The sequence below is a fragment of the Heptranchias perlo genome, chromosome 40 (genome assembly GCF_035084215.1).
Source record: "Heptranchias perlo isolate sHepPer1 chromosome 40, sHepPer1.hap1, whole genome shotgun sequence".
NCBI lineage: Eukaryota > Metazoa > Chordata > Chondrichthyes > Hexanchiformes > Hexanchidae > Heptranchias > Heptranchias perlo.
Window position 1 is genome coordinate 18,686,778 of NC_090364.1, and position 144,179 is coordinate 18,830,956.

At 48.3% G+C, this 144,179-nt stretch overlaps 1 protein-coding gene across 1 annotated transcript; it reads left to right on the forward strand.

The window, feature by feature from the left end:
• The first annotated feature begins 14,930 nt into the window (after positions 1–14,930).
• Positions 14,931–92,652, forward strand: serhl (serine hydrolase like). Its single transcript, XM_067974720.1, has 13 exons — positions 14,931–14,982; positions 16,827–16,907; positions 35,999–36,148; positions 41,457–41,570; positions 48,897–48,938; positions 59,899–59,918; positions 61,436–61,510; positions 69,236–69,339; positions 71,610–71,689; positions 75,572–75,606; positions 82,659–82,735; positions 86,829–86,922; positions 87,633–92,652. Exons 2-13 carry the CDS (start codon positions 16,865–16,867, stop codon positions 87,741–87,743), a joined length of 945 nt encoding a protein of 314 aa, XP_067830821.1. The 5' UTR covers positions 14,931–14,982; positions 16,827–16,864; the 3' UTR covers positions 87,744–92,652.
• Positions 92,653–144,179: the final 51,527 nt, after the last annotated feature.

A 144,179-nucleotide genomic window follows, 5' to 3' on the forward strand; every position in this document is an offset into this window, starting at 1 on the left:
TCCAGAGAATTTTGGAAAATTATTACCAAAGCATCCACAATCCCTACTGCCACTTCCCTCAAGACCCTAGGATGTAAGCCATCAGGTCCAGGGGATTTATCCGCTTTGAGTCCCATTATTTTACTGAGTACCAATTCCTTAGCTATTTTAATCTTATTTAGCTCCTCCCCCCTAGAGTCCCCTGTTTGTCCAGTGTTGGGATATTCTTAGTGTCCTCTACTGTAAAGACTGAAACAAAATATTTGTTCAGCATTTTTGCCATCTCCATGTTTCCCACCATTAATTTCCCGGTCTCATCCTCTAAGGGACCTACGTTTGCCTTAGCCACCCTTTTTCTTTTTATATAACTATAGAAACTCTTGCTATCTGTTTTTATATTTTTTGCTAATTTATTTTCATAATCTATCTTCCCTTTCTTAATCAATCCTTTAGTTACTTTTTGCTGTCTTTTGAAGACTTCCCAATCTTCTATCCTCCCACTAAGTTTGGCTACCTTATATGTCCTTGTTTTTAGTCGGATACTATCCTTAATTTCTTTAATTAGCCACGGATGGCTGTCATTTCTTTTACACCCTTTTTTCCTCAGTGGAATATATATTTTTTGAAAGTTGTAAAATAACTCCCTAAATGAACACCACTGCTCATGTACCGTCTTACCCTTTAATCTATTTTCCCAGTCCACTTTAATCAATTCCGCTCTCATACCATCATAGTCTCCTTTATTCAAGCTCAGTACGCTTGTTTAAGAACCAACCTTCTCACCCTCTAATTGGATATGGAATGTAACCATGTTATGGTCACTCATTCCAAGGGGATCCTTAACTAGGACATTATTAATTAATCCTGGCTCATTACACAGGACCAGGTCCAAGGTTGCTTGCCCCCTTGTAGGTTCAGTTACATACTGCTCAAGAAATCCATCCCTAATACACTCAATAAACTCTTCCTCAAGGCTGCCCTGCCCTATTTGATTTGTCCAGTTAATATGATAGTTAAAATCCCCCATAATTATAGCTGTTCCCTTATTACATGCCCCGACTATTTCCTGATTAATACTTCTTCCAGCAGAGTTGCAACTATTAGGAGGCCTATATACCACACCCACTAGTGTTTCTTCCCCTTATTATTCCTTATCTCCACCCAAACTGTTTCATTATCCTGATCCTTTGTCCCAATATCATTTCTCTGTATTACAGTGATTCCTTCCTTTATTAACATAGCCACCCCACCTCCCCTTCCTTCCTGCCTGTCCTTCCTGATTGTTAAATACCCTGGCATATTTAATTCCCAGTCGTTGTCACCCTGCAGCCATGTTTCTGTAATGGCCACAAGATCATACCCATACGTAGTTATTTGTGCCGTTAACTCGTCCATTTTGTTACGAATGCTACGTGCATTCAGATAAAGAACTTTCAAATATGTGTTGTGACACTTAGTTCCTGCTTTTTCCTTTTTTAACACTTTACCTTTTACTCCATACCTTCTGTCCCTTCCTGACACGCTTTCCTCTGTCTCCCTTCTCAGGTTCCCAACCCCCTGCCACTTTAGTTTAAACCCTCCCCAACAGCACTAGCAAACACTCCTCCTAGGACAGCGGTCCCGGCCCTGCCCAGGTGCAGACCGTCCGGTTTGTACTGGTCCCACCTCCCCCAGAACCGTTTCCAGTGTCCCAGGAATTTGAATCCCTCCCCCTTGCACCATTCCTCTAGCCACGTATTCATTTGAAATATCCTCCTATTTCTACTCTGACTCGCACGTGGCACTGGTAGCAATCCTGAGATTACTACCTTTGAGGTCCTATTTTTTAATTTACCTCCTAGCTCCCTATATTCTGCTTTTAGGACCTCATCCCCTTTTTCACCTATATCGTTGGTGCCTATGTGCACCACGACAGCTGGCTGTTCGCCCTCCCCCTCCAAAATGTTCTGTAGCCGCTCCGAGACGTCCTTGATCCTTGCACCAGGGAGGCAACACACCATCCTGGAGTCTCGGTTGCGGCCGCAGAAACGCCTGTCTATTCACCTTACAATTGAGTCCCCTATCACTATAGCTCTGCCACTCTTTTTCCTCCCAGCCTGTGCAGCAGAGCTACCCGTGGTGCCAGGAAGTTGGCTGCTGCTGCCTTCCCCTGATAAGTCATCCCCCCCAACAGTATCCAAAGTGGCATATCTGTTTGAGAGGGGGATGGACACAGGGGACCCCTGCACTACCTGCCTGCACCTCTTACTCTGCCTGGTGGTCACCCATTCACTTCCTGCCTGTACACCCTTTACCTGCGGTGTGACCAACTCACTAAACGTGCCATCCACGTGGTTCTCAGCATCGTGAATGCACCAGTATGTATCCATCCGCAGCTCCAGTGCCACAATGCGGTCTGTCAGTCGCTGCAGCTGGACACACTTCCCACATACATGGTCATCAGGGACACACAAAGTGTCCCTGATTTCCCACATAGAGCAGGAGGAGCATGCCACGGGGCCGAGCTGTCCTGCCATGACTTACCCTTTAACTGATTTAAATTAAATTAAAATTAAATGGATCCCACCAATCACATTGGAATTAAGTGATAGCCTCAAGGGCCCCTGCTTAACGTCTCCACTACACAAAGAGACCGGAGTAACCACAAAATATATTAGATTAACTTAAACCAAGCAAAAAACAAATTAAGCCTCAAATACAGTTATTTTGGGATATATTACTCTAGTTAAGTAGTTTAAGCTTTAATTTTAATCAGATACCAGTAGCTTTACGCTTCTAGTTTTTAATTCAATTTTACCCAATTCCCTAACTCAGAGAAAAAAACTAATACTCACCAGCCAATCACCTACCTGCTGTCCTGTGACGTCAGTCCTTGTTTTTTTTCTCCGAGTGCCGCTCTCTCTCGTCGGTCCCGATCCCGCCTGTGCCTCCGCTCCGAGTGCCGCTCTCTCTCGTCGGTCCCGATCCCGCCTGTACCTCCGCTCCGAGTGCCGCTCTCTCTCGTCGGTCCCGATCCCGCCTGTCCCTCCGCTCCGAGTGCCGCTCTCTCTCGTCGGTCCCGATCCCGCCTGTCCCTCCGCTCCGAGTGCCGCTCTCTCTCGTCGGTCCCGATCCCGCCTGTCCCTCCGCTCCGAGTGCCGCTCTCTCTCCTCGGTCCCGATCCCGCCTGTAGCTCCGCTCCGAGTGCCGCTCTCTCTCGTCGGTCCCGATCCCGCCTGTGCCTCCGCTCCGAGTGCCGCTCTCTCTCCTCGGTCCCGATCCCGCCTGTCCCTCCGCTCCGAGTGCCGCTCTCTCTCGTCGGTCCCGATCCCGCCTGTCCCTCCGCTCCGAGTGCCGCTCTCTCTCGTCGGTCCCGATCCCGCCTGTGCCTCCGCTCCGAGTGCCGCTCTCTCTCGTCGGTCCCGATCCCGCCTGTCCCTCCGCTCCGAGTGCCGCTCTCTCTCGTCGGTCCCGATCCCGCCTGTCCCTCCGCTCCGAGTGCCGCTCTCTCTCGTCGGTCCCGATCCCGCCTGTCCCTCCGCTCCGAGTGCCGCTCTCTCTCGTCGGTCCCGATCCCGCCTGTGCCTCCGCTCCGAGTGCCGCTCTCTCTCGTCGGTCCCGATCCCGCCTGTGCCTCCGCTCCGAGTGCCGCTCTCTCTCGTCGGTCCCGATCCCGCCTGTGCCTCCGCTCCGAGTGCCGCTCTCTCTCGTCGGTCCCGATCCCGCCTGTCCCTCCGCTCCGAGTGCCGCTCTCTCTCGTCGGTCCCGATCCCGCCTGTAGCTCCGCTCCGAGTGCCGCTCTCTCTCGTCGGTCCCGATCCCGCCTGTCCCTCCGCTCCGAGTGCCGCTCTCTCTCGTCGGTCCCGATCCCGCCTGTCCCTCCGCTCCGAGTGCCGCTCTCTCTCGTCGGTCCCGATCCCGCCTGTACCTCCGCTCCGATTGCCGCTCTCTCTCGTCGGTCCCGATCCCGCCTGTCCCTCCGCTCCGAGTGCCGCTCTCTCTCGTCGGTCCCGATCCCGCCTGTAGCTCCGCTCCGAGTGCCGCTCTCTCTCGTCGGTCCCGATCCCGCCTGTAGCTCCGCTCCGAGTGCCGCTCTCTCTCGTCGGTCCCGATCCCGCCTGTCCCTCCGCTCCGAGTGCCGCTCTCTCTCGTCGGTCCCGATCCCGCCTGTCCCTCCGCTCCGAGTGCCGCTCTCTCTCGTCGGTCCCGATCCCGCCTGTCCCTCCGCTCCGAGTGCCGCTCTCTCTCGTCGGTCCCGATCCCGCCTGTAGCTCCGCTCCGAGTGCCGCTCTCTCTCGTCGGTCCCGATCCCGCCTGTAGCTCCGCTCCGAGTGCCGCTCTCTCTCGTCGGTCCCGATCCCGCCTGTCCCTCCGCTCCGAGTGCCGCTCTCTCTCGTCGGTCCCGATCCCGCCTGTACCTCCGCTCCGAGTGCCGCTCTCTCTCGTCGGTCCCGATCCCGCCTGTCCCTCCGCTCCGAGTGCCGCTCTCTCTCGTCGGTCCCGATCCCGCCTGTCCCTCCGCTCCGAGTGCCGCTCTCTCTCGTCGGTCCCGATCCCGCCTGTGCCTCCGCTCCGAGTGCCGCTCTCTCTCGTCGGTCCCGATCCCGCCTGTCCCTCCGCTCCGAGTGCCGCTCTCTCTCGTCGGTCCCGATCCCGCCTGTCCCTCCGCTCCGAGTGCCGCTCTCTCTCCTCGGTCCCGATCCCGCCTGTAGCTCCGCTCCGAGTGCCGCTCTCTCTCGTCGGTCCCGATCCCGCCTGTAGCTCCGCTCCGAGTGCCGCTCTCTCTCGTCGGTCCCGATCCCGCCTGTCCCTCCGCTCCGAGTGCCGCTCTCTCTCCTCGGTCCCGATCCCGCCTGTACCTCCGCTCCGAGTGCCGCTCTCTCTCCTCGGTCCCGATCCCGCCTGTACCTCCGCTCCGAGTGCCGCTCTCTCTCGTCGGTCCCGATCCCGCCTGTCCCTCCGCTCCGAGTGCCGCTCTCTCTCGTCGGTCCCGATCCCGCCTGTCCCTCCGCTCCGAGTGCCGCTCTCTCTCGTCGGTCCCGATCCCGCCTGTCCCTCCGCTCCGAGTGCCGCTCTCTCTCCTCGGTCCCGATCCCGCCTGTACCTCCGCTCCGAGTGCCGCTCTCTCTCGTCGGTCCCGATCCCGCCTGTCCCTCCGCTCCGAGTGCCGCTCTCTCTCGTCGGTCCCGATCCCGCCTGTCCCTCCGCTCCGAGTGCCGCTCTCTCTCCTCGGTCCCGATCCCGCCTGTCCCTCCGCTCCGAGTGCCGCTCTCTCTCGTCGGTCCCGATCCCGCCTGTCCCTCCGCTCCGAGTGCCGCTCTCTCTCGTCGGTCCCGATCCCGCCTGTACCTCCGCTCCGAGTGCCGCTCTCTCTCCTCGGTCCCGATCCCGCCTGTCCCTCCGCTCCGAGTGCCGCTCTCTCTCGTCGGTCCCGATCCCGCCTGTCCCTCCGCTCCGAGTGCCGCTCTCTCTCGTCGGTCCCGATCCCGCCTGTGCCTCCGCTCCGAGTGCCGCTCTCTCTCGTCGGTCCCGATCCCGCCTGTGCCTCCGCTCCGAGTGCCGCTCTCTCTCGTCGGTCCCGATCCCGCCTGTGCCTCCGCTCCGAGTGCCGCTCTCTCTCGTCGGTCCCGATCCCGCCTGTAGCTCCGCTCCGAGTGCCGCTCTCTCTCGTCGGTCCCGATCCCGCCTGTCCCTCCGCTCCGAGTGCCGCTCTCTCTCGTCGGTCCCGATCCCGCCTGTCCCTCCGCTCCGAGTGCCGCTCTCTCTCGTCGGTCCCGATCCCGCCTGTACCTCCGCTCCGATTGCCGCTCTCTCTCGTCGGTCCCGATCCCGCCTGTCCCTCCGCTCCGAGTGCCGCTCTCTCTCGTCGGTCCCGATCCCGCCTGTAGCTCCGCTCCGAGTGCCGCTCTCTCTCGTCGGTCCCGATCCCGCCTGTAGCTCCGCTCCGAGTGCCGCTCTCTCTCGTCGGTCCCGATCCCGCCTGTCCCTCCGCTCCGAGTGCCGCTCTCTCTCGTCGGTCCCGATCCCGCCTGTCCCTCCGCTCCGAGTGCCGCTCTCTCTCGTCGGTCCCGATCCCGCCTGTCCCTCCGCTCCGAGTGCCGCTCTCTCTCGTCGGTCCCGATCCCGCCTGTCCCTCCGCTCCGAGTGCCGCTCTCTCTCGTCGGTCCCGATCCCGCCTGTCCCTCCGCTCCGAGTGCCGCTCTCTCTCGTCGGTCCCGATCCCGCCTGTACCTCCGCTCCGAGTGCCGCTCTCTCTCGTCGGTCCCGATCCCGCCTGTACCTCCGCTCCGAGTGCCGCTCTCTCTCGTCGGTCCCGATCCCGCCTGTAGCTCCGCTCCGAGTGCCGCTCTCTCTCGTCGGTCCCGATCCCGCCTGTACCTCCGCTCCGAGTGCCGCTCTCTCTCGTCGGTCCCGATCCCGCCTGTCCCTCCGCTCCGAGTGCCGCTCTCTCTCGTCGGTCCCGATCCCGCCTGTCCCTCCGCTCCGAGTGCCGCTCTCTCTCGTCGGTCCCGATCCCGCCTGTGCCTCCGCTCCGAGTGCCGCTCTCTCTCGTCGGTCCCGATCCCGCCTGTCCCTCCGCTCCGAGTGCCGCTCTCTCTCGTCGGTCCCGATCCCGCCTGTCCCTCCGCTCCGAGTGCCGCTCTCTCTCGTCGGTCCCGATCCCGCCTGTCCCTCCGCTCCGAGTGCCGCTCTCTCTCGTCGGTCCCGATCCCGCCTGTAGCTCCGCTCCGAGTGCCGCTCTCTCTCGTCGGTCCCGATCCCGCCTGTGCCTCCGCTCCGAGTGCCGCTCTCTCTCGTCGGTCCCGATCCCGCCTGTCCCTCCGCTCCGAGTGCCGCTCTCTCTCGTCGGTCCCGATCCCGCCTGTCCCTCCGCTCCGAGTGCCGCTCTCTCTCGTCGGTCCCGATCCCGCCTGTCCCTCCGCTCCGAGTGCCGCTCTCTCTCGTCGGTCCCGATCCCGCCTGTGCCTCCGCTCCGAGTGCCGCTCTCTCTCGTCGGTCCCGATCCCGCCTGTCCCTCCGCTCCGAGTGCCGCTCTCTCTCGTCGGTCCCGATCCCGCCTGTCCCTCCGCTCCGAGTGCCGCTCTCTCTCGTCGGTCCCGATCCCGCCTGTCCCTCCGCTCCGAGTGCCGCTCTCTCTCGTCGGTCCCGATCCCGCCTGTGCCTCCGCTCCGAGTGCCGCTCTCTCTCGTCGGTCCCGATCCCGCCTGTCCCTCCGCTCCGAGTGCCGCTCTCTCTCCTCGGTCCCGATCCCGCCTGTGCCTCCGCTCCGAGTGCCGCTCTCTCTCGTCGGTCCCGATCCCGCCTGTCCCTCCGCTCCGAGTGCCGCTCTCTCTCGTCGGTCCCGATCCCGCCTGTCCCTCCGCTCCGAGTGCCGCTCTCTCTCGTCGGTCCCGCTCCCGCCTGTGCCTCCGCTCCGAGTGCCGCTCTCTCTCGTCGGTCCCGATCCCGCCTGTCCCTCCGCTCCGAGTGCCGCTCTCTCTCGTCGGTCCCGATCCCGCCTGTCCCTCCGCTCCGAGTGCCGCTCTCTCTCGTCGGTCCCGATCCCGCCTGTCCCTCCGCTCCGAGTGCCGCTCTCTCTCGTCGGTCCCGATCCCGCCTGTCCCTCCGCTCCGAGTGCCGCTCTCTCTCGTCGGTCCCGATCCCGCCTGTACCTCCGCTCCGAGTGCCGCTCTCTCTCGTCGGTCCCGATCCCGCCTGTCCCTCCGCTCCGAGTGCCGCTCTCTCTCGTCGGTCCCGATCCCGCCTGTGCCTCCGCTCCGAGTGCCGCTCTCTCTCGTCGGTCCCGCTCCCGCCTGTACCTCCGCTCCGAGTGCCGCTCTCTCTCGTCGGTCCCGATCCCGCCTGTCCCTCCGCTCCGAGTGCCGCTCTCTCTCGTCGGTCCCGATCCCGCCAGTCCCTCCGCTCCGAGTGCCGCTCTCTCTCGTCGGTCCCGATCCCGCCTGTAGCTCCGCTCCGAGTGCCGCTCTCTCTCGTCGGTCCCGATCCCGCCTGTAGCTCCGCTCCGAGTGCCGCTCTCTCTCGTCGGTCCCGATCCCGCCTGTCCCTCCGCTCCGAGTGCCGCTCTCTCTCGTCGGTCCCGATCCCGCCTGTCCCTCCGCTCCGAGTGCCGCTCTCTCTCGTCGGTCCCGATCCCGCCTGTCCCTCCGCTCCGAGTGCCGCTCTCTCTCGTCGGTCCCGCTCCCGCCTGTCCCTCCGCTCCGAGTGCCGCTCTCTCTCGTCGGTCCCGATCCCGCCTGTAGCTCCGCTCCGAGTGCCGCTCTCTCTCGTCGGTCCCGATCCCGCCTGTGCCTCCGCTCCGAGTGCCGCTCTCTCTCGTCGGTCCCGATCCCGCCTGTCCCTCCGCTCCGAGTGCCGCTCTCTCTCGTCGGTCCCGATCCCGCCTGTCCCTCCGCTCCGAGTGCCGCTCTCTCTCGTCGGTCCCGATCCCGCCTGTCCCTCCGCTCCGAGTGCCGCTCTCTCTCGTCGGTCCCGATCCCGCCTGTACCTCCGCTCCGAGTGCCGCTCTCTCTCGTCGGTCCCGATCCCGCCTGTCGCTCCGCTCCGAGTGCCGCTCTCTCTCGTCGGTCCCGATCCCGCCTGTCCCTCCGCTCCGAGTGCCGCTCTCTCTCGTCGGTCCCGATCCCGCCTGTAGCTCCGCTCCGAGTGCCGCTCTCTCTCGTCGGTCCCGATCCCGCCTGTAGCTCCGCTCCGAGTGCCGCTCTCTCTCGTCGGTCCCGATCCCGCCTGTAGCTCCGCTCCGAGTGCCGCTCTCTCTCGTCGGTCCCGATCCCGCCTGTGCCTCCGCTCCGAGTGCCGCTCTCTCTCGTCGGTCCCGATCCCGCCTGTCCCTCCGCTCCGAGTGCCGCTCTCTCTCGTCGGTCCCGATCCCGCCTGTAGCTCCGCTCCGAGTGCCGCTCTCTCTCGTCGGTCCCGATCCCGCCTGTCCCTCCGCTCCGAGTGCCGCTCTCTCTCGTCGGTCCCGATCCCGCCTGTCCCTCCGCTCCGAGTGCCGCTCTCTCTCGTCGGTCCCGATCCCGCCTGTGCCTCCGCTCCGAGTGCCGCTCTCTCTCGTTGGTCCCGATCCCGCCTGTCCCTCCGCTCCGAGTGCCGCTCTCTCTCGTCGGTCCCGATCCCGCCTGTCCCTCCGCTCCGAGTGCCGCTCTCTCTCGTCGGTCCCGATCCCGCCTGTAGCTCCGCTCCGAGTGCCGCTCTCTCTCGTCGGTCCCGATCCCGCCTGTACCTCCGCTCCGAGTGCCGCTCTCTCTCGTCGGTCCCGATCCCGCCTGTCCCTCCGCTCCGAGTGCCGCTCTCTCTCGTCGGTCCCGATCCCGCCTGTACCTCCGCTCCGAGTGCCGCTCTCTCTCGTCGGTCCCGATCCCGCCTGTAGCTCCGCTCCGAGTGCCGCTCTCTCTCGTCGGTCCCGATCCCGCCTGTACCTCCGCTCCGAGTACCTGGTTCCAGTGCCTGGGTCTCTAAAGGTTCACGAGCAAGGCCGTGAAGCAATAGCCAGAGTGAACAGGGTGTTTGGGTGCATTTACAGGACAATTGACGATAAGACAAAACACACTATTTTGTCCCTGTACAAGGCCATGGCCAGGCCTCAGTTGGAACACTGTGTCCAGTTTCTGTCTCCTCAGATGGTGGGTGATATTGAGGTTTTGGAAAGGGTGCAGAGGACGGCCACGAGACTCATTCCCAGCTCAAAGCATCGTTCTCAAGATGGGCGAAAAGAGCTGGGATTCTACACTTTCGAGATGCGTAGACTGTGGGTGATCTGATCGAGGTTTATAAGATGATGAAAGGAATAGATTGTGTTCCAGTTGACAGTTTGTTCCAATTAAATAGGTTCGGGAGGACCAGGGGTCACAATTTGAAGTTGTACGCAGCCAGATCGAGGTTAGATGTCGGGAGGTGGTTCTTTTCCCGGGGAATAGTGGGCCTCTGGAACAGGCTGTCGGCTCGTGGGGTGGAGGCCGATTCGCTGAATTCCTTCAAGCGAGAGCCGGACCTGTTTCTGGTTGGGGCGGAGATCACCTCGTATAAAAGGACGGTGATGGATAGAATCCAGGGCCAGAGTGATCTCCTGGACTAGTTACAATCGCTAAAGAGGTCGGAGAGGAATTTCCCAGAATTTTCCCCCCATAATTGGCCTGGATTTTATCTGGTTTTTCACCTCTCCCGGGAGATCACATGGTGTGGGGTGGGGAGTGTATATACTGTGATACACAAGGTAACACGATTGTGTGGGACAGGCTGGATGGACCATAGGGTCGTTTCTTTTTTTTAAAATTCAATCATGGGATGTGGGCGTCGCTGGCGAGGCCGGCATTTATTGCCCATCCCTAATAATTTGTGGCCCGTCATTGTCCGAATGTTCGTATTTGCGCAGTAATATGAACTAAATTCATCATAGAAAGTTAAGTCTTGTCATTTCAAGTATAAGTACACTTAGATAAGTGTTAATCATTGCCAATCAACCTCTCTGGCACTGAAAATTAACTATTACTTGGGTGGAGGCTCATTCCTTCAGGTTTTAACCGTTGTTGGTGATTTAAAAAATATAGAATTTTAATTTTTTTTTCACTTTTCCTTCTGTCTTTTTTCTCTCTCTCTTAATCAAATCTTTCTTTCCCTCTTTTTATTTCACTTTTTGTACCTGATTTGACATTGAGTTCACACACTCTAATTTACACTTACAAAGAAATGGCAGAGACATTAAACAAATATTTTGTATCTGTCTTCACAGTAGAAGACACAAAAACATAACAGAAATAGTGGGGAACCAAGGGTCTAATGAGAGTGAGGAACTTAAAGTGATTAATATCAGTAGAGAAAAAGTACTGGAGAAATTAATGGGACTAAAACCGACCCCCTGAACCTGATGGCCGAGGGGTCTAAAAGAGGAGGCTGCAGAGATAGTGGATGCATTGGTTTTGATCTTCCAGAATTCCCTAGATTCTAGAACGGTCTCTGTGGATTGGAAGGTAGCAAATGTAACATCACTATTCAAGAAAGGAGGGAGAGAGAAAACAGGGAATTACAGGCCAGTTAGCCTGACATCAGTAGCAGGGAAAATGCTAGAATCCATTATTAAGGAAATGGTAACAGGGCACTTAGAAAATCATAATATGGTTAGGCAGAGTTAACATGGTTTTGTGAAAGGGAAATTGTGTTTGACAAATCTATTAGAGTTTTTAAGAACATAAGAAATAGGAGCAGGAGTAGGCCATCCGGCCCCTCGAGCCTGCTCCGCCATTCAATCAGATCATGGCTGATCTTCAACCTCAACTCCACTTTCCGCCTGATCCCCATCTCCTTTGATTCCCCGAAAGTCCAGAAATCTATCGATCTCAGCCTAGAATGTACTCAACGACTGAGCATCCACAGCCCTCTGGGTGGAGAATTCCAAAAATTCACAACCCTCTGAATGAAGAAATTCCTCCTCATCTCAGTCTTAAATGGCCAACCCCTTATCCTGAGACTATGCCCCCTTGTTTTCGACTCGCTAGCCGGGGAAACAACCTCTCAGCATCTACCCTGTCAAGCCCCCTCAGAATCTTATATGTTTCAATGAGATCACCTCTCATTCTTCTAAACTCCAGACAGTATAGACCCATTCTACTCAATCTCTCCTCATAGGACAACCCTCTCATCCCAGGAATTAATCTGGTGAACCTTCGCTGCACCGCCTCTAAGGCAAGTTTTTTGAGGATGTAACTAAAAGGCTAGATAAAGGGGAACCAGTGGATGTCGTATATTTGGATTTTCAAAAGGTATTCGATAAGGTGCCACACAAGAGGTTATTAAACAAGATTAGGGCTCATGGGATTGGGGGTAATATATCAGCATGGATTGAGGATTGGTTAACGGTCAGAAAACAGAGAGTAGGAATAAACGGGTCATTTTCAGGTTGTCAGGCTGTAACTAGTGGGGTGCCGCAAGGATCGGTGCTTGGGCCTCAGCTGTTTACAATCTATATTAATGACGTAGATAAGGGGACCGAGTGTAATGTATCCAAGTTTGCTGATGATACAAAGCTAGGCAGGAAAGTAAGTTGTGAGGAGGACACAAAGAGTCTGCAAAGGGATATAGGCAGGTTAAGTGAGTGGGCAAGAAGGTGGCAGATGGAGTATAATGTGGGAAAATGTGAAATTATCCACTTTGGTAGGAAGAATAGAAAAGCAGAATATTTTTTAAAAGGCGAGAGACTATTAAATGTTGGTATTCAGAGGGATTTGGGTGTCCTTGTACACGAATCACAGGAAGTTCACATGCAGGTCCAGCAAGCAATTAGGAAGGCAAATGGTATGTTGGCCTTTATTGCAAGGGGGATAGAGTATAAGAGTAAGGAAGTCTTACTACAGTTGTACAGGGCTTTGGTGAGACCACACCTGGAGTATGTGTACATTTTTGGTCTCAGGAAGGATATACTTGCCTTAGAGGGGGTGCAACGAAGGTTCACCAGATTAATTCCTGGGATGAGAGGGTTGTCCTATGAGGAGAGATTGAGTAGAATGGGCCTTTATTCTCTGGAGTTTAGAAGAATGAGAGGTGATCTCATTGAAATATATAAAATCCTTAGAGGATAGATTCTGAGAGGTTCTTTCCCCTGGCAGGAGAGTCTAGAACTAGGGGTCATAGTCTCAGGATAAGAGGTTGGCCATTTAAGACCGAGATGAGGAGGAATTTCTTCATTCAGAGGGTTGTGAATCTTTGGAATTCTCTACCCCAGAGGGCTGTGGATGCTCAGTCGTTGAGTATATTCAAGGCTGAGATCGATGGATTTTTGGACACTAGGGGAATCAAGGGATATGGGGATCAGGCAGGAAAGTGGAGTTGAGGTCAAGGATCAGCCATGATCTTACTGAATGACGAATCAGGCCCGAGGGGCCATATGGCCTGCTCCTATTTCTTATGTTCTTATGTTCTTTATTCCCTCTGTCTCTCTCTCACCTTCTGAACACCTTTGAGGATGAAGAACCAAAATTGTTCACAGTACTCCAGGTGTGGTCTCACCAAAGCCCTATACAATTGCAGCAAGACTTCCTTAACGACTACTTGAAGGTGCTGGGGATCTGGTTCGGGGGGGCCCCAGGCCTGCACCAAGAACTGGGTGGAATGGGTCACCGAGGCCAAACAGAAGCTTGGTATGTGGGGGGTGTGTGCTCCCTCTCCATAGCCGGCAGGAACCTGGTGATAAGGTGTGAGGTGCTCGCGGTGTTGCTCTACGTGGTCCACAACTGGCCCATTCCCCGCCGATCCACCGTCACAGACACCCGAGCTATCTTCCACTTTGAAGTCCAAGATGGACCACGTCGCAGGGACACCATATCCACTACACGGAGAAGTCTTGGCCTGGCCACACTGGCTGAGCAGATGCAGGACGTCCCGTCCAACTGGACCGTCCCCCACCACCTGTCCCAGGTGGAGAAGTTCCTGAGGAGGAACCCCTTCGACCACAAGGCCGTCAGACAGTGGTCAGCACGGAACGTTCTGGGGGTCCTGCAGGGAAAGGAGAGGGTGGACCCGATCGGGCAGTTCCCCGACCAGACAGTCGATGCCATTTGGCAGAACGTCTCATCGCTGGAACTGACCAACAGGCACCAGGATGTAGCCTGGATGGTGGTGAGAAGGGCCCTCCCAGTGCGGTCCTTCCAACACGCACGGAATCTCAGCGCCCCCGTGAGCTGCCCTCGAGGCTGCGGTGGGGACGAGACCGTCGTCCATCTCCTGGTGGACTGTCCCTTCGGGCAGAATTGTATTATTTTGAATTTGTAATTGTGATATTTACACTGAACTGTGTGAATGCTTAAATTTTATGAAATAAGGTATATTTTGAAATTTAAAAATGTGTGAAGATTTGAAATTAAATAAAAGATTATGTGAAGATTTTAGTTTACAATAGAACTATCCCAAGATGTACCCAGCAGCTCCCTCATCAGTGATGTCCATGGAACTTATTTTAAAATTTCAAAATATACTTTCATAAAATTTAAAAATACACACAGTTCAGTGTAAATACACAATTACAGTTCAAGACAATACAATACAGATCGTACTCAATACGATCCCATTATCACAATTTAAACACAGTACAGATCTCCTAATACATTCTGTACAATACCAGGTGGGACGGCCTTACACGGTGGCCTTTCCCCATAGAGCCTTTGTGTAGGCCGCACCTCGCTTCAGTGCGTCCCGCAGCACGTACTCCTGGACCTTGGAGTGTGCCAGTCGGCAACACTCGGTCGTGGGCAGCTCCTTCAGCTGGAAGACCAGCAGGTTTCGGGCGGACCAAAGGGCCTCCTTCACCGAGTTGATGGTCTTCCAGCAGCAGGTGATATCTGTCTCGGTGTGCGTCCCGGGGAACAGCCCGTAGAGCTCAGCGTCCTGTGTTACCGAGCTGTTGGGGATGAACCGGGACAGATACCAACACATCTCTCCCCACACCCTCTGCCCGAAGGGACAGTCCACCAGGAGATGGACGACGGTCTCGTCCCCACCGCAGCCTCGAGGGCAGCTCACGGTGGAGCATCGAACAGCGTTACAGAGGGAGCTCCCTGCAGCTCAGGAACTGACATTTATCGAATTGTTAATCGGGATTCTTCTTTAAACAACAATCTCCATCATGTGGGAGTGAATAAAAATCCAACGCCTTGCCGCGCTCAGGCGGTCGCGCCCTCTGTTGGAGGAAGGCGGGAGGACAGGGCTCCTGCTCGCCGTCATTTTCTGGGTAAAGTTTACAAAAAAATATTTACGAAAATAAGTTCTGAAAGGCCCGGAATATGAAAGATTCACAATTTAATCAGCGGATTGCACATTTGGGCAGTTGAGTTTGTAAATCTTATAAAATTTACTCGCTCAATCCACTGATTGGACAAAATTAACGTCAATCAAAGGGAAAGCGAGCTGCTGATTGGCCACACCTCCTTCCCCCGCCATTGGTCAAAGCGGGTGTGGGCGGGGCCTGGACTGCGCACGCGTGGAGGACCGGCGGCCTAGGCCCGGGAGGAATCGCGTCAAAGATCATTTCATTATTTTGTGGTTTGTTTTTCCTGAGAAACTTTATAAATTTTCTTCAGGTCCGAGCGGGGGAGGGGCTCCCGGAGTCTCACCTGTGGGGGAGGGGCTCCCGGAGTCTCACCTGTGGGGGAGGGGCTCCCGGAGACTCACCTGTGGGGGAGGGGCTCCCGGAGACTCACCTGGCGGGGGAGGGGCTCCCGGAGTCTCACCTGTGGGGGAGGGGCTCCCGGAGTCTCACCTGTGGGGGAGGGGCTCCCGGAGTCTCACCTGTGGGGGAGGGGCTCCCGGAGTCTCACCTGTGGGGGAGGGGCTCCCGGAGTCTCACCTGTGGGGGAGGGGCTCCCGGAGACTCACCTAGCGGGGGAGGGGCTCCCGGAGTCTCACCTCGTGGGGGAGGGGCTCCCGGAGACTCACCTGTGGGGGAGGGGTTCCCGGAGTCTCACCTGTGGGGGAGGGGCTCCCGGAGACTCACCTGGCGGGGGAGGGGCTCCCGGAGACTCACCTGGCGGGGGAGGGGCTCCTGGAGACTCACCTGTGGGGGAGGGGCTCCCGGAGACTCACCTGTGGGGGAGGGGCTCCCGGAGACTCACCTGTGGGGGAGGGGCTCCCGGAGACTCACCTGTGGGGGAGGGGCTCCCGGAGACTCACCTGGCGGGGGAGGGGCTCCCGGAGACTCACCTAGCGGGGGAGGGGCTCCCGGAGTCTCACCTGTGGGGGAGGGGCTCCCGGAGACTCACCTAGCGGGGGAGGGGCTCCCGGAGTCTCACCTCGTGGGGGAGGGGCTCCCGGAGACTCACCTGTGGGGGAGGGGCTCCCGGAGACTCACCTGTGGGGGAGGGGCTCCCGGAGTCTCACCTGTGGGGGAGGGGCTCCCGGAGACTCACCTGGCGGGGGAGGGGCTCCCGGAGACTCACCTGGCGGGGGAGGGGCTCCCGGAGACTCACCTGTGGGGGAGGGGCTCCTGGAGACTCACCTGTGGGGGAGGGGCTCCCGGAGACTCACCTGTGGGGGAGGGGCTCCCGGAGACTCACCTGTGGGGGAGGGGCTCCCGGAGACTCACCTGGCGGGGGAGGGGCTCCCGGAGACTCACCTGGCGGGGGAGGGGCTCCCGGAGACTCACCTGTGGGGGAGGGGCTCCCGGAGACTCACCTGTGGGGGAGGGGCTCCCGGAGTCTCACCTGTGGGGGAGGGGCTCCCGGAGACTCACCTGGCGGGGGAGGGGCTCCCGGAGACTCACCTGGCGGGGGAGGGGCTCCCGTAGACTCACCTGTGGGGGAGGGGCTCCCGGAGACTCACCTGTGGGGGAGGGGCTCCCGGAGTCTCACCTGTGGGGGAGGGGCTCCCGGAGACTCACCTGGCGGGGGAGGGGCTCCCGGAGACTCACCTGGCGGGGGAGGGGCTCCCGGAGACTCACCTGGCGGGGGAGGGGCTCCCGGAGACTCACCTGTGGGGGAGGGGCTCCCGGAGTCTCACCTGGCGGGGGAGGGGCTCCCGGAGACTCACCTGTGGGGGAGGGGCTCCCGGAGACTCACCTGGCGGGGGAGGGGCTCCCGGAGACTCACCTGTGGGGGAGGGGCTCCCGGAGACTCACCTGTGGGGGAGGGGCTCCCGGAGACTCACCTGTGGGGGAGGGGCTCCCGGAGACTCACCTGTGGGGGAGGGGCTCCCGGAGACTCACCTGGTGGAGTGGGGGAGGGGCTCCCGGAGACTCACCTGGTGGAGTGGGGGAGGGGCTCCTGCGTCATCACCTGTGGGGGAGGGGTGGAGTTATTGGCCACTAATTTTTAAGGGGAAACGTGATTACGAAATGTGATTTGGACCTTGAGCTCACTGATGATTTGCTGTGTTTTTGGTCGTTAAAATAGGAAGAGATCCGAATCCTTTACTGGATCCTGTGAAGGAAATGTCTTCACTTTCAAAATGGTTTTCCATGACAGTGATGAAAGGTAGGAGCTGGTGGGAGTGCTGGTCACAAGCATAACATCAGGTGGTCCATTCCCCATTCACATTCCTAATCTCAATTGGAGCTAATAACATTTAAAGGGAGTTTGGGTACGGGGGTGGAAGTCCAATGTGAAGAAAGATTTGCATTTATAGAATCATAGAAAGGTTATAGCATGGAAGGAGCCCATTCCCCCGCCCTATCCCTGTAGTCCGGCAAATTTTTACCTTTCAAGTACTTTTCCCGTTCTCTTTTAAAAGCCACAATTGAATCTGCCTCCACACACCCCGGCAGTGCATTCCAGATCCTAACCCTCGCTGCGTAAAAAAGTTTTACCTCATGTCACCTTTAGTTCTTTTGCCAATCACCTTAAACCTATGTCCTCTGGTTCTAGACTCTTCCGCCAACAGAATCTCTATCTATTCTGTCCAGACCCTTCATGATTTTAAATACCTCTATCAAATCTCCTCTCAACCTTCCCTGTTCCAAGGAGAACAACCCCAGCTTCTCCAGTCTATCCATGTAACTAAAGTCCCTCATCGCTGAAATCATTCGAGTAAATCTCTTCTGCACCCTCTCTCAGGCCTTCACTTCTTTCCTAAAGTGCAGTGCCCGGAACTGGACACAATACTCCAGTTGTGGTCGAAACAGTGTTTTATAAAGGTTCATCATGACTTCCTTGGTTTTGTACTCTATGCCTCTATTTATAAAGCCCAGGATCCCGTATGCTTTTTTGACCGCTTTCTCAACCTGCCCTGCTGCTTTCAATGATTTGTGCACATAAACCCCCGGATCTCTCTGTTCCTGTACCCCTTTTAAAATTGTGCCCTCCAGTTCATATTGTCTCTCCTCACTCTTCCTACCAAAATTTATCACTTCGCGTTTTTCGGCGTTAAATTTCATCTGCCACGTGTCCGCCCAGTCCACCAGCCTGTCTATATCCTCTTGAAGTCTATCACTATCCTCCTCACTGTTCACTACACTTCCAAGTTTTGTGTCATCTGCAAATTTGGAAATTGTGCCCTGTACACCCAAGTCCAAGTCATTAATATAGATCAAGACAAATGTAAGGAATCTTACAACAGCAGGTTATAGTCCAACAGTTTTATTTGAAAATCACAAGCTTTCGGAGGCTTTCTCCTTCGTCACCTGAAGGAGGAAGCCTTCGAAAGCTTGCGATTTTCAAATAAAACTGTTGGACTATAACCTGGTGTTGTAAGATTCCTTACATTTGTCCACCCCAGTCCATCACTGGCATCTCCACATTATATCAAGACAAGCAGTGGTCCTAGTACCGACCCCTGGGGAACACCACTGTACACCTCCCTCCAGTCCGAAAAACAACTGTTCACCACTACTGTCTGTTTCCTGTCACTTAGCCAATTCTGTATCCATGCTGCTACTGCCCCCTTTATTCCATGGGCTTCAATCTTGATGACAAGCCGATTATGCGACACTTTATCAAACACCTTTTGAAAGTCCATATACACCACATCAACCGCATTTCCCTCATCGACCCTCCCTGTTACCTCATCAAAAAACTCTATCCAGTTGGTTAAACACAATTTGCCTTTAACAATTCCGTACTGGCTTTCCCTAATAAATCGACACTTGTCCAAGTGACTACTAATTCTGTCCCAGATTATCGTTTCTAAAATTTTCCCCACAACTGAGGTTAAACTGACTGGCCTGTCGTTGCTGGGTTTATCCTGATGCCCTTTTTTGAACAAGGGTGTAACATTTGCAGTTCTCCAGTCCTCTGGCACCACCCCCATATCTACGGATGTTTGGAAGATTAAAGCCAGTACCTCCGCAAATTCCACCCTTCCCTCAGCATCTGGACCGTGTGACTTATCTACTTTAAGTACAGCCAGCCTTTCTAGTACCTCCTCTTTATCAATTTTTAGCCCATCCAGTATCTCAACTACATCTTCCTTTACTGTGACCCTGGCAGCATCTTCTTCCTTGGTAAAAACAGATGCAAAGTACTCATTTAGTACCTCAGCCATGCCCTCTGCCACCATGAGTAGATCTCTTTTTTGGTCCCTAATCAGCCCCACCCCTCCTCTTACTACCCGTTTACTGTTTACATGCCTAGAGAAGACTTTTAGATTCCCTTTTATGTAGGCCATCAGTCTATTCTCATACTCTCTCTTTGCCCCTCCTTTTTCACTTCCCCTCTAAACTTTCTATATTCTGCCTGGTTCTCACTTGTGTTATCAACCTGATATCTGTCGTATGCCCCTTTTTTCTGCTTCACCTTACTCTCTATCTGTTTTGTCATCTGGCTTTAGTTGCCCTCCCTTTCCCCCTCGTGGGAATGTGCCTAGACTGTACCTGAACCATCTCCTTAAAGGCCGCCCACTGTTCAATTCCAGTTTTGCCTGCCAATCGTTGATTCCAATTTACCCGGGCCAGATCTGTTCTCATCCCACTGAAATTGGCCCTCCTCCAATTGAGTATTTTTACTTTGGAGTGGTCCATGTCCTTTTAGCTATTCTAAACCTTATAATACTATGATCGCTGTGCCCTAAATGTTCCCCCACTGACACTTGGTCCAGCAATGCCTCCTTCCTCATTGGGCCGGAAACATACTGTTCAAGAAAGTTCTCCTGAACATACTTTAAAAATTCCTCCCCCTCTTTGCCCCCTGTTATTACTACGAGCTCCGGATTTCGGAGCTTGAGCAGCAGCTGGCATCACTGCAGTGTATCTGCGAGGCTGAGAGTTTCATGGATAGCATATTTCAGGAGGTGGTCATCCCGCAGCTTAAGAGAGTGCAGGCAGAGAGGGACTGGGTGACCACCAGACAGACAAGGAGGACCAGGCAGGTAGTGCAGGAGACCCTGAGGGCATCTCATTCTCTAACCAGTAGGTGGGGGAGAGGGTTCCTCTGGGGAGTGCAGCCAGAGCCAAGATGATAGCACCATGGGTGGCTCAGCTGTGCATGGGGGGAGGAGAAAGGTTAGGAGAGCGATAGTGATGGGGGATTCTACAGTTAGGGGAGCAGACAGGGGTTTCTGCAGCTGCAGACATGATTCCAGGATGGTACGTTGCCTCCCTGGTGCCAGGGTTAAGGATGTCACTGAACGGCTGCAGAACATTCTGGAGGGGGGAGAGTGAACAGCCAGAGGTCATGGTCCATATCGGGACCAAGGACATAGGTAGAAAGAGGGATGAGGTCCTGCAGGCAGATTTTAAGGAATTAGGAAAGAGATTAAGAAGCAGGACCTCAAAGGTAGTAATCTCCGGATTACTCCCGGTACCACGTGCTAGTGAGTATTGAAATAGGAGGATAGAGAAGATGAATGTGTGGCTGGAGAAATGGTGAAACGGGGAGGGCTTTAGATTCCTGGGCATTGGGACCGGTTCTGGGGGAGGTGGGACCTGTACAGGACGGACGGGTTGCACCTCAACAGGGCCGGGACCAGTATCCTTGCGGGGTTTGTTAGTGCTGTTGGGGAGGGTTTAAACTAACTTGGCAGGGGGACAGGAACCTGAGTGTAGATTCAGATGGGACAGCATCACAAGTGGAAATGGAAGGCGGAAAATTAGTAAGTGAGTTTGGAAGGCAGAGGAAACAAAGGTTAGAAAATAAACAACAAGGGAGTTTGGCGAGGTTTAAAGGTATATATCTCAATACAAGGAGTCTAGTGAATAAGGCAGATGAGCTGAGGGCACAGATGGACACGTGGCAGTATGATATTTTAGCTATCACAGAAATATGGCTTAAAGAGAGGCAGGAATGGCAGCTCAAAGTTCCTGGTTACAGAGTTTTCAGATGAGAGAGGGGGATAAAAAAGGAGGGAGGGGGTGGCAATTTTAGTTAAAGAAACAATTACGGCTGTGAGAAGGGATGATATGTTAGAAGGATCATCAAATAAGGCCATATGGGTTGAACTAAGGAACAAAAATGGGGCAGTCACACAACTGGGAGTGAACTATAGACCCCCAAACAGTCAGAGGGAGATAGAGGAGCAAATATGGAGGCAAATTTCTGAGAAGTGCAAAAACAATAGGGCAGTAATAGTCGGGGATTTCAACGACCCGAATATTAACTGGGATACAATCAGTGTGAATGGTATAGAGGGAGCAGAATTCTTAAATTACATTCAGGAGAATTTTTTTAACCAGTACATAGTAAGCCCAACAAGAGAGGGGGCAGTTCTGGATTTAGGAAATGAAGCTGGGCAGATGGAAGGAGTATCAGTGGGAGAGCATTTTGGTGGGAGTGATCATAATTCAATTAGTTTTAGCATAGTTATGGAAAAGGATAAAGACAGAACAGGAGTTCGAGTTCTCAATTGGGGAAAGGCCAATTTTACTAAGCTGAGAAGTGATTTAGCAAAAATGGACTGGAAACAGCTACTCGAAGGTTCAGTGTCAGAGCATTCAAGGGGGAGATTCAAGGGGTTCAGAGTAAACATGATTCCACAAGGAAAAAGGGTGGGACTGTCAAATCTAGAGCTCCCTGGATGACCAGGAGCACACAGGGTAAGATAAGGCAGGAAAAGGAAAGACTATGACAAACACCGAGAGCTCAATAAGGCAGAAAGCCTAGAGGAGTATAGAAAGTGCAGGGGTGAAATTAAAAAGGAAATTAAAACAAAGAGAGAGCATGAAAAAACACTGGCAAGTAAAATCAAGAAAAACCCAAAAATATTTTATAAATACCTAAAGAGCAAGAGGATAACTAAGGAAAGAGTAGGGCCGATTAGAGACCAAAAAAGTAACCTATGTGTGGAGGTGGAAGATGTGGGTTTGGTTCTTAATGAATACTTTGCGTCTGTCTTCACAAAAGAGGGGGGACGATGCAGAGATTGTAGTTAAGGAGGAGGAGTGTGAAATATTGGATGGGATAAACATAGTGAGGGAGGAAGGATTAAGGGGATTAGCATCTTTGAAAGTAGATAAATCACCAGGCCCGGATGAAATGTATCCCAGGCTGTTAAAAGAAGCCAGGGAGGAAATAGCAGAGGCTCTGACCATCATTTTCCAATCCTCACTGGATACAGGCGTGGTGCCAGAGGATTGGAGGACTGCTAACGTTGTATCGTTGTTTAAAAAGGGAGTGAAGGATAGACCGAGTAATTACAGGCCAGTCAGTCTAACCTCGGTGGTGGGCAAATTATTGGAATCAATTCTGAGGGACAGGATAAACTGTCACTTAGAAAGGCACGGACTAATCAAGGACAGTCAGCACGGATTTGTTAAGGGGAGGTCATGCCTGCCTAACTTGAGTGAATTTTTCGAGGAGGTGACAAGGAGGATCGATGAGGGTAGCGCAATTGATGTAGTCTACATGTATTTTAGCAAGGCGTTTGACAGGGCCCTACATGGCAGATTGGTCAGAAAAGTAAAAGCCCAAGAGGATAGCTAGGGAAAAGGTGGGACCTATCAGGGATGATAAGGGTAACTTGTGTGTAGAAGCAGAGGATGTGGGGAGGGTTTTAAATGAATATTTTGTCTCCGTATTCACAAAGGAAAGGGATGATCCGGATGTAGTAGTTAAAGAGGAGAGGTTTGAAATATTGGATAAGGTAAACATTACAGGAGAAGAAGTACTAGAGGGACTGGAATCCTTGAAAGTTGATAAGTTACCAGGGCCGGATGGATTGTTTCCCAGGCTATTGAAGGAAGCCAGGGAGGAAATAGCGGATGCTCTGAGGATCATTTTCCAATCCTCACTAGATACAGGGGAGGTACCAGAGGACTGGAAGACTGCAAACGTAGTACCATTGTTTAAAAAGGGTACGAGGGAAAAGCCGAACAATTATAGGAAACATAGGAACATAGGAACAGGAGTAGGCCATTCAGCCCCTCGTGCCTGCTCCGCCATTTGATAAGATCATGGCTGATCTGTGATCTAGCTCCATATACCTGCCTTTGGCCCATATCCCTTAATACCTTTGGTTGCCAAAAAGCTATCTATCTCAGATTTAAATTTAGCAATTGAGCTAGTATCAATTGCTGTTTGCGGAAGAGAGTTCCAAACTTCTACAACCCTTTGTGTGTAGAAATGTTTTCTGATCTCGCTCCTGAAAGGTCTGGCTCTAATTTTTAGACTGTGCCCCCTACTCCTAAAATCCCCAACCAGCGGAAATAGTTTCTCTCTATCCACCCTATCTGATACCCTTAATATCTTATAAACTTCGATCAGATCACCCCTTAACCTTCGAAACGCGAGAGAATACAACCCCAATTTGTGTAATCTCTCCTCGTAACTTAACCCTTGAAGTCCGGGTATCATTCTAGTAAACCTACGCTGCACTCCCTCCAAGGCCAATATGTCCTTCCGAAGGTGCGGTGCCCAGAACTGCTCACAGTACTCCAGGTGCGGTCTAACCAGGGTTTTGTATAGCTGCAGCATAACTTCTGCCCCCTTGTATTCTAGTCCTGTAGATATAAAGGCCAACATTCCATTTGCCTTCTTGATTATTTTCTGCACCTGTTCATGACACTTCAATGATCTATGTACCTGAACCCCTAAGTCCCTTTGGACATCCACTGTTTTTGACTTTTTACCATTTATAAAGTACGCTGTTCTATCCTTTTTTGATCCAAAGTGGATGACCTCACATTTGTCTACATTGAATTCCATTTGCCACAGTTTTGCCCATTCACCTAATCAATCAATATTCCTTTGTAATTTTATGTTTTCATCTACACTGCTTACAATGCCACCAATCTTTGTGTCATCGGCAAACTTAGATATGAGACTTTCTATGCCTTCATCTAAGTCGTTAATAAATATTGTGAATAATTGAGGCCCCAAGACAGATCCCTGCGGGACTCCACTAGTCACATCCTGCCAATGTGAGTACCTTCCCATTATCCCTACTCTCTGTCGCCTTTCGCTCAGCCAACTTCCTAACCAAGTCGGTACTTTTCCCTCGATTCCATGGGCTTCTGTCTTAGCTAACAGTCTCTTATGTGGGACCTTATCAAATGCCTTCTGGAAGTCCATATAAATAATATCCATTGACATTCCCCTGTCCACTACTTTAGTCACCTCTTCAAAAAATTCAATCAGGTTTGTCAGGCACGACCTACCTTTCACAAATCCATGCTGGCTCGCTCTGATTAACTGAAAATTCTCGAGGTGTTCAGTCACCCTATCCTTAATTATAGACTCCAGCATTTTCCCCACAACAGATGTTAGGCTAACTGGTCTATAATTCCCCGATTTCCCTCTCCTTTCTTAAAAAGCGGAGTGACATGTCCAATTTTCCAATCTAGAGGGACAGTTCCTGAATCTGGAGAATCTAGAAACATAGGCTGGTCAGTCTTACCTCGGTGGTGGGCAAACTATTAGAATCAATACTGAGAGATAGGATAAACTGTCACTTGGAAAGGCATGGTTTAATCAGGGATAGTCAGCGTGGATTTATTCAGGGAAGGTCATGCCTTACAAATCTGATTGAATTCTTTGAGGAAGTGACAAGGAGGATTGATGAGGGTAGTGCAGTGGATGTTGTCTACATGGATTTTAGTAAGGCATTTGACAAGGTCCCACATGGCAAACTGGTCAGAAAGGTAAAAGCCCATGGGATACAGGGAAATGTGGTGAATTGGATCCAAAATTGGCTCAGAAACAGGAAACAAAGGGTAAAAGTCGATGGATGTCTTTGCGAATGGAAATCCGTTTCCAGTGGTGTGCCACAGGGCTCAGTGTTGGGTCCCTTGCTGTTTGTGGTATATATTAATGATTTGGACTTGAATGTAGGGGGCATGATTGGTAAATTTGCAGATGACACAAAAATTGTCCGTGTAGTTGAGAGTGAAGAGGATAGCTGTAGACTCCAAGAAGATATCAATGGGTTGGTGGAGTGGGCGGAAAAGTGGCAAATGGAGTTCAACCCGGAGAAGTGTGAGGTAATGCACTTAGGGAGGACAAACAGTAAAAGGGAATACGCAGTAAATGGGAATATACTGAGAGGGGTAGAGGAAGTGAGAGACCTTGGAGTGCATGTGCACAGGTCCCTGAAGGTGGCAGTATAGGTAGATAAGGTTGTGAAGAAGGCAAACGGAATGCTCTCCGTTATTAGCCGAGGTTTGAATACAAAAGCAGGGATGTAATGATGGAACTGTATAAAACCCTGGTAAGGCCACAGCTGGAGTATTGTGCGCAGTTCTGGTCAGCACATTACAGGAAGGACGTAATTGCTCTGGAGAGAGTGCAGAGAAGATTTATAAGAATGTTGCCAGGGCTTGAAAATTGCAGCTCCGAGGAGAGATTGGATAGGCTGGGGTTGTTTTCCTTGGAGCAGAGGAGGCTGAGGGGAGACTTGATTGAGGTGTACAAAATTATGAGGGGCCCAGATAGAGTAGACAGGAAGTACTTGTTTCCCCTAGCGGAGAATTCAAGAACTAGAGGACATAGATTTAAGCTGATTGGCGGAAGGATTAGAGGGGACATGAGGAAAAACTTTTTTACCCAGAGGGTGGTGGGTGTATGGAATTTGCTGCCCGAATTGGTGATAGAGGCAGGGACCCTCAACTCGTTTAAAAAGTACCTGGACCTGCACCTAAAGTGCTGTAAGCTGCTGGGCTACGGACTGGGTGCTGGAAGGTGGGATTAGAATGGGCATCTGGTTGTTCTTCGAGCCGGCATGGACACGATGGGCCGAATGGCCCCCTTCTGTGCTGTATCTTTTCTATGGTTCTATGGATCCAAGGGAAAGTGGCAAGTTGGATCCAGAATTGGCTCAGTGGCAGGAAGCAAAGGGTAATGGTCGACGGGTGTTTTTTTGACTGGAAGGCTGTTTCCAGTGGGGTTCTACAGGGCTCAGTACAAGGTCCCTTGTTTTTTCTGGTATATATTAATGATTTGGACTTAAATGTAGGGGGTATGATTAAGAAGTTTTCAGATGATACAAAAATTGGCCGTGTGGTTGATAGTGAGGAGGAAAGCTGTAGACTGCAGGAAGATATCAATGGACTGGTCAGGTGGGCAGAAAAGTGGCAAATGGAATTCAATCCAGAGAAATTTGAGGTAATGCATTTGGGGAGGGCAAACAAGGCAAGGGAATACACAATAAATGGGAGGATACTGAGAGGTGTAGAGGAAGTGAAGGACCTTGGATCTCTCCACAGATCCCTGAAGGTATCAGGACAGGTCGATAAGATGGTTAAGAAGGCATATGGGATACTTTCCTTTATTAGCCGAGGCATAGAATATAAGAGCAGGGAGGTTTTGCTTGTACTGTATAAAACACTAGTTGGGCCACAGCTTGAGTGTTGCGTTCAGTTCTGGTCACTACATTACAGGAAAGATGTGATTGCACTGGAGGGTACAGAGGAGATTTACGAGGATGTTGCCAGGACTGGAGAATTTTAGCCATGAGGAAAGATTGGATAGGTTGTGGGTGTTTTCCTTGGAACAGAGGAGGCTGAGGGGAGATTTAATTGAGGTGTATAAAATTATGAGGGGCCTAGATAGAGTGGATAGGAAGGACCTATTTCCCTTAGCAGAGGGGTCAATAACCAAGGGGCATAGATTTAAAGTGATTGGTAGAAGGATTAGAGGGGAGCCAAAGAAAAAAGTTTCACCCAGAGGGTGGTGGGGGTTTGGAATTCACTGCCTGAAAGGGTGGGAGAGGCAGAAACCCTCAACTCATTTAAAAATACCTGGATGTGCACCTGAAGAGCCGTGACCTGCAGGGCTACGGACCAAGTGCTGGAAAGTGGGATTAGGCTGGGTGGCTCATTTTCGGCCGGCACGGACATGATGGGCCGAATGGCCTCCTTCTGTGCTATAAATTTTCTATGATTCTATGATATGATTCTATCCCAGCCTATATTAGGATAGATGTGGAGATGCCGGTGATGGACTGAGGTTGACAATTGTAAACAATTTTACAACACCAAGTTATAGTCCAACAATTTTATTTGAAATTCACAAGCTTTCGGAGGCTTCCTCCTTCCTCAGGTGAATGTGGAAATGAAATCCTCGAACCTTTCGCAAAGGTTCGAGGATTTCATTTCCACATTCACCTGAGGAAGGAGGAAGCCTCCGAAAGCTTGTGAATTTCAAATAAAATTGTTGGACTATAACTTGGTGTTGTAAAATTGTTTACAATTATATTAGGATAGTTGAAGTCCCCCATTATCACTACTCTATGGCTTTTGCACCTCTGTAATTTCCCTGCAAATTTGTTCCTCTATCTCCTTCCCACTAGTTGGTGGCCTATAGAATACACCCAGAAGTATAATGGTATCTTTATTTTTTTCTTAACTCTAACCAAATAGATTCTGTCCTTGACCCCTCCAGGACATCCTCTCTCTCCAGCACTGTAATATTCTCCTTAATCAATACTCCCAACCCCTCCCCTACCTCATTTCTTTCCTTCCTTATCTTTCTTGAACACCTTGTATCCAGGAATATTTAGTACCCAATCCTGCCCTTTTTTGATCCAGGTCTCTGTTATCGCCACAACATCATATTCCCATGTGGCTAATTGTGCCTCCAGCTCATCAACCTTGTTTAACACGCTTTGTCCGTTTACACACATGCACTGTAAACCTATTTTAGACTTTCTTGTACTCGCTCTTAGTCTGGTCCCTTCTAATATTGTACTATTTCTTGCTCTAGTGCTATCTTTCTCAATCCTTTGTGCACCTTGTTTCTCCTTTCCAATGCTACATCCCGATGCCCATCTCCCTGCCAAATTAGTTTAAACTCCCCACCACAGCACTAGTGAACCTCCCGAGACGACATTGGTCCCAGCTCCATTGAGGTACAGCCCGTCCGACCTGTACAGGTCCCACCTTCCCCAGAACCGGTCCCAATGCCCCAGCAATCTAAAGCCCCCCCTCCTGCACCATCTCTCCAGCCACGCTTTCATCTTCTCTATCCTCCTATTTCAATACACGCTAGCACGTGGTACTGGGAGTAATCCAGAGATGACTACCTTTTGAGGTCCTCTTTCCTAACTCCTTAAAATCTGCCTGCAAGACCTCATCCCTCTTTCTACCTATGTCATTGCTACTAAAATGGACCATGACCTCTGGCGGTTCACCCTTCCCCCACAGACTGTTCTGCAGCCGCTCAGTGATATCCTTGACCCTGGCACCAAGGAGGTAACATACCATCCTGGAATCATGTCTGCGGCTGCAGAAACGCCCGTCTGCTCCCCTAACTATAGAATCCCCCATCACTATTGTTCTCCTGACCTTTCTCCTCCCCCCATGTATACCTGAGCCACCCATGGTGCTGTGGGCTTGGCTCTGGATGCACTCCCCAGGGGAACCCTCTCCCTCACCAGTATTCAGAAATACCGCAGGGTCTCCTGCACTACCTGCCTGGTCCACCTGGTCTGTCCAGTGGTCACCCAGTCCCTCTTTGCCTGCACTCTCTTAAACTATGGGATGACCACCTCCTGAAACGTGCTATCCACGTAGCTGGCAGTCTCGTGGATGCACTACAGTGACGCCAGCCACTGCTCAAGCTCCGAAACCCGGAGCTCGACCTCCTCCAGCTGATGACACTTCCTGCACCTGTGGCCGTCCAGGACACGAGAAACGTCCTGGAGTTCCCACATGGTACTGGATGTGCATTGGACGGGAGTGAGGTGCCCTGCCATGCCTCGATTTATTAGATTATTAAATAAACTTAACTGAATATAAACTAAAGACTTAAAAAAAAACTCACCACCTACTCACCAATCAGCTTCTCTCCTTGGACTGACGTCACTTTGGTTTTTTTTTCTCTCTCCGTGACGCTCACGTTCCGGCTCCCTCTCCTCCGCTCTGCCGCCTCAGTTGCTCTCGGGCCTCCTGCTCCCTCTCCTCCGCTCTACCATCTCAGCTGCTCTCGGGCCTCCGGCTCCCTCTCCTCCGCTCTGCCGCCTCAGCTGCTCTCGGGCCTCCTGTTCCCTCTCCTCCGCTCTGCCGCCTCAGCTGCTCTCGGGCCTCCGGCTCCCTCTCCTCCGCTCTGCCGCCTCAGTTGCTCTCGGGCCTCCTGCTCCCTCTCCTCCGCTCTGCCGTCTCAGCTGCTCTCGGGCCTCCGGCTCCCTCTCCTCCGCTCTGCCACCTCAGCTTCTCTCAGGCCACCGACTTCTTCTCTATACTGCACCTTTTCGAGCTCAGGACATCCCAAAGTGCTTTACAACCAATTCCAAACTTTTTTTGAAATGTAGTCACTGTTGCAGTCAGAACATAGGATCATTCAGCCCCTCGAGCCTGTTCTGCCATTCAATGAGATCATGGATGATCTGTGACCTAACTCCATATTCCCGCCTTAGCCCCATATCCCTTAATACCTTTGGTTAACAAAAATCTATCAATCTCAGATTTAAAATTAACAATTGAGCTAGCATCAACTGCCGTTGCGGAAGAGAGTTCCAAACTTCTGCCACCCTTTGTGTGTAGAAATGTTTCCTAACTTCACTCCTGAAAGTCCCGGCTCTAATTTTCAGGCTGAGAAATAGGAGCAGGAGTCGGCCATTCGGCCCCTCGAGCCTGCTCCGCCATTTAATCAGATCATGGCTGATCTTCAACCTCAACTCGACTTTCCGCCCAATCCCCATATCCCTTAGTTCCGCTAGAGTCCAAAAATCTATCGATCTCAGCCTTGAATATACTCAACAACTCAGCATCCACTACCCTCTAGGGTAGAGAATTTCAAAGATTCATGACCTGAAATTCCTCCTCATCTCAGTCTTAAATGGCTAACCCCTTATCCTGAGACTATGCCCCCTAGTTCTAGACTCTCCAGCCGGGGAAACAACCTCTCAGCATCTACCCTGTCAAGCCCCCTCAGAATCTTATATGTTCCAATGAGATCACCTCTCATTCTTCTAAACTCCAGACAGTATAGACCCATTCTACTCAATCTCTCCTCATAGGACAACCCTCTCATCCCAGGAATTAATCTAGTGAACCTGCATTGACCGCCTCCAAGGCAAGTATTTCCTTCCTTAGATAAGGAGACCAAAACTACACAGTACTCCAGGTGAGGTCTCACCAAAGCCCTGTACAATTGTAGTAAGACTCCAACCCCCTTGCAGTAAAGGCCAAAATGCCATTTGCTTTTCTAATTGCCTGCTGTACCTGCATGTTAACATAGAAAATAGGAGCAAGAGTAGGCCATTCAGCCCTTCGGGCCTGCTCCGTCATGGCTGATCGTCTAACTCAGTACCCTTTTCCTGCTTTTTCCCCATATCCCTTGAGCCCTTTAGCATTAAGAAATAAATATATTTATCTCCTTCTTGAATGTCTAATAACTTGGCCTCCACTGCCTTCTATGGTAGAGAATTCCACAGGTTCACCACCCACTGAGTGAAGAAATTTCTCCTCATCTCAGTTCTAAATGGCCTACCCCGTATCCTGAGACTGTGACCCCTGGTTCTGGACTCCCCAGCCATCGGAAACATCCTCCCTGCACCTAGTCTGTCTAGTCCTGTTAGAATTTTATATGTTTCGATGAGATCACCTCTCATTCTTCTAAACTCTAGTGAATGTAGGCCTACTCGACCCAATATCTCCTCATATGTCAGCCCTGCCATCCCAGGAATCAGTCTGGTAAACCTTCGTTGCACTCCCTCCATGGCAAGGACATCCTTCCTCAGATAAGGAGACCAAAACTGCACACAATACTCCAGACGTGGTCTCACTCAAGGCCCTGTATAACTGCAGTAAGGCATCCCTGCTCCTGTACTCAAATCCTCTTGCAATGAAGGCCAACATACCATTCACCTTCCAAACTGCTCGCTTTCAGCAACTGGTGTACAAGGACACCCGGGTCTCGTAAACACATATTAGAAACTGGGACTATGAATCTTACCGTCCCTGGGTGGGCTCGAACCACCAACCTTTACGGTAAATAGTCAAACGCGCTAACCGATTGCTCCACAGAGACCGATAACTTTTTGTGTTTCTTGTACCAGGACACCCAAGTCTCTCTGGACACCAACATTTAATAGTTTCTCACCGTTTTAAAAAAAGTATTCCATTTTCTATTCTAAGATAAAAAATCACGGGATTGGGGGTAATATTCTGGCATGGGTGGAGGATTGGTTATCGAACAGGAAGCAGAGAGTTGGGATAAATGGTTCATTTTCGGACTGGCAACCAGTAACCAGTGGTGTTCCACAGGGGTCGGTGCTGGGTCCCCAACTCTTTACAATCTATATTAACGATTTGGAGGAGGGGACCGAGTGCAACATATCAAAATTTGCAGATGATACAAAGATGGGAGGGAAAGTAGAGAGTGAGGAGGACATAAAAAACCTGCAAGGGGATATAGACAGGCTGGGTGAGTGGGCGGAGATTTGGCAGATGCAATATAATATTGGAAAATGTGAGGTTATGCACTTTGGCAGGAAAAATCAGAGAGCAAGTTATTTTCTTAATGGCGAGAGACTGGAAAGTACTGCAGTACAAAGGGATCTGGGGGTCCTAGTGCAAGAAAATCAAAAAGTTGGTATGCAGGTGCAGCAGGTGATCAAGAAAGCCAACGGAATGTTGGCTTTTATTGCTAGGGGGATAGAATATAAAAACAAGGAGGTATTGCTGCAGTTATATAAGGTATTGGTGAGACCGCACCTGGAATACTGCATACAGTTTTGGTCTCCATACTTAAGAAAAGACATACTTGCTCTCGAGGCAGTACAAAGAAGGTTCACTCGGTTAATCCCGGGGATGAGGGGGCGGACATATGAGGAGAGGTTGAGTAGATTGGGACTCTACTCATTGGAGTTCAGAAGAATGAGAGGCGATCTTATTGAAACATATAAGATTGTGAAGGGTCTTGATCGGGTGGATGCAGTAAGGATGTTCCCAAAGATGGGTGAAACTAGAACTAGGGGGCATAATCTTAGAATAAGGGGCTGCTCTTTCAAAACTGAGATGAGGAGAAACTTCTTCACTCAGAGGGTGGTCGGTCTGTGGAATTTGCTGCCCCAGGAAGCTGTGGAAGCTACATCATTAGATAAATTTAAAACAGAAATAGACAGTTTCCTAGAAGTAAAGGGAATTAGGGGTTATGGGGAGCGGGCAGGAAATTGGACATGAAGCTGAGTTCGGATCGGTCAATGCCCTGTGGGTGGCGGAGAGAGCCCAGGGGCTATGTGGCCGGGTCCTGCTCCGACTTCTTGTGTTCTTTAGATTTGTGGTTGGGATCAGATCAGCCATGATCTTATTGAATGGCGGAGCAGGCTCGAGGGGCCGATTGGCCTACTCCTGCTCCAATTTCTTATGTTCTTATGTTCTTATGTTCTTCCTACCAAAGTGAATAACCTCACATTTCCCCACATTATACTCCATCTGCCACCTTCTTGCCCACTCACTGCCTTTGCAGACTTTTGTGTCCTCCTCACTTTCTCACCTCGTTTTGTATCGCCAGCAAACTTGGATACATTACACTCAGTCCCTTCATCTATTAAATTAATATAGATTGTAAATAGCTGAGGCCCAAGCACTGTCCTTGTAGCACTCCACAAGTTATAGCCTGCCAACCTGAAAATAACCAGTTTATCCCTACTGTCTGTTTTCTGTGAGATAACCAATCCTCAATCCATGCTAATATATTACCCCCAATCCCATAAGCCCTTGTCTTGTGTAACAACTTTTTATGTGGCACCTTATCAAATGCCTTTTGAAAATCCAAATATACTACATCCACTGGTTCCCCTTTATCTACCCTGCGAGTTACATCCTCAAAAAACTCAAATAAATTTGTCAAACATGACAGAAACAGAATATTTCTGTCGTCATTCCTCCTTTCACTTTTCCCCTCTCGGGTATTCTGCCCCCCCAAATCCCTACCCCAACCCTTCAGCATCTCCTTGACCTTCCTACTCTCCTGCCACCGTCCCAGTCTTGACTCCCTCTTAGATAAGCTCACAGCTTCCCTCTGTGCCTCTCTTGGCATCCTCCGAAGGGACCATCGAGGGACTCGTCGCTGCCTCTTTACGAACAGCAACCCCAACTGCCCCATCCTACTCTCACCGACTTTGCTGTCCAGCTGGGGGCTAATCTTGCCAATCTCCTTCCCGTCCCATTCACCCCTCCCAACGCTGACCCTGTGGACTCTGCCAGCGAATCAGCTATTACTGCCCCTCTCCGCATCTTCCTCCAGAATGTCCGTTCACTTGTGAACAAGGCCCTTGCCATCCATGAGCTTATTGCAGATGATTGCATCGACATGATGGCCTTGACGGAAACCTGGCTGATGGGTGATGACACCTTCCCTCTTAATGAAGCCTCCCCACCTGGCTATATCTTTCACCATCTGCCCCCCCCAGACCGCCGCGGTGGTCTTTATCACCAAATCACACCTCGGCCTGTCCCCCTACTCCTCTGGCACCTTCCCCTTTGAACATCTCACTGTTCCACCCCTCTCACCTCTCCTTTAAAATCTTCATCGTCTACCGCCCACCCAAGTCCCATGCCAAGTTTCTCACCAAGATATCTTCATTGCTTTCCTCCCTCTGACTTCTCATCCTCTGTGATTTCAACCTCCATTTCAACTCATCATGCTCTCTCTCCTCCGAGTTCACTACCTTCCTATCCTCCCTTAAGCTCATCCTCCATATAAACTCCTCCACCCATATTCACCACCGCCCCCTCAACCATGCCATTTCACATGGCCTCTCCCATTATCTCACGGATAAGGCCATCTCTGATCACTTCCTTGTATCCCTCTCCTCCCACATCCCCCTCCCAACCCCCACTTCTTTCTGTGTACGCCCCTGGAAAAAACTCTTCTTCCAAGTCACTTACAACGGCACTTTGAAATTCCCACTGTCCAGCCTTCACCTTGACATTTCTGCAGCTACCGACCTGATCAATCACACCCTCACCTCCACCTTTGATTCCCTTGTCCCCATTAAAACCATTACTCTCTCTCATCATGATCATTCCGCCTGGTACGGCCCTCACCTCCACTCCCTTAAGTCCAAGGGACGCAGACTTGAACATTTATGGTGGACAACTGGTTCAGCCATTCATCGCCAGATCTGGCTGGACCACATAAAGCAAATCGGGTCCTGCTCTCCTCTTCCAAAACTGCTCACTATTCCAGGATCATCCTGGAATGCAAAGATAACCCCCGGCTTCTCTTCTCCACTACAAACCGTCTTCTTAAACCCCTCTCCCTGCCCCCTCCTCTATCATCTCCAACAAGTGCGAGGAGCTCGTGGAATTCTTTCTCACTAAGATTGAGACCATCCGTTCAGCTGCCTCTGCCGTTTCCCTCCCTTCCCCTAGCCCACCGAGCCAAACTTCCCCTACGGTGCCCACCTGCCCCAGCCCTGAACTCACATCTTTCTCTAGTTTCTCTCCTATCTCCCCTCATCCTCTCCGAGCTCATCTTGACCATGAAACCCACTTCCTGCTCCTTTGACGCTATTCCCACCAAACTGCTGACCACCTGGCCCCCATGTTAGCTGATATTGTTAACGGTTCCCTCTCCTCAGGTACTGTCCCCCTCCCCTTCAAATCTGCTGTCATCTCCCCCCTCCTCAAAAAATCCACCCTTGAACCCTCTGTCCTTGCAAACTATCGCCCCATCTCCAACCTCCCTTTCCTCTCCAAAGTCCATGAACTTGTTGTCACCTCCCAAATCCGTGCCCATCTTTCCCGCAACTCCACATTTGAACCCCTCCAATCAGATTTCCGCCCCCTGAAACGGCCCTTATCAAAGTCACAAATGACATCCTATGTGACTGTGACCGTGGTAAACTATCCCTCCTCATCCTTCTCCACCTGTCTGCAGCCTTTGACATGATTGACCACACCCTCCTCCTCCATCGCCTCTCCTCCATCGTCCAGCTGGGTGGGACTGCGCTCGCCTGGTTCCATTCATATCCAGTTGGTTGCCAGAGAATCACCTACAATGGCTTCTCTTCCCGCTCCTGCACCACTACCCCAGAGTCCCCCAAGGATCTACCCTTGGCCCCCTCCTATTTCTCAGCGACATCAGATTCCACATGTACGCTGATGACACCCAGCTCTACCTCACCACCACCTCCCTCGACCCCTCCACTGTCTCTCACTTGTCACACTGCTTGTCCGGTAGTGGATGAGCAGAAATTTCCTCCAACTAAATATTGGGAAGACCAAAGCCATTGTCTTCGGTCCCTGCCACAAACTCCGTTCCCTAGCCTCTCCCTGGCCACTCTCTGAGTTGAACCAGACCATTCACAACCTTGACCCTGAGATGAGCTTCCCACCACATATCCACTTCGTCACCAAGAACATCCGTAACACCGCCCGTCTCCGCCCCGCCTCAGCTCATCTGCTGCTGAAACCCTCATCCATGCTTTTGTTACCTCTCGACTGGACTATTCCAATGCTCTCCTGGCCGGCCTCCCATCTTCCACCCCCCATGAACTTGAGCTCATCTAAAACTCTGCTGCCCGTATCCTAACTCGCACCAAGTCCCGTTCACCCATCACCCCCTGTGCTCACTGACCGACATTGGCTCCCGGTCCGGGAACGCCTCGACTTTAAAATTCTCATCCTTGTTTTCAAATCCCTCCATGGCCTCGCCCCTCCCTATCTCTGTAACCTCCTCCAGCCCTACAACCCTCCGAGATCTCTGCGCTCCTCCAATTCTGGCCTCTTGCGTGTCCCCGATTTTAATGTTTTCATTCTTACTGTTATTCAGTTGTGATGCCTTGCTGTTTAATAAAAAAAAAATTTAAATTTGCATACAAGTCATTTGCCTGCTAAAGACTTACCTGTGAGAAAGTGTGATGGAGAATTGTGACAGGAAGTGTGACATGATGCAAAGGGAATGCACACATGGACTGTTTTCAGTATTCTTATTCCTTCAGGTTGCCTCTGAATAATTGAGTGTACAGGTAGCCATCCATCTGCCTGTGCCAGTCTCAAGAATCAGCTGCTAATAGTTTCATGGGTCTGGAGCTCCTTTCAGTCCTTCCCCTGAAGGGATATCTCCTCGGCACCTCTTTTCTGTGTCTGGCCAAGATTAGAAACTTGCTGTGGGGATGGGGATCAGTGGGTGCAAGACTGCCTCCTGGTGTTCTGTGCTGTTGCACAGTGCCACATTAATACAAATTGTTCTCTTGTTTGGGCAGTTTTCGCAGGCAACCCTTTAGTCCTTTCCCACTTGTTCTTTCCACACAGGTCTCTGCAAAGAACTGAGTTTCGCAGTTCCATGGGGCCATATTGCAGCCAAGTCCTGGGGGCTTTCCAGTGGGCGGCCAGTGCTATGCCTGCATGGCTGGGCAGATAATGCAAACTCTTTCAACCGACTCATTCCATTGCTACCAGCAGGTGAGTAGTGGGTCACATTTCATTGGTTATCATTGCTTTCACTCCAGGAAGCACTGGTTCTTGCAGTATCACTTTTTGTTTTCCATAACCGAAAAGGCTAATGGAATGTTGGCCTTTATCTCTAGGGGTTGGAATACAAAAGTGAGGAAGTTATGTTACAGTTGCATAGAGCTCTGGTCAGACCTCATCTACTGCGTTCAGTTTTGGGCACCGCACTTTAGGAGGGATATAATGGCCTTGGAGGGGGTGCAGCGCAGATTTACCCGAATGATACCGGGGTTTAAAGGGTTAAAGTATGAGGACAGGTTGCATAAATTTGAGAGGTAATCTAATCGAGGTGTTTAAAATAATAAAGGGATTTGATAGGGTAAATAAATAGAAACTATTTCCTCTGGTGGAGGAATCTAGAACAAGGGGGCCTAATCTTAAAATTAGAGCTAGGCCGTTCAGGGCTGATGTCAGGAAGCACTTTTTCACTCAAAGGGTGGTGGAAATCTGGAACTCTCCCTCAAAGGGGAGATGCTGGAGGTCAATTAAAATTTTCAAGAAGAAAAGATTGTCAGATTTTATTAGGTATGGGTATCTTAGGATCTGGAGCAAAGGCGGGTCAGTGGAGTTGAGGTACAGATCAGCACTGATCCAATTGAATGGTGGAATGGACTCAAGGGGCTGAATGGCCTCCTGTGAGTGTGTGTGAAGGGTGGTGCTGATGGGGGATCATTCTTTTTAAGGAGGCCTGAAGGAAGACTATTGCCTTCTTTTGAGTACTTGGTGCCTTGGGAGTATTGAGATTCTGCAGCTCTTTTCTCTCAATTGTTGTTGGCCATCACAACGAATTACAGAAATAGTTGGACCCTGAATTTTTTTTTTAGTTAATGGAACTCTTAATAAGTTTTTATAATTTTATTTCATTTCACCTCCCTGTGAGGACACATCACTGACCATTCTTTCAGTGCAAGGGTTCTGCCAGAATGGTGGGCAATGCCTCAAAGGAGGCATCAAAGGTGGCACCAAGGAGCCCTAGTAAAATTGAAGTCAATGGGAATCGGGGAAAACTCTCCAGTGGCTGGAGTCATACCTAGCACAAAGGAAGATGGTACTGGTTGTTGGAGGCCATTCATCTCAGCCCCAGGACATTGCTGCAGGAGTTCCTCAAGGCAGTGTCCTAGGCCCAACCATCTTCAGCTGCTTCATCAATGACCTTCCCTCCATCATAAGGTCAGAAATGGGGATGTTCGCTGATGATTGCACAGTGTTCAGTACCATTCGCAACCCCTCAAATAATGAAGCAGTCCGTGCCCGCATGCAGCAAGACCTGGACAACATCCAGGCTTGGGCTCATAAGTGGCAAGTAACATTCGCGTCAGACAAGTGCCAGGCAATGACCATCTCCAACAAGAGAGAGTCTAACCACCTCCCCTTGACATTCAATGGCATTACCATCGCCGAATCCCCCACCATCAACATCCTGGGGGTCACCATTGACCAGAAACTTAACTGGACCAGCCACATAAATACTGTGGCTACGAGAGCAGGTCAGAGGCTGGGTATTCTGCGGCGAGTGACTCACCTCCTGACTCCCCAAAGCCTTTCCACCATCTACAAGGCACAAGTCAGGGGTGTGATGGAATACTCTCCACTTGCTTGGATGAGTGCAGCTCCAACAACACTCAAGAAGCTCGACACCATCCAAGATAAAGCAGCCCGCTTGATTGGCACCCCATCCACCACCCTGAACATTCACTCCCTCCACCACCGGCGCACTGTGGCTGCAGTGTGTACCATCCACAGGATGCACTGCAGCAACTCGCCAAGACTTCTTCGACAGCACCTCCCAAACCCGCGACCTCTACCACCTAGAAGGACAAGGGCAGCAGGCACATGGGAACAACACCACCTGCACGTTCCCCTCCAAGTCACACACCATCCCGACTTGGAAATATATCGCCGTTCCTTCATCGTCGCTGGGTCAAAATCCTGGAACTCCCTTCCTAACAGCACTGTGGGAGAACCTTCACCACACGGACTGCAGCGGTTCAAGAAGGCGGCTCACCACCACCTTCTCAAGGGCAATTAGGGATGGGCAATAAATGCCGGCCTCGCCAGCGACGCCCACATCCCATGAACGAATAAAAAAAAAATCCACTTGCTTCAACCTGTTAAAAAGAAAGAAAGACTTGCATTTATTTAGGACCTCAGGACGTCCCAATGCTCTTTTCAGCCAATGAAGTACTTTTGAAGTGAAGTCACTGTTGTAATGTAGGAAATGCAGCTGTCATTTTGCACACAGCAAGATCCCACAAACAGCAATGTGATAATGACCTGATAATCTATTTTTAGTGATGTTGTTTGAGGGAAAAAATTGGTCCCAGGACATCGGGGAGAACTTCACTACTGGCCGTGGGATCTTTTACGTCCCACCTGAGAGGGCAGTTGGGGCCTTGGTTTAATGTCACATTCAAAACATGGCACCTCTGTCAGTGCAGCGCCCCCTCAGTACTGTAGTGGGAGTATCAGCATGGATATGGACTCAAGTGTGTGGAGCAGGACTGCAGTGTTGGGAAGCTCCTGGATTTGGCTCAGTGAATCACTTGGACAAGATGGGGGAGCTTCGATGGTGGGAATCAGAGGCATAGCACTGAGGACTCACCATGCTGTGGTGCATGAACATGCCAGTTGCTGAGATGCTCTATTTTACATACCCTGTAAGGTGGGAAAAGTGAGAAAAAAATTCCCTCTTAGAATCATAGAACCATACAACACAGAAGGAGGCCCTCCGGCCCTTCGAGCCTGTGCCGGCTCTTTGAAAGAGCTATCCAATTATTCCCATTCTCCTGCTCTTTCCCCAGAGCCCTGCAAATGTTTCCTTTTTAAGTATTTATCCAATTCTCTTTTGAAAGTTACGATTGAATCTGCTCCCACTGAGAATCCCTACGTGGTCAGTTTTCGGTAAAATATTAAGATGCCTACGTGGCAAAGAAGCAGAATGCAAAATGGTTAGAAAGGGTTAATTAGTTAGTAACTGAGATTGATACAAGTGGCCTGGCCCTCCTGCTGGGCCATATGTTTGCTTAGTCAGCAGGCCTGCATTGTCTTATCAATGATAGGTCTTTGATGTGAGTCAAGGACTGGTCTGAATGTCTCCATGTTTATGGCAGATCAATATAGGGAACGAGCTTAGCCAAAGTTGAAAGACATTCCAGGTTGGGAGATAAGGAACAGAAGGAACAGGGAAGAACATTCCAAGTTGGAAAGTGAGGAAGTTATCCCCTTTGATGTCTAACAGCAGCATGATCAGCACATGACGATTTATGATTGGTCGGAAATAATGTAACCCCGCATGGCAACCTATGCCCGGCTTATGATTGGTGTTGACCCTCGTTAAGTATGTTCCAACCCTATTGATTTGTATAAAAACGTGTGGATTTCTGTATGTTTTTGTTCTTGCTCTGCCAGCATAGAGGGACTCTATCAGGAGTCCAAATCAATGCTGCAGACTAAGAACCCTGCTATTAAAGATGTGTTGAACTTTAAAATGTATTCGACTTCAGTTATTACTGAACCAGATTGAGGGGAAAGAATCCGGATCGTCACCACCGCCCTTTTAGGAAGCGCATTCCAGATCTTAACAACTCGCTGCATCAAAAAAATCCTCCTCATCTCCTCTCTGGTACTTTTGCCAATCTGTGTCCTCTGGTTACCAGCACTCCTGCCACTGGAAACAGTTTCTCCTTATTTACTCTTATCAAAATCCCTCATGATTTTGAACACCTCTATTAAATCTCCCCTTAACCTTCTCTGCTCTGAGGAGAACAATCCCAGCTTCTCCAGTCTCTCCACATAACTGAAGTCCCTCATCCCTAGTGCCATTCTAGAAAATCTGCACCTCGCTAAGGCCTTGACATCCTTCCTAAAGTATAGTGCTCAGAATTGGACACAATACTCCAGCTGAAGCCTAACCAGTGATTTATAAAAGTTTAGCATAACTTCCTTGCTTTTGTACTGTTGAATTACATAGAAATACATAGAATTTACAGCACAGACCAGGCCATTCGGCCCAACTGGTCTATGCCGGTGTTTATGCTCCACACAAGACTCCTCCCACCCTATTTCAACTAACCCTATCAGCATATCCTATTCCTTTCTCCCTCATGTACTTATCCAGCTTCCCCTTAAATGAACCTGTGCTATTTGCCTCAACTACTCCTTGTGGTAGTGAGTTCCACATTCTAGCCACTCTGAGTAAAGAAGTTTCTCCTGAATTCCCTATTGGATTTATTAGTGACTATCTTATATTTATGGCCCCTGGTTCTGGTCTCTCCCACAAGTGGAAACATCTTCTCTACATGCTTGGTTTCATTGGTCAGAACATTGAATGCAGGAGTTGGGATGTCTTGTTGAAGTTGTACAGGGCATTGGTGAGGCCACACTTGGAGTACTGTGTACAGTTCTGGTCACCCTATTATAGAAAGGATATTATTAAACTAGAACGAGTGCAGAAAAGATTTACTAGGATGCTACCGGGACTTGATGGTTTGACTTACAGGGAGAGGTTAGACAGACTGGGACTTTTTTCCCTGGAGAGTAGGAGGTTAAGGGGTGATCTTATAGAAGTCTATAAAATAATGAGGGGCATAGATAAGGTTGATAGTCAAAATCTTTTCCCAAAGGTAGGGGAGTCTATAACGAGGGGGCATAGATTTAAGGTGAGAGGGGAGAGATACAAAAGGGTCCAGAGGGGCAATTTTTTCACTCAAAGGGTGGTGAGTGTCTGGAACGAGCTGCCAGAGGCAGTAGTAGAGGCGGGTACAATTTTGTCTTTTAAAAAGCATTTGGACAGTTACATGGGTAAGATGGGTATAGAGGGATATGGGCCAAGTGCAGGCAACTGGGACTAGCTTAGTGGTATAAACTGGGCGACATGGACATGTTGGGCCGAAGGGCCTGTTTCGATGTTGTAACTTCTATGATTCTATGATTCTATGAAACCCCTTTCATAATCTTAAAGACCTCGATCAGGTCACCCCTCAGCCTTTTCTTTTCGAAAGAAAAGAGCCCCAGTCTGTTCAGCCTTTCCTGATAGTTATAACCTCTCAGTTCTGGTATCATCGTAGTAAAACTATTGCAGTTACACAGCCTGGGAAATGACCATGACATTTCTTTGAAAGTTGCCAACCTCAAGCGAGTTAAAATTGGCACCAGGATCTGGCAGTCATTGGACTCAACCTGTGGAAGTGAATTTCATTCGACAAAGGGAAATGATTCTTTTGCAGAGACAATGTGCAGTGATGGCTGTCTTCTCTTTCAGATTTTTATTACGTCGCATTGGACTTCCCGGGCCATGGTGTTTCCTCACACCGGCCCCCTGGTGTACCGTATTACTTCCCTGAATACGTGTCTGACGTGCGGAGAATAGCGGAAGGTAGGTTTCAGTTCCGCGAGTGGGGGTTAACGGAGTTGGTGGGAACAGTGAAAGGAGCCCTGAGGACATTACTCCTTCACTCAGCCCCTGCTAGTTTCAGACAGCATGTAGCTGAGGGATGCAGAGCCCAGGGTCAATCCATGTTCTGTGCTCACTCAGCTGATGTCAGTCCGGGCAGCAGTGGGGATACTGCAGTTAGTCTCCGTGCTCCGGGAATGGGAAAATCGGCCAGATGCTGATCACAAGAAAGTGTACAACTGTGGACATTGGTCCACAGTTGTACACTTGGACAAAGAAAGAAAAAGCTTGCATTTATATCATGCCTTTCATGACCTCAGGATGCTTTACAGCCAATGAAGTACTTTTGAAGTTTAGTCACTATTGTAATGTGGGAAATGGGGCAGCCAATTTGTGCACAGCATGATCCCACAAACAGCAGTGTGATAATGACCAGATTATCTGTTTTAGTGATGTGGTTGAGGGATAGATACTGGCCAGAACACCAGGAGAATTCACTGGCCCTTCTTCAAATGTTGGCCGTGGGATCTTTTATGTTCACCTGACATCTCGTCCAAAAGACAGCACCACCAACAGTGCAGCACTCCCTCAGTACTGCACTGAGTACCATGTCCTGCTACTTTCAGGGATCTGTGGACATGCACTCCAAGGTCCCTCACTTCCTCTACACCTCTCAGTATCCTCCCATTCATTGTGTATTCCCTTGCCTTGTTTGCCCTCCCCAAATGCATTATTTCACACTTCTCCGGATTGAATTCCATTTGCCATTTTTCTGCCCACCTGACAGTCCATTGATCTTCCTGCAGTCTACAGCTTTCCTCCTCACTATCAACCACATGGCCAATTTTTGTATCACCTGAAAACTTCTTAATCATGCCCCCTACATTTAAGTCCAAATCATTAATATATATATTAATATAAAAGCAAGGGACCTAGTACTGAGCCCTGCAGAACCCCACTGGAAACAGCCTTCCAGTCAAAAAAAACCCGTCAACCATTACCCTTTGAGTCCTGCCACTGAGTCAATTTTAGATCCAACTTGCCACTCTCCCTTGGAACCCATGGGCTTGTACTTTTTTGACCAGTCTGCCGTGTGGGACCTTGCTAAAAGCCGTGCCAAAATCCATGTAGACTACATCAAATGCACTACCCTCATCAACCCTCCTTGTTACCTCCTCAGAAAATTCAATCAAGATTATGGGCTCAAGTCTCTGGAATGGCACTTGACCCCATGACCATCTGACTCAGAGGCGAGAGTGTTACCCACTGAGCCAAGGCTAACACTGTTAGGAACAGGATTGCATCGGCTATGATGGCTGTCGTGGTCAAGGCTCACACATGAAGAATGACCACTTTGATGAGGTACCAGAGGATGACTAGAGCCAAATCCCTGCATGAGTTACAGAAGTGTAGTGGTTGTGTCACTGGTCAAGTAATCCAGAGGCCTAAACCAGAAGAACTTGCATTTCTATAGCACCTTTCGCGACCTCAGGACGTCCCAAAGCGCTTTACAACCAATGAAGTACTTTTGAAGTGTAGTCACTGTTGTAATGTAGTAAACACAGCTGCCAATTTACCCATAGCAAGCTCCCACATACAGCAATGAGATAAGGACCAGATAATTTGTTTTTAGTGGTGTTGGTCGAGGGAAATATGTTGGCCAGGACACTGGGGAGAACTCTCCTGCTCTTCGTCAAATGTTGCTATGGGATCTTTTTCGTCCATCTGAGAGGGCAGACTTGAGGGGATAATCTAGGCTGACATTCCCAGTGCAGTGCTGAGGGAGTGCTGCACTGTCAGAGGTGCCATCCTTCAGATGAGAAGTTAAAGCGAGGCCCCGTCTGCCTCTCAGGTGGACATAAAAGATCCCATAGCACTATTCAAGGAAGAGCAGGGGAGTTCTCCCAGTGTCCTAGCCAATTTATCGTACAACTAACATCGAAAACAGATGATCTGATCATTATCTAATTGCAGATTGTGGGAACTTGCTGTGCCAAATTGGCTGCCGCGTTTTCTACACTTCAAAAGTACTTCATTGGCTGTAAAGCATTTTGGAACATCCTGAGGCTGTGAAATATAAATGCAAGTCTTTCCTTCTGTCTTAAATGATAGCATCAATTATTTTCAACCAGCAAGGAGGCATTTATTAGAAGGTTCATGAATAAAGGATTCAGCGCCCATTGTTTTTGGAGGGAAACATCAGCTGGAGGTTCCCACTCCCACCCGTTGTCTTAATGACAACTGCTGAATGCATGTGGATGGAGGGTGAGGACAGGTGCAGGCTCTTTACCCCCCCGCAAAGTCTATTAGTCTTCAGCACTCAATGTCGAAGGGCTCGCACATAGCTAATGGGTACTTGGACAAAGTGCCAAGCTAACATCCGTGGAATTGCACCCCGGTCAGGAGTCAAAGCCTGCAGGAGAGGAGGGTTGGAAATTGACAAGAATTTAAAACTTCAAATATGTCAAAAAGAAACAGTAAAGTATTCTACAGATACGTAAATAACAAAAGAAAAATCAGGATAGGGTTAGGGCCACTAAGGGATACACAGCATAAACTCACAGGTAATGGCAGCAAAATGGCAGAAATATTAAATAATTACTTTGACCAGAGAGACTAACATGGAGGGCAGGACATTAGAAGAAGAGATCAAAGAAGATATAAAGACATTTAAGGTATAAAGGGGGGAGATAATTGATAAACTAATCAAATGTGGAGAGGATAAAACCTCTGATTGCATCTGTGCATATTAGAAGAAGTTAGGGAAGAGCTAGCAGAGCCACTATTACATATATATAAAAAGGGAGTAGTTAGAAAAGGGAATTGTGCCAGAGGACTGGTGGACAGCTAATGTGATTACTATATTTAACAAGGGAGATAGAACAAGTCCAGGGAACTATCAACCAATCAGCTTAATGTCGGTGGTAGGAAAGATAATGCAGTACTTACTCTAAGATGGCTGAGGTACTAAATGAGTACTTTGCATCTGTCTTTACCAAGGAAGAAGATGCTGCCAAAGTCTCAATAAAGGAAGATATAGTTGAGATACTGGATGGGCTAAAAATTTATAAAGAAGAGGTACTTGAAAGGCTAGTTGTATTTAAAGTAGAGAAGTCACCCGGTCCGGATGGGATGCATCCTAGGTTGCCGAGGGAAGTAAGGGTGGAAATTGCAAAGGTACTGGCCAGAATCTTCCAAACATCCGTAGATACAGCTATGGTGCCAGAGGACTGGAGAATTGCAAACGTTACACCCTTGTTCAAAAAAGGGTGTAAGGATAAACCCAGCAACTATAAGCCAATCAGTTTAATCTCAGTGGTGGAGAAACTTTTAGAAACGATAATCCGGGACAGAATTAATAGTCACTTGGACAAGGGTGGTTTGATTAGGGAAAGCCAGCATGGATTGTTAAAGGCAAATTGTGTTTAACTAACCTGATAAGAGTTTTTTGATGAGGTAACAGAGAGGGTAGATGAGGGCAATGCAGTTGATGTGGTGTATATGGACTTTCAAAAGGCGTTTGACAAAGTGTTGCACGATAATCAAGATTGCCGCCCATGGAATAAAAGGGGCAGTAGCAACATGGATACAGAATTGGCTAAGTGACAGGAAACAGAGGGTAGTGGTGAATGGTTGTTTTTCGGACTGGAGGGAGGTGTACAGTGGTGTTCCCCAGGGGTCAGTGCTGGGACCACTGCTTTTCTTGATATATATTAATGACTTGGACTCGGGTGTACAGGACACAATTTCAAAATTTGCAGATGACACAAAACTTGGAAGTGTAGTGAACAGTGAGAAGGATAGTGATAGACTTCAAGAGGATATCGACAGGCTGGTGGAATGGGCGGATACGTGGCAGATGAATTTTAACGCAGAAAAATGCAAAGTGATACATTTGGTAGGAAGAACTAGGAGAGGCAATATAAACTAGAGGGCACAGCTCTAAAAGGGGTACAGGAACAGAGAGATCTGGGGGTATATGTGCACAAATCGTTGAAGGTGGCAGGGCAGGTTGAGAAAGTGGCTAAAAAAGCATACGGGATCTTGGGCTTTATAAAAAGAGACATAGAGTACAAAATTATGGAAGTCATGATGAACCTTTATAAAACACTAGTTCGGCCACAGCTGGAGTATTGTGTCCAGTTCTGAGCACCTCACTTCAGGAAAGATGTGAAGACCTTAGAAAGGGTGCAGAAGAGATTTACTTGAATGTTTCCAGGGATGAGGGACTTTATTAACATGGATAGACTGGAGAAGCTGGGGTTATTCTCCTTGGAACAGATAAGGTTGTGAGGAGATTTGATAGAGGTATGCAAAATCATGAAGGTACTAGATAGAGTAGATGGAGAGAAACTGTTCCCATTGGTGGAAGGGTCAAGGACCAGAGGACGTGGATTTAAGGTGATTGGCAAAAGAACCAAAGGTGACATGTGGAAAAACTTTTTTACACATCGAGTGGTTAGGATCTGGAATGCACTGCCTGAGGGGGTGGTGGAGGCAGATTCAATCATGGCCTTCAAAAGGGAACTGGATAATTACTTGAAAGGAGAAAATTTCAGGGCTACGGGGAAAGGGTGGGGGAGTGGGACTTGCTGGATTGCTCTTGCCGACATGGACTCGATGGGCCGAATGGCCTCTTTCCGTGCTGTAAACTTTCTATGATTCTAATGGAAAAACCTCTAGAGACTGAAAATATCATAGAGTAGTCAGCATGGATTTCAGAAGGGAAGGTCATGCTTGACGAAACTTATTGAATTCTTTGAAGTAGTAACAGAAAAGGTAGACAAGGGTAATGCAGTATATGTAATATATTTGGATTTTCAAAAGGCCTTTGATAAGGTAGACTCATCATGACTGAGATCAGAGCATGTGAAGTCAGGCGACAAATAGCAGAATGGATAGCAATCTGGCTACAAAACAGAAAGCAGAGTAGGGGCAAAAGTTGAGAGGTGGTGCTCCACAAGGATTGGTGCTGGGACCACTGTTGTTCGTCATTTATATAAACGATTTAGATTCGGGAATCAGAAGTACAATTTCAAAATTTGCGGATGACACCAAATTGGGGGGTATAGTTAATACTGAGGAGGAGTGCGACAAAACAAAGGAAGACATTAATAAACTTGCAGAATGGGCGTGTCATTTGCAAATAAATTTCATTCTATACAAGTGTGAGGTGGTACATTTTGGAAGGAAGATTAAGGAGGCCACATATTCCTTGGAAAAATAAAGAGTCTAAATGGGGTAGAGGAGCAGAGGGATCTGGGGGTACAGATACACAAACCATTAAAAGCACTGGGGTTCATTTCTCGAGGGGTAGAATTGAAAAGTAGAGAAGTTATGTTAAACTTGTATAGAACCTTGGTTAGATCACACTTGGAGTACTGTGAACAGTCCTGGTCTCCATATTATAAAAAGGATATAGAGGCAACTGAAGAAGGTGCAAAAGATTTACTAGGATGATTTTTTTTGGACACTAAGGGAATCAAGGGATATGGGGATAGAGCGTGATGAGATGTTAGGTGCTCACGGTATTGCTCTACATGGCCAAGGTCTTGTCCATTCTCCACCTCCACAGTCACCCGAACTATCTTCCACTTTGTCTGGAGGTCCAAGATGGACCACGTCGCAGGGACACCGTGTACAAGCCCCCAGACAAAGTAAGGAAGCGTCCCCAACGCTAATGGCCACCTTTGTGTGTGGCTGCCTCAGGTTGTGTGTAAAGCCCCAGCATTCAAACACCAAGTGTCACTACCTACTGAGTTTCTACCTGTCCACCACACTGTGAAGACTGGATCTGGCCACGCTGGCTGAGCAGGTGCAGGATGTCTCGTCCAGCTGGACTGTCCCCCACCACCTGTCCCAGGTGGAGAAGTTCCTGAGGAGGAACCCCTTCGACCACAAGGCCGTCAGACAGTGGTCAACACGGAACGTTCTGGGGGTCCTGCAGGAAAAGGAGAGGGTGGACCCGATCGGGCAGTTCCCCGACCAGACAGTCGATGCCATTTGGCAGAACGTCTCATCGCTGAAACTGACCAACAGGCACCGGGATGTAGCCTGGATGGTGGTGAGAAGGGCCCTCCCAGTGCGGTCCTTCCAACACGCACGGAATCTCAGCGCCCCCGTGAGCTGCCCTCGAGACTGCGATGGGGACGAGACCGTCGTCCATCTCCTGATGGACTGTCCCTTCGGGCAGAGGGTGTGGGGAGAGATGTGTTGGTATCTGTCCCGGTTCATCCCCAACAGCTCGGTAACACAGGACGCTGAGCTCTACGGGCTGTTCCCCGGGACGCACACCGAGACAGATATCACCTGCTGCTGGAAGACCATCAACTCGGTGAAGGAGGCCCTTTGGTCCGCCCGAAACCTGCTGGTCTTCCAGCTGAAGGAGCTGCCCACGACCGAGTGTTGCCGACTGGCACACTCCAAGGTCCAGGAGTACGTGCTGCGGGACGCACTGAAGCGAGGTGCGGCCTACACAAAGGCTCTATGGGGAAAGGCCACCGTGTAAGGCCATCCCACCTGGTATTGTACAGAATGTATTTGGAGATCTGTACTGTGTTTAAATTGTGATAATGGGATCGTATTGAGTACGATCTGTATTGTATTGTCTTGAATTGTAATTGTGTATTTACATTGAAATGTGTGTATCCTTAAGTTTTATGAAATAAGGTATATATTGGAAAAAAAATATGGGGTTTGGGCGGGAAAGAGGAGCTGAAGTAGAATATCAACCGTGATCTTGATGAATCTCAGAGGAGGCTTGAGGGGCCACGTGGCCTACTGCTGCTCTTGTTTCTTATGTTCGTAGGTATAACCTCTCAGTTCTGGTATATCAGGAAAGACTGAACAGGCTGGGGCTCTTTTCTACAGAAAAGAAAAGACTGAGGGGTGACCTGATCAAGGTCTTTAAAATTATGAAAGGGTTTAATAGGGTAGACGCAGAGAAGATGTTTCTACTTGTGGGTGAGACCAGAACTAGGGGCCATAAATATAAGATAGTCACTAATAAATCCAATAGGGAATTCAGGAGAAACTTCTTTACCCAGAGAGTGGTGAGAATGTGGAACTCGCTACCACAAGGAGCAGTTGAGGCGACTAGCATAGATTCATTTAAGGGGAAGCTGGATAAACACATGAGAGAGAAAGTGATAGAAGGATATGCTGATAGGGTGAGATGAAGAGGGGAGGGAGGAGGCTCGTGTGGAGCATAAACATGGATTCGTTGAGCCCAATGGCCTGTTTCTGTGCTGTACGTTCTTTGTAATTCTATGTAATACTTCCTGATTCTAATTCATTTTATTATTACAGCCTTAAACTGGAATAAATTCACCATCTTAGGCCACAGCATGGGTAAGTGAGCTAAATGTGCATCCTTTGTAATTAATTAAAAAATGACATTACTATGTGGCATTGCACGCAGGGAGTCCAAACCAAGTGTAGTCTTCAGGTGAAGCGGGGTTAGAAACCAAGAGAGAAATGGACCAGGATATGCAGATGTGTTTGCTTTACACCAGTGTAACGTATCCGTCAGCCGTGGCTCAGCTGGTCGTACTCATGCCTCTGAGTCAGAAGGTTGTGGGTTCAATTCCCATCCCAAAGACTGACTCTCCAGTATAGTACTGTGGGGATGCTGCACTGTCAGAAGTCCCGTCTTTCAGATTAGACGTTAAACCGAGGCCCTGTCTGCCTTCCCAAGTGAATGTTAAAGATCCCCTGGTACTATTTTGAAGAGCAGGGGAGTTCTCCGTGGGGCCAATGTTTATCCCTCAAGCAACATCACTAAAACAGATTATTAGATCATTATGTCATTGCTGTTTGTGGGAGCTTGCTGTGTGCATTTTGACTGCCTCGTTTCCTACATTGCAACAGTAACTACACTTCGAAAACGTCCCGCGGTTGTGAAAGGTGCTATGTAAATGCAAGTCTTTCTTTATACACTGGCTTTTATGGTACATTCCTGGTCAGGCAGGAGTGATTTTAATTTATAATGGGAATTCTCTGGTAGCAGGCAATTTGAACATGTCTTATCCTGAAACCATCGGGGACTCTCTCCCTCTACCACAAGAGTGAGATTTTTGTTACCCCCAAAAGTCTATTGATATCGAAGTATTGGGGATATCTGTACCTCGTTCTGTTCCCTCCCACCCTGCCTCACTGCTATTACAGAACAGAAAAGCTTGCCTTTATATACAACTTCAGGATGTCCCCAAACGTTTCACTGTAAAGGGATTTCTTTAAAGTGCAGTCCCTGTTGTTTTGGGCAAACGCAGCAACCAATTTGTGCACAGCAAGGTCCCACAAACAGTAAATGAGATAAGTGACCGGTTACTCAGTTTTGGTGGTGTTGGTTGATGGATGACTGTTGTTCAGGATCTCGTGAGAACTCCCTGCTCCTCTTCAAATATGCAATGAGATCTTTAACATTCACCTGAGCAGGCAGAAATGGCCTCAGTAACGTTTCAGCCATAATAAAAGTAACTGGTGGAATGGAGGCACCCCTTATCATAGTAGGTACAGCACAGGAGGCCATTCGGCCCATCGTGCCTGTGCCGGCTCTTTTGAAAGAGCTATCCAATTAGTCGCATTCTCCTGCTCTTTCCCTATAGCCCTGTAAACTTTTTCCTTTCAAGTATTTATCCAGTTCCCATTTGAAAGTTATTATTGAATCTGTTTCCTTTCAGGCAGTGCATTCCAGATCATTACAACTCGCTGCGTAAAAAAATGTTTCCTCATGTCTCCTCTGGCTCTTTCACTGATCACCTTAAATCTGTGTCCTCTGGTTACCGACCCTTCTGCCACTGGAAACAGTTTCTCCTTATTTACTCCATCAATACACTTAATGATTTTGAACATCTCTATCAAATCTCCCTTCTCTATTCTAAGGAAAACAACCCCAGCTTCTCCAGTCTCTCCATGTAACTGAAGTCCCTCTTCTCTGGAGCCATTGTAGTAAATCTCTTCTGCACCCTCTTGACATCCTTCTTAAAGTGTAGTGCCCAGAATTGAACACAATACTCCAGCTGAGGCCTAACCAGTGTTTTATAAAGGATTAGCATCATTTATTTGCTTTTGTACTCTATGCCTCTAGTGCCCAGGATCCCATATGCTTTTTTAACAGCCTTCTCAACTTGTCCTGCCACCTTCAAAGATTTGTGTATGTGCACTCCCAGGTGTCTCTTTTCCTGCACCCCCTTTGAAATTATACCATTTAGTTTATATTGCCTCCTACCAAAATGCATCACTTCACGCTTCTCTGCGTAAATTTCATTTGCCATGTGTCTGCCCATTTCACCAGTCTGTCTATTTCCTCTGAAGTGTTACTATTCTCCACGTTGTTTACTACATTTCCGAGTTTCGTGTCATCTTCAAGCTTTGAAATTGTACCCTCTATACCCAAGTCCAGGTCATTGATATATATCAAAAAAAGCAGTGGTCCTAATACTGTCCCCTGGGGAACACCACTGTATACTTCCCTCCAGTCTGAAAAACAACCGTTCACCATTACTCTCTGCTTTCTGTCCCCCATGATGTGGAGATGCCGTCTGTGTGCACACGGTGATTGCCTTGGCAACGGGCAGTTGCAAAGGCTGTCTGTAATCACCATGTATTGTTCTGTGATTTATAAATGCGTAGGCTTCGAGGAGTTCCTGACATTTACCTGAGGAAGGAGGAAGCCTCCGAAAGCTTGTAGATTTCAAATAAAATCGTTGGACTATAATTTGGTGTTGTAAAATTGTTTACAATTCTGATCCCCAGCCAATTTTGTATCCACACTGCCACTGTCCCATGGGCTTTGATTTTTCTAACAAGTCAATTATGTGGCACTTTATCAAATGTCTTTTGAAAGTCCATGTACACAACATCAACCGCACTACCCTCATCAACCCTCTCTGTTACTTCATCAAAGAACTCAATCAAGTTACTCAAACACGATTTTCCTTTAACAAATCTGTGCTGACTTTCACTTTTTTAGGCCATACTTTTCCAAGTGCCAGTTAATTTTGTCCTGGATTATTGTCTCTAAAAGTTTCTCCATCACCAACGTTAGGCTGACTGGCCTGTAATTGCCGGGTTTATCCCTCTCTCCTTTTTTGAAGAGGGGTGTAACATTTGCAATCCTCCAGTCCTCTGGCACCATCCCCGTATCTAAGGAGGATTGGAAGATTGTGGCCAGAGCCTCCGCAATTTCCACCCTTCCTTCCCTCAGTAACCGACGATGCATCTCATCCGGACCGGGTGACTTTTCTACTTTGAGTATTGCCAACTTTTTAAGTACCTCCTCTTTATTTTTATCCTATCCAATATCACTACTACCTCCTCCTTTACTGCTACATTGGCAGCATCCTCTTCTCTAGTGACGACAGAAGCGAAGTATTCATTTAGTACCTCAGCCATGCTCTCTGCCTCCACAAGAACATGACTGGCAAATGGTGTGAGTCGGACAATCCCAAATTTCAACCTTTTTCTGGGATGAGTCAGCAGAACCTAACCAGGGTATCAGTTGGGGCACTACAATTGGCCTCTCAATACGGAGGGTAAAAATCAGCCAGGGTTCTGTTCTTGATCACTGCCCAATGACCTCTGCTGGAAAATACATAGAATCATAGAATCTTACAGCACAGAAGGAGGCCATTCAGCCCATTGTGCCTGTGCCAGCTCTTTGAAAGAGCAATCCAATTAGTCTCTTTCCCCATGGCCCTGCAATTTTCTCCCCTTCAAATATTTATCCAGTTCCCTTTTGCAAGTTATTATTGAATCTGCTTTCACCACCCTTACATCAATGCATTCCAGATTATTACAACTCGCTGCGTAAAAAAAATTCTCCTCATCTCACCCTTTAGTAAATCTGCTCTGCCCCCTCTCCAAGGCCTTGACATCCTTCCTAAAGTGTGGTGCCCAGACCTGGACACAATACTCCAGATGAGGCCTAACCACTGATCTGGGTTGCCTGTGATGTTCCCCATGAGGTGAGGTGAGAGTGACTGCCGTTGACATCAAAGCAGCATTTGACGGAGTGTGTCACCAAGGAGCCCCAGTGAAATTGAAGTCAGGGGGAAAATTCTCCAGTGGCTGGAGTTATACCTAGCACAAAGGAAGATGGTAGTGGTTGTTGGAGGCCAATCATCTCAGCCCCAGGACATTGCTGGACATTGCTGCAGGAGTTCCTCAGGGCAGTATCCCAGGCCCAACCATCTTCAGCTGCTTCATCAATGACCTTCCCTCCATTATAAGGTCAGAAATGGGGATGTTCACTGATGATTGCACAGTGTTCAGTTCCATTCGCAACCCCTCAGACAATGAAGCAGTCCGTGCCCGCATGCATCAAGACCTGGACAACATCCAGGCTAGGGCTGATAAGTGGCAAGTAACATTGGTGCCAGACAATGACCATCTCCAACAAGAGAGAGTCTAACCACCTCCCCTTGACATTCAGTGGCATTACCATCGCCGAACCCCCTACCATCAACATCCTGGGGGTCACCATTGACCAGAAACTTAACTGGACCAGCCACATAAATACTGTGGCTACAAGAGCAGGTCAGAGGCTGGGTATTCTGCGGTGAGTGACTCACTTCCTGACTCCCCAAAGCCTTTCTACCATCCACAAGTCATAGAGTCATAGAGTCATACAGCACGGATAGAGGCCCTTCGGCCCATCGTGTCCGCGCCGGCCATCAGCCCTGTCTACTCTAATCCCATATTCCAGCATTTGGTCCGTAGCCTTGTATGCTATGGCATTTCAAGTGCTCATCCAAATGCTTCTTGAATGTTGTGAGGGTTCCTGCCTCCACAACCCTTTCAGGCAGTGAGTTCCAGACTCCAACCACCCTCTGGGTGAAAAAGTTCTTTCTCAAATCCCCCCACAACCTCCCGCCTTTTACCTTGAATCTATGTCCCCTTGTTATAGAACCCTCAACGAAGGGAAAAAGTTCCTTAGTATCCATCCTATCTGTGCCCCTCATAATTTTGTACACCTCAATCATGTCCCCCCTCAGCCTCCTCTGCTCCAAGGAAAACAAACCCAATCTTCCCAGTCTCTCTTCATAGCTGAAGCGCTCCAGCCCTGGTAACATCCTGGTGAATCTCCTCTGCACCCTCTCCAAAGCGATCACATCCTTCCTGTAGTGTGGCGACCAGAACTGCACACAGTACTCCAGCTGTGGCCTAACCAGTGTTTTATACAGCTCCATCATAACCTCCTTGCTCTTATATTCTATGCCTCGGCTAATAAAGGCAAGTATCCCATATGCCTTCTTTACCACCTTATCTACCTGTTCTGCCGCCTTCAGGGATCTGTGAACTTGCACACCAAGATCCCTCTGACCCTCTGTCTTGCCTAGGGTCCTCCCATTCATTGTGTATTCCCTTGCCTTGTTAGTCCCTCCAAAGTGCATCACCTCGCACTTTTCCGGGTTAAATTCCATTTGCCACTGTTCCGTCCATCTGACCAACCCATCTATATCGTCCTGCAGACTGAGGCTATCCTCCTCACTATTTACCACCCTACCAATCTTTGTATCATCAGCGAACTTACTGATCATACCTTTTACATTCATATCCAAGTCATTAATGTAGACCACAAACAGCAAGGGACCCAGCACCGATCCCTGTGGTACCCCACTGGCCACAGGCTTCCAGTCACAAAAACAACCTTCGACCATCACCCTCTGCCTTCTGCCACTAAGCCAGTTTTGTATCCAAAGTGCCAAGGCACCCTGGATTCCATGGGCTCGTACCTTCTTGACCAGTCTCCTGTGGGGGACTTTATCGAAGGCCTTACTGAAATCCATGTATACCACATCCACTGCGTTACCCTCATCCACACGCCTAGTCACCCCCTCAAAAAATTCAATCAAATTAGTCAGACATGATCTTCCCTTGACAAAGCCATGTTGACTATCCCTGATTAATCCTTGCTTCTCCAAGTGGAGACTAATTTTGTCCTTCAGAATTTTTTCCAATAATTTTCCTACCACTGATGTTAGGCTCACTGGCCTGTAGTTCCCCGGTTTTTCCCTACTCAGGAGTGTGATGGAATACTCTCCACTTGCCTGGATGAGTGCAGCTCCAACAACACTCAAGAGGCTCGACACCATCCAGGACAAAGCAGCCCGCTTGAATGGCATCCCATCCACCACCTTAAACATTCACTCCCTTCACCACCGGCGCACTGTGGCTGCAGTGTGTACCATCCACAGGATGCACTGCAGCAACTCGCCAAGGCTTCTTCAACAGCACCTCCCAAACCTCTACCTCTATTTCTACCACCTAGAAGGACAAGGGCAGCAGGCACATGGGAACAACACCACCTGCACGTTCCCCTCCAAGTCACACACCATCCCGACTTGGAAATATATCGCCGTTTCTTCATCTTCGCTGGGTCAAAATCCTGGAACTGCCTTCCTAACAGCACTGTGGGAGAACCTTCACCACATGGACTGCAGTGGTTCAAGAAGGCGATTAGGGATGGGCAATAAAATGCTGGCCTTGCCAGCGACGCCCACATCCCATGGACAGATTTTAAAAAAACATACTGTGGAAACCAGTCGAGAATGGTGGGGTGCCAGAGGGCTACCACTGTCTGTTGGACTGTACCACACCAGGAGATCTGATCGTCAGCAAAAAGAGGAATGAGGGAGAAGATTGGGGAAGAAATAGCTATTTATGTATATATCAGGAAAGGCTGAACAGGCTGGGGTTCTTCTCTCCAGAAAAGAGATGGCTTCGGGGTGACCTGATAGAGGTCTTTAAGATTATGAAGGGGTTCAATAAGGTAGAAGTAGAGAAGATATTTCCAGTTGTGGGGGAGACCAGAACTAGAGACCATAAATATAAGATAGAATCATCGAAATTTATGGCACAGAAGGAGTCCATTCGCCCATTGTGTCCGTGCCGGCCGAAAAAGAGCCTTCCAGCCTAAGCCCACTTTCCAGCTCTTGGTCCGCAGCCTTGTATGTTACGGCACTTCAAGTGCACATCCAGGCACCTTTTAAATGTGATGAGGGTTTCAGGCTATGAGTTCCAGACCCCCACCACCCTCTGAGTGAAAACATTTCTCTTCAACTCCCCTCTAATCCTTCTAACATTTACTTTAAATCTATGCCTCCTGGTTTTTCACCTCTCTGCAAAGGGAAACAGGCCATCCCTATCCACTCTGTCCAGGATGCTCATAGTACTCCAGGTGCGGTCTAACCAGGGTTTTGTATAGCTGCAGCATAACTTCTGCCCCCTTGTACTCTAGTCCTCTAGATATAAAGGCCAACATTCCATTAGCCGCCTTGATTATTTTCTGCACCTGTTCATGACACTTCAATGATCTATGTACCTGAACCCCTAAGTCCCTTTGGACATCCACTGTTTTTAACTTTTTACCATTTAGAAAATACCCTGTTCTATCCTTTTTTGATCCAAAGTGGATGATCTCACATTTGTCTACATTGAATTCCATTTGCCATAGTTTTGCCCATTCACCTAATCCATCAATATCGCTTTGTAATTTTATGTTTTCATCTACACTGCTTACAATGCCACCAATCTTTGTGTCATCGGCAAACATAGATATGAGACTTTTTATGCCTTCATCTAAGTCGTTAATAAATATTGTGAATAATTGAGGCCCCAAGACAGATCCCTGCCGGACTCCACTAGTCACATCCTGCCAATGTGAGTACCTTCCCATTATCCCTACTTTCGCTCAGCCAACTTCCTAACTAAGTCCGTACTTTTCCCTCGATTCCATGGGCTTCTATCCTAGCTAACAGTCTCTTATGTGGGACCGTATCAAATGCCTTCTGGAAGTCCATATAAATAACATCCATTGACATTCCCCTGTCCACTGCTTTAGTCACCTCTTCAAAAAATTCAATCAGGTTTGTCAGGCACGACCTACTTTTCACAAATCCATGCTGGCTCTCTCTGATTAACTGAAAATTTTCAAGGTGTTCAGTCACCCTATCCTTAATTATAGACTCCAGCATTTTCCCCACAACAGATGTTAGGCTAACTGGTCCATAATTCCCTGGTTTCCCTCTCTCTCCTTTCTTAAAAAGCGGAGTGCCATGTGCAATTTTCCAATCCAGAGGGACAGTTCCTGAATCTAGAGAACTTTGAAAGATTATAGTTAGGGCATCTGCAATGTGCTCACCTACTTCCTTTAAAACCCTGGGATGGAAACCATCTGGTCCTGGAGATTTGTCACTCTTTAGTGCTATTATTTTCTTCATTACTGTTGCTTTACTTATATTAACTTTATCGAGTCCCTGTCCCCGATTCAATATTAGTTTTCTTGGGATTTCCGGCATGCTATCCTCTTTTTCTACTGTAAATGCTAACGCAAAGTAATTGTTCAACATGTCCACCATTTCCCCATTGTCAATGACAATATCCCCACTTTCAGTTTTTAAGGGGCTAACACTGCCCCGACCACCCTCTTTTTCCTCGTGTAACTATAAAAGTTCTTCGTATTGGTTTTGATATCCCTTGCGAGTTTCTTTTCATACTCTCTTTTTGTAGCCCTTACTATCTGTTTTGTGACCCTTTGTTGATCTTTGTATCTCTCCCATTCGCCAGGATCTGTGCCATTTTTTGCCTTTTTGTATGCCCTTTCCTTATGTCTTATACTGTCCCTTACCTCTTTAGTTGTCCATGGCTGTTTTTTAAGGCAAGTAGAGTTCTTGCCCCTCGGGTATAAACCGATTCTGTATCTCGTTAAATGTTTCTTTAAACATTTCCCACTGATCATCTGTCGTTTTACCCATTAACAGATTTGCCCAGTTTACTGTGGACAGTCTCTGTCTCATCCCATTGAAGTCGGCCTTACCCAAGTCTAGAATCTTAGCAGCTGACTCACTTTTTTCCCTTTCAAACACCACATTGAACTCGATCATGTTATGATCATTATTGGATAGATGTTCACGTACAGTTAAGCTGTTAACTAAATCTGGTTCATTACTCATTACTAAATCTAGTATGGCTTGCCCCCTTGTTGCCTCCAGGACATACTGCTGTAGAAAACTGTCCTGAACACACTCAAGAAATTCACTTCCTTTCTGACAGTTGCTAGTCTGCTTTTCCCAATCTGTGTGAAGGTTAAAGTCCCCCATTAAGACCACTATGCCTTTCTTACACGCTTGTCTAATCTCTGCATTTATACAATCTAGCACTTCAGAGCTGCTGCCAGGGGTCCTAGACACAATTCCCACTATAGTCTTAGATCCTTTCCTATTTCTCAATTCAACCCATAAGGTCTCTGTTGTCTGCTTACCTCTCGTTATATCCTCCTTTATCATTGAAGTGATTTCATCTCTAATCATTAAGGCTACTCCTCCCCCTCTTCCATTTTCCCTGTCTCTCCTGTAGACCTTATAACCCAGTATATTTAGTTCCCAATCCTGACCATCCTGCAGCCATGTCTCAGTAATAGCCATCATGTCATACCCTCCAATTTGAATTTGAACCTGTAGTTCATTTAATTTATTCCTTATACTCCGTGCATTTATATATCGAACTCTTAGTTGGGCCACACACCCTAGCCTGACCTTCAGCTTTGATGCTGGGTTAATCGCCTTACACCTTCTAGTTTTCACTTTATCTGTAGTGTCTAAAGTACACTTTCTTTCCGCTGTTCTACGCTTTTCCCTTTCACTTGTTCTTGAACAACTGTTTGTACTATTTGTATTGTAAATTTCCCCTGGGTCTTCCCCTCTCTTGCTGCTCTCAACTTTACTCCCTTCTGACTCCCCTCTCAGGTTCCCGTCCCCCTGCCACTCTAGTTTAAACCTTCCCCAACAGCACCAGCAAACCACAGCTCCTCACAGCTGTAATTGTTTCTTTAACTAATATTGCGACCCTCCCCCTCCTTTTTTACCACCCTCTCGATCTCATCTGAAAACCCAGTAACGAGGAATGTTGAGCTGCCATTCCTACCCATTAAGCCATGTTTCAGTAATACTAAGATATCATGGGGGGCAGGGGAGCTGCGAAAATTGCAGAAATGTCGAGCAGGTTTGGAAGCCGGCTCCAACCCGCCCACTTCCGAGTTTCCCACAGATGCACCTGTGTGCGTGCGGGCGTCTCAAATCAGGAAGCACTACCGGCAATTAAAGCTGGTGGGATGATAGTTAAAGAACCAAATGTACCTCATTGAGGTACTTAGGGCACTTTACTTGTGACATATTAGGTAGTTCAAACAATTTTTAACTTTCCTGGGCAGCTTTCCCACAGCTTCTGATTCATGCTCCGATATCTGATTCTCCCTCTCCGATCTCCCCATCTCCCCCGATGTCCTCCCTCCCCCCCCGATCTTCCCCTCTTCCCACCCCCATGTCCCACCGATCTTTCCCTCTCCCCCCACCCCCCGATCTTCCCCTCTTCCCACCCCCATGCCCCACCGATCTTTCCTTCTCCCCGCCCCCCCCGATCTTCCCCTCTTCCCCCCCCCCCCCCCGATCTTCCCACCCCCATGTCCCACCGATCTTACCCTCTCCCCACCCCCCCGGTCTTCCCCTCTTTCCCCCCCCCCCGATCTTCTGTTCCAGTGCCGGATGATGTCTTGCCCTCTTTCTCACTCTCCCCCCGCCCCCGCCCCCCCCCCCCCGCGTTGCAGCTCCTGTCATGAAACCCAGAAAGAACTTTAATCACCATCAATTACATTGCAGAAACGGTAAGTTTTTTTTATTTGGGTTTGCCACACACACCTTCATCCCCCTCCCCTCCCCCACTGCCAACCCGCCACCATTTCAAAATTGAGCCCCATATATCCACTGTCTATCTGTGCCCTCAGCTCATCTGCCTTATTCACTGGATTCCTTGCATTCAGCACTGCCACACTCCTTTGTTGTCTATTTTCTAGCCTTTGTTTCCTCTGCTTTCCAAACTCGCTTACTAATTTTCTACCTTCCATTTCCAGCTCTGCTTTTTTCCATTCTGAATCTACGTTCAAGTTCCATCCCCCTGCCAAGCGAGTTTAAACCCTCCCCAACAGCACTGAGATGATATAGTTACCAATAAATTCAGTAGGGAATTCAGGAGAAACTTCTTTACTCAGAGAGTGGTTAGAATGTGGAACTCACTAGAACATGGAGTAGCTGAGGCGAATAACATAGATTAACTTAAGGGGAAGCTAGATAAGAACATGAGAGAAAAAGGAATAGAAGGATCTGCTAATAGGGTTAGGATAAGAGGGGTGGGAGGAGGCTCGTGTGGAGCACAAATGCCGGTATAGACCAGTTGGGCCGAATGGCCTGTTTCTGCAATATAGACTATGTAAAATCTATATAAGGCATTACATTTTTCCATGGTTCTTTTTCAGGGGGAAATGTTGGAGGGCTGGTGAGTGCTGAGTCTGTAACCGTTCTAAAATAAGCTGCAGATTCCAAACCCATGTTTTATTTTTGCAATTGTTCTTTGGTTACTTGCATTGACATATGTTACTTTCAGAGTACCTGAGGTAGTAACCATGGCATGTTGCAGGAGTAAGTGAACTTTGCTCGGTGTCTGGAGCTGTGGGTGGCCCAAGGAGCTGAGACCAAGGAACAGCAGCGATGTTAATATGTCTGCTGGGCTGGGCTGAGCTGGGCCTTCCTGGGCTGGGCTGGGCTGGGCTGGGCTGAGCTGGGCCTTCCTGGGCTGGGCTGAGCTGGGCCTTCCTGGACTGGGCTGGGCTGGGCTGAGCTGGGCCTTCCTGGGCTGGGCTGAGCTGGGCCTTCCTGGGCTGGGCTGAGCTGGGTACTTCCTGGGCCGGGCTGGGCTGGGCTGAGCTGGGCCTTCCTGGGCTGGGCTGAGCTGGGCCTTCCTGGGCTGGACTGAGCTGGGCCTTCCTGGGCTGGGCTGGGCTGGACTGAGCTGGGCCTTCCTGGGCTGGGCTGAGCTGGGCCTTCCTGGGCCGGGCTGGGCTGGGCTGAGCTGGGCCTTCCTGGGCTGGACTGAGCTGGGCCTTCCTGGGCTGGGCTGGGCTGGACTGAGCTGGGCCTTCCTGGGCTGGGTTGTCCTGGGCCGGGCCGGTTGCTGGTGGGTTTTGACTGTCCCTCAGTCTTTGCTGGAGGTGCTTAACTGTGTGATTCATGTGGAGGCAGCATGTTGGTTGGATGCCCATCTGGCTGGCGACCAGATCTGGAAGAATCATAGAATCTTACAACACCAAAGGAGGCCATTCAGCCCATCGTGCCTGTGTCGGCTCTTTGAAATAGATATCCAATTAGTACCGTTAAATCTGACCTTTCCCAATAGCCCTGCAAATTGTTTTCTCTTTAATTACTTATCCAATTCCCTTTTGAAAGTTATTGTTGAATCTTAAATTAATTTAAACAAATTTAATTCAACAAGTGTCTTTATTTAATAATCCTCTTATGGAACACAGTTGATAAAGTCATTGAGTAGGCATTTTGGGGAATGGGACCCTGACTGTAGATGCAGTGGAGCTATTTTACTTTATAAATAAAGTGGGAGAGGGATGCCCAACCTTACAAAACAAAACTTCTTAAACATGTTGGGCAAGAAGTTGATTGAATTGTTTCGGTGCTGTGATGAGTTCTGTGGGTTGCATGTGGGAGATGGAGGTGCAGTGGTGGGAGGCTTCTCATTATAGCATGACAAGCAAATGTTGACATAGGGTTTTTCTATTACATAAATGTTGACAGAAAACCATTACCCAGAGATTGTGACATAAGAAGCAAGGATAATATGGATGGGAAACAGGAGTTTTAATATAGAGATAAGTGGATATCAATATACACAAATATATAGTAGATATGTAACAGTGTCCATGAACAGGGGCACATAGTGCATTGATGACAGTAATAACTGAGTCGCTTTTCTTTCTGATTTGCTAACCTTGCTCCTGTTTGTAGTTCTGCTCAGTTTTCCCTGAGATGGTGGATAAGCTGATTTTACTGGATGGATATGGGTTTTATCCAGCTCCCACTGTAAGTTTTATTCTTTTGTTTATCATTAGATATATATGCAGGATAACAGCGAGCTGAGAATATGTTACATACAATATAAAGGATAGCTAAGAGTGCTACTTATGACAGAGCTGTCTCCAGCTCTGATGCTTTGGCCAAATCCAGTCTGGTTGTCAGTATTATCTGGCCTGTGGAGCTCCACGTATTGATTTCCCTTCCCCTAACCAACAGAAATAGCTGATCCCCAGCGGGTTGGGGCATTTAAAAAATTCACAGACTGTGCTGTTGGCGTTCTCAGCAGGAGTGCACTGTGTTGAACTGCTGCTTACGCCCCCAGCAGCAGTGTTTTTGTCCACAATACAGTGTCGTTGTGGCTCTATGCTGCAGCTGTGAGTGGGAAGTAGGATAGTTCATCTTGTTCAATTAACTGACCCGGATCTCAAAGCCTGAGCTGAGGATGTCTCCGTTAGTAGACTGCACCCAACTTTCAGACCCCATCCTCAGCATTTGGCAGCATCTCTAACATCCGTTCCCACCATGTACAGCATGTAGTGGCCACCGATGCTGCTGCCTTTACCACTTTCCTAACTCAGTCCCGAGGTTATTGCCAGGACCCAATGGTTTCCCCCCCAGGGAATTAGAAGAAGTGGGTGAGGAAATTGTTGATGCTCCAGTCATGATCTTCCAAAACACTCTCGATTCAGGAATTGTCCCATTGGATTGGAAAACTGCCAGTGTTACTCCATTATTTAAGAAGGGTAGGAGAGATAAACTCCTACTCGGAAATTATAGGCCTGTTGGTCTAATTCAGTTGTGGGGAAGTTACCAGAATCTGTTATTAGGGACAGAGTGAGCATTTGGACAAATATGAGCTGATCAGAGAGAGCCAGTATGGATTTGTAAAGGGTAAGCCATGTCTAACGAACTGAGTTGAATTTTTTGAGGAGGAAACTTACGTGGTAAATAAGGGAGTGTTTATGGATGTTATTTATATGGCCTTCCAGAAGGCATTTGATAAGTTTCCACAGAATCATAGAAAGGTTACAGCACAGAAGGAGACCATTTGGCCCATCGAGTCCGTGCCAGCTCGATGCCAGAGCAATCCAGCTAGTCCCACTCCCCCACCCTATTCCTGTAGCCCTGCAATTTTTTTCCTTTCAAGTACTTATTCAGTTCCCTTTTGAAGGCCATGATTGAATCTGCCTCCACCACCCCCTCGAGCAGTGCATTCCAGATTCTAACCACTCACTGTGTAAAAAGGTTTTTCCTCGTGTCACCTTTGGTTCTTTAACCAATCACCTTAAATCTATGTCCTCTTGGCCTTGACCCTTCCGCCAATGGGAACAGTTTCTCTCTATCCACTCTGTCCAGACCCTTCATGATTTTGAATACCTCGATCAAATCTCCGCGCAACCGTCTCTGTTTCAAGAAGAACAACCCCAGCTTCCCCAGTCTGTCCGTGTAACTAAAGTTCCTCATCCCTGGAATCATCCTAGTAAATCTCTTCTGCACCCTTTCTAAGGCCTTCACATCATTCCTGATGTGCAGTGCCCAGAATTGGACACAATACTCCACTTGTGGCCGAACATCATGACTTCCATACTTTTGTACTCTATGCCTCTATTTATAAGGCTCAAGATCCCGTATGCTTTTTTAACCACTTTCTCAACCTGCCTTGCTATCTTCAATGATTTGTGCACATATATCCCCAGATCTCTCTGTTGCTATTCCCCTTTTAGATTTATATTGCTTCTCATTCTTCCTAACGAAATGTATCACTTTGCATTTTCCTGCTTTAAATTTCATCTGCCACGTGTCCGCCCATTCCACCAGCCTGTCTATATCCTCTTGAAGTCTATCACTATCCTCCTCATTGTTTACTACCCTTCCAAGTTTTGTGTCATCTGCAAATTTTGAAATTGTGCCCTGTACACCCAAGTCCAAGTCATTAATATATATCAAGAAAAGCAGTGGTCCCAGCACTGACCCCTGGGGAACACCACTGTACACCTCCCTCCAGTCCAAAAAACAACCGTTCACCACTACTCTGTTTCCTGTCCCTTAGCTAATTCTGCATCCATGTTGCTGCTGCCCCTTTATTCCGTGGGCCGCAATCTTGATGATAAGCCTACTTAATCAAACGCCTTTTGAAAATCCATATACACCACATCAACTGCGTTGCCCTCATCTACCCTCTCTGTTACCTCATCAAAAAAACTCTATCAGGTTAGTTAAAAACGATTTGCCTTTAACAAATCTGTGCTGGTGTTTGGAACTCTCTTCCGCAAATGGCAGTTGATGCTAGTTCAATCATTAATTTTAAATCTGAGATTGATAGATTTTTGTTAACCAAAGGTATTAAGGGATATGGAGTTAGGTCACAGATCAGCCATGATCTCATTGAATGGCGGAACAGGCTCGAGGGGCTAAATGGCCTACTCCTGTTCCTGTATTCTGTGCAGGTAACTGGCAGGCAGTACTGTGTACAATTCTGGTCTCCATAGTGTAAAAAGGATATGGAGGCACTGGAGAAAGTGTAAAAAGATTTACAAGGATAATACCAAATCTAAGAGGTTACACCTATCAGGAACGACTGAACAGGCTGGGGCTCTTTTAGCTAAAAAGAGAAGACTGAGGGTTGACCTAATAGAGGTCTTGAAGATTATGAAAGGGTTTGATAGGGTAGACGTAGAGAAAATGTTTGCACTTGTGGGGGAGTCAAAACTAGGGGCCATAAATATAAGATAATCACCAATAAATCCAATAGGGAATTCAGGAGAAACTTCTTTACCCAGAGTGTGGTTAGAATGTGGAACTCGCTACTACAGGGAGTAGTTAAGGCGAATAGTATAGATACATTTAAGGGAAGCTAGCTGAGTACATGAGGGAGAAAGGAATAGAAGGATATGCTGATAGGGTTAGATGAATAGGGATGGGAGGAGGCTCGTGCGGAGCATAAACACCGGCATAGACCAGTTGGGCTGAATAGCCTGTTTCTGTGCTGTAAATTCTGTGTGTGTAATCCACCCTCGTCCAAGTGACTGTTAATTCTGTCCCGGATTATTGTTTCTAAAAGTTTCCCTACCACTAAGGTTAAACTAATTGGCTTATAGTTGCTGGGTTTATCCTTACGCACTTTTTTGAACAAGGGTGTAATATTTGCAATTCTCCAGTCCTCTGGTACCACTCCCGTAACTAAGGATGTTTGGAAGATTATGCCCAGTACCCCCTCAATTTCCACCTTACTTCCCTCAGCATCCCATCTGGACCGGGTGACTTATCTACTTTAAGTTCAGCCAGCCTTTCTAGTACCTCTTCTTTATCAATTTTTAGCCCGTCCAATATCTCAACTATATCTACTCTGGCAGCATCTTCTTCCTTGGTAAAGACAGATGCAAAGTACTCATTTAGTACCTCGGCCATCCCCTCTGCCTCCATGAGTAGATCTCCTTTATGCTCCCTAATCAGCCCCACTCCTCCTCTTAGTATCCGTTTACTGTTTATATGCCTAGAGAAGACTTTTGGATTCCCTTTTATGTTGGCCACCAGTCTATTCTCATACTCTCTCTTTGCCCCTCTTATTTCCTTTTTCACTTCCCCTCTGAACTTTCTATATTCAGCCTGGTTCTCACTTGTGTTACCACCTGACATCTGCCATAAGCCCCTTTTTTCTGTTTCATCTTACTCACTATTTCTTTTGTCATCCAGGGAGCTCTGGCTTTAGTTGCCCTACCTTTCTGCCTAACGTGGGAATGTGCCTAGACTGTACCCGAACCATCTCCTCCTTAAAGGCTGCCACTGTTCAAATACAGTTTTGCCTGCCAATCTTTCATTCCAATTTACCCGGGCCAGATCTGTTCTCATCCCATTGAAATTGGCCCTCCTCCAATGGGTATTTTTACTTTAGAGTGGGCCATGTCCTTTTCCATAGCTATTCTAAACCTTATGATACTTTGATCGCTGCTCCCTAAATGTTCCCCCACTGACACTTGCTCCACTTGGCCCACCTCATCTCCTAGAACCAAGTCCAGCAATGCCTCCTTCCTCGTTGGGCCGGAAATGTTCTGGTTAAGAAAGTTATCCTGAGCACATTTCAAAAATTCCTCCCCCTCTGTGCCCCTTAAATTATCATTGTTATCCCAGTCTATATTAGGATAGTTGAAGTCCTCCATTATCATTACTCTATAGCTTTTGCACCTCTCTGTAATTTCCCTGCAAATTTGCTCCTCTATATCCTTCCCACTAGTTGGTGGCCTGTAGAATACACCCAATAATGGCACCTTTTTTATTTCTTAACTCTAGCCATAGAGAGCCGTATATCTAAGTTTGCTGACGATACTAAGTTAGGTGGCACAGTAAATAATTTAGAAGAGAGCAGAAAGTTGCAAAGGGACATCGATAGATTCAGTGAGTGGGCAAAACTGTGGCAGATGGAGTTCAATGTGGGGAAGTGTGAGGTCATCCACTTTGGACCTAAGAATGACAGACCAGAGTATTTTCTAAATAGTGAGAACCTGGGAACTGTGGAGGAGCAGAGAGATTTAGGAGTCCAAGTACAGAAATCGCTAAAAGCGAGTGGACAGGTACAAAAAATAATTAAAAGGGCTAATGGCTTTTATCTGAAGAGAATACAAAGGAATCAAAGTTATGTTACAGCTGTACAGAGCTCTGGTTAGACCCCATCTGGAGATACTGCATTCAGTTCTGGGCACTGCACCTCAGGAAGGAGATATTGTCCTTGGAGGGGGTGCAGCACAGATTCACCAGAATGATACCAGGGCTAAAAGGATTAAATTATAAGGACAGATGGCATTGACTAGGCTTTTAGAGGATTAAGGGGTGATCTAATTGAGGTGTTTAAGATAATCAAAGGAATTGATAGGGTAGATAGAAAGAAACTATTTCCTCTGGTGGGGGGAGTCCAGAACAAGGGGCATAACCTTAAAATTAGAGCCAGGCCATTTAGGGGTGATGTCAGGAAGCACTTCTTCACACAAAGGGGAGTGGAAATCTGGAACTCTCTCCCCCAAAAGGCTGTTGAGGCTGGGGATTAATTGAAAATTTCAAAACTGAGGTTGATAGATTTTTGTTAGGCAAGGGTATTAAGGGACACGGAACCAAGGCGGGTGGATGGAGTTAAGATATAGATCAGCCATAATCTGATTGAATGGCGGAACAGGCTCGAGGGGCTGAATGGCCTCCTCCTGTTCCGATGTTCCTATGCCTCTAACCTGCCCACAGTTGCAGAGAGAAGAGGAGAGAGAAGTAAAAATAGAAGAGTGAAAAAAGCAAGAGGGAAAAGTAAACAGAAGAGACAGAAGAGAAAGTGATACATTTTGGTAGGAAGAATGAGGAGAGGCAATATAAATTAAATGGTACAATATTAAAGGGAGCAGGAACAGAGCGACCTGGGTGTGTGTACACAAATCTTTGAAGGTGGCAGGACAAGTTGAGAAGGCTATTAAAAAAAGCATATGGGATCCTGGGCTTTATTAATGGAGGCATAGAGTATAAAAGCAAGGATGTTATGCTAAACCTTTATAAAACACTGGTTAGACCTCAGCTGGAGTATTGTGTTCAATTCTGGGCACCACACTTTAGGAAGGATGTCAAGCCTTAGAGAGGGTGCAGTGGAAATTGACTAGAATAATACCAGGGATGAGGGACTTCAGTTATGTGGAGAGACTGGAGAAGCTGGGATTGTTCTCCTTAGAGCAGAGAAGGTTAAGGGGAGATTTGATAGATTTAAGGTGATCGGTAAAAGAGCCAGAGGCATCATGAAGAATCATTTTTTTATGCAGGGAGTTGTAATGATCTGGAATGCGCTGCCTAAAAGGACGGTGGAAGCAGATTGATTAGTAACTTTCAAAAGGGAATTGGGTAAATACTTGCAGGGAAAAAGATTACAGGGCTATGGGGAAAAAACAAGGGAATGGTACTAATGGGATAGCTCTTTCAAAGAGCAGGCATAGGCACAAGGGCCAAATGGCTGCCTCCTGTGCTGTATCTACTGTGATACTGTGAAAATGAGGGAGGGGGGGTACGAGAAAGACAGACATGAAAGAGGGGGATAGAGAAAGTTAGTAATGAAGGAGAAGACAGAAGTGAAGGAGCTGTGAATTACATGGTCTAAGGATATATTGGGAGTTGGACAAGCATTTCCAACAAAAATATGCATTCTTTAAGGTAAGCAACACCCCAAGGCGTTTCACAAATAACCATAGGCTAAATAGGCATCGTGCCAGGAAGGGAGAGGTTGGGAGGATAATCAATAGCTTGGTTGAGGAGACGGCTTTCGAGACCATTTCTAACAGAGAAGAGAGAAGTGGCGAGGCAGGAAGGTTTAAGAAGGGAATTCCAGAGAGTAGGACCTAGGCAGCTGAAGGTTTTGCCACCAATGGTGAGGAGAGGAGGGAAGATACACGAGAGGCCAGAGGCAGAGGAACAGTGTTTGAGGTAATGCAGTGCTAGAGGAAGTTGCAGGGATGAGGATTTAAAATTTAGTTCCGCTGGGGTCAGAGAGCCAGTGTGAGCCAGAGAGAGCCAGTGTGAGCCAGAGAGCCAGTGTGAGCCAGAGAGAGCAAGGTTATGGGCAAGCAAGACAGGATACAGGCAGCTGAGTTTTGGACAAGCTGGAGTTTGTTGGGCTCCCAACCTCCATCCTCCACAAGCAGAGTATTAAGAGTAGTCAAGTCTGGAGGTGACAACAGTTTTTATAAAGGTTTCAGCAGTGGCGCCGCTATGGTAGAGGCGGAGGGAGGAGATGATGCAATGGTGGAGGTAAATTGTCTTCAAGGTGTAAGCTCAGCTCAGGGTCGAACAGGACGCCGAGGTTGCAAATCTTCTGGTTCAACCTCAAATGGTGACCCAAATGGGGAACTGAGAAGATTAATGGGTGATTTGGTCGAGATGTTTAAAATTATGATGGGATGGGACAGAGTAGATAGAAATAGAATCTTTCCAGTGATTTAAGAGGTCTGGAACAAAGGAAGAGATATAAGATTAAATATAAGAGAGTTAGGATAGAGAGCAGGAGAAAGCTTTATACACAAGAGGGCTGTGAGGCTGTGGAATGCACTTCTGGCATTAATGATTGAAGCAGAGACCATGTTAACATTTAAGAATAGAGTAGATAGGTGGTTGAAGGAAAGAGTAAAGGGATATGGAAAAAGAGCAAGCACGTGGGATTAGGACTACTGCTGGTGTGGAAGATAAACACCAACACGGACTGGTTGAGCCAAACGGCCTTATTCTGTGTTGTAATCTTTGTGTAATTCTGTGATCTGGTCCAACCTGGCCCAGGATGGAAATGGAGTCAGTGGAAAAGGTGTGGAATTTGCAGCAGGGGCTGACGATGATGGCTTCAATCTTCTCGATGTTTAGCTGGAGGAAGTTACTACTCCTTTCAAGACTTGATGTTGAACAAACTATCTGACAGCACAGAGGCAGTAGCAGAGTTGAGAGAAGTAGTGGAGAGGTAGAGCTGGCTGTCATTGGCCTACCTGTGGAAGCTGAGAGCATGTCTGCAGATGATGTGCCCGGGAGAAGAGCATTTAATCATAACTCCACCCGCTTCAAAATCAGTTTAACCAGACATGGCCCACCCACTGTTTGAGTCTGGCTCGCACTCTGTCATAAATGATAAGAGGGTGTTATGTACAGACAGGTGCAAAGAGCTGCTTGTTGCCAAGTTAGGAGTGCTAGTACTAAACCGCGGCTCTATAAAATACTTGTTTTAATTACCAGGGCGCTCTGACGGAACAGCTTCAGAAATCGATCAATGAGCATCTAAAGCTGGAGAAGGAGCAGGGTTTCCCCAGAGTGTATACTCCTGATGCGGCTCTGAAGAGGTTGGTACTGGTACTATCACTAGAATTAGGAAAGGGTCAGATTGTTATCTGACATGGCCTGATGTACTAGTGAGAAAGAACTTTCATTTATATTGTGCCTTTCACATCCTTGGGACATTCCAAGAACTTCACAAACACTAAATTACTACTGAAGTGCAGTCACTGTTGTCCTGTAAGCACTCACAGCGGCCAATATGCACACAACAAGATCCCACAAACAGTAAATGAGGTCAATGACCAGTTAATCTGTTTTTGGTGGTGTTGGTAAAGATATGAATGTTGGCTGGGACATGAGGGCAGATCTCCCTGCTCTTCTTCCAATAGCGGCCGTGGGATCTGAGCAGGCAGATGGTTCCCCACTTTAACGACAATGCAGCACTCCCTCAGTAGTGCACTGAATGTCAGCCTAAATTAGATGCTCAGGTGGGGCTTGAACCCACAACCTTCTGGCTCAGACAGACACGTGGAGGAGAGTATGATGAGTAAGAGGATAATATGAAGAGAAATCGACCTTCACTGTGGAAAGTTAGGATAGAAATTTATGAATCAGTGGAAGGCCATTTATGTATATACACTATAAATATGTCCCATCAGGAGTTGAATTTGTGTCGTACTCCCCAATTTCACTGGCTACAACGGTAAGATTGTAGAATACGGAGACAATCAGGAAGCTGTTAACAGAGCAGGTTAGGAATCTATAGGAAGGGTTTTAATGTTGTCAACTCAATTTATCAAAACAGAATAATTCCAGTAATAAGATTTGATGGGATACGAACAATGATAGAAAAAGACCTTTTGGTCCACCCAGCCTGAACCACACAATCGCGATGCCTTGGGCTTGAATTCTGTCGAATATAGAGGATTAAAGGTTGATCTAATTGAGAAGTTTAAGATGATGAAAGGATTTGATAAGGTACATAGAAAGAAACTATTTCCTTTGGAGGGGGGAGTCCAAAACAAAGGGGCATGACCTTAATATTAGAGCCAGGCCGCACAGGGGCGATGTCCAGAAGCATTTCTACGCACAAAGGGGAGTGGAAATCTGGAACTCTCTTCCCCCAAAAAGCTGTTGAGACTGGGGGTCAATGGAAAATTTCAAAACTGAGATTAGTAGATTTTTGTTAGGCAGGGGTACTAAGGATTACAGAACCAAGGCAGGTTAATGGTGTTGAGGCACAGATCAACCATGATCTGTTTGAATGGCTGAACAGGCTCGAGGGGTTAAATGGCCTCTTCCTGCTCCTTCTGTTTGAGGTCCCCTTTGTAAAATCAGGCAGCCCTGAGTGCAGCCACCGCTGGGGTAACTACGTTCAGGAAAACCAGGTCTAAATAATAAAGATAGTTCACTTCAACTCCATAAGATTTTTAAAACCAGTGGAGCCCCGTGGCACTGCTCACGGCAAGTCTGAGGATGTGATGTTTTATAAGGACAGCAGCGTTATCCCATGTATTACTCTACTGCTAAGATGGAGTTGTGTATAATTTGGCCTGTCCCTTTAAGGCCACAAAACCTAATTGCTGTATATAGGCACATCCTGAGGTTAGTTAGAGCCTCATTTGGCTTTGGCACATCCTGAAATGATTATTCTCCATAGATTGGCGGATGCTTGCAAATCCCTGGCTCCTGCCCAAGGTTCTAAAAAAAGGGAATGGCTGGATTCCACCCACTCCCCCTCTTTTTGAAGGTTGTTTTGTTTCTGAAACTGTGACACTTTGAAGTGTAAGGTCAGAATTTTGATAGGCTGGAAGATTTCACATGGCAGTTATCATCGTGCATTGCTGTGGTCATCACAGATCTCTCCATGTTGCATCCCTCCTCCCTTCGTCCCACTATTGGCAGTCATGCCTTCAACTGCTTAGGTCCCACACTCTGGAATTTCTTCCCTAAACCCCTCCACCTTCTCCTTTAAGACCCTTCTTAAAACCCACCCCTTTGAACAAGCATTTGGTCATCCCTCCTAACAACTCCTTCTTTGGCTCAGTGTCCATTCGAACTCTGTGAAGAGCCTTGGGGTATTTTTCCACGGTAAAGATGCTATGTAAATGCAAGTTGTTGTTGCAAATGGCTGACAGCTGTAGGGTATCCTCCAGGTGGTGATTCTGATTCTCCACAAACTGTGATGTACATTCAAGAGTGTGCTGTTTGAGTTCAGTGTGTTGACAAAGCAGAGAAAGACCAACAATGTTTTTTTTCATTGCTGTCCAACTGTCCTGTGCTTTTCAGAGTCTCTGTTTTTCTCTTAAACCAAACTCTTTCTCTTACCCTTCAGGCTTTTGCTGGGAAACAAATCGATATCAGAGGAAAGTGGCAAAATTCTGCTTCAGCGGGGATCTACCGAAGTACCTGGAGGTACAGTTAGGCTGCAAAATGGGATAGGCTGATTGTAAACCATTATTTGTTACTGCAGTGCGCTCTCTGAACTCGGTAGTATTGCTGCAGTGCGCTCTCTGAACTCGGTAGTGTTGCTGCAGTGCGCTCTCTGAACTCGGTAGTGTTGCTGCAGTGCGTTCTCTGAACTAGGTAGTGTTGTTGCAGTGCGTTCTCTGAACTCGGTAGTGTTGCTGCAGTGCGTTCTCTGAACTCGGTAGTGTTGCTGCAGTGCGTTCTCTGAACTAGGTAGTGTTGTTGCAGTGCGTTCTCTGAACTCGGTAGTGTTGTTGCAGTGCGTTCTCTGAACTCGGTAGTGTTGCTGCAGTGCGTTCTCTGAACTCGGTAGTATTGCTGCAGTGCGTTCTCTGAACTCGGTAGTGTTGCTGCAGTGCGCTCTCTGAACTCGGTAGTGTTGCTGCAGTGCGTTCTCTGAACTCGGTAGTATTGCTGCAGTGCGTTCTCTGAACTCGGTAGTGTTGCTGCAGTGCGCTCTCTGAACTCGGTAGTGTTGCTGCAGTGCGTTCTCTGAACTAGGTAGTGTTGTTGCAGTGCGTTCTCTGAACTCGGTAGTGTTGCTGCAGTGCGTTCTCTGAACTCGGTAGTGTTGCTGCAGTGCGTTCTCTGAACTAGGTAGTGTTGTTGCAGTGCGTTCTCTGAACTCGGTAGTGTTGCTGCAGTGCGTTCTCTGAACTCGGTAGTATTGCTGCAGTGCGTTCTCTGAACTCGGTAGTGTTGCTGCAGTGCGCTCTCTGAACTCGGTAGTGTTGCTGCAGTGCGCTCTCTGAACTCGGTAGTGTTGCTGCAGTGCGTTCTCTGAACTCGGTAGTATTGCTGCAGTGCGTTCTCTGAACTAGGTAGTGTTGCTGCAGTGCGTTCTCTGAACTCGGTAGTGTTGCTGCAGTGCGTTCTCTGAACTCGGTAGTGTTGCTGCAGTGCGTTCTCTGAACTCGGTAGTATTGCTGCAGTGCGTTCTCTGAACTAGGTAGTGTTGCTGCAGTGCGTTCTCTGAACTCTAGTGTTGCTGCAGTGCGTTCTCTGAACTCGGTAGTGTTGCTGCAGTGCGTTCTCTGAACTCTAGTGTTGCTGCAGTGCGTTCTCTGAACTCGGTAGTGTTGCTGCAGTGCGTTCTCTGAACTCTGTAGCCTGCCTGACAATGACTGGATCAAATTACACATTCCAGACAAAGGGTTGGGTGAGTATTGTCCTCCCACATCCTGTCAGTGACACTGGCAGATTATTTTAGTCCCACCACGAAAGAAAGATAAATCAGAGTATTTTCTAAATGGCGAGAGGCTAGGAACTATGGAGGAGCAGAGAGGTTTAGGAGTCCAAATACAGAAATCACTAAAAGCTAGTGCTCAGGTACAAAAAATAATTTAAAAGGCTAATGGAATGTTGGCCTGTATCTCAAGGGGGCTGGAATACAAAGGGTTGGAAGTTTTGTTACAGCTGTACAGAGCTCAGGTCAGACCCCATCTGGAGATACTTCATTCAGTTCTGGGCACCGCACCTCAGGAAGGATAAATTGGTCTTTGAGGGGGTGCAGCGACGATTTACCAGAATGATACTAGGGCTGAAAGGGTTAAATTATGAGGTCAGGTTGCACGTCTTGCATTTCCTTGAGCATAGCAGATTAAGGGGTGATCTAATTGAAGTGTTTTAAGTGTTAGAATAAGTCTATAGGATAGATACAAAGAAACTATTTCCTCTGGTGGGGGAGTCAAGAACGAGGGGACATAATCTTAAAATTAGAGCCAGGACTTTCAGGGGTGATCTCAGGAAGCACTTCTTCACACAAAGGGGAGTGGAAATCTGGAACTTTCTCCCCCAAAAGCTGTTGAGACTGGAGATCAGTTGAAAATTTCAAAACTGAGATTGATAGATTTTTGTTAGGCAAGGATTACGGAACCAAGGCGGGCAGGTAGAGTTCAGATGCAGATCAGCCATGATCTAATTGAATGGTGGAACAGGCTCGAGGGGCTGAATGGCCTATTCCTGTTCCTATGTGTTGATGAGGACATTGGAGGTAGAAACCAGAAAGAGAAAAAGCACAAAAAGGAAGAGTAGTGTCAAATATCTAAATTTTGTGGGGGAGCGGAGAGGTATGTTCTCAGACCCGTAGGAAGTAAATCCAGTGGGGCACAGAGGCTGTAAGAATTCCTACACCGGTTTAAACACAGTGCAGAGCTGACCCTAAAGCAAGACAGTTCTCACCCCTCCGTGTTAGCTCGATTTGAACCCTGTGCCAGAGGTGAAATGATACTGTGCACCAATCAGTCTCTCTAATCAGTGGTATTTGGTGAATCTGCGCTGCACCCCCTCCAAGGCCAGTATGTCCTTCCTGAGGTGCGATGCCCAGAACTGAATGCAAAATGAAATAAGCAATAGTTAAATAGCAGTATTTGTAGATGCTAGCCTGTCTTCTGTGGGATTGCACATCGGGAGTCGAGACCAAGTGTAGTCTTCAAGTGAAGTGAGGTTTAGGATGGGGGATAATTGGACCAGGACACACACTTATTTTCAGAGCCCATTTTAAAGTCACACATTCTGTCCTTGCATTTTTATATAATTATTTAGTCAAATAGCAAAACCCACGGCAATTTGTGAAGCAGAGAGGTAGAGTTGGTTGGAATATACGTGTTTTTCTGCAGTACAGACTGAGGAGCTGGGAGATGTGAAACTGAGGCCATGCAGCACTGCTACTGGTGAAAAGGTGTAACTACAGTGTGATAAGTTTACATAGACAGTCCCCATTATAAATGCAGACATAGTGATTCACAGTTGAAAATATTATCACAAAGGAATGACAGTAGGGAGTATTTTTGTACACAAGAAGTGTGCACAGATGTAAGATCTGGAATAAAAAGATAGATATGGTGTGAAAGTTTTGTTTTGGAAACCATGCATATTGATATGGAATTAAGGTTTACCCCCACCTCCCCCACTGCTCCCTGGCTGACAGGGAGCCACCAATATGCTCTTGGTGCTGTGCTGATGGCCTGTAATGAGCCTCTGGAAAAGGCACAACAATAACTCGCGCAGCTTTACCTTCCAGTGTTCTGTTCCTAAGCTCACTAACTCCTCTTAGCCAGCTCCCCTGCTAGCGCCTCACTCTTTATAAAAATGTGGTAAAATCAACAGAAAGAAACAAATGCCAAAGGTTGGTAACTTCAATCTTAACTTCTGAAGGGATCCCTACAGCACGACACTTTCTGCAGGACCTGGGTGTCAGCCATAACTCTGGGTATCACTCGCTCCTGTGTCAGAAGGTCGTGGGTTCAAGTCCCCCTCCAGAGACTTGAGCACAATATCTAGGCTGACACTCCAGTGCAGTACTGAGGGAGCGCTGCATTGTCGGAGGTGCCGTCTTTCGAATGAGACGTTAAACTGAGGCCCTGTCTTCCCTCTCAGGTGAACTTAAAAGATCCCATGTCACTATTCGAAGAAGAGCAGGGGAGTTCTCCCGATGTCCTGGCCAATATTTATCCCTCAACCAACATCACTAAAACAGGTGATCTGGTCATTATCACATTGCTGTTTTTAGGACCTTGCTGTGCGCAAATTGGCTGCCACATTTCACTACATTACAACAGTGACCACACTTCAATAGTACTTCATCAGCTGTAAAGTGTTTTGTGATGTCCCGAGGATGTGAAAGGCTCTATATAAATGTTAGTCCTTTCCTTTGAAAAGATCTTTACAGTACAATCCTTCCTGAAGGGATTGTTTCTGAAGTGTGATACTCTTTAAAGGGTTTCTGACAGTGAGACATTTGAATGCCAGCATGAGGCACCTGTCCACTGGCAGAGGGATTGAGGAATGTATTTTTATGTTCCTGATTATATGTGTCTTTCTTTTAAGGTCTTACCTTCAGCAGAGATTTAAGGATCAAACTGGTGAGTTTTCTTTTAATTTCAGCAAATACAATAGTTTGGATGAACTGTTGAATCACTTCCTTCCGTTCTTCTCCCTTAGTGATAGTCACCTACATGCATCCCTTTCACGAGGGCGGCACAGGAGTCCTTCTCAGTCACCGGGGCACACCATGGCCCATGGAAAGCTGGTGTCGGGTGGGATCAGGTTTTGTTCTGTCTCTGACACAGCTCCTGGTCCTTTAAAAGACAGCAATAGGGTGTTTGCGAATGCAGAATGCTGCTGGTGACGTGTGAGGGACTGAGTCACTAACAGAGATGGCAGCGGAGGGATTGCTGATGGGAGTTCAGGTTTACGGGCCTCACCTGAAGTGGACCTGCTGTACGTCAAGCTTGGGGTTTTCTACATCATATTTGTTATGCAGCCTGAGAGGTGACCTCAAGAGGTATACAAGATATTAAACCATGTCGCAAAGGCAAATCCAGAACACTACTTCAAGCTAAACCAATACTGTCGGATCAGGGAGGACAGCTTCAAACTAAAGACAGATTTAACACTGGCATCATGCTGGCTAGATATCTAGCTGATGTACAGAATTCTCTCTCGAACCATTAGGAACAGGAGTAGGTAATTCCGCTCCCCGAGCTTGTTCCGCCATTCAATTAGGTCATGGCTGATCTGCATCTTAACTCCATCCATCCGCCTTGGTTCCGTAACCCTTAATAGCCTTGTGTAACAAAAATCTATCGATCTCAGTTTTGAAATTTTCAATTGACTCCCAGTCTCAACAGCTTTTTGGGGGAGAGAGTTTCAGATTTTCACTACCCTTTGTGTGAAGAAATGCTCCCTGACATCACCCCTGAACGGCCTGGCTCTAATTCTAAGGTTATGCCCCCTTGTTCTGGACTCCCCCACCAGAAGAAATAGTTTCTCTCTATCTCCCTATCAAATCTTTTCATCATCTTAAACACCTCAATTAGATCACCCCTTAATCTTCTATATTCAAGGGAATACAAGTCTAGTCTTTGCAACCTGTCCTCATAATTTAACCCTTTTCTCCCCGGTATCATTCTGGTGAATCTGTGCTGCACCCCCTCCAGGGCTAGTATATCCGGGGAGGTGTACAGTGGTGTTCCCCAGGGGGTCAGTACTGAGACCACTACTTTTCTTGATATATATTAATGACTTGGACTTGGGTGTACAGGGCACAATTTCAAAATTTGCAGATGACACAAAACTTGGAAGGTTAGTAAACAGTGAGGAGGATAGTGATAGACTTCAAGAGGATATCGACAGGCTGGTGGAATGGGCGGACACGTGACAGATGAAATTTAACGCAGAAAAATGCGAAGTGATACATTTCGGTAGGAAGAATGAGGAGAAGCAATATAAACTAGAGGGAACAACTCGAAAAGGGGTACAGGAACAGAGAGATCTGGGGATATATGTGCACAAATCGTTGAAGGTGGCAGGGCATGTTGAGAAAGTGGTTAAAAAAGCATACAGGATCTTGGGCTTTATAAATAGAGGCATAGAGTACAAAAATATGGAAGTCACGATGAACCTTTATAAAACACTGGTTTGGCCACAAGTGGAGTATTGTGTCCAATTCTGGGCACCGCTCTTCAGGAATGATGTGAAGGCCTTAGAGAGGGTGCAGAAGAGATTTACAAGAATGATTCCAGGGATGAGGGACTTTAGTTACACGGATAGACTGGAGAAGCTGGGGTTGTTCTCCTTGGAACAGAGACGGTTGCGAGGAGATTTGATAGAGGTGTTCAAAATCATGAAGGGTCTAGACAGAGTGGATAGAGAGAAACTGTTCCCATTGGTGGAAGGGTCAAGGACCAGAGGACATAGATTTAAGGTGATTAGCAAAAGAACCAAAGGTAACATGAGGAAAAACTTTTTTACACTAGTGGTCAGGATTTGGAACGCACTGCTCAAGGAGGTGGTGGAGGCCTCCTTCAAAAGGGAACTGGATAAGTACTTGAAAGGAAAAAATTTGCAGGGCTACAGGGAAAGGACGAGGGAGTGGAACTAGCTGGATTGCTCTTGCATAGAGCTGGCATGGACTCGATGGGCCAAATGGACTTCTTCTGTGCTGTGACCTTTCTATGATTCTATTATCCTTGCTGTGGTGTGGTGACCTGAACTGAATGCAGTACTCCAGATGGGGTCTATATTCCAGCCCCTTTGAGATAAAGGCCAACATTCCATTCGTCTTTTAAATTATTTTTTGTGCCTGTCCAAATTATTTTTTAGTGATTTCTGTACTTGGACCCCTAAATCTCTCTGCTCCTCCACAGTTCCCAGCTTCTCACTATTTAGAAAATACTCTGATCTATCTTTCTTAGGTCCAAAGTGGATGAAATCACACCTCCCCACATTGAACTCCATCTGCCACAGTTTTTCCCACTCACTCAATCTATCAATGTCCCTTTACAACTTTCTGCTCCCAACTACACTATTTACTGTGCCTCCTAACATAGTGTTGTTAGCAAACTTAGATATAAGGCTCTCTATTCCTTCATCCAATTCATTTATAAATATAGTGAAAAGCTGAGGCCCCAGTACAGATCCCTGGGGGACACTGGTCACATCCTGCCAATTGGAGTAAATACCCATTGTCCCTACTCTGTGTCTCCTACCTCCGAACCAATTCCCCATCCAAGCCAATAGGTTGCCTCCAATTCCATGTGCTCTCATTTTTGTTAACAGTCTCTTATGTGGAACCTTATCGAATGCCTTCTGGAAGTCCATATAAATAACATCCATCGACACTCCCTTATCTACTACGTTAGTTACCTCCTCAAAAAATTCAACGAGGTTCGTTAGACATGACTTACCCTTTACACATCCATGCTGGCTCACTGATCAGCTCATATTTGTCCAAATGCTCAGTCACTCTGTCCCTAATAACAGATTCTAGTGTAAAAACAGAAAATGCTGGAAATGCTCAGCAAGTCAGGCAGCATCTGTGGAGAAAGAAACAGAGTTAACGTTTCAGGTCGAAGACCTCTCGTCAGAACTGGAGGATGTTAAAAGAGTTAAAGTTTTTAAGCAAGTTCAAAGCGAGGGAAAGGGATGGAGGGAGAGGAGGAAAGAACAAAAGGGAAGGTCTGTGATAGGGTGGAGGGCAAAAGTGATTAAATGACAAAAGGGATGAGGGTGCGAGGCAGGGAGGGTGGGAATGGGACAGGTTAAGAAACAAAAGATTGGTCAGGAGTAGCTGTAAATGATAGCAGAACCATTACCTGCACTTGTTGACCGAAAAAATGAGAGAAGTGTTTATGATCTGAAGTTATTGAAATCAGTGTTGAGTCCGGAAAGTTGTAAAGTGCCTAAACGAGAGATGAGGTGCTGTTCCTCGAGCTTCCGTTGAGCTTCATTGGAACAGTGTAAGAGGCGGAGTGGGAGTGCGAGTTAAAATGGCAAGTGACCGGTAGGTCAGGGTCACGCTTGCGGACAGAGCTGAGGTGTTCAGCTAAGTGATCACCCAGTCTGTGTTTGGTCTCCCCAGTGTAGAGGAGGCCACATTGTGAGCAGCGAATACAGTATATTAAATTGAAAGAAGTACCAGCAAACTGCTGTTTCACCTGGAAGGAGTGTTTGGGGCCCTGGACAGTGGGGAGGGAGGAGGTGAAGGGGCAGGTGTTGCATCTCCTGCGCTCGCATGGGAAGGTGCCGTGGGGAGCAGAGCAGTGTTGGGGGTGATGGTGGAGTGGACCAGGGTGTCATGGAGGGAGCGTTCCCTTCGGAATGCTGAAAGGGGAGGGGAGGGGATGATGTGTATGGTGATGGGATCACGCTGGAGGTGGTGGAAATGGCAGAGGATACGTTGAATGTGGAGGCTGGTGGGGTGGAAGGTGAGGATGAGAGGGACCCTATCATGGTTCTGGGAGGGAGGGGAAGGGGTGAGGGCAGAAGTGCGGGAAATAAGACGGACACGGTTGAGGGCCCTGTCAACTACAGTGGAGGGGCATCTTTGGTTGAGGAGAAAGGAAGACATATCGGAAGCACTGGTGTGGAAGGAGGCATCGTCAGAACAGATGCAACACAGACGGTGAAACTGGGAGAATGGAATAGAGTCCTTATAGGAAGTGGGGTGGAGGAAGTGTAATCAGGGTAACTGTGGGAGTCGGTGGGCTTATAATAGATATTGGTGGACAGCCTATCCCCCGAAATGGAGATAAAGAAGTCAAGGAAGGGAAGGGAAGAGTCGGAGATGGACCATGTGAAGGTGAGGGAGGGGTGGAAATTGGAGGCAAAGTTGATTAAATTTTCTAGTTCAGGGTGAGAGCAGGAAACGGCACCGATACAATCATCAGTGTACCGGAAATAGAGATGAGGGAGGGGGCCTGAGTAGGACTGGAACAAGGAATGTTCCACGTATCCCACGAAAAGGCAGGCATAGCTGGGACCCATACGGGTTCCCATAGCGACACCTTTTATTTGGAGGAAGTGAGTGGAGTCAAAGGAGAAATTGTTCAACGTAAGAACATGTTCAGCCGGGCGGAGGAGGGGTCTGGTTGGGCCTCCGTTCAAGGAAGAGGCGGAGGGTCCGCAGGCCGTCCTGGTGGGGGATGGAGGTCTACAGGGACTGGACGGCCATGGTGAAAAGGAGACGGTTAGGGCCGGGGAACTGGAAACTGTTAAAGTGCCGGAGGGCGTCAGAAGAGTCGGGAATGTAGGTCGGAAGAGACCGGACAACGGGAGAAAAAATAGAGTCAAGATAGGAGGAAGTAAGTTCCATGGGGCAAGAACAGGCTGAAACGATGGGTCTCCTGTTTGTGAATCTTGGGAAGGAGGTAGAAGTGGAGTGTGCGGGGTTGGGAGACTGAGGGTGGAGGCCATGGGGGGAAGATCTCCAGAGGAGATGAGGTCAGTGACGGGCTAGGAAACTATGGCTTGATGTTCGGCAGTGAGGTCATGGTCCTTGGGAAAGGTAGGAGGAGGTGTCGGAGAGTTGGCATTCAGCCTTCACAAGGTAGAGGTCTGTTCGCCGCACAACAACAGCGCCGCCCTTGTCAGCAGGTTTAATGACAATGTCAGGGTTGGACCTGAGAGAACGGAGTGCTGCGAGTTCAGAGGGAGGTAGGATAGAGTGAGTGAGGGGAGTAGAGAGATTGAGACGGCCAGCAGTTCATAACGAAAAAACCAAGAGAAGGTAAGAGGCCAGAGGGAGGGGTCCCAGGTAGAACAAGAATTCTGTAGACGGGAGAAAGAGTCCGCTGTGCGGGGGGGAAGACTCCTGGCCAAAGAGGAGGGCGCGAAGGTGACAGAAGAAGAGCTCAGCATTGTGTCAAGCTCGAAATTCATTGAGCTGCGGGCATAAGGGGATGAAGCTGAGGCCTTTGCTGAGGACTGATCGTTCGGGGTCAGAGAGGGGAAAGTCAGAGGGAATGGTGCAAACCCGACAAAGGGTGAGATTGGAGGGAGGGTTGGGGCAGAAGGGTCAGGAGGGGTGTTGGTATCTAAGACTTGTTGCAGCTTGCGGTCCTTGACACCTGAAAGAAAGAAAAAACGTTTTTTGTTAAAGCGCCGGATGAGGCGAAGGATAAAATGGAACTGCGGACCAGGACAGCTGTGAAATAGAGTGGGTCGGTGCTGCTGGAGAGAGAGGTGGAGAGTGAGCATGTGGCGGCTCGTGGCACTGAGCGTGGATCTCGGAAAGCTGCGAGAGCAGTGGTTCGAGGAACGCTGAATATCAGGGAGATATCTGTAATCACGGGTAGATCCGATGGGTGGGTGGAATTTAAGTTGGAATCCACGTGGAATAAGTCGGAGCTGGAGACAGTTGCTGAGGAAAGAGATGTGGCTGTGAAAGCGAGTTTTAGAAGAAACCTGATCAAACACGAGAAGGGAAACGGAAATCAATGAAAGTGAACAAGATAAAAGAGACAAACAGAAATCCCTTCAGAGAGAAGAGCAGAACTTCTTCAAGGTGGGCATTCCTGGAGGAGAAGTGGCCGTGAATTAAACACTAAATCAGAAGCAAAAACTGCGGATGCTGGAAATCTGAAATAAAAACCGAAAATGCTGCAAATGCTCAAAGGGAGGCAGCGTCTGTGGAGAAAGAAACAGAGTTAACGGTTCAGGTCGAAGACCGTTCGTCAGAACTGGAAGATGTTAAGAGTTAAAGATTTTAAGCAAGTTCAGAGTGGGGAAGAGGGGAGGGGAGGAAATAACAAAAGAGAAGATCTGTGATAGGGTAAAAAACAAAAGATTGATCAGGAGGAGCTGTAAATGGCAGCAGCAGAACCATTACCAGCACCTGCTGTCTGAAAAAATGGGAGTGGTGGTTATGATCTGAAGTTATTGAAATCAGTGTTGAGTCTGGAAGGTTGTAAAGTGCCTAAACGAAAGTTGAGGTGCTGTTCAAAATTTAAATCTGAGATAAATAGCTTTTTGGCAACCAAAGGTATTAAGGGATATGGGCCAAAGGCAGATATATGGAGTTAGATCACAGATCAGCCATGATCTTATCAAATGGCGGAGCAGGCACGAGGGGCTGAATGGCCTACTCCTGTTCCTATGTTCCTCAAGCTTACGTTGAGCTTCATTGGAACAGTGTAAGAGGCCGAGGACAGATTCTTGTAACTTCCCCACAACTGACGTTGGACTAATAGGCTATAATTTCCAAATTTATCCCTCCTACCTTTCTTAGATAAGGGAGTGATATTCCTCTTAGTTCTTCTGCCCTTCCAATGTATTGCAGACTATCCAGTGTAGGCAGATGAACTGCACCCCCCCCCCTCCCTCCTGTAACTGGGACCAAGGGATGTGTGAATTTCCTCCATTGCTTTGCCTTAATTTGACCTTACCCGGCAGCCTGCCAAACATCAGGAGAAGGTCGAGAGGGGGAATGGTAGGCGCCGGCAGGCCTGCAAAGTGTGCTGGGCCACCTAACATCATCCCTCATCTATCTTTAACACCCTCATTCGTACACGTCCATCGGGGCTGTGAACCCCTGTTGAAAAACAGACTCACCAGATCGGAACGGGAAAGAACAGTCAGTAAAACCAGAATTTAACTGCTCCACATTGTGTTTTGTTTGTTAAATCTCACCAAGTTCACTCCTGTGAGGATCACCATCGACCAGTGTCTAGAGTTTCAGAAGAAAATAACAGCAGCCGTGCTCCTTATTTTGTAAGTATATTGCCCGTCTATAACACCCTTGACTGTTTTCTATGTTATCGTTATTGGCTGGGAGAGAGGGACTGAGTGGATGAACCCCGTGTTCTTGACAGGAGTGGACAGTACTCTGAATACATCCGGTAGCTTTTTATTAAATGACGGATGAAGGTGAAGGTCCAAGGCCCAAACTGCAGGACACCATAACACTTTAAAAAACTTGCATTTATATAGTGCCTTTCACAACCTCAGGGTGTCCCAAAGCGCTTTACAGTCAATAAAGTAATTTTTTGGAGTCTAGTCACTGTTATAATTTAAGAAACACGACAGCCAATTTGTGCACAGCAAGGTCCCACAAACAGAAATGTGGTAACGACCAGATAATTTGTTTTAGTGATGGTGGTTGAGGGATAAATGTTGGCCAGGACACCAGGGAGAACTCCCCTGCTCTTCTTCCAATAGTGCCATGGGATCTTTTACGTCCACCTGAAAGGGCAGAGAGGGCCTTGGTTTAACATTTCATCCGAAAGACGGCACCTTTGGCAGTGCAGCACTCCCTCGGTACTACACTGAAGTGTTAGCCTGGATTATGTGCTCGTGTCCCTGGCTTGGAAGCTTGAACCCACGACCTTCTGACTCAGAGGCGAGAGTGCTACCACTGAGCCACAGTTGACACGAGAAACTTGACACTTGGGAGGTGAGTGATGAAGGTCAAAGGCCAAGGCCTAAACTGCAGGACACCATGACACTTGGGAGGTGAGGTAAATCAAAATAGAGGCTGAACGATGCCGAGTTTGGTTTTAACGGTTTGTAGTTTGTCAGAGGAAGGAAAGGGTGAGGAAGGTTGAGAGTTAGTGTTGCAGTCTGGACAGAGTAAGTGTGCACTGATTCTTGATTTCAACACTGAGGATTTCAGGAGCTTGCTGAGGAAGTGGGATGTAACCCAAAGCATAGAACCATTAAAAAATTACGAAGGAGGCCCATCGTTTCCGTGCCTTCATGTGCATATCCAAGTATTTTTAAATGTGATGAGGGTTTCTGCCTCTACCACCCTTTCAGGAGGAGAATTCCAGACCCCCACCACCCTCTATGTTTAAAAAAAAATTCCTCAGCTCCCCTCTAATCCTTCTGCCAGTCACTTCAAATCTATGCTCCCTGGCTATTGAGAAATAGGTCCTTCCTATCCACTCTATCTAGGCCCTTCATAATTTTGTACACCTCAATTAAATCTCCCCTCAGCCTCCTCTGTTCCAAAGAAAACAACCCCAGCCTATCCAATCTTTCCTTATAGCTAAAATTCTCCAGTCCTGACAACATCCTCGTAAATCTCCTCTGTACCCTCTCTAATGCAATTACATCCTTCCTGTAATGTGGTGACCAGAACTGTACGCAGTAACCTCTCTGCTCTTATATTCTGTGCCTCGGCTAATAAAGGAAAGTATCCCGTATGCCTTCTTAACCACCTTATCTACCTGTCCTGCTACCTTCAGGGATCTGTGGACATGGACTACAAAGTCCCTCACTTTCTCTACACCTCTCAGTATCCTCCCATTTATTGTGTATTCCCTTGCCTTGTTTGCCCTCCCCAAATGCATTACCTCACACATCTCCGGATTGAATTCCATTTGCCACTTTTCTGCCCACCTGACCAGTCCATTGATGTCTACAGCTTTCCTCCTCACTATCAACCACACGGCCAATTTTTGTATCATCTGCAAACTTCTTAATCATGCCCCCTACATTTAAGTCCAAATCATTAATATATACCACAAAAAGCAAGGGACCTAGTACTGAGCCCTGTGGAACCTCACTGGAAACAGCCTTCCAGTCACAAAAACACCCGTCAACCATTACCCTTTGCTTCCTGCCACTGAGCCAATTTTGGATCCAACTTGCCACTTTCCCTTGGATCCCATGGACTTTTACTTTTTTGACCAGTCTGCCATGTGGAACCTTGTCAAAAGCCTTGTTAAACTAGATCAAATGCACTACCCTCCTCGACCCTCCTTGTTACCTCCTCAAAAAATTCGACCAAGTTAGTCAGACATGACCTTCCCTGAACAAATCCATGTTGACTGTCCTTGATTACTCCGTGCCTTTCTAAATGATGATTAATACTGTCCCTCAGAATTGATTTCAATAACTTGCCCACCACCGGGTTAGACTGACTGGCCTGTAATTACCTTCGCCCTTTTTAAACAGTACAATGTTAGCAGTCCTCCAATCCTCTGGCACCGTGCTTGTATCCAGTGAGGATTGGAAAATGATGGTCAGAGCCTCCGCTATTTTCTCCCTGGTTTCTTTTAACAGCCTGGGATACATTTCATCCGGCCCTGCTGATTTATCTACTTTCAAAATGCTAATCCCCTCAATACTTCCTCTCTCACTATGTTTATCCCATCCAATATTTCACACTCCTCCTCCTTAACTACAATCTCTGCATCGTCCCTCTCTTTTGTGAAGACAGACGTAAAATATTCATTAAGAACCAAACCCACATCTTCCACCTCCACATATAGTTTACCTTTTTGATCTCTAATAGTCCCTACTATTTCCTTAGTTATCCTCTTGCTCTTTATGTATTTATAAAACATCTTTGGGTTTTCCTTGATTTTGCTTGCCAATATGCCATAGGATCAGGAGTAGGCCATTCAGCCCCGCGAGCCTGCTCCGCCATTTGATAAGATCATGGCTGATCTGTGATCTAACTTCATAGACATGAGAGGATTCGGGGTCACTATCCCTTCCCGCTACTAAAGCACTTGGCCTCATCAGCCACTTCCCCGGTGACCTGGTGACCATCAGATCTCGTGCAATCGCTGGTGTGAGCCCACAGCCCTTTATAGATCCAGTGTAGCACAACACTGAACCAACCACACAGCGAACTTTATCAACAACACCTCCCCTTCAATGTAAAACATCCCAAAGAATTCACAGGAGCGATTATCAGACAAAATTTGACACTGTGCCACATAAGGAGATATTAGGACAGGTGACCAAAAGCTTGGTCAAAAGTAGATTTTAAGGAGCATCTTAAAGGAGGAGGGAGAGGCGGAGAGGTTTAGGGAGAGAATTCCAGAGCTTAGGACCTAGGCAACTGAAGGCACGGCCACCAATGGTGGAGCGATTAAAATCAGGAATATACAAGAGGCCAGAACTGGAGGAGCGCAGAGATCTCGGAGGGTTGTAGGGCTGGAGGAGGTTACGGAGATAGGGAGGGGGCAAGGCCATGGAGGGATTTGAAAACAAGGATGAGAGTTTTTAAATCGAGGCGTTCCCGGACCAGGAGCCAATGTAGGTCAGCGAGCACAGGGGGTGATGGGTGAACGGGACTTGGTGCGAGTTAGGATACAGGCAGCAGAGTTTTGGATGAGCTCAAGTTTCCGGAGGATGCAAGGTGGGAGGCCGGCCAGGAGAGCATCAAACTGAAACATGATAGGTTCTGATCAGCAGGTCGGGTCAGGAGTATGTTTCTATTTATCAGGGCTCCCCTCCCTGTGCCCCCCCACCCCCCTGTGAATGCTCCATGTGCAGTGGGACAGTACTGAGACCAGGAAGGCTTCAGGTTGAGCTCCTGGTCTGTACTGAGGTAGCTGATCTTGGGCAGGGCACAATTAACCTCTGTGCCCTTTCACTGGGGCAGGGCAAAACCATGCAAGGTTCCGGTACCTGAACCCTACCCTGCAGGGAAGTGCTTTTGTGGGCATCCGATGGAGTGGGATTGTGCTGGGCTGTGATGGTCCTCAGTGTTCAATAGCCTGCAGACAATCACTGTGCAGGATCATGCATGAAGAATGGCCACTTGGATGGGGCACTGGAGGGGCTGTGTGAAGCTGTACCCCAGCATGAGTCAGCCCCTTGGGGAGGGAAGATTGGTCACAACTTCCCCCTCCTCCCCCCACTCTGTAGGACCTGTCCCTGGTGTTCAGAACGTAATGTGTTGTCGTTGATAGATGCTGGAGCAGCAATAAGTATTTGTGCCTCCTCTGCACGTGTCCAGACAGATGTGCTGGTCCATGCAAAGTGAGGGGGGCAGTTCTTCGCCCCTTGTTTTCACCAGATCTGCAGCCTGATCAGAAGGTGCCACTGACACTGTTGTTTGTTTCAGCGCTAAGGATGGACTGTTGAGGGAAGACCGGTGGAATCCTGATCAGCCGCCATTTAGTCTCTTACTGGAGGGATACCGGACTCTTTCAGAGCAGGTAAAGGAGGTGTCTCAGATCTGGGTTTGAAAGAGATCGCTCTCTATTAGGTCCCTTTAAAAACAGGAGTCGCTCCATCAGGACCTCTTTGAAATAGGGCACATCTCAAAGAGGCACCATTTAAGAGGGTGAGACTCAGATCGACACACCGTTACAGGGCGGATCTTATATCAGGACTTCCATATTTTTTTCCATTATTTTAATCTTTCCCCTTTGGGTTAAGTTACAGAAATCAAGAAATAAAAACAGAGAATGCCACAAGTTATGGAACTCGAAAAGGGTCCAAATATTGAGGTACTGTCTTCAAACAGCACTCAAGAATATTGGAGAGACCAGCCCCTGTTGTCCCTCCTTATTGGAATGGACACGGATACTTGTTTTGCTCATAGCTTCTATAGATAGTTGGGTTTTTTCTCTGTGTCAGATTTCTGTGCACGGACACTTAGTGATAAAATATACCAACTGCTCCCCACTCACTGTAACACTCACTGTGACACCATTTCTGATATCAGACACACTGTTAATGGCTCCTTTAAAAACCACAACTTGATAAAGCATTGTCCTTACTCTCTCCACACAGCTCAAGGTAACTATCCCTGTGCATTACTGTGTGTAACTCTCTCACTCTTCCCTCCCTCTATCCCTGTGTGTGTGTGTGTGAGAGACTCTCCCATCCTCACTCTCCTCACATCTCTCTTCATTTTCCACAGTTCCGATTGGAGATAGTTGAGGGAAACCACCATGTCCACTTGAATGAGCCGGAGCAAGTTGCTGGAATTATCGGCAAGTTCCTCAGGACGGACGTCACCCCGAAACTTTGAGGGCGGAACGTGGGCAGGCTGTGCCCGGCACTGGTTAGAGAGAGAGGGGAATACCCACCCGGGACAATAGAGCAACAAGGCAACACTTCCCTATCCACCAGTACAGCTGGTGCGTGGCCAGTAAATAACCAGTTTAACAGTATGTTAAAAGGAAATATTAACGGTGATGATGTAAAATTAATTCCTGTTTTGAATGGAGATGTAAAGATGATTACTTGTTTACTAACTGGAGGGTGCTGGGTTGTTGAAGTAATCGACATCACACAGGCAGGTTAATTGTAAATGGGATAAAATGTAGAATCTGAGCAAACTGCTGGGAAGTTGCTTGAGTACAATGAGGGTAGATGTTGGTGGGAGAGTCCAGAACAAGGGGGCATAACCTTAAAATTAGAGCTAGGCCGTTCAGGGGTGATGTCAGGAAGAATTTCTTCACACAAAGGGTAGTGGAAATCCTTTAAAAAGCTGTTGAGGCTGGGGGTCAATTGAAAATTTCAAAACTGAGATTGATGGATTTTTGTTAAGCAAGGGTATTAAGGGATACGGAACCAAGGCGGGTAGATGGAGTTAAGTTACAGATCAGCCATGATCTAATTGAATGGCTCGATGGGCTGAATGGCCTACTTCTGTTCCTATGTTCCTAATGATTTTCTTTGGTTCACAGAATGGAAAATTAAAATCCTAAACCATTCAACATTTATTCAAATCAGATGCTCTAAATGGCCGATAGCTAATGTCATTGCTCCTCTCTGGACGCAGGTGATCCGAGCCGAAAACACTGTGCTCCTGAGGGCAGGGTCTGTTACATGGCACTAGTTACTAATACACTGCAGTCTAACTCTTCAGGTGATAACCCAGAGCAAGGGCCATGCTGCACTGGATTAGCATCTGACTTTTGTCTAAAAGGCCTCATTCATAAGAACATAAGAAATAGGAGCAGGAGTAGGCCATTCGGCCCCTCGAGCCTGCTCCGCCATTGGATAAGATCATGGCTGATCTTCAACCTCAACTCCACTTTCCTGCCCAATCCCCATCTCCCTTGATTCCCCTAGAGTCCAAAAGTCTATCTATCTCAGCCTTAAATATATTTAACGACCCAGCATCCACAGCCCTCTGGGGTAGAGAATTCCAAAGATGAACAACTCTCTGAGTGAAGAAATTCCTCCTCATCTCAGTCTTAAATGGCCGACCCCTTATCCTGCGACAATGCCCCCTAGTTCTAGACTCTCCAGCCAGGGGAAACAACCTCTCAGCATCTACCCTGTCAAGAATCTTATATGTTTCAATGAGATCACCTCTCATTCTTCTAAACTCCAGACAGTATAGACCCATTCTACTCAATCTCTCCTCATAGGACAACCCTCTCATCCCAGGAATTAATCTGGTGAACCTTCGTTGCATCGCCTCTAAGGCAAGTATATCCATCCTTAGATAAGGAGACTAAAACTGTACGCAGTACTCCAGGTGAGGTCTCACCAAAGCTCTGTACAATTGTAGTAAGACTTCCCTACTCTTGTACTCCAACCCCCTTGCAATAAAGGCCAACATTCCATTTGTTTTCCTAATTGCCTTCTGTACCTGCATGCTAACTTTTTGTGTTCCTTGCACCAGGACACCCAAGTCTCTCTGGACACCAACATTTAATAGTTTCTCACCATTTAAAACAATATTCCGTTTTTCTATTCTTCCTATCAAAGTGAATAACCTCACAGTTCCCCACATTATACTCCATCTGCCACCTTCTTGCCCATTTACTTAACCTGTCTATATCCCTTTGTGTCCTCCTCACAGCTTTGTATCTGTCTTCATAGTAGAAGAGAGAAAAAGCATACCAGAAATAGTGGGGAACTAAGGGGCTAATGAGAGTGAGGAACTTAAAGTAATTAATATCAGCAGAGAAAAAGTACTGGAGAAACTAATGGGATTAAAAGCTGATAAATCCCCTGGACCTGATGGCCTACATCCGAGGGTTCTAAAAGAAGTCGCTGCAGAGATAGTGGATGCATTGGTTATGATCTTCCAAAATTCCCTACGTTCTAGAATGGTCCCAGCGGATTGGAAGGGAGCAAATATAACCCCGCTATACAAGAAAGGAGGAAGAGAGCAAACGGGGAACTACAGGCCAGTTAGCCCGACATCAGTCGTGGAAAAATGCTGGAATCCATTATTAAGGAAGTGGTAACAAGGCACTTAGAACATCATAATATGATTAGGCAGAGTCAACATGGTTTTATGAAAGGGAAATCGTGTTTTCCCAATCTACCTTAGCCAACTTGCCCCTCATACCTATGTAATTGGCTTTATTTAAGTTTAGGACTCTAGTTTCGGACTTAAGTACTTCACTCTCAAACTTGATGTGAAATTCTATCATATTATGATCACTCTTCCCCAGAGGATCCTTTACTGTGAGATTACTAAATAACCCTGTGACATTACACAATACAAGGTCTAATGTAGCCTGTTCCCTGGTTGGGTCGATGACATACTGCTCTAAGAAACAGTCTCGAATGCATTCCTTGAACTCATCCTCTAAGTTACCTTTACCAATTTGCCCAATGTATATGACGATTAAGTCCCCCATGATTACTGCATTACCTTTGTAATTTGTACCTATTTTTTCATGCTCAATACTTTGTCCAACGGTATAGCTATTATTAGGGGGCCTATGAATTACTCCGACCAGTGTTTTCAGCCCCTTGTTATATCTTTTTTCCACCCAGACTGTTTCTACTTCCTGATCTTCTGAGCCAAGATCCTTTCTCACCACTGCCCTTATGTCATCCTTTATTATTAGGGCTACACCCCCTCCTTTTCCATTCTCCCTGTCTTTTCTAAACGTCATGTACCCTGCAATATTTAGTTCCCAATTTTGGTCACTTTGCAACCATGTCTCTGTAATGGCTACGAGATCAAACCAATTTATCTCTATTTGTGCAACTAATTCATCTATCTTGTTAAGATAAAGAGCCTTTAATTTTGACTTTCTACCATTTTTTCCCGCTTTGACCTTACTTGTTGATGCTCTATTATTGGTAAACTCTCTGTCCCTTCCTGCCACACTCTGCTTATCTGTACCCAAATCACGACACTGCTCTGTTGCCTTGATTTTTCTCATTGGATTTCCAGATTTCCCCTCACCTGACCCCTCCCTCCCTTTTTAGTTTAAAGCCCTATCTACCGCCCCTAATTATTCGATTCTCCAGGACGCTGGTCCCAGCCTGGAGCCCGTCCCAGTGGAACAGCTCCCTCTTTCCCCAGTACTGGTGCCAGTGCCCCATGAATTGAAACCCCTGTCTCCCCACACCACTCTTTCAGCCACACATTTAACTCTCTGATCTGTTTGTCCCGATGCCAATTTGCGTGTGACTCAGGTAATAATCCAGAGATTATTACCTTTTGAGGTTCTGCTTATTAATTTAGACCCGAGCTCCTCAAACTCTCTCAGTAGAACCCCATTCCTAGTTCTACCTTTGTCATTGGTTCATACGTGGACCACGACAACTGGATCCTCCCCCTCATGCTCCGAGTTCTTCTCCAGCTGTGAGGAGATGTCCTTAACCCTGGCACTGGGCAGGCAGCACAGCCTTCGGGACTCCCGGTCGTGGCTGCAGGGAGCAGTGTCTATCCCCCTGACGATACTATCCCCTACCACTACCACATCCCTTTTTACTCCCCCCCACTTGAATGGCCCCCTGTACCAGTGCCTGGGCAGCTTACCCATCCTCCCTGCAGTCTTTGCTCTCATCCATACAGGAAGCAAGTACCTCGTACCTGTCGGACAAGGTCAAAGGTTGAGGCTCCCCCATCACTGCATCCTGGGTCCCCATAACTGCCTGACTCCCAGTCACATCCTTCTGTCCCTGACCACTGAATGAATCTAAACTACTCCCTAGTCTAAGGAGTGTGACTGCCTCCTGGATCAAAGTGTCCAGGTAACTCTCCCCTCCCTGATGCAATGTCTGCAGCTCAGACTCCAGCTCAACAACTCTGAGCCGAAGTTCCTCGAGTTGCAGACATTTACTGCAGGTGTGGTTCCTCGGGATCTCACTGGTCTCCACAAACTCCCACACACTGCAGTTACAGCACCACCTGCACCGCCATCGCTTGTCGAACCAGAATTTATTTATTTACTTTATTAGAATTTTTAATTTCTTGCTATTCTTAGTTTTATTAACTAATTAATTTGTCTAGTTTAAGTTATTGATTTAAGCTCTTCGTTAAACCCACTGCCCTAACTTGGAGAGAAGAAAAACAGTAATAGTAGCCAGCCAATCACCTACCTGCTGTCCTGTGACATCACTCCTTGATTTTCTTTTTTCGATCCCACCGAATTTATCCTGAAAATTTCCCGCCTTCGCTGCTCCAGGTCTCCGAGTTCAATCACGTTGCTGAGCAATGAAAGGAAGAACTCGTATTTACAGTGCGCCTTGTTGCATTCACGGGGCATCCTGAAGCAATTCGTAGCTCTGATAAAAATGTAATTTTGCCAGTGTTAAATTATTGATTTGAATTCCTTATTACCGGTACCACACGGCCCCTCGAGCCTGCTCCACCATTCAATCAGATCATGGCTGATCTTCGACCTCAATTCCACTTTCCCGCCCAATCCCCATATCCCTTGGTCACCTTAAATTTCAAAAATCTATTGATCTAAGCCTTGAAAATACTCATTGAAACATACAAGATTCTGAGGGGCCTTGACAGGGTAGATGCTGAGAGGTTGTTTCCCCTGCCTGGAGAGTCTAGAACCAGAGGGCACAGTCTCAGGATAAGGGGTCGGCCATTTAAGACTGAGATGAGGAGGAATTTCTTCACTCAAAGGGTTGTGAATCTTTGGAATTCTCTACCCAGAGGGCTGCGGATGCTCAGTCGTTGAGGATATTCAAGGCTGAGATCGATAGATTTTTTTGAATTTAAGGGATTCAAGGGAGATGGGGATCGGGCGGGAAAGTGGAGTTGAGGTTGAAGATCGGCCATGATCTGATTGAATGGCGGAGCAGGCTCGAGGGACCGTGTAGCCTACTCCTGCTCCTATTTCTTATGTTCTTATTATGACAATGTCAGTTGTAGTTTCTAGGAGCTATTTTTGTAAGGTGCAAAAAATGCACATTCCCAGTTGGATCGGGTGTGTCGAAACTTAATATTACTTATTCTATACAATGCATTAACACCCAAACAAAAGTAGGACAAGAGAGAATTTATTATTTTACTTGTACAAGTGGAAGAGCACCTCAAGACAGTGGTTGAGGACACATCTTCGCTGAGTTCAAGAAACAGCTCACGTTTATACAGCTCAGTAACAACGCCCACCTGTCACGGAATATGGGTGTACACGTACATTCTTTATTGGCTCAGGGAGTTGGTCAATCAAGTAGTGAGCCTGCCCCCCCGAACGTCCATGGCCCTTTATTACTTTGGCGCGTAGGCCTGAGCATTCTCATCCTCCCCACATTTCTGTCCTGGTTATCAGTAGGGCTGAAGTCAGTCTCAAGGCCACATGGCCTTTCAAGAAACTGTATTCTCATTATATTTTTGTAGTCAGCAATACCCTTATCTGCTAGGGGGGGCCAGATGGTACTAAGCACCTGCTCAGCTAACTTAATTATCAACATACCAAGGCTTAAACGTAATTACGCAATTGTGCTTCTCTGTGTGCTGTAGCTAACCTTTTATGTGGGTTAATAAAGAGTTAATATGGTCAAGTATCCCTTTATGCATTTCCACAGGTGAAAATCAATGGATATGTTTCTGAAATAAAAACAGAAAATGCTGGAAATACTCAGCAAGTCAGGCAGCATCTGTGGAGAAAGAAACAAAAGATGAGCCTGGAGGAAATGGCAACAGCAGAACCATTACTAGCACCTGCTGTCCGAAAAAATGGGAGCAAGTGGTTCTGATCTGAAGTTATAAATCAATGTTGGGTCTGGAAGGTTGTAAAGTGCCTAATCGAGAGATGAGGGGCTGTTCCTCGAGCTTCCGTTGAGCTTCAGTGGAATGTAAGAGGCCGAGGTCAGAGTGGGAGCGGGACGGGGAATTAAAATGGCAAGTGACCAGAAGGTCAGGGTCACGGTTGCGGACAGAGCGGAGGTGTTCAGCAAAGCGATCACCCAGTCTGCGTTTGGTCTCCCCAATGTAGAGGAGACCGCATCGTGAGCAGCGAATACAGTATACTAACTTGAAAGAAGTACAAATAAATCACTGTTTCACCTGGAAGGAGTGGTTGGGGCCCTGGACGGTGGGAAGGGAGGAGGTGAAAGGGGCAGGTGTTGCATCTCATGCGTTTGCACGGGAAGGTGCTGTGGAAAGGAGAGCGGGTGTTGGGGGTGATGGAAGAGTGGACCAGGGTATCACCGAGGGAACGGTCCCTTAAGAATACTGAAAGGGGAGGGAAGGTGTGTTTGGAGGTGGCAGAAATGGTGAAGGATGATCCGTTGAATGTGGAGGTTGGTGGGGTGGAAGGTGTGGACAAGGGGGACCTTATCTTGGTTACATAGAAAGTAGGAGCAAGAGTAGGCCATCAGGTCCTTTGAGTCTGCTCCACCATTCAATATGATCATGGCTGATCCTCAATCTCAAAACCATATTCCCGCTCTCTCCCCATACCCCTTGATGCCTAGAAATCTATCTAGCTCCTCCTTAAATATATTCAGGGACTTGGCCTCCACAGCCTTCTGTGGTAGAGAATTCCACAGGTTCACCACCCTCTGAGTGAAGAAATTTCTCCTCATCTCAGTCCTAAATGTCCTACCCCGTATCCTGAGACTGTGACTCCTTGTTCTGAACCCCACAGCCAGGGGAAACATCCCTCCCTGCATCCAGTTTGTCTAGCCCTGTCAGAATTTTATGTTTCAATGAGATCCCCTCTCATTCTTCTAAACTCAAGTGAATACAGGCCGAGTCGACCCAATCTCTCCTCGTATGACAGTCCTGCTATCCCAGGAATCAGTCTGGTGAACCTTTGCTGCATTCCCTCTATGGCAAGTATATCCTTTCTTGGGTAAGGAGACCAAAACTGCACACAATACTCCAGGTGTGGTCTCACCAAGGCCCTGTATAACTGCAATTCTAAACAATTTTACAACACCAAGTTATAGTCCAACAAATTTATTTTAAATTTCACAAGCTTTCGGAGGCTTCCTCCTTCCTCTGGTGAATGGTGTGGAAATGAAATTTTCGAATCCTTCGCATTTGTAAATCACAGAATAATGCCTGGTGATTACTGCCCGTTGCCAAGGCAATCACAGTGAGCAGACAGAAAGGTGTCACCTAAAAGGCCACCGCATATACAAACCCCCCAAAAAAAAGAGAGAGAGAGAGGGAAGACAGTCAATGACCCGTTATATTAAAAACAGATAACATTTGTTCGCTGGTGGGGTTACGTGTAGTGTGACATGAACCCAAGATCCCGGTTGAGGCCGTCCTCATGGTTGCGGAACTTGGCTATCAATTTCTGCTCGACGATTTTGCATTGTCGTGTGTCTCGAAGGCCGCCTTGGAGTATGCTTACCCGAAGGTCGGTGGCTGAATGTCCTTGAGTGCTGAAGTGTTCCCCGACAGGGAGAGAACCCTCCTGTTTGGCGATTGTTGCGCGGTGTCCGTTCATCCGTTGTCGCAGCGTCTGCATGGTCTCGCCAATGTACCATGCTCTGGGGCATCCTTTCCTGCAACGTATGAGGTAGACAACGTTGGCCGAGTCACAGGAGTATGAACTGTGCACCTGGTGGGTGGTGTCCTCTCGTGTGATGGTGGTATCTGTGTCGATGATCTGGCATGTCTTGCAGAGGTTACCGTGGCAGGGTTGTGTGGTGTCGTGGACGCTGTTCTCCTGAAAGCTGGGTAATTTGCTGCGAACGATGGTCTGTTTGAGGTTGGGTGGCTGTTTAATGGCGAGTAGTGGAGGCGTGGGGATGGCCATAGCGAGGTGTTCGTCATCATTGATGACATGTTGAAGGCTGCTGAGAACATGGCGTAGTTTCTTCGCTCCGGGGAAGTACTGGACGACGAAGGGTACTCTGTTGGTTGCGTCCCGTGTTAGTCTTCTGAGGAGGTCTATGCGATTTTTCGCTGTGGCCCGTCGAAACTGTCGATCGATGAGTCGAGCATCATATCCCGTTCTTACGAGAGCATCTTTCAGCGTCTGTAGGTGTCCATCGCGTTCCTCCTCGTCTGAGCAGACCCTGTGTATTCGCAGGGCCTGTCCATAGGGGATGGCCTCTTTGACGTGGTTAGGGTGGAAGCTGGAAAAGTGGAGCATCGTGAGGTTGTCCGTGGGCTTGCGGTAGAGTGAGGTGCTGAGGTGCCCGTCTTTGATGGAGATTCGTGTGTCCAAGAAAGAAACTAATTCTGAGGAGTAGTCCATGGTGAGCTTGATGGTGGGATGGAACTTGTTGATGTTATCGTGTAGTCTCTTTAGTGATTCCTCACCGTGGGTCCATAGAAAGAAAATGTCGTCGATGTATCTGGTGTATAGCGTTGGTTGGAGGTCCTGTGCAGTGAAGAAGTCCTGCTCGAACTTGTGCATGAAAATGTTGGTGTATTGGGGTGCGAATTTGGTCCCCATGGCTGTTCCGTGTGTTTGGCTAAAGAACTGGTTATTGAAGGTGAAGACATTGTGATCCAGGATGAAGCGGATGAGTTGTAGGATGGCGTCTGGAGATTGGCTGTTGTTGGTGTTGAGTATTGATGCTGTCGCAGCGATGCCGTCATCGTGGGGGATACTGGTGTAGAGTGCCGAGACGTCCATCGTGGTGAGAAGTGTTCCTGGTTCAACAGGTCCGTGGGTACTGAGTTTTTGTAGAAAGTCTGTAGTGTCGCGACAGAAGCTGGGGGTTCCCTGCACGATGGGTTTCAGGATGCCCTCGATGTATCCAGAGAGGTTCTCACACAGGGTTCCGTTGCCTGATACGATAGGACGTCCGGGTGTGTTGGCTTTGTGTATCTTTGGGAGGCAGTAGAAGTCTCCCACGCGGGGAGTACGTGGGATGAGAGTGCGTAGGATGTTTTGAAGGTCTGGATCGAAGGTCTTGATCAGTTTGTTGAGCTGATGGGTGTGTTCTTTGGTCGGGTCTGTGGGTAACCGTCTGTAGTGTTCCTGGTTGTCCAGTTGTCGGTATGCTTCTTTGCAATAGTCCGTTCTGTTCTGTGTGACGATGGCTCCTCCTTTGTCCTGTATAACTGCAGTAATGATGTGGAGATGCCGGTGATGGACTGGGGTTGACAATTGTAAACAATTTTACAACACCAAGTTATAGTCCAGCAATTTTATTTTAAATTCACAAGCTTTCGGAGGCTACCCCCTTCCTCAGGTGAACGATGTGGAAATCGATGTGGAACGATGTGGAAATTTCCACATCGTTCACCTGAGGAAGGGGGTAGCCTCCGAAAGCTTGTGAATTTAAAATAAAATTGCTGGACTATAACTTGGTGTTGTAAAATTGTTTATAACTGCAGTAAGACATTCTTGCTCCTGTACTCAAATCCTCTTGCCTTTCTAACTGCTTGCTGCACCTGCATGTTCTGGGAGGGAGGGGAAGGGGTGGGGGCAGAAGTGCGGCAAATGGGGTGGACACGGTCGAGGGTCCTGTCGTGGAGGGGAATCCTCAGTTGAGGAAAAAGGAAGACATATCGGAAGCACTGGAATGGAAGGTGGCATCGTCAGAACAGATGCGACAGAGAAACTGAGAGAATGGAATAGAGTCCTTACAGGAAGCGGGGGATGGAGGAAGATTAATCAAGGTAGCTGTGGGAGTCGGTGGGCTTATAATAGATATTGGTTGACAGCCTATCCCCAGAAATGGAGATAGAGAAGTCGAGGAAGGGAAGAGTCAGAGAAGGAGGGGTAGAAATTGGAAGCAGAGTTGATGAAATTTTCCAGTTTGGAGTGAGAGCCATCAGTGTACCAAAAAAAGAGGTGAGGGAGGAGACCTGAGTAGGACTGGATCAAAGAATGTTCCATGCATCCCACAATATGTTTCTGAGTCTGATTCCTGTCAGATAATAGTGAGGTTAATATATTGATTAATAAGTCATGCTTTTCGATTTTAAACTTCTGAACCACAGAAGGTTCCGGGTATGTTTCTCCAACATTGTCTGTTTGAATACAGCCGAATGGCAATTAAAGAAAGTAGTTTAATAATGTCATTTGTCCTGATGTGTTTTCACGGGACAGTGAAATCAGCACACCGAAAGCATCAAACATCCTGGCATGGTGCTTCTGATTGGACCATTATATCCGACCATTCTGATAGACAGGTCCGTGGCCAGGGGTCTCCGATTCCGGGTCCATCTACACTTACTTGAATCCAGCTTCTACAGCCAGCCCAGGGACTGTGCAAGTTTGGCTCCATGGTGCCACTTTACTCTGGGAGCGGTGGTTTTCAAGAAAGGAAGTCTTGCATTTATATTGTATCGTTCACAATCTCAGGACATCCCAAATCGCTTTACAGCCAATAAGTAATTTTTCTTTTTAAGTGTAGTCACGTTGTAATGTAGGAGGCACACAGTAAGGTCCCACAAATGAGATACGTGATCAGATCATCTGTTTTTTAGTGATGTTGGTTGAGGGCTAAATGTTGGCCCAGGACACTGGGGAGAACTCCCCTCCTCTTCTTTGAATAGTCTCAAGGGATCTTTTACATCCAGCTGAGAGACGGCATCTCTGATACTGCAGCATTCCCTCAGTACTTCACTGAAGTGTCAGCCTAGATTATGTGCCCAGGTCTCTAGAGTGGGACTTAAACCCACAACCATCTGCCTCAGAGGCGAAAGTGCTGCCAACTGAGCCACGGCTGATACAAGGTATGATGTATGCAGAGAAATAGCTCAGAGAGAAAATAGTTTCTTGTTCTAACATATGTATTGTGAAGGATAGCAGAGTTTGTAAAGACTACACTGTACGCTGTTCATTCATCTATTTTATTTAAAATAAACGGTCTGTTGGTTCAGATACTGAGCCTTGGTCTAATGGATCATATAATCAGACCACCTACTGAAGATGAGGAGAGTCCCGTGATGTACATGGTATTTTCCAGTAGCTGGCTTACAGCGGTTAGGATCCTCTGTTCAATCACTGGGTCTCACCATTGTTTAATTAGATATTTGGCAGGTAAAGGCACACTCCAATCATAGGGGACTTGATGTCCACTCATGGGAGTGGCCAGTGACACTGAACCCAAGTAGAATATCAAGCATAAAACCTAAAAAGTAACAACAGCCAATTAATTACTTTTGAACGGTTTTGTGGGCAAATGTGGCAATCAATTTGCACAAGATCCCACAAACATCAAATCAATGAAAGGCCAGTTAACCTGTTTTTGATGGTGTTGGTGTAGGAAGGAATGTTACCCAGATCATCAGAACTCTCGGCTTTAGCTTAAATAGTGCCAGGGGATCTGTTACCTCCACTTGAACAGGAGGACTTCTCATCCAATTCTGGGCACCACACTTTTGGAAGGATGTCAAGGCCTTGGAGAGGGTGCAGAAGAGATTTACTAGAATGGTGCCAGGGTTGAGGGACTTCAGTTATGTGGAGAGACTGGAGAAGCTGGGATTGTTCTCCTTAGAACAGAGAAGGTTAAGAGGAGATTTAATAGAGGTGTTCAAAATTACCAGGTGTTTTGATAGAATAAATTATTTCCACTGGCAGGAGTGTTGGTAACCAGAAGACACAGATTTAAGATAGTTAGCAAAAGAACCAAAGGCAAGATGAGAAATTTATGTATGCAGCGAGTTGTTATGATCTGGACTGCACTGCCTGAAATTTTCAAAAGTGAATTGGATAAATACTTGAAAAGGAAAAATTTGCAGGACAAGGGGAAAGAGCAGGGGAGTGGGATTAATTGGATAGCTCCTTCAAAGAGCTGGCACAGGCACGATGGGCTGAATGGCCTCCTCCTGCTGTATCATTCTATGAGAAGCCATCATCTGTCAGTGCCATTGACTCTACACTGTTCAATACAGCATTAGAATTATATTACCCACAGGCACACTGGTAACCTGCACATTGCTGTACATCCTCGCTCTTTTCTGAGCTTCTGCCCGATGTGGAGTTGATATAAATACAAAGTAGAGAATGATAAAGGACATTGCATGCTTTGCGTGTCTGTGTAAAGGGCAGCTCTTGCTTTATGTAAACAAAAAGCTGCGGATGAAGAACTTGCATTTCTATAGCGCCTTTCACGACCTCAGGATGTCCCAAAGCGCTTCACAGACACTGTTGTAATGTGAGAAACATGGCAGCCTATTTGGACACAGCAAGATCCCACAAACAGCAATGAGCTAAATGTCCAGATGATCTTTTTTAGTGATAATGGTTGAGGGAGGAATGCTGGCCAAGACACCAGGAGAACTCCCTTACAAATTCACTGAAGTGCCACCTAGGTGGCAACTGAACTTCTGCTGGAAACCTGAAACAAAAACAGAAAATGCTGGAAGCAGATCAGTCAGCACTTGGGGAGGGAGAGGAGATGGGGGTGGAGTATTGTCTGTTTAAATATTTAGCAGTGGAAAACATTCTGTTTCCATTGTTATGTTCTGCTCGGGAGTGTATAAAACGGAAGACACGTCCTGAGCATCTCCATAGGACAGGGACAGCAGTCAGAGCCCAGCAGGAGGGGAGCCTGTTGGGAAAAGGCTGGAGAGTCTCTACTGCTGTTGAGGAAATAAATTATGAAAACATATTAGAAATAAACCTGCATAAAACTGTTTAAAAAATAGATAAGTTGAATCAGTTGGTGCTGCTGGTGAAGGGCTTGTAATAAAAGGACAATCCGAGGGAGCGAGGGAGAGAAGGGAGGAGAGCGAGTGAAGGGGGAGGGGAAAGAGCATGGGAGGGGGGCTAATTGTATACCATTTCTGAAGGTACAGGCAGGGTGGGCTGAATGGCCGAATGCGGGCTGCAGGGGGCCGTCAGGTTCAAACATTAACTAATGTTGAGGGAGGAGTGTTTGTTCACTAAGTTGGTGATTGGCTGTTATTAACGTTTTACGGACCTGTCCCTCTTTTATTAATTTCAAAATACACTTTATTTCATAAAATTTAAGGGTACTCACAGTTCAATGTAATTACGCAATTACAATTCAAACCAATACAATACGGATTGTACACACTCCAATTCTGTCATTACAATTCAAAACACAGTACAGATCTCCTAATACATTCTGTACAATACCAGGTGGGATGGCCTTACACGGTGGCCTTTCCCCATAGAGCCTTTGTGTAGGCCGCACCTCGCTTCAGTGCGTCCCGCAGCACGTACTCCTGGACCTTGGAGTGTGCCAGTCGGCAACACTCGGTCGTGGGCAGCTCCTTCAGCTGGAAGACCAGCAGGTTTCGGGCGGACCAAAGGGCCTCCTTCACCGAGTTGATGGTCTTCCAGCAGCAGGTGATATCTGTCTCGGTGTGCGTCCCGGGGAACAACCCGTAGAGCTCAGCGTCCTGTGTTACCGAGCTGTTGGGGATGAACCAGGACAGATACCAACACATCTCTCTCCACACCCTCTGCCCGAAGGGACAGTCCACCAGGAGATGGACGACGGTCTCGTCCCCACCGCAGCCTCGAGGGCAGCTCACGGGGGCGCTGAGATTCCGTGCGTGTTGGAAGGACCGCACTGGGAGGGCCCTTCTCACCACCATCCAGGCTACATCCTGGTGCCTGTTGGTCAGTTCCGGCGATGAGACGTTCTGCCAAATGGCATCGACTGTCTGGTCGGGGAACTGCCCGATCGGGTCCACCCTCTCCTTTCCCCACAGGGCCCCCGGAACCTTCCGTGTTGACCACTGTCTGACGGCCGTGTGTTCGAAGGGGTTCCTCCTCAGGAACTTCTCCACCTGGGACAGGTGGTGGGGGACGGTCCAGCTGGACGGCACGTCCTGCATCTGCTTGGCCAGCGTGGCCAGACCCAACCGTCTCAGTGTGGTGGACAGGTAGAAACTCAGCACGTAGTGACACTTGGTGTTTGTGTACTGGGGCTCTACACACATCCTGAGGCAGCCACACTCAAAGGATCAGGGCGGCATTGGGGACGCTCTTCACCCCACCCCCCCACCCCCCCGCCACCTTTGTCTGGAGTCTTGTACACGGTGTCCCTGCAAACGTGGTCCATTTTGGACCTCCAGACAAATTGGAAGATAGATCGGGTGATTGTGATGGAGCGCAGCGGGCACTGGGCCAGACATTGGCCACGTAGAACAACACTGCGAGCACCTCACGCCTTATCACCAGGTTCCTGCCGGTTAGGGAGATGGAGCCCCACACACCCCACATACCAAGCTTCTGTTTGGCCTTGGTGACCCGCTCCCCCAGTTCTTGGTGCAGGCCTGGGGCCCCCCCCCGAACCAGATCCCCAGCACCCCTGTCGGTGAAGGGGACAAAGGATCGGGTCTCCCACCTGCCAAAGAACATGGCCTCACTCTGGCCCCCGAGGCCAGCTCAAACTGGTCACAGATGCCATTAGTCTGTGGGCCGACTGCTAATCGGAGCAAAAGATGATGTCATCGTCCGTGCACAGGGAGGCCTTAACCTGAGAGGGCAGCCCTGCCTGACTCCAGATCTGACCTGGTGCCCACCCGTTGATTAATACAGCGCTACAGGTGTCTTGACCCTGGGCAGGTAGTTCAGGGTCGCAACACATCACCTGGTCGATTTAATACTACGCACGTTTATGGATGCAATTTTCAAAGCCATTTTAAAAATACACAAAGGACAAACATTAAGGTCCTACAATCAAATCAGTCCGGGTTCCATGTTACCCTCCATTTCCATCCCTTGGTCCAGATTCTGCATTTGTGTGCTGTGCACAAACTGCTGGAGGGTCCTTGACTGAGGTACGAGGCCTGTCCTCCTTTGGGGGAGCGTTCACGCTCAGGGTTTGACGGTGGGGTCTCGTGGGGTGATGTGCCCGTGAGCTCCTCGGCCTTCGCTGGTGGTTCACTCGCCGTGACTGTCGTGTTACTCTCGAGGTCCCGGAGTTGGGGGATCTCGCTGTCCGTGTCACTGCTCCCGAGTTCCTGGAGATGGAGCATGCTGTCTGTGTCACTGGTCACTGTCGCGTTTTACCTCTTCCTTTGATGAAGGTGGTGTTTCCCCCCTCACGTTGCCTGGATACTCACTGGTCCAGATCCCGAACATGTCCGTGATGTCGATGCTCCGATCCACTCCGTCCATTTATCCCTTGAGGAACGTCAGCACATCCACGACAGGCAGATGTGGGTTGAACATGTGGACTGTCAGCGTCCGTTCCTTCTCCTGTGACAACGGCACTTCCTTCCCCTTCTCACTGAAGGCCTGGAGCATCTTTAGGAATCCTGCGGCATCCGTGAAGCTCACATCGAAGTATCTGCTCCTCGGGAAGTCCGACAGGCAGATGTTGGCCGCAGCCTCGAATCCACAGGCTTCGAGAAGAACGTTCCACACAAAGACGTTCCGTTGCCAGGTTCCTTCACCCGTCCTTGCGGTCAGCCTGGCGGTGTTGCGCACCCCCTGCCCAGGTGCTCAGGAACCTCTGGCCGCCATGGGGGTATTAGGGATGGGCATTAAATGCCGGCCTTGCCAGTGACGCCCACATCCCATGAACGAATAAAAAAAAATGTCCGCTGCAAAAAAAAAGTTTTCTCCTTACTGGAAAAAGGTTTTAGACCGGACTCCGGCCAGCATTCGGATCCACCTCTACGTCAGCAGAGCTCCAACTGGTTATAGCTGATTCTACTCGTCCTGGGGCCCGACCTCCCAACCGTCTTCATCATTGGAACGCCAATCACAAGAGCTGAACCTATCTTGCTAGGTTTAAAAGAGACAGTTTAAATGGAAGTTCCTAATTGGGTAAAGAACTAGAATCACAGAAAATTTACGGCACAGAAGGAGGCCATTCGGCCCATCGTGTCCGCGCCGGCTGAGAAACGAGCCACCCGGCCTAATCCCACTTTCCAGCACTTGGTCCGTAGCCCTGTAGGTCACGGCTCTTCAGGAGCACATCCAGGTATTTTTAAATGAGTTGAGGGTTTCTGCCTCTCCCACCCTTTCAGGCAGTGAGTTCCAGACCCCCACCACCCTCTGGGGGAAAAATTTTTCCTCATTTCCGCTCTCATCCTTCTACCAATCACTTTAAATCTATGCCCCCTGGTTATTGACCCCTCTGCTAAGGGAAATAGGTCCTTCCCTATCCACTCTATCTAGGCCTCTCATAATTTTATACTCCTCAATTAAATCTCCCCTCAGCCTCCTCTGTTCCAAGGAAAACAACCCCAGCCTATCCAATCTGTCATCATAGCAAAAATTCTCCAGTCCTGGCAACATCCTCGTAAATCTCCTCTGTATCCTCTCTAGTGCAATCACATCCTTCCTGTGATGTAATGACCAGAACTGTACACAGTACTCAAGCTGTGGCCAAATTAGTGTTTTATCCTGCTACCTTCAGGGATCTGTGGACATGCACTCCAAGGTCCCTCTCTTCCTCTACACCTCTCAGTATCCTCCCATTTATTGTGTTTTCCCTTGCCTTGTTTGCCCTCCCCAAATGCATTATCTCACACTTCTCCGGATTGAACTCCATTTGCCACTTTTCTGCCCATCTGACCAGTCCATTGATATCTTCCTGCAGTCTACAGCTTTCCTCCTCACTATCATCCACACGGCCTATCTGTGCATCATCCGCAAATTTCTTAATCATGCCCCCTACATTTAAGTCCAAATCATTAATGCATACCACAAAAAGCAGAGGACCGAGTACCGAGCCCTGCGGGACCCCACTAGAAACAGCCTTCCAGTCGCAAAAACACCTGTCGACCATTACCCTTTGCTTCCTGCCACTGAGCCAATTTTGGATCCAATCTACCATGTGGGACCCTGTCAAACGCCTTGCTAAAATCCATGTAGACTACATCAATTGCGCTACCCTCATCGATCCTCCTTGAAAAATTCAATCAAGTTAGTCAGACACGACCTTCCCTGAACAAATCCGTGCTGACTGTCCTTGATTAACCCGTGCCTTTCTAAATGATGATTTATCCTGTCCCTCAGAATCGATTCCAATAATTTGCCCATCACCGAGGTTAGACTGACTGGCCTGTAATTACTCGGTCTATCTCTTTCTCCCTTTTTAAACAGCGGTATAACGTTAGCAGTCCTCCAATCCTCCGGCACTACGCCTGTATCCAGGCAGGATTGGAAAATGATGGTCAGAGCCTCTGCTATTTCCTCCCTGGCTTCTTTTAACAGCCTGGGATACATTTCATCCGGCCCTGGTGATTTATCCACCTTCAAAGATGCTAATCCCCTTAATACTTCCTCTCTCACTATGTTTATCCCGTCCAATATTTCACACTCCTCCTCCTTAACTACAATCTCTGCATCGTCGCTCTCTTTTGTGAAGACAGACACAAAGTATTCATTAAGAACCAAACCCACATCTTCCACCTCCACACACAGGTTACCTTTTTGGTCTCTAATAGGCCCTACTCTTTCCTTAGTTATCCTCTTGCTCTTTAGGTATTTATAAAACATCTTTGGGTTTTCTTTGATTTTACTTGCTAATATTTTTTCATGCCCTCTCTTTGCTTTCCTAATTTCCTTTTTAATTTCACCCCTGCACTTTGTAAACTCCTCGAAGCTTTCCGTAGTATTGAGTTCCCGGTGTCTATCATAGGCTTTCTTCTTCTGCCTTATCTTACCCTGAATGCTTCTTGACATCCAGAGGGTTCTAGATTTGGCAGCCCCTCCCTTTTTCTTTGTGGGATCATGTTTACTCTGAACCCCCTCAATCACCCCTTTGAATGTCTCCCCCTGCTCTGACACTGATTTACCTTCGAGTAGCTGTTTCCAGTCCACTTTTGCTAAATCACTTCTCAGTTTAGTAAAATTGGCCTTTCCCCAACTGAGAACTCGAACTCCTGTTCTGTCTTTGTCCTTTTCCATAACTATGCTAAAACTAACTGAATTATGATCACTACCACCAAAATGCTCTCCCACTGATACTCCTTCCACTTGCCCAGCTTCATTCCCTAAATCCAGAACTGCCCCCTCTCTTGTTGGGCTTACTATGTACTGGTTAAAAAAATTCTCCTGAATGCAATTTAAGAATTCTGCTCCCTCTATACCATTCACACTGATTGTATCCCAGTTAATATTCGGGTCGTTGAAATCCCCGACTATTACTGCCCTATTGTTTTTGCACTTGGAATCCAGGGTGCCTTGGCACTTTGGATACATAACTGGCTTAGTGGCAGAAGGCAGAGGGTGATGGTCGAAGGTTGTTTTTGTGACTGGAAGCCTGTGGCCAGTGGGGTACCACAGGGATCGGTGCTGGGTCCCTTGCTGTTTGTGGTCTACATTAATGACTTGGATATGAATGTAAAAGGTATGATCAGTAAGTTCGCTGATGATACAAAAATTGGTAGGGTGGTAAATAGCGAGGAGGATAGCCTCAGTCTGCAGGACGATATAGATGGGTTGGTCAGATGGGCGGAACAGTGGCAAATGGAATTTAACCCGGAAAAGTGCGAGGTGATGCACTTTGGAGGGACTAACAAGGCAAGGGAATACACAATGAATGGGAGGACCCGAGGCAAGACAGAGGGTCAGAGGGATCTTGGTGTGCAAGTTCACAGATCCCTGAAGGCGGCGGAACAGGTAGATAAGGTGGTAAAGAAGGCATATGGGATACTTGCCTTTATTAGCCGAGGCATAGAATATAAGAGCAAGGAGGTTATGATGGAGCTGTATAAAACACTGGTTAGGCCACAGCTGGAGTACTGTGTGCAGTTCTGGTCGCCACACTACAGGAAGGATGTGATCGCTTTGGAGAGGGTGCAGAGGAGATTCACCAGGATGTTACCAGGGCTGGAGCGCTTCAGCTATGAAGAGAGACTGGGAAGATTGGGTTTGTTTTCCTTGGAGCAGAGGAGGCTGAGGGGGGACATGATTGAGGTGTACAAAATTATGAGGGGCACAGATAGGATGGATACTAAGGAGCTTTTTCCCTTCGTTGAGGGTTCTATAACAAGGGGACATAGATTCAAGGTAAAAGGCGGGAGGTTTAGAGGGGATTTGAGAAAGAACTTTTTCACCCAGAGGGTGGTTGGAGTCTGGAACTCACTGCCTGAAAGGGTTGTGGAGGCAGGAACCCTCACAACATTCAAGAAGCATTTGGATGAGCACTTGAAATGCCATAGCATACAAGGCTACGGACCAAATGCTGGAATATGGGATTAGAGTAGACAGGGCTTGATGGCCGGCGCGGACCCGATGGGCCGAAGGGCCTCTATCCGTGCTGTATAACTCTATGACTCTATGACTATGACACTTCTCAGAAATTTGCCTCCATATTTGCTCCTCTATCTCCCTCTGACTGGGGGTCTATAGTTCACTCCCAGCAGTGTGACTGCCCCTTTTTTGTTCTTTAGCTCAACCCATATGGCCTCATTTGATGCTCCTTCTAAAATATCATCCCTCCTCACAACTGTAATTGTTTCCTTAACCAAAATTGCCACCCCCACCTCCTTTTTTATCCCCCTCTCTATCTCTTCTGAAAAACCCTGTAACCGTTGAGCTGCCAGTCCTGCCCCTCTTTAAGCCATGTTTCAGTAATAAAGATATCGTACTGCCACATTCATTCCGATGATTGATCTATAATATCGTCACTCAACCCTATCCGAGCTATGTGATTGGTGAAGCGGTGTGGGGGCGTCTGTTGGTTGCGCGCCGCCTCCCACAGTTGGCAATCCCTGTGGGGGAAGGGTTGAGAGCAGCAACACCAAGAGTGGGACTGACTCAACTTTTCCTTCCTCCATCTCCCTGCTTGGTTCCCCCATTGCTCAAACCTGTCAACTTTCATCCTCTGGAGCCAGACTCACTCACATTTGACGTGTATCACCTGGGTGTATGGGTTAGCTGTGGCTCAGTGGTAGCTACTCTGCTTTAGAGTCAGGAGTCAAGTCGGTTCAAACCCCACTTCAGCACATAATCCTTTCTGGAGGTGCTGTCCTTCAGATGAGTCATTAAAATGAGGGCCCATTGGATGTGAAGAAAAGCAGGAGAATTCTCCTGGTGTCCTGGCCAGCATTTATCCCTCAACCAACAACAGGAACAGATGATCTGACCATTCATTTCATTACTATCAACCTTGCTGTTCAATGTTTCCTGCATCAGTGACCATGCTTCAAAAGTTCTTCATTGGCTGTAAAGCGCTTTGGGCCATCTTGAGGTCATGAAAGGCGGTAGAAATGTAAGTTCTTTCTTTAAAATTAAACACGGCTCCCAGTGTTTAAATGGGGCTGTGATCTGTCTCACTCTTTGATCAGAAATCTCACTGCTAACATTTCCCTAGGGTTGACGGGTCTGTTTATTTATAAATTTCCGCCCCCCTCCCACCGACAGTGAGTAAGATGGGCTGGTTTAACCCCTACAGTGATGGATGTTATTAAATTGGTGTTAGTGCATTTGGCTTCCTGCCATCCTAACACACCTCATTCATCCCAGTACCTCGTGTCCCGTTACCCAACTCAGTGTGACTGCCCTTGTTTAATCCCACTCTTACCTATCCAATCGTAGGCGGAGCATCTCCAGTGATGGCTTCTCTTTCTGACCCCGCACCACCTCCTCTGGAGTCCCCCAATGATTTACCCTCAGCCTCTCCTTGATCTATGTACTGCCCCCCAGCGACATCATCTGAAGACACGGGTTCAGTTTCCACATGTTCACTGATGACATCGAGCTCTACCTCTCCACCGCCTCACCACTGTCCTCTGCCTCTATGATATCAGACTGCTTGACTGACATCCAACTTTGATGAGCCACTATTTCCTCCAGTTAAAAATTAGGAAGACCAAAGCCATTGTCCTCAGCCCCCACCACAAACTCTGTTCCCTTTAGTTCCCCTCCCCAGCCACTGTCATAGCCTGAACGAGACTGTTTCTAACCTCAGCGTCCTGTTCACCCTGAGTTCAGTTTCCGATCCCATATTTTCTCAACCACGTAGAACAGTTACTTCCACCTCGGTAACATTCACCGTTTCTGTCCCTGCCTCAGCCCACCTGCTGCTGAAACCCACATCTGTGCCTTTGTTACCTCCAGATTCAACTAATGCATTGCACCCCTGGCCGGCCTTCCACCTTCCACCCTCTGTAATCTCTGGCTCATCCAAAATTCTGCTGCCCCTATCCTATCCTGCACTAAATCCTGTTCATCCATCACCTGTGTGCTCGCTGACCGACATTGGCTCCCGAACACCCAGCACCTCGAACTTAAAATGACCAACCTAGTGTTTCCATTGCTACCCTCCCCCCACCCTATCTCTGTTACCTTCACAAGCCCTACAACCCCCTTCCAAACTGTCGTTCCTCCGACTCTGGCCTCGTACACCCCCTCCCTTCACCTCACCGTTGGCTGCTGTGCCATCAGCTGCCCGGGCCCTAAGCTTTGGAATTCCCTCCCTAAACCTCTCCACCTATTGGAAAATGTGAGGTTATGCACTTTGGCAAGAAAAATCAGAGAGCAAGTTATTATCTTAATGGCGAGAAACTGGAAAGTACTGCAGTACAAAGGGATCTGGGGGTCCTAGTGCAGGAAAATCAAAAAGTTGGTATGCAGGTGCAGCAGGTGATCAAGAAGGCCAACAGAATGTTGGCTTTTATTGCTCGGGGGATAGAATATAAAAACAGGGAGGTATTGCTGCAGTTATATAAGGTATTGGTTAGACCGCACCTGGAATACTGCATACAGTTTTGGTCTCCATACTTAAGAAAAGACATACTTGCTCTCGAGGCAGTACAAAGAAGGTTCACTCGGCTAATCCCGGGGATGAGGGGGCGGACATATGAGGAGAGGTTGAGTAGATTGGGACTCTACTCATTGGAGTTCAGAAGAATGAGAGGCGATCTTATTGAAACATATAAGATTGTGAAGGGGCTTGATCGGGTGGATGCGGTAAGGATGTTCCCAAAGATGGGTGAAACTAGAACGAGGGGGCATAATCTTAGAATAAGGGGCTGCTCTTTCAAAACCGAGATGAGGAGAAACTTCTTCGCTCAGAGAGTAGTAGGTCTGTGGAATTTGCTGCCCCAGGAAGCTGTGGAAGCTACATCATTAAATAAATTTAAAACAGAAATAGACAGTTTCCTAGAAGTAAAGGGAATTAGGGGTTACGGGGAGCGGGCAGGAAATTGGACATGAATTTAGATTTGAGGTTAGGATCAGATCAGCCATGATCTTATTGAATGGCGGAGCAGGCTCGAGGGGCCGATTGGCCTACTCCTGCTCCTATTGCTTATGTTATTATGTTCTCTCTCCTCCTTTAAGACCCTTGTTAAAACCCACGTCTTTGACCAAGCCTTTGGTCACCTGTTCTAATATCTCCTTCTGAGTGCTGCACTATCTGGATGAAGAGAAAATAATTAGAATGAGCCAACATCGATTTCAGAAAGGAAGATTGTGTTTGACAAACATGATGGAGTTCTTTGAGGAGGTGACAGATGTGGTGGATTTGGGGAATGCAGGGGTTGGGAAACAGATGTGGTGGTTTGGAAAGTGCAGCAGATGTGGTGTACATTGTCTTTAGGCAAGTTTTTGACAAGGTGCCACACTGGAGAAGATTAAGGGTTATGGAATTATGGCGAGGGTAGAAATGAGGAAACAGAGGGTAGGACTCAGAGTGGTTGGAGGTGAGTAATGGTGTCCCACGGGGTTCTGTTCTGGGATCACTTCGATTCACTGTGAACATCAATGATTTGGATATCGGGCCAGAGGGAGCGGTGACTAAATTTGTAGACAATACAAAGTAGGAGGCAGAGTAAATAATTCTGAAGACGAAAGGAAGCTGGAAGGGGATATTGGTAAGATGGTGGAATGGGCAAAAAATGTCCGATGGAATTCAATGTCTGTATATGTGAGATGGTACATTTTGATAAAAAGTAATAATTATACTTTGAATGGGGAAGCTGGGTGATGTGGAGGAGCAAAGGGATTTAGAGGTTCAGGTTCAAAAGATATTAAAAGCAGCACCACAGGTGGGTAAGGCCATAAAATGCTAATGGGGTTTATAGCAAGATATATAGAATATAATAGGTGAGATGTAATGGTGAATCTACAGAGAACCTTAGTAAGACCACAGTTGGAGGACTGGGCGGGGTTTTGGGCTCCACACTATAGGAAGGATGTTGAGGTAATATCCCAGATTCACTCGGATGCTGCCAGGTGTAGAAATAAGAAGAAAGACTCGAAAAATTGGGTTTGTTTTAGAGGAGAGGAGATTACAGGGTGATTCGATAGCGGTATTTAAAATCATGAAGAGATTGGACAGACTGTTTCCAGTGTTTGAGGGATCCAGATCAAGGGGGCACAGATACCAGAATAAATGGAAGAGATTTAGGACAGAGAGCAGGAGAAACAGAGGGTTGTGAGGATGTGGAATTTACTGCAAAAATTTGAAGCAGAGACCATGTCAACATTTCAGAACAGATTTGATAGGGTGTTGATGGAAAGGGGGATATGAGGATGTGGAAACAGAATGGGCACTGGGATTGGGACTGCTGCTCATGTGAGGGATAAATACCAACATGGACTGGTTGGGCCAAATGGCCTGTTTCCATATTGTAATAATTTGATCTCATAAAATCATAGAAAATTTACAGCACAGAAGGAGGCCATTCAGCCCATCGTGTCCGCGCCACCCGAAAATGAGCCACCCGGCCTAATCCCACTTTCCAGCACTTCGTCCGTAGCCCTGTAGGTTACGGCTCTTCAGGTGCACATCCAGGTACTTTTTAAATGAGTTGAGGGTTTCTGCCTCTCCACCCTCTCAGGCAGTGAGTTCCAGACCCCCACCACCCTCTGGGTGAAAAAATTTTTCCTCAGCTCCCCTCTAATCCTTCTACCAATCACTTTAAATCTATGCCCCCTGGTTATTGACCTCTCTGCTGAGGGAAATAGGTCCTTCCTATCCACTCTATCTAGTCCTGTCATAATTTTATACACCTCAATTAAATCACCCCTCAGCCTCCTTTGTTTCAAAGAAAACAACCCCAGCCTATCCAATCTTTCCTCATAAGAAAGTCTCCCTCAACAGTCTCCCTAGAATCCCTCTACAGTTGGATTGAAAGCAAAAGGCAATTTCCATAAGCCTAATCTGAAATTTGTAATGTTATGCAGGACATGAGGGGAATAACATCTCCCTTTTCTTGCAGCAGTGATTGTGCAAGCTGCCCACATATTCTCCTGTCCACTCTGAAAGATGGGAAACACTATACTGCGCACTCTATCACTCAGGCTAACATGAATAGTTACATTTATTTGCAAGGAATATAATTACACAGATGCAAAAGAGTACAGCAAATAATTGGAAATGTAATGCTTGACCTACATAGTATCTGAAGACGACCCAAAAAAAATAGTCTAAACTCTTGGGCCTAGAAATTGGGCCGCAGCCCAACGAGGGGCATAGTTCACACCCCCAGCGCATAGTTGGTGAGGCCTGAGGCTCTCCAGATATTGGCCCTCGGGCCTCATTTCAATATTGCCGGCGAAGCATGAAGACCCTGCCGGTGAGGAGGGCTCCAGCTCCGGGCCACTGCTAACGTTGCAGCTGCCCTTAGGTAAATTTTGTCAGGGATTGGGGCCTGGATCAGGTCAGGGATTGGCACCTGGGTCAGATCAGGGCCTAACGTCGCCTCTTGTTTTTCCTTACCCAATATGGTGGGCCTTCTGGCCGGAAATGTGCGGATGCTCCCTACCTGTCATATTGGAGCCTTAGTAGTCTGAGTATGGCCCGAAAAACGGGCGCTGCTCGGACTAATTTCTCAGTCTTCGTATCCTTATCAGAGTCTTTTAACTTAGTCTTTCATTGGCCTAACGTGTGTGCTGCAGCTCCACGGAGCTCCTCCTATTGCCTGAGGTGAACGGAGAACTAAATCGAGAATTTTTGAAGTAGAAGGAGATTCCTCGGAAGAACACCAAAGATTAAAACAATTCTTTTCACAGTGACATGGGACCATGATTTTAATAAATTTGATTCAGGTAGTTAGGGAGTGGCTGGCTGAGACTGGTGAATCTTTAATTTGGTCAAGGCCTGAAACAAAGCCTGAAACTTTGTCTGATGCGATGCCAGTTTTATCATAGAATCAGGCACAGAAGGAGGCCATTCGGCCCATCGTGCCTCTTTGAAAGACCTATCCAATTAGTCCCACTCCCCTGCTCTTTCCCCAGAGCCCTGCAAATTTTTTCCCCCTCAAGTATTTATCCAATTCCCTTTTGAAAATTGCTATTGAATCTGCTTCCATCGCCCTTTCAGGCAGCGCATTCCAGATCAGAACTCCCCATCAAAACCCTGCATCATTTTGAAAAACTATTAAATCAACCCTTAACTTTATGAACAGACTTTAGTAACAGTGACTACATTTCAAAAGTACTTTATGGTAAAAGACGGGTTAAATTGGGCCGTGTAGCGCCCGTTGTTTCAGCGCTAAGCGGCCTCTTGAACATCCAAGATGGCTTGTTGGCTGTGCACGCCCGTTTCCTGCGTAACGTGCGCTGGACTCCATCTTGGTATAGGAGTTACCGCAGGCGCAAATACCGAGCACCGGCTGCATGTAAAGTCGGGAGAAAATGAATACAATCGGTGTGCAACGCTGATTTAAAGTGATAGACACCATTTTGGCACTTAACTCAATTCAACGCACAGTCTTAACCCCGACCATCTGAACATGTCTTAGAATGCCTGGAGGACCCCCCACCGGTGCTATTTAAAGGGACCATGCAGGATTTACTGGTTAGTGGTTGGATTATTGCCTCTGGCTGCTGAGACATTTGTAACTGTTTTTGGAGGTCTCCTAGACTTCAATACTAGGACACGGGGACAGAGCCTAACATTTAGAGCCAGGACGTGCAGGAGTGAAGTTAGAAAATGCTTCTACACACAAAGGGTGGGAGATGTTTGGAACGCTCTTCTACAAATGGCAGTTGATGCTCGCTCACTTGTGAATGTTAAATCTGAGATTGATAGATTTCTGTGAACCAAGGGTATTAAGGGATATGGGGCTAAGGCGGGTATATGGAGTTAGGTCACAGATCCACCATGATCTCATTGAATGGCGGAACAGGCTCGAGGGGCTAAATGCCACGGCCACTTGCTGCCTCCTGTTCTGCACCACCTTCTCCAGCAAGAAAGCGGGATGTCTGTCTGGGTGATGTGCCTGTCATGGTTGAATAGCTGCCAGTGTGTGAGGCCTGCAACAGTGATAATAGGGTGAGAGGAAGCATCTGATTGGAAGAATTGAGTACTGATGGAAAGAGTTTATTGGTATGTGGGTGATGGGGGGGTGTGTAGTGTGTGGAGCAGTGGATGAGGCTCATGGTGCAGTTGGTAGGGGACGTCACTTGACAGTTGACCTCACTCACCTTGGCCACTCGTTTCAAAGCATTGAACTTCTTCCAGAGCTGCATCCATATTCACGATGCTGTGCACCTGACATTGACTTTGTCCCCCGCTGCCTCCCACTGCATTTTGGGCATATGTCTGGAGGGCCTCTTACCCCCCCTCCCCTCCCCCTGCAGATATAGGATGTCCCTCCTTCTGTCCACCTCTTGTACCAAGGTCTCTAGTACATCATCAGAGACCCTCGGTGCAGGCGCTCTCGCAGGCCTGGTACAAACTCAGATCGGCAGATTGGTGAGGTCTGGTGTGCAGATTGGAGGATGTGGGATTTAGTAGTGCGCAACCTTTATTCAATGTTTTAACATAACTCATCAGTGTGTAAACATAGGGATGGAACCTGCATCTGTGTTTTACGTGTGCGATGTCTGATCTCCGTTCAGACTCTGTGCAGACAGCAGACTGCTACTTTTAGCAAATGACAGGCACCGGCTACCTTTAAGAGATTTTAAGAGACATCCTCCCTTTAAGAGATTGGGGCTCCCCCTGCTGGTGGAAAGTGCAAATTGCATTGAATCCATGTCAATGCTGATTTCCAATGCAGCTTGCAGGTAAATCCTCAGGCCTCACAAAAGTCTCGTCCAGTCTGCGCAGGGGCCATCTGGTGTGGGTTCAGAGCAGATCACGTTACCCACGCCCAATAATAGGCCTTATCGAACTTTCCCCCAAGCTCTTTCCTCTGACCACACTTCCATCCAACCCTTTATGAACAAATCTTTAATTAACAAGAATTCAAACGTTCAATAAATTTTCAATAAAACTGGCTCACCCCTTTTTTTAAATTTCAAAATATACTTTATTGCATAGAATTTAAACATACACACAGCTCGATGTAAATACCACAGTTCAAGACAATACAATACAGATCGTACTCAATACGATCCCATTATCACAATTTAAACACAGTACAGATCTCCTAATACATTCTGTACAATACCAGGTGGGATGGCCTTACACGGTGGCCTTTCCCCATAGAGCCTTTGTGTAGGCCGCACCTCGCTTCAGTGCGTCCCGCAGCACGTACTCCTGGACCTTGGAGTGTGCCAGTCGGCAACACTCGGTCGTGGGCAGCTCCTTCAGCTGGAAGACCAGCAGGTTTCAGGCGGACCAAAGTTGATGGTCTTCCAGCAGCAGCTGATATCTGCCTCATAAGAACATAAGCAATAGGAGCAGGAGTAGGCCAATCGGCCCCTCGAGCCTGCTCCGCCATTCAATAAGATCATGGCTGATCTGATCCTAACCTCAAATCTAAATTCATGTCCAATTTCCTGCCCGCTCCCCATAACCCCTAATTCCCTTTACTTCTAGGAAACTGTCTATTTCTGTTTTAAATTTATTTAATGATGCAGCTTCCACAGCTTCCTGGGGCAGCAAATTCCACAGACCTACCACCCTCTGAGTGAAGAAGTTTCTCCTCATCTCAGTTTTGAAGGAGCAGCCCCTTATTCTAAGATTATGCCCCCAAGTTCTAGTTTCACCCATCCTTGGGAACATCCTTACCGCATCCACCCGATCAAGCCCCTTCACAATCTTATATGTTTCAATAAGATCGCCTCTCATTCTTCTGAACTCCAATGAGTAGAGTCCCAATCTACTCAACCTCTCCTCATATGTCCGCCCCCTCATCCCCGGGATTAACCGAGTGAACCTTCTTTGTACTGCCTCGAGAGCAAGTATGTCTTTTCTTAAGTATGGAGACCAAAACTGTATGCAGTATTCCAGGTGCGGTCTCACCAATACCTTATATAACTGCAGCAATACCTCCTTGTTTTTATATTCTATCCCCCTGTCTCGGTGTGCGTCCCGGGGAACAGCCCGTAGAGCTCAGCGTCCTGTGTTACCGAGCTGTTGGGGATGAACCGGGACAGATACCAACACATCTCTCCCCACACCCTCTGCCCGAAGGGACAGTCCACCAGGAGATGGACGACGGTCTCGTCCCCACCGCAGCCTCGAGGGCAGCTCACGGGGGCGCTGAGATTCCGTGCGTGTTGGAAGGACCGCACTGGGAGGGCCCTTCTCACCACCATCCAGGCTACATCCTGGTGCCTGTTGGTCAGTTCCAGCGATGAGACGTTCTGCCAAATGGCATCGACTGTCTGGTCGGGGAACTGCCCGATCGGGTCCACCCTCTCCTTTCCCTGCAGGACCCCCAGAACGTTCCGTGCTGACCACTGTCTGACGGCCTTGTGGTCGAAGGGGTTCCTCCTCAGGAACTTCTCCACCTGGGACAGGTGGTGGGGGACGGTCCAGCTGGACGGGACGTCCTGCATCTGCTTGGCCAGCGTGGCCAGACCCAACCGTCTCAGTGTGGTGGACAGGTAGAAATTCAGCACATAGTGACACTTGGTATTTGTGTACTGGGGCTCTACACACATCCTGAGGCAGCCACACACAAAGGTGGCCATCAGGATCAGGGCAGCATTGGGGACGCTCTTCCCCCCTTTGTCTGGGGTCTTGTACACGGTGACCCTGCGGACAGGTTCTACCTTGGACCTCCAGACAAAGTGGAGAATAGCTCGGGTGACTGTGATGGCGGATTGGCGGGAATGGGCCAAACCTTGGTCACGTAGAGCAACACCGCGAGTACCTCACACCTTATCACCAGGCTCCTGCCGGTTATGGAGAGGGAGGCCCCCACCCACATACCAAGCTTCTGTTTGGCCTCGGTGACCCGCTCCTCCCAGTTCTTGGTGCAGGCCTGGGGCCCCCTGAACCAGATCCCCAGCACCTTCAGGTAGTCGGACCTGACAGTGAAGGGGACAAAGGATCGGGTCTCCCACCTGCCAAAGAACATGGCCTCACTCTTACTGCGGTTCACTCTGGCCCCCGAGGCCAGCTCAAACTGGTCACAGATGCCCATCAGACTGTGGACCGATCGCTGATTGGAGCAAAAGACGGTGACATCGTCCCTGTACAGGGAGGCCTTAACCTGAGAGGCTCTGTTGCCTGGGATCGTCACCCCCCGATACCTGCGTCCTTCCTGATGGGTGCAGCAAACGGCTCGATACAACATGCGAAAAAGACCGCAGAGAGAGGACAGCCCTGCCTGACTCCAGATCTGATCAGAAAGCTCTCCACCCATTGATTCGGCCTGTGCTACGGATGTCCGCGACCTTGAAGCCACAGGTTTTGAGACGCTCCTTCCTCACAAAGGACATTTTGTTGCCATGGCGAGGTTCCTTTGCCCGTACTTGCAGTCAGCCTGACGATGTTTCATACCCCTTGCCCAGGTGGTCAGGGAGCCCTTGTCACCATGTAATCTAGTTTTCACTCCACTAGAAAAAGTTGTTGGACCGTTCCCCAGCCAGCATAAGGGCCATCTCTACGTCAGCAAAGCTTCAACTGGTAATAGCTGATTCTACACTTCATTTGGCACCTTATAGATCATGTGATCTCCCCTGCCAATGATGGAGCGATGAAAATCAGGGATGTGCAAGAATCAGAATTGGAGGAGCTCAGAGATCTCGGAGGGTTGTAGGGCTGGAGGAGGTTACAGAGATAGGGAGGGGTGTGGGGCTGGGGGAGGTTACAGAGATAGGGAGGGGTCATGGAGTCATAGAGTTATACAGCACGGATAGAGGCCCTTCGGCCCATCGTGTCCGCGCCGGCCATCAAGCCCAGTCTAATCTAATCTTGTATGCTATGGCATTTCAAGTGCTCATCCAAATGCTTCTTGAATGTTGTGAGGGTTCCTGCCTCCACAACCCTCTCAGGCAGTGAGTTCCAGACTCCAACCACCCTCTGGGTGAAAAAGTTCTTTCTCAAATCCCCTCTAAACCTCCCGCCTTTTACCTTGAATCTATGCCCCCTTGTTATAGAACCCTCAACGAAGGGAAAAAGCTCCTTAGTATCCATCCTATCTATGCCCCTCATAATTTTGTACACCTCAATCATGTCCCCCCTCAGCCTCCTCTGCTCCAAGGAAAACAAACCCAATCTTCCCAGTCTCCCTTCATAGCTGAAGCGCTCCAGCCCTGGTAACATCCTGGTGAATCTCCTCTGCACCTTCTCCAAAGTGATCACATCCTTCCTGTAGTGCGGCGACCAGAACTGCACACAGTACTCCAGCTGTGGCCTAACCAGTGTTTTATACAGCTCCATCATAACCTCCTTGCTCTTATATTCTATGCCTCGGCTAATAAAGGCAAGTATCCCATATGCCTTCTTTACCACCTTATCTACCTGTTCCGCCGCCTTCAGGGATCTGTGAACTTGCACACCAAGATCCCTCTGACCCTCTGTCTTGCCTAGGGTCCTCCCATTCATTGTGTATTCCCTTGCCTTGTTAGTCCCTCCAAAGTGCATCACCTCGCACTTTTCCGGGTTAAATTCCATTTGCCACTGTTCCGCCCATCTGACCAACCCATCTATATCGTCCTGCAGACTGAGGCTATCCTCCTCGCTATTTACCACCCTACCAATTTTTGTATCATCAGCGAACTTACTGATCATACCTTTTACATTCATATCCAAGTCGTTAATGTAGACCACAAACAGCAAGGGACCCAGCACCGATCCCTGTGGTACCCCACTGGCCACAGGCTTCCAGTCACAAAAACAACCTTCGACCATCACCCTCTGCCTTCTGCCACTAAGCCAGTTTTGTATCCAAAGTGCCAAGGCACCCTGGATTCCATGGGCTCGTACCTTCTTGACCAGTCTCCTGTGCGGGACTTTATCGAAGGCCTTACTGAAATCCATGTATACCACATCCACTGCGTTACCCTCATCCACACGCCTAGTCACCCCCTCAAAAAATTCAATCAAATTAGTCAGACATGATCTTCCCTTGACAAAGCCATGTTGACTATCCCTGATTAATCCTTGCTTCTCCAAGTGGAGACTAATTTTGTCCTTCAGAATTTTTTCCAATAATTTTCCTACCACTGATGTTAGGCTCACTGGCCTGTAGTTCCCCGGTTTTTCCCTACTCCCCTTCTTGAATAATGGTATTACATTAGCGGTTCTCCAGTCCTCTGGCACATCCCCTGTGGGGCTGGAGGAGGTTACAGAGATAGGGAGGGGTGTAGGGCTGGAGGAGGTTACAGAGATCTCGGAGGGTTGTAGGGCTGGAGGAGGTTACAGAGATCTCAGAGGGTTGTAGGGCTGGAGGAGGTTACAGAGATAGGGAGGGGTGTAGGGCTGGAGGAGGTTACAGAGATCTCAGAGGGGTGTAGGGCTGGAGGGGGTTACAGAGATAGGGAGGGGTGTGGGGCTGGAGGAGGTTACAGAGATAGGGAGGGGTGTAGGGCTGGTGGAGGTTACAGAGGTCTCGGAGGGTTGTAGGGCTGGAGGAGGTTACAGAGGTAGGGAGGGGTGAAGCCATGGAAGGATTTAAAAAAGGATGAGAATTTTAAAATGGAGATGTTCCTGGACCGGGAGCCAATGTCGGTCAGCGAGCACAGGGGGTGATGGGTGAACAGGACCCTGGCTCAGTGCCTGATCCTTTATTCTGTACTTTCAACCCTCCCCCCAGCTCAGTAAATTGCCTTGGGCATTTTCGATATTGAAGGTGCTGTTAAATGGATATCAGGTTTTCTGCTTCTTTCCCCTGTTGCTGCGGTTACGCTCAGTGGAACTGGCCGGGCAATGTGATGCTAAATGCCTGTCTGCTGCCTTCTGTTGCATTAATCTGGAACTGCAGGTAAGTTGCCATCACAGAACCAGAGCATCTGTTGGAAGAAAGCAGAATGGCAATATACCGAACGAGGCAGTTCATTGTAATTCCTTGGCAGTGTAAATAAGTTGTACTGAAATATCGTGCTCCCAGGTACAGAGACATCTCCGAGCGTCTTACAGCAGAACAACGGACTCTGAACTGGAGGCAACAACAACAACTTGTATTTATATTCTTCCTTGAACGGAGGCCCAGCCAGTCCCCATCCACCACCACCCTCTCCCGCCCGGCTGAACTTGTTATTACGTTGAACAACTTCTCCTTTGACTCCACTCACTTCCTCCAAATAAAAGGTCTCACTATGGAAACCCGTATGGGTCCCAGCTATGCCTGCCTTTTTGTGGGATACATTCCTTATTCCAATCCACTCAGGACCCCTCCCTCACCTCTTTGATGATTGTATCGGTGCCGTTTCCTGCTCTCACCCCGAACTGGAAAATTTCATCAACTTTGCCTCCAACTTCCACCCTTCCCTCACCTTCACATGGTCCATCTCCGACTCTTCCCTTCCCTTCCTCAACTTCTTTATCTCCATTTCTGGGGATAGGCTGTCCACCAATATAAGAACATAAGAACATAAGAAATAGGAGCAGGAGTAGGCCAATCGGCCCCTCGAGCCTGCTCCGCCATTCAATAAGATCATGGCTGATTTGATCCTAACCTCAAATCTAAATTCATGTCCAATTTCCTGCCCGCTCCCCATAACCCCTAATTCCCTTTACTTCTAGGAAACTGTCTATTTCTGTTTTAAATTTATTTAATGATGCAGCTTCCACAGCTTCCTGGGGCAGCAAATTCCACAGACCTACCACCCTCTGAGTGAAGAAGTTTCTCCTCATCTCAGTTTTGAAAGAGCAGCCCCTTATTCTAAGATTATGCCCCCTAGTTCTAGTTTCACCCATCTTTGGGAACATCCTTACCGCATCCACCCGATCAAGCCCCTTCACAATCTTATATGTTTCAATAAGATCGCCTCTCATTCTTCTGAACTCCAATGAGTAGAGTCCCAATCTACTCAACCTCTCCTCATATGTCCGCCCCCTCATCCCCGGGATTAACCGAGTGAACCTTCTTTGTACTGCCTCGAGAGCAAGTATGTCTTTTCTTAAGTATGGAGACCAAAACTGTATGCAGTATTCCAGGTGCGGTCTCACCAATACCTTATATAACTGCAGCAATACCTCCCTGTTTTTATATTCTATCCCCCGAGCAATAAAAGCCAACATTCCATTGGCCTTCTTGATCACCTGCTGCACCTGCATACTAACTTTTTGATTTTCTTGCACTAGGACCCCCAGATCCCTTTGTACTGCAGTACTTTCCAGTCTCTCGCCATTAAGATAATAACTTGCTCTCTGATTTTTCCTGCCAAAGTGCATAACCTCACATTTTCCAATATTGTATTGCATCTGCCAAATCTCCGCCCACTCACCCAGCCTGTCTATATCCCCTTGTAGGTTTTTTATGTCCTCCTCACTCTCTACTTTCCATCCCATCTTTGTATCATCTGCAAACTTTGATATGTTATACTCGGTCCCCTCTTCCAAATCGTTAATATAGATTGTAAAGAGTTGGGGACCCAGCACCGACCCCTGCGGAACACCACTGGCCACTGGTTGCCAGTCCGAGAATGAACCGTTTATCCCAACTCTCTGCTTCCTGTTAGATAACCAATATCTATTATAAGCCCACCGACTCCCACAGTTACCCTGATTACACTTCCTCCACCCCACTTCCTATAAGGACTCTATTCCATTCTCCCAGTTTCACCGTCTGTGTCGCATCTGTTCTGACGATGCCTCCTTCCACACCAGTGCTTCCGATATGTCTTCCTTTCTCCTCAACTGAGGATTCCCCTCCACTGTAGTTGACAAGGCCCTCAACCGTGTCCGTCTTATTTCCTGCACTTCTGCCCTCACCCCTTCCCCTCCCTCCCAGAACCACAAAAAGGTCCCCCTTGTCCTCACCTTCACCCCAACCAGCCTCCACATTTAACGTATCCTCTGCCATTTCCACCACCTCCAGCGTGATCCCATCACCATACACATCATCCCCTCCCCTTTCCTTTCAGCATTCCAAAGGGAACGCTCCCTCCGTGACACCCTGGTCCACTTTTCCATCACCCCCAACACCCGCTCTCCTCCCCACGGCACCTCCCCGTGCGAGCGCAGGAGATGCAACACCTGCCCCTTCACCTCCTCCCTCCCCACTGTCCAGGGCCCCAAACACTCCTTCCAGGTGAAACAGCAGTTTGCTGGTACTTCTTTCAATTTAATATACTGTATTCGCTGCTCACAATGTGGCCTCCTCTACACTGGGGAGACCAAACACAGACTGGGTGATCACTTAGCTGAACACCTCAGCTCTGTCCGCAAGCGTGACCCTGACCTACCGGTCACTTACCACTTTAATTCCCCGTCCCACTCGCACTCTGACCTCTCTGGCCATTCCATTGAAGCTCAACAGAAGCTCAAGGAACAGCACCTCATTTTTTGATTCGGCATTTCTGGACTCAACATTGATTTCTATAACTTCGGATCAAAACACTGTTCCCATTTTTTCGGACAGCAGGTGCTGGTAATGGTTCTGTTACTGCCGTTTACAGCTACTCTAGACCCATCTTTTGTTTCTTAACCTGTCCCATTCCCACCCTCCTTGCCTTGGACCATCATCCCTTTTGTCATTTAATCACTCCTGTCCTCGGCCCTATCAAAGAATGGTTACAGCACAGAAGGACGCCATTCGGCCCATCGAACCCATGCCGGCTCTTTGTAAGAACAATCCAGTTAGTCACATTCCCCTGCTCTTTCCCATCGCCCTGCAAATGTTTTCCCTTCAAGTATTTATCCAATTCCTTTTGAAAGCCACGATTGAATCTGCTTCCACCGCCCTTTCAGGCAGCGCATTCCAGATCATATAAAAAAGTTTTTCCTCACATGGTCTTTGGTTCTTTTGCCAATCACCTTATATCCGTGTCCTCAGATTCTCAACCCTTCCACCAATGGGAACAGTTTCTCTTTATTCACTTTATCTAAACACTTCATGATTTTGAACACTTCTATCAAATCTCCTCTTAACCTTCTCTGCTCTGAGGAGAACAATCCCAGCTTCTCCAGTCTGTCCATGTAACTGAGGTCCCCCATCCCTGGAACCATTCTAGTAAATCCCCTTCACACTCTCTCAAAGGCCTTCACATCCTTCCTAAAGTGCGGAGCCCAGAATTGGACACAATACTCCAGTTATGGCCGAAACAGTGTTTCAGAAAGGTACAACATAACTTCCTTACATTTGTACTCTATGCCTCTATTTATAAAGCCCAGGATCCTGTATGCTTTTTTAACCGCTTTCTCAACCTGTCCTGCCATCTTCAAAGATTCGTACACATATAGCCCCGGATCTCTCTGTTCCTTTAGAATTGTCCCCTCGAGTTTAAATTTCCTCTCCTCGTTCTTCCTACCAAAATGTATCACTTCGCACTTCTCTGCATTAAATTTCATCTGCCACGTGTCCGCCCATTCCACCAGCCTGTCTATATCCTCTTGAAGTCTATCACTATCCTCCTCATTGTTTACTACACTTCCAAGTTTTGTGTCATCTGCAAATTTTGAAATTGTGCCCTGTACACCCAAGTCCAAGTCATTAATATATATCAAGAAAAGCAGTGGTCCCAGCACCGACCCCTGGGGAACACCACTGTACACCTCCCTCCAGTCCGAAAAACAACTGTTCACCACGACTCTCTGTTTCCTGTCACTTAGCCAATTTTGTATCCATGCTGCCACTGCCCCTTTTATCCAATGGGCTTCAATTTTGCTGACAAGCCTATTATGTGGCACTTTATCAAATGCTTTTTGAAAGTCCATATACACCACATTGTTGTGGGAAAAAATCACCACTCGGAGTCAGACTTAAAGATTCAACATGCAGTTTATTGGACAAAGCTTTGGGAGAAGGACTGGACACTCCGTAGTGAACGCAGATACCTTCTCAACTTTAAAATGGTTGTCATGCTTTTTTATACCTTTGAAATACAGATTTCAGTAGCTTTTACATCATAAATCTTGATTACACACATTAACCAATTAAGTCCGCACAGCAACAACAGACAGTTTATACATTAACCAATTAAGTCTGCATAGCAACAACAGACTGCTTACGCATTAACCAATTAAGTCCGAACAACTATTATCACCTTAAGACAGCATGCCTTTGTTTTATGCAGTCTGGTGCTATAGTTTTATCAGTTCGTTATGAAATGTCCTTTGTATTCTCAGACTGTAAGCCAGTTCTGGAATGTACAAACTCAACACTTTTAACTGTCTTTCCCACAGTCACAGAATCCATTTTATTTAATAGTGTCCCTTTGTTAATAGAATCCATTTTGTTTAATTAAGTGTCCATTTTATTAGTAGTCAAGTGTTATATTTAAGCCTTTAATTAAGGTTAGTCTAATCTACACAAAGCGCATTTCAAGGTGGTTTTAGGGTAAATACCACTGTCATGTACCCATTAGTCACTTCATCGTTGCCTTTAATTCAACAGTCCAAAATCCACGCTAACAACATCAACCACATTGCCCTAATCAACCCTCTCTGTTACCTCACGATGTTAGTTAAACACGATTTGCTTTTAACAAATCCATGCTGGCTTTCCTTGATCAATCCGCACTTGTCCAAGTGATTATTAATTTTGTCCCGGATTATTGTTTCTAAAAGTTTCCCCACCACTGAGGTTAAACTGACTGGCCTGTAGTTGCTGGGTTTATCCTTACACCCTTTTTTGAACAAGGGTGTAACATTTGCAATTCTCCAGTCCTCTGGCACCACCCCTGTATCTAAGGATGTTTGGAAGATTATGGCCAGAATCTCTGCAATTTCCACCCTTACTTCCCTCAGCAACCTAGGATGCATCCCATCCAGACCAGGTGACTTATCTACTTTAAGCACAGCCAGCCTTTCTAGTACCTCCTCTTTATCAATAGAAAACTTTTAGATTCCCTTTTATGTTGGCCGTCAGTCTATTCTCATACTCTCTCTTTGCCCCTCTTATTTCATTTTTCACTTCCCCTCTGAACTTTCTATATTCAGCCTGGTTCTCACTTGTGTTTTCAATCTGACATCTGTCATAGGCTCCTTTTTCTACTTCATCTTACTCTCTATCTCTTTTGTTATCCAGGGAGCTCAGGCTTTAGTTGCCCTACCTTTCCCCCTCATGGGAATGTACCTAGACTGTACCCGAACTATCTCCTCTTTAACTGTTCAATGACAGTTTTGCCTGCCATTTTTGATTCCAGTTTACCCGGGCCAGATCCATTCTCAACCCATTGAAATTGGCCCTCCTCCAATTAAGTATTTTTACTCTAGATTGCTCCTTGTCCTTTTCCATAACTAATCTAAACTTCATGATAGTATGATCACTGTTCCCTAAATTGCTCCACTTGACTCACCTCATTCCCCTGAACCAGATCCAGCAATGCCTCCTTCCTCATTGGGCCGGAAACACACTGATCAAGAAAGTTCTCCTGAACACACTTCAGAAATTCCTCCCCCTCTTTGCCCCTTTACATTATTACTATCCCAGTCTATATTAGGATAGATGAAGTCCCCCATTATCACTACTCAATGGCTTTTGCACCTCTCTGTAATTTCCCTACAAATTTGCTCCTCTATCTCCTTCCCACTAGTTGGTGGCCTATAGAATACACCCAGTAGTGTAATGGCACCTTTATTGTTTCTTAACTCTAACCAAATAGATTCTGTCCTTGACCCCTCCAGGACATCCTCTGTCTCCAGCACTGCAATATTCTCCTTAATCAATACTGCCACCCCCACATCCTTTCTTTCCTTCCCTATCTTTCCTGAACACCTTGTATCCAGGAATATTTAGTGCCCAATCCTGCCCTTTTTTGAGCCAGGTCTCCGTTATCGTTAGAACATCATATTCCCATGTGGCCTCCAGCTCACCAACCTTGTTTACCACACTTCGTGCATTTACACACACGCACTGTAAACCTATCTTAGACCTTCTTGTACTCTCTCTCAGTCTGATCCCACCTAATACTGTACTATCTCTTACTCTAGTGCTATCTGTCTCCCCCAATCCTTTGTGCACCTTGTTTCTCCTTTCCAATGCTACATCCTGGTGCCCATCTCCCTGCCAAATTAGTTTAAACCTCCCCCCACTGCATTAGTGAACCTCCCCGCGAGGACATTGGTCCCGGCCCTGTTGAGGTGCAACCCGTCCGGCCTGTACAGGTCCCACCTCCCCCAGAACTGGTCTCAATGCCCCAGGAATCTAAAGCCCTCCTCCTGCACCATGTCTCTAGCCATGCATTAACCTGCCTTATCTTCCCTTATGTTCTTTCCTCCTCTCCCGTTCCTCCCCACCCCCCTTTCCCTGACTCTGTACTTGCTTAAAAACTGTTTAATCTTCAACTTCTTCCAGTTCTGACGAACGGTCATCGACCTGAAACATTAACTCTGTTTCTCTCTCCGCAGACGCTGCCTCACTTGCTGAGTGTCTCCAGCATTTTCTGTTTTTATTTCAGATTTCCAGCATCCACAGTATTTTGCTTTTGACTTGCATTTATATAGCACCTTTAATGCAGGAAAATGTCCCAAGTCTCTTCACAGGAGCGATTATCAAACAAAAAATAACACCGAGCCACATAAGGAGATTTTAGGACAGGTGACCAAAAGCTTGATCAAAGAGGTAGGTTTTAAGGAGCGTCTTAAAGGAGGAGAGAGAGGTGGAGAGGCAGGGAGGGAATTCCAGAGCTTAGGGCCTAGGCAGCTGAAGGCACGGCCGCCAATGGTGGAGCGAAGGAAGTGGGGGATGCACAAGAGGCCAGAATTGAAGACAGTTGCACTTTACGCAAAGTTACACTTTGTTTCATTGCAAGTGAGCAGTAGTGTGTTCTGGAAAATCACTGGGGTTGTATCAGGACTCCCGATGGCTCGGTGTGTAAATGCTGCACTCAGCAGTGGGAACTGTGCTGAGCCCTGAGGGTCAACTTTCCGGCTTCAGCACTGGACGATCGGATTGCAAGGACCTTGACTCAGGCCTTCAGAGAACCTGTGCTGCCCAGCGGACTGACCCCAAGACAGGTCACAGGACACGTTAAGAGAGTGCCCAACAGCTGTGCCTGGCAGGAGATTGCACAGCTGCCTCTCAGGGCAACTCCACATCTGCCCCATCTTTGTTCCCCTTTGTTCACAAAGGCCATAGGATGGATGGTGGAGTCCTGGAAGATCACATCTGTAATAGACTACAGGATGTACTGCAGAAAACTTACTTCCACAGCAGTTCTCTGCCCTGCAGCCTCTACCACTGAGACAGACAAAGCACCATCATCATCACCTTCAGTCACACACCGTCCCGATTCGGATATATATCGGCCGCTCCTTCATCATCACTGGGTCAAAGTTCTGGAATTTCCTCCCCAACACCATCGTAAGAGCACCATCAGCACAAGGACTACAGCGGTTCAGAAAGAAGGCCCACCACCATCTTCTCAGGACAACTAGGGATGGGCAATAAATGCCGGTATGGAATCGTACAGCAATCCCACATGCTGGGGACAGCTTTCCATAGGGAAAGTGATGAAAGTGTTCACTGACAAACAGGGCGTGTGGCACCGCCATGTAGATTGACTGATTTGGGACATGTCCCTCGGGTGACGTTGAATGATCCAACTGGATAATAGTTCAAGGATGTGGCCTCCTCTGCTACCACTGGTAGACCTGTCCCTGGTGTTGCTCTTGACTGAAGCATTGGTGGTAGACGACGGCAAAAATCTGTCATGATCTTCCCAGCAAAGGCAGATCTCAGATGTACCCAGGTAGATGTGTCCTGATTGATACACATGGCTGGTTGGATAATTGCAGGCACTCACTGCCAGTGTCAGCCATGGCTCCGTGGGTAGCACTCTTACCTCTGAGTCAGAAGGTCATAGGCTCAAGCCCCACTCCAAAGACTTGAGAACATAATCCAAGCTGACACTCCCAGTACAGTACCGAGGGAGTGCGGCACTGTCGGAGGTGCTGTCTTTCAGATCAGACATTAAACCGAGGCTCTGTCTGCCCTCACAGGTAGATATAAAAGATCCAATGGCACTATTCGAAGAACAGCAGGGGAGTTTTCCCCAGTGTCCTGGTCAATATTTATTCCTCACCCAACATCACGGAAACAGATTATCTGTGTCATTGCTGTTTGTGGGATCTTGCTGTGCGCAAATTGGCTGCCACGTTTCCTACATTACAACAGTGACTACACTTCAAAAAGTACTTCATTGGCTGTAAAGCGCTTTGGGACATCCTGACATCATGAAAGGTGCTGTAGAAATGCAGCTAAGGACTGAATGGACCTGCTCCGATCCCTCACTATATTTTCCCTTCTTCCTTCCAAGTGAACAGAGAGAGATCAAGTTTTACACTTTAAGAATTTTGAAGGTGGAACTTAATTTGCAGTTCCCAAAAAAGCCAGAAATGGGAAATACTGGGGCCAAAAAAACTAGAATAAACTCAGAACCGAAGACAAAAGCAAGAAAAAAGAATGCAGAAGAATTCACTCCAACCCAGAACTTCAACAATCGCCAAACCTCAACAACTACTGACAGTCACCTTTAAGAAGGTGGGCTGTATAACTGAATGTGCATTTCCAGTTTAACATCAGCAGTGGAGACATTATCCCAGTGAGAAACTAGGGAAGTGGCTGCAACTTCTGATTTACATGTTACTCAGGGGCCTTCTCTAAGGATCCTGAAATTTTCCTGGGACAGGCCTCAGTGCTGGCAATTTTCTAACAGCAGAAAGGTTGTGAGGAGAAAGAATTAAGCAAGGAACAGGCCTAAGGCCTACTCTCCTGATTTCCTACCCCTCTCATTTACTTGGCTGACTCCTGTAATACAGACAGATAAGGACGGCCATAAGATTAAATCCCCCTCAGATTCAATTCCTAGTCTGTGCTAAGTTAACTGACCTTTGTCGGGGTTGAGGTAAAGGTTACACAGTTGAACTTAGTGTCCCTGGACCAGAGAATGGAAGAAAAGAGCCATGGTATGAGTACCCACTCTATCCAGTGGCCGTGGAAAGTGGACTGATTGGGCCATCGTGTTAGACCATAAGAGATAGGAGCAGGAGTAGGCCATTCGGCCCCTCGAGCCTGCTCCGCCAATTAATGACATCATGGCTGATCTGATTTTTACCTCAACTCCACTTTCCTGCCCTTTCCTCATATCCTTTGACTCCCTTGCTGATCAAAAATTTGTCTAACTCAGCCTTGAATGTATTCAATGACTCAACCTCCACAGCTTTCTGGAGTAAAGAATTCCAAAGATTCACGACCCTCTGGGAGAAGAAATTCCTCCTCATTTCCGTCTTAAACTGAGACTATGCCCCCTGGTTTTAGATTCCCCCATGAGGGGTAACATCCTCCCAGCATCTGTTGCTGGTGTTGATTGTTGCTGCCATGGGCTGGGGGTGGTGATACTACTTTGGGATTAAAATGGAGGCATGTTGCCAGTGGAATGAGGAGGAACTTCTAATGGGAAGTATCCCGTTCTCCAGCTCTGTTGACCCTCTCTTGAGCACTAATTCCTCTGAATCCCAGAGTGTGGATACTAAGAGTGTTCCATTGCTCGGAAGATTTCTATATTGCTGCTTTACGACAATGGGATTTGCAATTATTTTAATATCGATATTTTTTTAAAAACTTGGGTGCACACAAACAGGCTGGGGCTCTTTTCTCTAGAAAAGAGAAGACTGAGAGGTGACCTGATAGAGGTCTATAAAATAATGAAAGGGTTTGATAGGGTAGATGTAGAGAAGATGTTTCCACTTGTGGGTGAGACCAGAACCAGGGACCCAAAATATAAGATAGTCACTAATAAATCCAAGAGGGAATTCAGGAGAAACTTCTTTACCCAGAGAGTGGTGAGAATGTGGAACTTGCTCCCACAAGGAGCAGTTGAGGCGACTAGCATAGATACATTCAAGGGGAAGCTGGATAAACACATGAGGGAGAAAGTGATAGAAGGATATGCTGATAGGGTGAGATGAAGTAGGGAGGGAGGAGGCTTGTGTAGAGCATAAACACCAGCATGGACCCGTTGGGCCGAATGGCCTGTTTCTGTGTTGTACGTTCTATGTAATTCCATGTCATCTGTGGATGTTGGTTGAGGACAGGACCGGGCTCAGGAGTGATGCAGCCATTAGTGTTTCATGTTGACAGTCAGCATTTCCCCAGCCCTGTCAACGGGTCAGACTTTGCTGACTGAAAATCAGAACTGCAAGAAATGGAAGAGCAATGGAGGTGGGTTAGGACCACAATTCATAGCAGCTCAGAAAAGACTATATTTAGAACTGCTACTCAGGCTACTTATACAACAACGTACATTTATATAGCACCTTTAACACTGGAAGATATCCCAAGGTGCTTCACAGGAGTGTAATCAGACAAAAATTGACATCAAGTCGAAGGAGATATTAGGACAGGTGACCAAAAGCTTGGTCAAAGAGGGAGGTTTTAAGAAGCGTCTTAAAGGAGGAGAGAGAGGGAGAGGTCTAGGGAGGGAATTCCAGAGCTCAGGGCCGAGGCAGCTGAAGGCACGGCCGCCAATGGTGGAGCGATTAAAATCAGGGATACGCAAGAGGCAAGAATTGGAGGAGGGCAGAGATCTCGGAGGGTTGTAGGGCTGGAGGAGGTTACGGAGATAGGGAGGGGTGAGGCCATGGAGGGATTTGAACATGAGGATGAGAATTTTACAATCTCGGCTCTGGTGACAGGCTAACATTGCTCTTCATGGATTTTGCTCGTCTGCTCCTGCAGCTGTCTCATCGCTTGCTGGCTGCTCCTCTTCACACCACGTCTGCAGCCACAAATCCTCTGGAGTCACTGACTTCTAATCCTGCTTTACCTGAATGTTGCACTTTTCCTTGATTCCAGTGTGGAATGACATGGGAGATAGATTAGTAATACAGTAAAAATTTCACATCAGAAAGCACTTCCCATGAAAAATTCCTGTGTCCACATTTATAATGGTAACTGCCTATGTAAACCTGTCACGCTGTAATTACCCCATTCAGCTGCCAGTAGACTGGCTCAGTGGGTAGCTCTCTTGTCTTTGTGTCAGAAGGTTGTGGGTTCAAGACCCAGAGAACTGAGCCCATAATCTCATCTGATATTTCAATGCAGTACTGAGGGAGCGCTGCACTGTCGGAGGGTCAGTACTGAGGGAGCGCTGCACTGTCGGAGGGTCAGTACTGAGGGAGCGCTGCACTGTCGGAGGGTCAGTACTGAGGGAGCGCTGCACTGTCGGAGGGTCAGTACTGAGGGAATGCTGCACTCTCGGAGGGTCAGTACTGAGGGAGCGCTGCACTGTTGGAGGGACAGTACTGAGGGAACGCTGCACTGTTGGAGGGTCAGTACTGAGGGAGCACTGCACTGTCGGAGGGTCAGTACTGAGGGAGCGCTGCACTGTCGGAGGGACAGTACTGAGGGAGCGCTGCACTGTCGGAGGGACAGTACTGAGGGAGCGCTGCACTGTCGGAGGGTCAGTACTGAGGGAGCGCTGCACTGTCGGAGGGTCAGTACTGAGGGAGCGCTGCACTGTCGGAGGGTCAGTACTGAGGGAGCGCTGCACTGTCGGAGGGTCAGTATTGAGGGAGCGCTGCACTGTCGGAGGGTCAGTACTGAGGGAGCGCTGCACTGTTGAAGAGGGAGAGCTGCACTGTTAGGGTGTTGTCTTTCCAATAAGATGATAAACTGAGGTCCTGTCTGCCCTCTCGACATACTTGACGTAGGGGACTAATGGCAACATTGATCCATCAACAAACATCACTTGAAAAAAACAGGTTATCTGGTGATTTATGTCTCTCTCTCTCTCTCCTGTATGTGTGGGCAGCACTGAGGGAGTTTTTTTAAATTTGTTCATGGGATGTGGGCGTCGCTGGCGAGGCCGGCATTTATTGCCCATCCCTAATTGCCCTTGAGAAGGTGGTGGTGAGCCGCCTTCTTGAACCGCTGCAGTCCGTGTGGTGATGGTTCTCCCACAGTGCTGTTGGGAAGGGAGTTCCAGGATTTGAACCCAGCGACGATGAAGGAACGGCGATATATTTCCAAGTCGGGATGGTGTGTGACTTGGAGGGGAACGTGCAGGTGGTGTTGTTCCCATGTGCCTGCTGCTCTTGTCCTTCTAGGTGGTGGAGGTCGCGGGTTTGGGAGGTGCTGTCGAAGAAGCCTTGGCGAGTTGCTGCAGTGCATCCTGTGGATGGTACACACTGCAGCCACGGTGCACCAGTGGTGAAGGGAGTGAATGTTTAGGGTGGTGGATGGGGTGCCAATCTAGCGGGCTGCTTTGTACTGGATGGTGTCGAGTTTCTTGAGTGTTGTTGGAGCTACACTCATCCAGGCAAGTGGAGAGTATTCCATCACACTCCTGACTTGAGCCTTGTAGATGGTGGAAAGGCTTTGGGAGTCAGGAGGTGAGTCACTCGTCACAGGATACCCAGCCTCTGACCTGCTCTTGTGGCCACAGTATTTATGTGGCTGGTCCAGGTTTGTTTTTGGTAATGGTGACCCCCAGGATGTTGATCGTGGGGGATTCGGCGATGGTAATGCCGTTGAATGTCAAAGGGAGGTGGTTAGACTCTTGTAATTTCTTCATTATTTGAAGAGTTGTGAATGGAACTGAACACTGTGCAATCATCAGCGAACATTCCCATTTCTGACCTTAGGATGGAGGGAAGGTCATTGATGAAGCAGCTGAAGATGGTTGGGCCTCGGACACTGCCCTGAGGAACTCCTGCAGCAATGTCCTGGGGCTGAGATGATTGGCCTCCAACAACCACTACCATCTTCCTTTGTGCTAGGTATGACTCCAGCCACTGGAGAGTTTTCCCCCTGATTCCCATTGACTTCAATTTCACTAGGGCTCCTTGGTGCCACACTCGGTCAAATGCTGCCTTGATGTCAAGGGCAGTCCCTCTCACCTCACCTCTGGATTTCAGCTCTTTTGTCCATATTTGGACCAAGGCTGTAATGAGGTCTGGAGCTGAGTGGTCCTGGCGGAACCCAAACTGAGCATCGGTGAGCAGGTTATTGGTGAGTGAGTGCCACTTGATAGCACTGTCGACGACACCTTCCATCACTTTGCTGATGATTGAGAGTAGACTGATGGGGCGGTAATTGGCCGGATTGGATTTGTCCTTTTTGTGGACAGGACATACCTGGGCAATTTTCCACATTGTCGGGTAGATGCCAGTGTTGTTGCTGTACTGGAACAGCTTGGCTAGAGGCGCAGCTCGTTCTGGAGCACAAGTCTTCAGCACTACAGCTGGGATGTTGTCAGGGCCCAGAGCCTTTGCTGTATCCAGTGCACTCAGCCGTTTCTTGATATCACGTGGAGTGAATCGAATTGTCTGAAGACTGGCTTCTGTGATGGTGGGGATATCGGGAGGAGGCCAAGATGGATAATCTCTGTCTCTCTCTCTGTGCCTTTCTCTAATCATGTGTCTCTCCCTCTCTCCTCTGTGTGTCTCTCTCTCCCTCTCTGTCCCTCTGTGTCTCTCTCTCTGACTCTGTCTCTCTCCCTCTACCCCCTCGCCCCTGTCTGTCTCTCTCCCTTTCTCTTTATCTGTCCCTCTCCCCTCTCTCTCTGTCCCTCACCCCCTCACTCTCTCTGTCCCTCTATCTCCCTCTCTCTCTGTCTCTCTGTTTCTCTCCCTCTCTCTCTGTCTCTGTTTCTCTCTCTGTCTGTCTGTCTCTCTCCCTCTCTCTCTGTCTCTCTTTCTGTTTCTCTCTCTGTCTCTCTCTCTCTGTGCCTTTCTCTGTGTGTGTGTGTGTGTGTGTGTGTGTGTCTCCATCTCTCCTCTGTGTGTCTCTCTCTCCCTCTATCTGTCCCTCTCTCTGTCCCTGTATTTGTCTGTCCCACTCTCTCTCTGTCGCTCTCTCTGTATCTCTCGCTGTCTGTCTCGCTCCCATTTTCTGCCTCTCTCTCCCTCTCTCTCTGTCTCTCTGTATCTCTCTAACTCTCTCGTTCCCTCTCTCTCTGTTTCTCTCCCTCTGTATCTCCCCTTTCTCTGTGTCTCTCTCTCTATGTCCCCCATTCTCTCTCTCCCACTCCCTCTGTCTCTTCTGTCTCCCTCTCTCTCACTATCCCTCTCTCCCTTTGTGTGTGTGTCTCTTTCTGTCTCTCTCTTTCTGTATCTCTCTCTATCTCTCTGTCTCTCGCTGTCTCCCTCTCTCTGTCTCTCTCTCTCTCCCTCCCTCTCTTTCTCTCTGTCTCTCTCTCTCCCTCTCTTTCTCTCTGTCTCTCTCTCTCCCTCTCTCTCAGTCTCTCCCTCTCTCTCTGTTTGACTCTCACTCCTTCTTTATCTCTCTGTCTCTCTGTGTCGCTCTCTCTCTCACTCCCACTCTCTCCCTCTGTGGTGTAGGAGGGAGGGGTTTAAATTCCTGAGGCATTGGGACCGATTCTGGGAAAGGCGGGACCTGAACAAGCTGGACGGGTTGCACCCAAGCAGAACTGGGACCAATATCCTCGCGGGGGCATTTGCTAGTTCTGTTGGGGAGGGTTTAAACTAATATGGCAGGGGGATGGGAACCAAAGGGCAGGTACAGATAGGACAAATTCAGACCAGAAAACAGGAAGTAGAAAAGCAGTTAGTGACGTAGTTAGCAACTCAGAAAGGCAAAAAAAGCAAAGGTTAAATAGTGTTCAGCACAGGAATTTGACAGGGTTAAAGGGGATATACTTCAATGCAAGGAGTATTACAAACAAAGCAGATGAGCTAAGGGCACAGACAGACACATGGCAGCACGATATCATTGCTATAACGGAAACCTGGCTTAAAGAGGGGGATAATTGGCAGCTCAATATCCCTGGATATAGAGTTTTCAGGCAAGATAGAGTGGGTGATAAAAAAGGAGGCGGGGTAGCATTATTGGCTAAAAGAATCAATTCCAGTTGTGAGAAGGGATGATATGCGAAATGGATCATCAATCGAGGCCATATGGGTTGAGCTAAGAAATAAAAAAAGGGGCAGTCACACTACTAGGAGTGAACTATAGACCCCCGAATAGTGAAAGGGAGATAGAAGAACAAATATGTAGGCAAATTTCTGAGTGCAAAAATAAAAGGGCAATAATAGTCGGGGACTTCAACTACCCTAACATCAACTGGGATTCAAACAGTGTGAGGGGCACAGAGGGTGCAAAATTCTTCATCGGTGTCCAGGAGAACTTTTTTAACCAGTACGTGACAAGCCCAACAAGAGGGGAGGCAATTCTAGATTTAGTCCTGGGAAATGAAGATGGGCAAGTGGGTGAAGTGACAGTGGGTGACCATATTGGGGATAGTGACCACAATTCAGTTAGTTTTAGCATTATTATGGAAAAGGACGGAGTTAAATCAGGAGTAAACGTTTTAAATTGGGGGAAGGCAAATTTTACAGAATGGAGAGGTGATTTGGCAGAAGTGGACTGGACACAACTACTTGAGGAGAAATCAGTGGCAAGCCAGTGGGAGGCACTAAAAAGTGAAATTCTACGGGTACAATGCAGACACGTCCCCTCAAAGAAAAAGGGTGGCACTGCCAAGTTTAGAGCCCCCTGGTTGTCTAGAAGTATACGGGGCAAGATAAAGCAGAAAAAGAAAGCTTATTACTGTCACAGAAAACTAAATACTGCAGAAAGCCGAGAGGAGTATAGAAAGTACAGGGATGACGTAAAAAAGGAAATAAGGAAAGCAAAGAGAGGGCATGAAAAAATATTAGCTAGTAAGATTAAAGAAAACCCAAAGATATTTTATCAGTACATTAAGAACAAGAGGATAGCTCAGGAAAAGGTGGGACCTATCAGGGATGATAAGGGTAACTTGTGTGCAGAAGCAGAGGAGGTGGGTAGGGTTTTAAATGAATATTTTGTCTCTGTATTCACAAAGGAAAGGGATGATCCGTAGTAGTTAAAGAGGAGAGGTTTATAATATTGGATAAGGTAAACATAACGAGAGAGGAAGTACGAGAGGGACTGGAATCCTTGAAAGTTGATAAGTCACCAGGGCCGGATGGATTGTTTCCCAGGCTATTGAAGGAAGCCAGGGAGGAAATAGCGGATGCTCTGAGGATCATTTTCCAATCCTCACTAGATACAGGGGAGGTACCGGAGGACTGGAAGACTGCAAATGTAGTACCGTTGTTTAAAAAGGGTACGAGGGAAAGGCCGAACAATTATAGGCCGGTCAGTCTTACCTCGGTGGTGGGCAAACTATTAGAATCAATACTGAGAGATAGGATAAACTGTCACTTGGAAAGGCCTGGTTTAATCAGGGATAGTCAGCATGGATTTATTCAGGGAAGGTCATGCCTTACAAATCTGATTGAATTCTTTGAGGAAGTGACAAGGAGGATTGATGAGGGTAGTGCAGTGGATGTTGTCTACATGGATTTTAGTAAGGCATTTGACAAGGTCCCACATGGCAAACTGGTCAGAAAGGTAAAAGCCCATGGGATCCAGGGAAATGTGGCGAATTGGATCCAAAATTGGCTCAGTAACAGGGAACAAAGGGTAAAAGTCGATGGATGTCTTTGCGAATGGAAATCCGTTTCCAGTGGTGTGCCACAGGGCTCAGTGTTGGGTCCCTTGCTGTTTGTGTTATATATTAATGATTTGGACTTGAATGTAGGGGGCATGATTGGCAAATTTGCAGACGACACAATAATTGGCCGTGTAGTTGAGAGTGAAGAGGATAACTGTAGACTCCAAGAAGATATCAATGGGTTGGTGGAGTGGGCGGAAAAGTGGCAAATGGAGTTCAACCCGGAGAAGTGTGAGGTAATGCACTTAGGGAGGACAAACAGTAAAAGGGAATACGCAGTAAATGGGAATATACTGAGAGGGGTAGAGGAAGTGAGAGACCTTGGAGTGCATGTGCACAGGTCCCTGAAGGTGGCAGTATAGGTAGATAAGGTTGTGAAGAAGGCATACGGAATGCTCTCCGTTATTAGCCGAGGTATAGAATACAAAAGCAGGGATGTAATGATGGAACTGTATAAAACGCTGGTAAGGCCACAGCTGGAGTATTGTGCGCAGTTCTGGTCACCACATTACAGGAAGGACGTAATTGCTCTGGAGAGAGTGCAGAGAAGATTTACAAGAATGTTGCCAGGGCTTGAAAATTGCAGCTCCGAGGAGAGATTGGATAGGCTGGGGTTGTTTTCCTTGGAGCAGAGGAGGCTGAGGGGAGACTTGATTGAGGTGTACAAAATTATGAGGGGCCCAGATTGTCGGGTAGATGCCAGTGTTGTAGCTGTACTGGAACAGCTTGGCTTGAGGCGCAGCTTGTTCTGGAGCACAAGTCTTCAGCACTACAGCTGGAATGTTGTCGGGGCCCATAGCCTTTGCTGTATCCAGTGCACTCAGCCGTTTCTTGATATCACATGGAGTGAATCGAATTGGCTTCCGTGATGGTGGGGATATCGGGAGGAGGCTGAGATGGATCATCCACTCGGCACTTCTGGCTGAAGATGGTTGCAAACGCTTCAGCCTTGTCTTTTGCACTCACGTGCTGGACTCCGCCATCATTGAGAATGGGGATGTTTGCAGAGCCTCCTCCTCCCGTTAGTTGTTTAATTGTCCACCACCATTCACGACTGGATGTGGCAGGACTGCAGAGCTTTGATCTGATCCGTTGGTTGTGGAATCGCTTCGCTCTGTCTATTGCATGTTGCTTCCGCTGTTTAACATGCATGTAGTCCTGAGTTGTAGCTTCACCAGGTTGGCACCTCATTTTTAGGTACGCCTGGTGCTGCTCCTGGCATGCTCTTCTACACTCCTCATTGAACCAGGGTTGATCCCCTGGCTTGTTGGTAATGGTAGAGTGAGGAATATGCCGGGCCATGAGGTTGCAGATTGTGCTGGAATACAATTCTGCTGCTGCTGATGGCCCACAGCACCTCATTGATGCCCAGTTTTGAGCTGCTAGATCTGTTCTGAATCTATCCCATTTAGCACGGTGGTAGTGCCACACAACACGTTGGATGGTGTCCTCAGTGCGAAGACGGGACTTCATCTCCACGAGGACTGTGCGGTGGTCACTCCTACCAATACTGTCATGGACAGATGCATTTGCGACAGGTAGATTGGTGAGGACGAGGTCAAGTAAGTTTTTCCCTCGTGTTGGTTCGCTCACCACCTGCCGCAGGCCCAGTCTAGCAGCTATGTCCTTCAGGACTCGGCCAGCTCGGTCAGTAGTGGTGCTACCGAGCCACTCTTGGTGATGGACATTGAAGTCCCCCACCCAGAGTACATTTTGTGCCCTTGCTGCCCTCAGTGCTTCCTCCAAGTGGTGCTCAACATGGAGGAGGACTGATTCATCAGCTGAGGGAGGACGGTAGGTGGTAATCAGCAGGAGGTTTCCTTGCCCATGTTTGACCTGATGCCATGAGATTTCATGGGGTCCAGAGTCAATGTTGAGGACTCCCAGGGCCACTCCCTCCTGACTGTATATCACTGTACCGCCACCTCTGGTGGGTCTGTCCTGCCGGTGGGACAGGACATACCCAGGGATGGTGATGGAAGAGTCTGGGACGTTGGCTGAAAGGTATGATTCTGTAAGTATGGCTATGTCAGGCTGTTGCTTGACTAGTCTGTGGGACAGCTCTCCCAATTTTGGCACAAGTCCCCAGATGTTGGTAAGGAGGACCTTGCAGGGTCGACTGGGCTTGGTGTTTTGCCGTTGTCGTGTCCGGTGCCTCGTGGTCCGATGCTGGGTGGTCCGTCCGGTTTTATTCTTATTATGACTTTTCGTACCGAGATTTTACAACTGAGTGGCTTGCTCGGCCATTTCAGAGGGCAATTAAGAATCAACCACATTGCTGTGGGTCTGGAGTCACATATAGGCCAGACCGGGTAAGGAGGGCAGGTTTCCTTCCCTCAAGGACATTAGTGAACCAGATGGGTTTTTACGACAATCCGGTAGTTTCATGGCCATCATTACTGATACTGGTATTTTAATTCCAGATTTTTATTTCATTGATTTAATTTAATTAATTAATTGAATTTTTTAATTCGCCAGCTGCCGTGGCGGGATTTGAACTCATGACTCTGGATTTTAGTCCAGGCCTCTGGATTACTAGCCCTCTCTCTGTCTCTCTGTCTCTCTCTCTGTCTCTCTTTCCATCTCTCTCCGTCTCTCTCCCATTCATCTCTCTCTCTATCTCTCTCCCTCACTCACTCTGCCTCTCTGTCTCTCTCTCTCTCTGTCTCTCTCTGACTCTGACTCTCTCCCTCTCAGTCTCCCCCCTCTCTGCCTGTCTCTCTCCCTCTATCTTAGTCTGTCTCTCTCCCCTCTCTCTGCCTCTCGCCCCCTCTCTCTCCCACTCTGTGTCTCTCTCACTCTCTCCATCTCTCTAAGTCCCTCTATCTCCCTCTCTCTCTGTCTCTCTTTCAGTTTCTCTTTCTGTCTCTCTATCTCTCTCTCTCTGTCTCTCTCTCTCTCTCTCTGTCTCTCTCTCTGTGCCTTTCTCTAATCATGTGTCTCTCCCTCTCTCCTCTGTGTGTCTCTCTCCCTTTCTGTCCCTCTCTATGTCCCTCTGTGTCTCTCTCTATCTCTCTCTGACTCTGTCTCTCTCCCTCACCTCTCTGTCTGTCTCTCTCTCTCTTTGTCTGTCTCTCTCCCCTCTCTCTGTCTCTCGCCCACTCTCTCTCCCTCTCTCTCTCTCTGTTTCTCTCACTCTCTCCATCTCTCTCCGTCCCTCTATCTACCTCTCACTCTGTCTCTCTTTCAATTCCTCTCTCTGTCTATCTCTATCGCTCTCTCTATTTCTCTCTCTCTACCTCTCTATCTCTCTCTGTCTCTATCTTTGTGCCTTTCTCTGTGTGTGTGTGTCTCTCCCTGTCTCCTCCGTGTTTCTCTCTCCCTCTATCTCCCTCTATCTGTCCCTCTCTCTGTCTCTTTATCTCTCTGTCTCACTCTCTGTCTCTCTCTCTGCTCCCCTCTCTCTGTCACTCTCTCTCCCTCTCTCTGCCTTTCTCCCCCTCTCTCTGTCTCCCTCTCTATCACTATCCCTCCCTCTCCCTTTGTGTGTGTGTCTCTTTCTGTCTCTCTCCCTCTCTCTGTCCCTTCTGTCCCTCTCTGTCTCATTATTCCTCTTCCTCTCTCCCTCTCCCTTTGTGTGTGTCTCTCTGTCTCTCTCCCTCTCTCCTCTGTCTCTCTCCCTCTGTCTCTCTGTCTCTTTCTTTTCCTCCCTCTGTCCCTCTCTCTCTGTGTCTCACTATGTGTCTCTCTCTCCCTCTCTCTCTGCCCCTTCTGTCTCCCTCTCTGCCTCTCTATTCCTCCCTCTCTCTCCCTCTCTCGCGCTGTCCCTCGTGCCCTCTCTCCCTCTCTCTCAGTCTCTCTCTCTTTCTCTGTCTCTCTCCCTCCCTCCCTCTCTCACCCTCTCTGTCTCCTTCACTCTGTCTTCTCTTCATCTCTCAGTCTCCCCCTCCCTCTCCCCCTCCCTCTCTGTCTGTCTCTCTCTGTCTCCCTCTCTCTCTGTCTCCCTCTCTCTCTGTCTCCCTCTCTGTCTGTCTCTCCCACTCTCTCTCTCTCCCTCTATCTCTGTCCCTCTATCTCTGTCCCACTCTGTATCTCTCTCTCTGTCTCTCTCTCCCTTTCTCTGTGTCTCTCTCTCCCTCTCTCTCTGTCTCTTCTGTCTCCCTCTCTGTCTCACTATTCTTCTCTCTCTCTCTCTCTCTCTCCCTTTGTGTGTGCTGCTCTCTTTGTCTCTCCACCTCTCTCCCTCTTTGTCTCTCTCTCAGATCCTCACTCTCGCTCCCCCTCTCTCTCTCTCTCTCCCTCTCTCTCAATCTCTCCCTCTCTCTCTGTCTGTCTCTCACTCCTTCTCTCTCTCTCCTTCTCTCTATCTGTTGCGCGCTCTCTCTCTCCCTCTCTCTCACTCTGTCTCTCTCCCCTTCTCCGTGTCTCTCTCTGTGTCCCTCTCTCCGTATCTCTCGCTCTCTGTCTCTCTCCCAGTCTCTCTATCTGTCTCTCTCTCCCTCTCCCTCTGTCTCTTCTGTCTTCCTCTCTCTCACTATCCCTCTCTCACCCCTTCTCTCTTTCTCGCCCTCTCTCTGTCTCCCTCTCTCTGTCTCTCTCCCTCTCTCTCTCTGTCTCTCTCTGTCTCTCTCTCTCTGTCTCTCTTTCCATCTCTCTCCCATTCTCTCTCTCTGTATCTCTCTCCCTCACTCACTCTGCCTCTCTCTGTCTCTCTCTCTGTCTCTCGCTGACTCTGTCTCTCTCCCTCTCAGTCTCCCCCCTCTCTGCCTGTCTCTCTCCCTCTATCATTGTCTGTCTCTCTCCCCTCTCTCTGCCTCTCGCCCCCTCTCTCTCTCCCTCTCTGTGTCTCTCTCACTCTCTCCATCTCTCTCTGTCCCTCTATCTCCCTCTCTCTCTGTCTCTCTTTCAGTTTCTCTTTCTGTCTCTCTATCTCTCTCTCTGTCTCTCTCTCTGTGCCTTTCTCTAATCATGTGTCTCTCCCTCTCTCCTCTGTGTGTCTCTCTCTCCCTCTCTGTCCCTCTCTCTGTCCCTCTTTGTCTCTCTCTGACTCTGTCTCTCTCCCTCTCTCTCTCACCTCTCTGTCTGTCTCTCTCTCTCCTTGTCTGTCTCTCTCCCCTCTCTCTGTCTCTCGCCCACTCTCTCTCCCTCTCTCTCTCTCTCTGTTTCTCTCACTCTCTCCATCTCTCTCCGTCCCTCTATCTCCCTCTCTCTCTGTCTCTCTTTCAATTCCTCTCTCTGTCTATCTCTATCGCTCTCTCTATCTCTCTCTGTCTCTCTATCTCTCTCTCTGTCTCTATCTTTGTGCCTTTCTCTGTGTGTGTGTGTCTCTCCCTGTCTCCTCCGTGTTTCTCTCTCCCTCTATCTCCCTCTATCTGTCCCTCTCTCTGTCTCTCTATCTCTCTGTCTCACTCTCTGTCTCTCTCTCTGCTCCCCTCTCTCTGTCACTCTCTCTCCCTCTCTCTGCCTTTCTCCCCCTCTCTCTGTCTCCCTCTCTATCACTATCCCTCCCTCTCCCTTTGTGTGTGTGTCTCTTTCTGTCTCTCTCCCTCTCTCTGTCCCTTCTGTCCCTCTCTGTCTCATTATTCCTCTTCCTCTCTCCCTCTCCCTTTGTGTGTGTCTCTCTGTCTCTCTCCCTCTCTCCTCTGTCTCTCTCCCTCTGTCTCTCTGTCTCTTTCTTTTCCTCCCTCTGTCCCTCTCTCTCTGTGTCTCACTATGTGTCTCTCTCTCCCTCTCTCTCTGCCCCTTCTGTCTCCCTCTCTGCCTCTCTATTCCTCCCTCTCTCTCCCTCTCTCGCGCTGTCCCTCGTGCCCTCTCTCCCTCTCTCTCAGTCTCTCTCTTTCTCTGTCTCTCTCCCTCCCTCCCTCTCTCACCCTCTCCCTCTCTGTCTCCTTCACTCTGTCTTCTCTTCATCTCTCAGTCTCCCCCTCCCTCTCCCCCTCCCTCTCTGTCTGTCTCTCTCTGTCTCCCTCTCTCTCTGTCTCCCTCTCTCTCTGTCTCTCTCTCTGTGCCTTTCTCTAATCATGTGTCTCTCCCTCTCTCCTCTGTGTGTCTCTCTCTCCCTCTCTGTCCCTCTCTCTGTCCCTCTTTGTCTCTCTCTGACTCTGTCTCTCTCCCTCTCTCTCTCACCTCTCTGTCTGTCTCTCTCTCTCCTTGTCTGTCTCTCTCCCCTCTCTCTGTCTCTCGCCCACTCTCCCTCTCTCTCTCTCTCTGTTTCTCTCACTCTCTCCATCTCTCTCCGTCCCTCTATCTCCCTCTCTCTCTGTCTCTCTTTCAATTCCTCTCTCTGTCTATCTCTATCGCTCTCTCTATCTCTCTCTGTCTCTCTATCTCTCTCTCTGTCTCTATCTTTGTGCCTTTCTCTGTGTGTGTGTGTCTCTCCCTGTCTCCTCCGTGTTTCTCTCTCCCTCTATCTCCCTCTATCTGTCCCTCTCTCTGTCTCCCTATTTCTCTGTCTCACTCTCTGTCTCTCTCTCTGCTCCCCTCTCTCTGTCTCTCTCTCTCCCTTTCCCTGCCTTTCTCCCCCTCTCTCTGTCTCCCTCTCTATCACTATCCCTCCCTCTCCCTTTGTGTGTGTCTCTCTGTCTCTCTCCCTCTCTCCCTCTCTCCTCTGTCTCTCTCCCTCTGTCTCTCTGTCTCTTTCTTTTCCTCCCTCTGTCCCTCTCTCTCTGTGTCTCACTATGTGTCTCTCTCTCCCTCTCTCTCTGCCCCTTCTGTCTCCCTCTCTGCCTCTCTATTCCTCCCTCTCTCTCTCCCTCTCTCGCACTGTCCCTCGTGCCCTCTCTCCCTCTCTCTCTCTTTCTGTCTCTCTCCCTCTCTCTCTCTGTCTCCTTCACTCTGTCTTCTCTTCATCTCTCAGTCTCCCCCTCCCTCTCTGTCTGTCTCTCTGTCTGTCTCTCTCTCCCTCTCTCTCTGTCTCCCTCTCTCTGTCTCCCTCTCTGTCTGTCTCTCCCTCTCTCTCTCTCTCTCTCCCTCTATCTCTGTCCCTCTATCTCTGTCCCTCTCTCTGTTTCTCTATCTCTCTCTGTCTCTCGCTGTCTCTCTCTCTCCCACTCTCTCTCCATCTCTCTCTGTCTCCCTCTCTCTGCTCTGTGTGTGTGTCTCTCTCACTCTACCTATCTCTCTGTCTCTCTGTCTCACTCTCTCTCTGTCTCCCTTTCTCTCCCTGTCTCCCTCTCTCTCTCTCTCTCCACCTCTGTCTCTCTCTCTCTTTGTCTGTCTCTCTCCCCTCTCTGTGTCTCTCCCTCTCTTTCTGACTCTCTCTCTCTCTCCCTCACTGTCTCTCTGTCTCTCTCTCTCTCCCTCCCTCTCTATCTCTGTATCCCTCTCATTCCCTCTCTCTCTGTCTCCCTCTCTCTGTCTCTCTCTCTCCCTCTCTGTCTCCATCTCTCTAACTCTTTCTCTGCTCTGTGTGTGTGTGTCTCTCTCACTCTACCTGTCTCTGTCTCACTCTCTCTCTGTCTCCCTTTCGCTCCCTGTCTCCCTCTCTCTTTCTCTCCCCCTCTGTCTCTCTCTCTCTCTTTGTCTGTCTCTCTCCCCTCTCTCCATCTCTCCCTCTCTTTCCGACTCTCTCTCTCTCCCTCACTGTCTCTCTGTCTCTCTTTCTGTACCTCCCTCTCTATCTCTGTATCCCTCTCACTCCTCTCTCTCACTGTCTCGCTCTCTCTGTCTCTTTCTCTCCCTCTATCTCAGTCCCTCTCTCTCTCTGTTTCTCTATCTCTCTCTCTGTCTCTCTCTCTCTGTCTCTCTCTCCCTCTCTCTCCGACTCTCTCTCTCCCTCACTGTCTCTCTGTCTCTCTTTCTCTCCCTCCCTTTCT

Coding starts and splice junctions, on each gene's coding strand:
- serhl (XM_067974720.1), top strand. CDS start 16,865: ATGTCTTCACTTTCAAAATGGTTTTCCATGACAGTGATGAAAG. Junction 36,149..41,456: donor CATTCCATTGCTACCAGCAG/GTGAGTAGTGGG, acceptor CTTCTCTTTCAG/ATTTTTATTACGTCGCATTG. Junction 48,939..59,898: donor CATCTTAGGCCACAGCATGG/GTAAGTGAGCTA, acceptor GTTCTTTTTCAG/GGGGAAATGTTGGAGGGCTG.